General features: G+C 35.4%; 1 protein-coding gene across 4 annotated transcripts; it reads left to right on the plus strand.

The window, feature by feature from the left end:
* Positions 1–39873: 39873 nt before the first annotated feature.
* On the plus strand, positions 39874–116513 carry HGF (hepatocyte growth factor). Of its 4 annotated transcripts, none has more exons than XM_032402281.1 (19): positions 39874–39951; positions 40916–41077; positions 47863–48028; positions 52210–52322; positions 54048–54162; positions 59251–59393; positions 65108–65228; positions 66609–66727; positions 80675–80849; positions 83196–83323; positions 91600–91702; positions 95457–95590; positions 101214–101252; positions 102902–102998; positions 105552–105626; positions 106467–106613; positions 107337–107443; positions 107568–107713; positions 115186–116513. In XM_032402281.1, exons 2-19 carry the CDS (start codon positions 40990–40992, stop codon positions 115360–115362), a joined length of 2193 nt encoding a protein of 730 aa, XP_032258172.1. In that variant the 5' UTR covers positions 39874–39951; positions 40916–40989; the 3' UTR covers positions 115363–116513. The 4 variants fall into 4 exon arrangements, with proteins under 4 accessions (XP_032258172.1, XP_032258171.1, XP_032258173.1 ...); XM_032402280.1 differs by lacking the exon at positions 39874–39951 and adding an exon at positions 40598–40677; XM_032402282.1 differs by lacking the exon at positions 39874–39951 and adding an exon at positions 40598–40677 and having other exon boundaries at positions 59266–59393; positions 115186–115362.
* The last annotated feature ends 27666 nt before the right edge of the window (positions 116514–144179 follow it).

The raw sequence follows: 144179 nt of genomic DNA on the forward strand, positions 1-144179 counted from the left end.
TTAACAGCCAGCCTTTGGGACTTCAATGCACCAGGTAGGGGATATTGTTCCATAGAATAATTGCTCTCTAGGGAAAAGGCATTTCGGTGACTTTCATGTTATAAGGGCAGCACGAGCCAGTGGGTCATTAATCATTAGTGAGTGTCACTGAAGAGTTTAAATATAACAAAAAGAGTCCAAGGACATTAAATATCAGAGGGAAAAAATTGTAGAAATTTTCATGATAATCTGACTTACTGACATGAAAGTTCATGCCTATACATATATGCAAAGATCAGGTTTAAAAGAAATCCGATAAAAGAAACTTAAAGACAATTTATTACGCTGAATAAAAATTTATGTCTTCACAGCTGATTCTTTTGGGGTATGAGAACAGCAGAGTAGAGGGAAATGGGGCAATTCTTTAAACAGTCTGAAATTAAAATGTACCATCTCTATCTTTGAGTTGGTAATTTTTTAAAGGTGCATTTTTTAATTTATTCAACCATCTAAGCATAAAGGAAGCAACCTTTGATAAAAAGCAAATATGTGGTTAAAATTAAAATAAGGTAAACATAATTAAAATAAGGCACATAAGTACTAATAGGAGGAAAAGAGGGCATTTTCTCCCCAAAATCCTACCTTAAAAAGAGCTACGGTAGTTATGAATTCTCTAGCTCCAACTTAGTAGCAGTTAAGCAGAAAGAGAAATAGAATAAATGATCTCACGGGAAGCATAACAGAATGCCAGGAAAACAAAGTTTCTCATCGCACTAATTTTCAGGAGTTTATCTCATAAGTTATATTGTACAGCATTGATTCAGTTAGTCTTCAGTTTGAAACAGCAGAAACCACCTCTGGGTAACTTGAGGAAATTTACTGAAAAGATATGAGGGAGTTCTCAGAATCAAAGGGAAGGTTGAAAAACCAAGATTGGACCCCAGAGGAAGCAGGCTTTTTAGTGTTACAGCTGAACAGCGTGACCGCCTTTCCCCGGGCGGTAGCACTTCCACGAGGCCGGTCCCGCGCCGTCCCAGTATCTGTGACTATCACAGCGTGACTTGTGTCTCAATAGCAGAAGAGTTTGACAGTTTCTCCCGGGCGTTAGTCTAATGAATCGGTCCAACTTTTTCTGATGCCCTTGCTTCCATAGCAAGGATTTACTTGTGCAGGTCACTTGAGATCTGGAGCTGCTTCCCTTCTCCAGCCATCGGTCTCCCCCTACCTCTTCCCTGTGTCAAGGGCTAGTGGACCTTGGCGGGTCAAGATGAATACGGTTAAGCAAAATAGTTTGAGGGGAGAGAGAATATTGAACGGAAATGACAGTGAAATGTAATAATCCGATAAGACTACAAATCATTGCACTTAGAGACATGCTTTTTCAAGAGAAAATGAAGCACTTTCCGTGGGAATCTTAGTCTTCCCTCCTCCTCACCCTTACCCCCAGGCCGAGCTTGGGTGATGAGCTTGAGTGATGCACAAGCCCTTGTGAGTGCTGTCTGGGGCAGCAAGACCACAGCCCAGACGTAAGGAGCCTCCAGGGAGCTCACGGGCCTCCCTGGTGGGAAAGGAGGCATAGTAACTACCAATCCCTCCTACACAGAGTGAGGAGTGGCAGTTCCCCAAAAGGAAATCAGCGTTCTCTTAAATGAGGGGAAACAGATTGCTGAGCAAGCAGTCCCAAATGGATCCATGTCCAGTACGAAGGACAGTAGCAATATCTTATCGGACATTTAGTGGGTGCTTATCATCTGCTAGACACTGTTACACATGCTTAACATTTGTTCAGCCTCACAACCTCCCTTTGAAGGCAGTACACCTAGTTTATAATTGTGATTTTAATAAGTTAGTTGCCAAAGACACCCAGATGGTCAGTGATGCAATGAGGACTCGAACCTGACTACAGGACTCTCGTTCTGAATCCCTATGAACACATCACTCGCTGTTTTAAAAAATAGATGCTGAAACTCTTCATACAGCTGCTTCTCATGAAGATAAATGCAAAATCAGAGCTCCTTGAATACACTGTGTATATAATCAAATACATTTTGAAAATAGGTTAAATATATTTTTAAAAAAACCCTCTAGTATCAAGTTCATGCCAAAAACAAACCTAAATACGTGAGACTGCCAATGGTCAATATCGTTTCAGGAAAAATATAGGTGATTTTTGTTGTTTGTTTTTTAGGGAGTTTGTTTTCTCTATGTATTTTCTCTGTGTATTTTGATAAATGTATCTTTCTAGTCCAGATAGGGTAATTTATTAATTTTTTGCTATTTGTATATTTAAAAATAACCAAAAACAGTAAAAAGCTGTTTCCAATAATTTTATAAAAATTCAGATATTCCCAACTTAAAAAGCAAAAGTTCCTTGTCACTCATGCCCAAATCTTCTGCCAGTCCCATTCCCTAGATGAAAAGAGTTTAAGCTGTAGTTTTTTTTTTTTTTTTTTTAAAGATTTTATTTATTTATTTGAGAGAGAGAATGAGATAGAGAGAGAGAGCATGAGGGGGGGAGGGTCAGAGGGAGAAGCAGACTCCCTGCTGAGCAGGGAGCCCGATGCGGGACTCGATCCCGGGACTCCAGGATCGTGACCTGAGCCGATGGCAGTCACTTAACCAACTGAGCCACCCAGGCGCCCTAAGCTGTAGTTTTTTAAAATGCCCCTCTTCACAAAGAGCAAGCAGACTGTTCAACTATTACGGTGTATTTCTAACCAACAATTAAAGCCAAATAAAAGAGTGCTCGCTTCGGCAGCATGTATACTAAAGCCAAATAAAAGAGAAAGCTATCAAATGATTGAACTTTCATAGCACGAAATCCTAAATGTCTTTTATATTTTCCTCTAAGATAATGATCATGAAATTATTTAAGAGTTTCAAGGATAAGAAATTGAAGAAATATATTCCTCTACTATATCCCAATTTCTGTCACTGCTCTCTATTCTTAGTCTTTTTTTAAACTTTGTTGAGGTTAAGAACCATGAGGGAATTTGATAATAACTCTGAATCTTTTTTCTCTCCTCCTCTCATGAAAAAATTATAGGTACATAAATACACCTGCATGTACATATGTACCTCCCACAAGTCTATAAATAATTTGGGGAGTTCATTGACCCATAAAGACTTCCAAGTGACAGTTCTATGGTAAGACCTCCCATTTTAATTTGGTATTTTTTTATTTGTGAATTTATTTATGGGAATGTGCACTGAGAGATTAAATCAGGAAATTTGGCCATTATATGCCATGATGTCCATGACATACATACATATATATATATATATCATACGTATGATATAGAGATATATGTCACATATAAAATGATGTTATTTTGCTACAAATTTAAATTGTGTCTCTGTTGTATAGATTGAGGTGTTACAGAGAATTTCTATTATTTTGAGCACCTTTTGAGAAAGGAATTACTGACTATACTTTTGAGGTATTCTTCCAATTTAAAAATATGAACACTTTGAATAGGGAATGGATGAGAGCAAGATAGATTCAATTGAGACTTGATTTTACTATTTTTTCTCAGCATCCCCAGGCTTCTCTGCACATCCCAACTCTCCTCAATTCATCTACTTACTATTATTAAAAAGATGCAGGTGGGGGTACCCGTACATGTGTGCATGGGGACATAGAGGCGTTAACATTTTCTCATGTCCAATGAACACCAAAACATCTTATCTTGAAGTTTCCTTAAGTATTTTCTATGCCTAAACCACCTTACTTATAACGTGGCTTTCCTTTAGCTACTCAAAACTCATTTCTCCCACTAAATCATTTTTAACATTTTATATTGCTTAATTCTGGAAACAAATCATTTGTTAGATGTTTGATGATAAAATAACAAGCATATCACCATAGAAAATGAATTTTTCTGAGAAAATATTTTATATAGATGTATTCTGCTGGGTGGGGAGGATAAGAAGGGGCTTGTTTTCATTTGTACTTTGGAGTGACCCTAACTTGAAAGGTAACTGTATCAGTATTACATTTAACTAGAAATTTGTTCTAGTGGAGAACAAGTGAGATGGGGAGAAAGTGAATGTCAAGAACAAGTTATAAGTCACCGCAGGGAAGGGAAGTTTCCTTAGGCAAAGCCCTGCCTGCAACACACGTATACCAAAAACATTTTTAATTGGCTCCCCTTAAAAAAATTAGTATGCAACTGAAGATGTCTAGAGAGAGGCAGAGAAGAAACAACATCAAAATAAGAGAACAGGGTAAACAATGAGAAGAATAAAATTGACCCAAGAAGAAAGAGTGGATTTAGAACCAAAAAGAGCCACATAATTTGTGGGGCTCAGTTAAAAAAACTTAGGTCCCATGATTCAAAACTTATTAAAGATTTCAAGATAGTCACAGCCGAGTATTAAACCGAGAGAGACATGTTCTGAGCACAGGGCCCCGTGAGGCTCCCACACTGTGTAGCAGGCCTTCCCTGCTTGGAACAGGGAAGCAAACTTGAATACATTTTATAAATTACCTTGGAGAGATTTGAAATGATAATCATTTCCACGGCATCAGAATAAGACAAAAGAAAGGAAAGAACAAAGGGAAAACAAGAAAGAACTCATGAAGCTTAAATACATTTGAAGACAGGTCAGAGATCTCCTTCAGTCCTTAAATTTGGCCCAGATGTGCTAATTGGCTTTATCTTCATCGTAGGCCCTGGGAAAGCCAAAAAGGTGAATATCGGCTTCCATATCATTTTTGGCATTTCTGAGTTTCTATATGAAAAGTGATTGGATTCCCGTGAAATCTAATTGCCATATCAATGTCAATAAATACGCTACGTCGTTAACATTTATTTGACATATCTGAATACTTACCTCCCTTGGAATCAAAGATTCCTGTGTGTTTCACACATTGCAATTCAAATAGGAATTAAAGTATAGGGGCACCTGGGTGGCTCAGTCGGTTGCTGGTAAGCAGCAACTCTTGGATTCCGCTCAGGTCAGGATCTCAGGGTCCTGAGACTGAGCCCCGGTTTGGCCTCAGCGTTCAGCGTGGAGTCCGCTTGTCCTTCTTCCTGTGCTCCTCCCTCAGCTCTCTCTCTCCTCTCTCTCATAAATAAATAAATTTTTTTTAAAAAAGCATAAATATATATTTATTTTTGCAAGTGAAAAATTCTGCCTTATTCATGATAACTATAAATTGTATAAAATAGTTATTTTCAAAGATTTAAAGAGAGAAGTGAATTAGCAATCAATTTGAATATTGAACAAAAATTTATAACCTGAATCTGTGGACATCTGAGGTTTTAGTACAGAATGTGAATATTATAAATATTACAAGCAATTTTTAAAATTTATCTTACTGGAAGCTCACAACAATACTTTGAGGTAAGTAGAGATCATTGTGTACATTAGATATTTGAGAAGACTAAGGCTCACAGAAGTCAGATGTGACCAAGGTCACCCAGGGTGTAAATGGAGGCAAACGGATCAAATAAAATTTTGTTGCTCTAAACCCACTGTTACTTACTTCATACCATCCTATCTTTTCAGAACTGTGGATAACTCATGTCAAAATGTTATCTTTATAAACGAATGAGAAAGGGTAATTATTCTTCTTTGAATAATCAAAAATGGAGGTATACTCTTCTTTTTAAAGATTTATATATTTTAGAGAGAGAGGGAGAGAGCACACGTGTCCGAGAGAGAGCAAACACCAGCAGGAGGGGCAGAGGGAGAAGGAGAGAATCTCAAGTAGACTCTGCACTCAACGCGGAGCCTGACATGGGGCTCCATGCTGGGCTCAGCCTCATGGCCCTGAGATCACAACCTGAGCTGAAACCAAGAGTCGGGAGCTTAACCGACTGCACCACCCAGGTGCCCCAAGGGAGATATACTTTTTAAGAAAATAACACTTGTAGTAAATGAACCATTGGACCAAACATTTTTACTGTTCAAAGACTCCTGAAAAGATTGTTTCAAACTGGGCTCCATGGTACAATAAAATGGTTAGGATGAGGGTATGAAGGCCAATCCGGAAGCTGGAGGAACGCTTCATTCAGAGAAGATGGAGTTTTATCTGCCTTAAATAGCAAGCGTATAAATAAACTAGCTTCTGAAGGAAGACATTCATGGCTAAAGAAAAACAATTAGAAAAGAAAAGAAAAAAGAGAAAAGAAAAAAGAAAAGGAAAGAAAAGAAAGAAAAAAGAAAAGGAAAGAAAGAAAAGAAAAGAAAAAAGGAAACCAGCAACACACCGCTTACTTATGGTTAGTAAGCTAAAGTGCAGTGTTTTATCTATGGTCCCAACAGCAATTGAACAACCGAAATTTTACCCCCCGTTTAATGATCTCTTTCCATACAGATCGTTCTGTGATAGCACACTGCCTATGACTTTAATTATAAACTTCTTTTCATTCATCTAGTTACCTGAAGAATATTATTTCTTGCACACTGATGCTGATTAGATACCAGTATTAACTTTTTAAGTAAAACATAACGATGGGCTTGGGTATAACAACAGTTAAAAAACTGTATTTTCAAATATCCCAAGCTTTCCTAACATCGTCATACAATTCCTATTGTTATGAGTTCTCAACAATTCCACTTTGTTTTATACACAGATATCATGATCATGAATCCCCAGGAAAAAAAGTCTCATTTTACATAGTCAACTTTGTGTAAAGCCAGATTTATTTATAAATCATGCATTTGCACCTGCATAAAAAAAATGCTGCATTGTACAAATGATTCGTTCTTGCCAAGATGATGTTTAATAGAGCCAAACCCTGCAAAATTGTGGTGTTTTCTATTCGTTTCCTCTGTCTGAAATTTCCCCCATGCTTTGCTGAGCCTATGTCCTCCTATCACATTAATAACACTAGTTATCATTTATTATCCTCCTCTTGTGCACCGGGCATTTTATGTATGCTATTCGTGAAACTCAACACAACTCTGTAAGGCATTTATTGGTTTCCATATTTTTCAGATGAGGAAAGTGTGGTTTAAGAGATTGGAGCAGTGAGTCACATTGATAATCTCTATGATTTCATAGCTACTTTATCACTTCACCTTCTAGAAGAACTTCTCTCCAGACCTTGAAGGGAAACTTAAGAGAAAATTTGATATACTCCCTATAAGGCGACTTTGTCTCAAAAACAAAAGTACCTACACCTATTTTGGAAATAAACTTGATAATTTATGAAGGAGTTGCCAAATAGTGTTTTTACCCATTTATCTTTGCAGATTTTTTTATCTTTTCTGATTTTTGATACTTTTCAGGATGTGAAATAGTATGTCAAAATTTCACGATCAGAAAATAACATTTTCTAATATTTTCACTTTGTATAGTTTTATAAAAGAAATATTTTCCTTTGTAAAAATATCACTTGTAGATACTGATGGATTTATGTATGGGGATTATTAACTATATTATTAGTGATAATGTTTTAAGTCCTTCAAATGCTCATTTCCCTCCCCATGCTAAAGACCCGCATTTCAGCCAAATTGTTCACATTTTTAGTGTCAAATTCATTGTTCGATTTTGTTTATTTTGAAAATGTTATAAAAATCAAGAATGATTTCAGTGCAACAGTACTTACAGTTTTAAGCTTTAATGATGTTATGAGTTATGTTTTGGTATTTAATTTTTACATCGGGGAAAAATGCATTATCCACTTTTCCAAAGATGGATAAGCCAAGAAAAAAGAACACTGGAAGCATAGGAAAGAGGGTGATCACTGGGGAGAGACTGGGCTGCAGGGCTCCAGGGCTAACATAAGTGACTAAAATGAGCAATAAATTACTTACTCAGAGGATGATTATATATTGGTCTCTATTTTATAGACAAATCTTCTATTTTATTGTCACATACATTAATATTCTATGTTCCGATTTTTTATTGTATTGTATTTTATTTTGCTTTTTTTAGCTTGGTGTGTGGTTTTATAATATGCTCTCTTAAGGAACAGAGGTAAAAAAAAAAAAATATCCCAGGGATTTCTACTGATCCTATTATGCATGGATGGAGAACACCATAATTCATAGGCTACTGGAGTAACACGTGCCTCCCTATTCTAGTCTAAGCACTTTGTTCGAAATAGTCAACGTGAAACTAAAGTAATTCTTTAAAACTATTGGTAAGGCTTAAATGTTTCATGGTTAGATTTCTTTGTATATATATTTTTAAAAACTCAAGTAAATGGATGATTTCCTTTAATTAGAAAAGTCACTCTCTTTGCCCCCCGCCTTTAAAAAAATCTTCTAAAATAGGAGCTTTTTTATACAAGAATTTATTTAAATTTGTCACCAAGTTTTATATGCTTCCATTTTAACCTTCTGGTTAAGTATGGCCACATTTTACCAATTACAGAGATACATGCAGAATATTTTATGAGAGACACTATGGTATTGTAAAAAAGTGTTCTGGCCTTTGAATCAGGAAAACAGATTTCCAGCTCACGTCTGCCAGTGACTGGCTGTGCACGCTACGGCAAGCCACTGCAGTGATCTGAGTTGGCGTCTGCTGATCTGTGAGGGGCGGGGCAGTGGGTAAATTCCAGAATTCCCAACCTTTGGGCTCCAGTAGTCTAATGAGTCTACCCTTTCCCCGCTACCCCGACCCGATGGGGAAATCCAAATGATGGAGAATGATGGAAGAAGCCCTTCAAAGATAAAGTTTTATTTCTTTCTTTTAAAATGGTTTAAATAAGAACAGGTATGGTGGTTCTTCAGAAGGAATCTCTCTCTTTCTCTCTCTCTCTCATTATCTGTCTATAAAACTTGAGACATTAAATAAATTCGCCACGTGTGTGTTCTTTGGCAAACTGGTAGCTATTAACTTAATGTGACATTTCCTTCTTATTTTTTCTTTTTAGAGAAAAGAAATCAAATTTAAAATTAAACATTATAACCCTTATTATTTCATTCTCTGTAACTGCATTAAATGGTTTACAAATGAGATTAGTATGTATTTGAGAGAGAAATTTGCAGGTTAACCTTCTTGATATTAGTTAATTGCAACCTTCTGTGAGTCTATAGTAACCTTATTTCCAGGGTTAGAGCCAGTTTTTTGCATTAGTTCTTCCAAAGGGACCACATGTCAAATATCCTTGGAACAGGGTACAATTTAAATTACTGGTGGTCTACTAGTTATTTTCAGTCTAGGAGAACAAACACCAGATGTATTATAGACAGACTTTAAAGGGCATTATAAAGGCAAGGGGAAAATGTTCTATTTCTCAAATTGTGGGATCCACCCATTGTTGCTCTGTAGAATAATCTCATTCTGGAAAAATTCAATTCATATTTATCACCATGCTCTTTGAAATTATTCCATGAATGAAGAGTCTGTGCATAAAGAACCTCATATAAATAAGCAAGACATAATTCAGTCTTGATCCCTAGCAAGTGACTTGGAATTTGCATGCCTGATTTAAAGAGAGAGATTGATGATGCACTGTGTGTCAAATCTTGTTTAAGGTTACTTGATAATGCCCTGTGGTTTTGTTTGAAAATAAAATGTTTACCGATTCAAAAAACAGTTTAGAACGATTGTCTGCAGGATGAATCTGCTTATTAAGGGCAAAATCAGTTTAAAAGCTGGAATCATTTTTGTTCTCTGTGGGGCAAGGTGTTCCTGGGGATTTTGCTGATATTTTCAGGTTCTCCTTCTTTATAACCCCTTGTCCACGCTCCTTCCCTGATCTCCAGCCGGACACTCGTCTCAGGGTGACACTGACACTCACACCGCCATTAACCACGATTTGGCTAACTGCTCAGTGAGGCCTGGTGTGAATTGATGGCCACCGTGGCCAGCTGTGCAAAGCCTTTGATCTGTATTTACATTCTGATTTCGTGTTCTGGTGCTGGTGGAGCTTTTCTGACCAACACTGGCGAAATGGATTTAAAATTCCGTACCAGGATTCTTTTTAGCCACTGTCTAATTAGTGGAAGTCTGTTATGAGCCTTTTCAATATAGGGCTATATATAGCATAATGCAGTAAATAACTCCCGCGTATTTTTCCCACCGCTAAGGAAATATATATATGCCATGTTTTAAGGTAAACGCATTGCTTATTGCACCTTGGCTATTTTCTAACCTATCTTCGTATTTCCATTGGGAGTAATTTAAATAAAAGTCCTTACCATTTGTACCATCTCGTAAACTTCACTGAACAATGTGCGTTACACAATTCACTGGAAAATGTTTTGCATTTTTTATATAACAAAGAAAGGCAGTTCTTTAAGGCAATACTCAGAGAGATCGAGGTCAGTCAGGGAGTTTTAATAATCGTATCTATCTGTCAATATGTATATTTTAAACTTTTTAAAAATCAGAAGTAGGGGTTACGGGAAGTATCTTATAGGCATGGCTAAATGTGTTATTTAAATCTAGAAATTTTAAGTATTCTCATGTATTTTAATTTAGCAAAGCACATATATAAATACTGCAATCAATATTTATGGAGCAATTTGTACATCGATCTCTATCTTATAAGGGATCAAAGAATTACATGAAGCCAAAGCATATTTAGAAGCAAATGATATTTTCTTAGACCTAAATAAACTTCAAAACACAGAATCTACAATGTTTAACTTGTTTCTTAATGAAAATATGTTGTTTTCATGAGATGAGACGATGAGATAATCCAGAAGTTATATATAATAAATCTAGAAACAGTCAAATCTGTAGCAATCCACTGGTCACCTAATGGAATAGTCTGAATGATTCATCTGATGTAATTAGAGGTCACTAAAGATTCTGAAGATGTAAGTATTCTTTTTTGTCCTTTGAAAGATTACTATATGGCATTTTCATTAGCATTTTAAGTGTATGACCACTGTTTACTGAAATGTGGACTTAGAGCTTTCCTAAAAAAGAATGTGTTTGTTCAAATATAATAGACAAATCTTTTCTCCTGGAAATGGCTTTTCAGTGGGCACTCTCTCAAAGGTTATTGCTTTTCTTGCTGTTACTCCCTAGTGCCAACAGTAACATCTGCATTTGTAAAAGCTGATTAGTGCCTTGAGTTTTGTTGTTGTCCTTTGCTTATTTTACATATTATCTGTGAGGTGGGTATAATTATCCCCATTTGCAGACAAGGAAATGAAACTCAGAACATTGTGTCCAAGCACATTGTAAGTGAACCATACGTATTATGGACACTGTTAGTGGGCTTCTTGGAATTGGAGTGTGGGTTGGACAACTTCTAATTCAAGAAAGTAACTTAGCAGAGTTCTATAAGTCAGAGCTCAGACTTAGTAGAAAGCTTTAAAACTATGTGTACTTTATTAATAAAATATCTATCATTTGTTTTTTTTTAACATTCATATTTTGTTCAACTATTCTGTGTCCCCAACTGAAAATGCAAGGATGATTAATACAGTCCTCCCCCTTAAGGATCGAAGAAGAGCCTAAAGTGAGAGAGACAAACACACTGTAGATAAAACCATGTGACAAATATTGTAATCAGCTCATTGTACAAATGAGGAGGGAAGAACTATTGTCTGGTGAAGACAGAGAAGATAATTCAGTGGAGGCGCTGGGTTGTAAAATAGAATGATAAAGGATGAGCATAAGCCAGATGAACTGGGCAAAGTGTGTTCCAGGCAGAGAGGACACTCCACCGACACTCACATGTAAAGCGCGAGGTGCATTTATAAAGCTTACCCGTAATTCTGACTAGTTTTGGCACTGCAGAGTGTAGAGGAATCTGTCATGAGATGCGACTGGAGATTTGGATTACAGCTGGGCTGGGAAGGGGCTTGTATCCCAGGCCGTCGAAGTCATCAGTTCCTCAGGCAAAGAAATAACACGTCATATCTCAAGATCATTCTGGTGTAGGATAAATTTGAGGATACATAATGAAGACAATGAAGAAATGTAGAATATTAGGACAAGAAGCAACTGATGAGAATGTAAACTAAGTAGTAATGAAAAGTAATAAAAATTACTTGAAAAATTGTATGAACAGGGAGGTATTGGGGACAGATTTAATAGAAGACTATTTTTAAAAAAGTTAAAATGACTGATGTTTTTCCTTTTGAAATTTCCACATAGATGGTGCTCAGTAGCAGCCAACCTAAATCTCGATCTCAGGAGTGGTAGGGAGGTGTCATAAGAGTAGTGTGGGCAATGGGACTGTACAGAAAGCAAAAATTCAGTTATTATGACAATAATAACAACATTAATAATAATAAACAAATGCCATCTGTCTGAGATTCAGCTCCTCTGAGACAGACTCTGAGACAAGGATGCAGGTATGAGTGATTTATTAAGGAGGCCCCCAGGGGAACGTGGCAAAGGAGGGGGAAGGCAGGACGGGGCAGGAAAGTAAGCCAAACAACAGAGTGATCACAGGCAAAGTCTTGCAAAGGGTTGCTTTGGCCTGATGCTGCAGGGGAACTTTGTTTTGTTTATTGATTTATTTATTGACTTATTTTAAGTAATCTCTACACCCAACGTGGGGCTCGAACTCACCACCCCAAGATCAAGAGTCACAGGCTCTCCTGACTGAGCCAGCCAGGTGCCGCTGTAGGGGGACTCTGAAGTTTGGACTGTGCTTCGTGATTGTTCTCTCAGGCAAGGAAGCTTGGGTACCCATAGGATTGCTTATAGGCCATTCCAGGGGGCTAAAAATTCCCAAGTCCTAGCAGTCACCCTCAGAAGAAGAGTCACAGGAGCTGGATATTGAAAGTAAAATCACCCAGTGGGTAGGCAGATAGAAGGGCAAACACTGGATGGGACAGCAACATTATCTACTACCAACATTATCCACTATGCACTACTCAGAGCTTACATTATGATTGGTTTGTAGAATATTAGGCCCTATTTGATATGAGAAGGGAGCATGAAGTGGCTGAAACACTCTGGAGTAGGAATGAAGAGACTTGGCTTTTAGTCTCATCTTGGTCCAAGGTAATGGGATTGGCAAGTTTCCTGACCTCTTTACGCTACAGTTTTCTAATCTGTTAAATGGGCAAAACAACATTTGCCTTGTTGCCTGGGAAGTAATTTGGTGTAATGAAAAACAACAAAAAAAAGCAAGAAAAATTTCACACTTGATCTTAGCCAAAAGGCCGAGAAATGATAAAGCAAGAAAAATTTCAAACCCAAGCTGAAGAATCTTTTCGAAAATTTCTTTTTTGGAGTATTTGTGACTGTTAAAAAATAACCATTTTTCATAAACTTTATATAAATGCCAGGGGTTGTGATCAAGGCCTCTCCCAAATATACTATCAATGTAAGAGTGATTTAAGAACCAGAGAGAACTCAGCTTTATAAGTAATGATTAAAATGTTTCTCTTGGGGCTCCTGGGTGGCTTAGTCAGTTAAGTGTCTGTCTTCGGCTCAGGTCTTGATCTCGCGGTCCTGGGATGGAGCCCAGCGTGGGGCTCCCTGTTGAGTGGGGAGCCTGCTTCTCCCTCTGCCTCCGCCCCTCCCCATCGCTTGTGCTCTCTCTCTCAAATAAATAAATAAAATCTTTAAAAAAAATAAATGTTTCTCTTGAACATAAACTCCTGTTGTTCAAACTCAGAAGAAAGAAAAATTTCTTTTCTGCTATCAAACAGCTAAGAGCTTCACAAAAACAAATTCAATGTTCTGGTTTTTTTCATGATTAAAAGTTCTTGTCATGGTTAGAATTCCTCTTTTCATCCATCTTCTGTGGATGCAGATTGGCTAGGTTTTTTTTTTTTTTGAAGATTTTATTTATTTATATATTTGAGGGAGAGAGTGAGCACGAGTGGGGGGAGGATAAAGGGAGAGGGAGAAGCAGACTCCCTGCTGAGCAGGGAGCCCAATGTGGGGCTCGACCCAGGGCTCCATGTGGGGCTCCATGCAGGGCTCCATGAGGCATTCGATCCCAGGACCCTGAGACCATTGAGACCATGACCTGATGAGTCAAAGGCAGGCAGGCAGGCATTTAACTGGCTGAGCCACCCAGGAACCCTGGATTGGCTAGGTTTATAGCTACTTAATAGCTGTGTGATTTTAAGGCATTCGTTTGACATCTCTGAGTCTCAGTTTACTCATCAGCAAAATGGTAGATAATACATATTTTTCTGGGTTGTTTGAATTATTAAATGGGTAAAATGTTTTGAGCAATTTATGGCACATGAGAACACACATATATATATGTATATATATAAAATAAATATAAAATAAAAGGTATGTAACTTCTTTGTACACCAGATAATTATAATTGCTCAGGGCCATAGGAGGAGTTTGATAAATATATGTTAAATGAATGGCTTAATTTTATCCTATGATTCTTTGGCTTTAAAATAAAGATAATAATTGAAGAATTAAAAATACTTTCCCTTCTCTTCTGCTCCTCAAAGTGACCACTACATATTGAGCCTAAGGAAATTTAATTACTTGTGTGATCACAAATGTCTTCAGTGGATTATACAATTTATTATAGTTTATTTTTTTTAAAAGAGATTCAACATTTTGCTTCTATTTTATATGTCACATACAGGATAAAATAGTTAAAATTTCAGTTATTTATGAAGTAGCTTTTTTTACACACAAGATGGTATTGGACAAATGGCCAACATATTTCAGTTAACAAGATGGCTCACAGAATGTCAACCAAATTAGACAAATTTACAAGATTAAAAAATGTACATGAACATGGTTAAAATAAATCCTTTTAAGATGTTTCACTGTGTAGTGTACTATTTATGAAATATTTCATTTTGTAAAAATCATAATTTTTTCTATTTGGTAGAACGTAAAGTTTTGCTCAGCATTTGATGGTTCACTCTCTCGATCACTAGATAAGGCACGTAGCAGAACTGGGGGTCCAGCCTTACACCGAGAGTAGTTGGTTATGTGTGTCTCTCAAATCCAAGTTCTGTACTTGCTTCTAGACCAATTAAATTCTGGCAGCTGTAATTAATTTTACAAAATCTACTAAAGATCTTAGAGAACAATTTAATCATAAAATGGGCCAGAATACCTAAAGGTAGCATTTATACTGTTGGTATTAAGCCTATCATAACAAAAGGCTTGCAATACGGAGGGAGCATGGAGAGGAGGATAGCTGGTCCACATCACGTCCTGCTCATCCAACTTGACCATGGTTGACCAGGAATTTCAAAGCCAATGCTTTCTTATAAATGCCTTATCCCCCTCCATCACCCAGCTCATTGTTTAGTCTAATATACTTTCTGCTTAGCCAGTTCCATTCAGGATTTCCTAGTTCCTTCCCATTTGGCTTTGGCAATGCATTCTTTTGAATGGGTGGCATTCTGAAAAGTTTCCATTTTTCTCCTTGAGAAAAAATGTGAAACATAGACCTCTTCTAATTTTTATTCAACAGAATTCCATTTTGTAAGCCTTTCCTAAGAAAAGAATATAATTCTGATAATAATAATAGTAGCTGAGATTTATCAAGTACTTACTATGTGCCAGTCATTATGCTAAACACTATACATTCATTATTTTATTTAACACTTAAAACAATCATAAAGGGAAAATACTAATATTAGGACCATTTTACAGATGAAGAACTGAAGCATAGAAATGGTAAGTAGCTTACTTACAGGTAATGGCCATTAAGTGGTAGAGCCAGGATTCAAGCCTCCTAAAGCTGACTCCAAAGACTGGGCACTTGTGCTAAGTATTCCCGAAGATGTAGATAATTATCTCATGAGCTTTTGGGGACTTATGATAAACTCATGCGCTGAGTGAGTAATAAAGTGTACAATTAAATACTGTATTTTTAGTAGCTGCTACAAGCAAATGGGGGAAATCAAAAGATAAGTGTGAATCCGGGAATCTTCAGAGAAGATGGTCAAGGTTTTGCTTTTTTAGAATAAAAAAAAAAAAATCAAGAATTAAGGTAGAAACATTTGTGTGAAAGAACAAGATAGAAGGAAGGAGGTGGAAGCATTTCAAAGACATTAGGAAAAGAGCCTGAGTCCTTCTGAGGGGCCAAAACATCAGTAGCAGACAGAAATGCATGAATACTTTCTTCTAGCCCAGTGATTTTCAAATGATTTCCTGGAGCTCTGAAATTCTTAGAGTCAAGTGACCCTATGCCTGCTTCAACTGAAATTGCTCTGCATTTATCTGAGCATATGTCCATCCTGGCAAATAGAGAACAAGCTTCATCTAGCATCATAGCTCGTCACTTTGCTCTAATTACTTTTCTTGAAAAGTTAATATCCATAATGACACCTTATATCTTCTTAGAGTTCACAGTTCATAAGGATGACTTTCATGACATCATATCTTTTGATCTTTCCCACAGCCTGGAGCATAGTAGGTGTTCAGTAAATAAATAGAAGGAAAAACAAAAGGAAGAAAATCTGTTGTGGGTATTAGCAGGGTCTCTTGCTTTCTTATTCCCCAGGAACAAGATTTCCAAACTTTTGAAACTTTATTTTCTACTATTGCTTTTCTTCTCCCAGATTAGATCTGAAAATAAGGAAAATGTAGAGTACTGGGTTTCTTTCTCCCTGCTTGTAATTATTTCCTCCAATCAGGGTGTAGTTTCAAGAGTGGCCAACACTGTCAATCACCCTCTACCCTCCTTTGAAACTCCTTGATTATGGGAAAGTGCTTTGCATGTAATCACTTCAATTACTCAGTAAAACTTCCTGTGTTCCTTCTGCTGTGTTTTGAATTTGGGTTTTTAAAGAGGCTTTGCTACTTTCTCCTCAGATTCATTTAAAAATATATTTGGAAGGAATAGAACAAAATGGCTTTTGAGTATGAGCACACATCTAGTTGTCCAAATTAGCTTGCCCAGCCTGGAGAGTCCATAGGATTGGAGCAGACAATAGGGATGGCAGAGGCATCAGAATGAGGGGCTTTTTTGCTGAGGGCTAATCCAAGACTTCAGATTCCAGGGAGATTGCAAGCTGGGAACTTGGTAGCAGGCTGTTGCATTTGAAACCATTCATTTTGTCAGAAATTCCTCTGGCATGAAGTTCTGGGGTTACTTTATGGGCGATACACTTCTTTGGCCTTGAACTTGGTTAAAAAAAAAAAAAAAAAGCAAAAGCAAAAACAAAACCAAAAATGAAAACAAATATAGAACCACAGCAAAAGACCCTCTTTGCTGGACCTCCCAGTGCAGGGAATGATAGTTTCAAAAAGAGATTCTCTGTTGATCTTTGAGGGCTAGGATCTGCTCTATGATATTGTAGTCACTGTGTTGGCAAAGTCTTCAGAGGAAGCTGCCAGGCTCCTGATCATGGGTGGTGGTGGGGGGTGGGGTGGGTTTACAGGACTAGGCGAGGACTCCCTTCCCAATTGGCTCATTGATTATAGTCCTTTCAGAATAACCAGTCACTCAAGTCACATGGTGGCAGGAGTCAAAGATTTTTCCATGTAAACCTCTGCACCCTTAGAAACTCAATCATGGGCACTGTGATGAATTGACTACACCAGCATCATGTGAAAATAAATACTTGCCTTTATTAAGCACCTACCATGTTCTAAGAACTGTGCTATGCACTGGTGATACTGAATGAGACCTGACTTTGACCTCCAGGAGATCACAGTTTAATGGAGAAAATTCTTCTAATAAAGTGGTTAGAATCCTCTTTCTGCCTTACGTTGCTTGAACTTAGACTCTCATTCCCAGGGAACTCTGTGGTGGAGCAAGAATCACATGGTGCTTGAACTGCCAAGACTCTGTTCTCATGACAGTTTCTGTCTCCTATAACCTATTCTAGAGAAAATCTCCAGGTTCTATGCTTGAATGTCCCAATTTCAATTTGCTTGATGTGAAAAGGCTAAAGGCAGAAGAATTCTGACTTTTTTATTTGGCATCCAAAAATTAGTGAAAAATTTAAGTGGGAGGAGATGAGAATTTGTATCAGATGGTGACACTGGGACTATAAGGGGAAAAAAAAACACACACACACAAAAAATTGACAAAATGTTTTACATCATCATTACTCTCCTAAATTAATTCCTTTAGTTCCATAATCAAAAGGGAAAAGAAAAGTTACTTTACACTCATTAATTATTTGTTAGGTTCCCCTTAATCTCTACAAAAATTTTGTGAAGCAAGTACATCATTTTTATTTTGTGGAGTCTCCCTCTATAAGGTGAGGGATATTAAAATAGGTTGTCTACATTCCTGATACCATAGCGAATAAGTGGTGGGTCGCATTTTCAAGTTGTCTATCTCTTTCTCAAAACCATGTTATTGCCACTAGAAGTAGGTATAATTTTTATCTTTATTTTACATGTGAGAAACTATGTTTTAAGGAAATCATGTAACTGGTCTAGGTTGACACATCCAGGGAAGTAAAAAGAAAGATGGGAGAGCATCTTAAAAGAATAATGGCCAATATTTCCTGAAAAGGATGTGGGTCTCAGCTAATTCAAGATTCTGAACCTGGTGATCTGAAAATGGTAACATCATCAAAAACATTTTAAAGTTACATGGGTTGGCAAGTTTAAAAATGTTAATATGGTGGTCTGTTAAACTGACTCTGAATTGATGTCCAAATATTCATTGAGATGACCAAAAGGTAACTGAAAATAATTGAGAGTGTAGGTCAGGTGACAGCTCATTCTGGAAATACAGCTTTAAAATCATACTTGCTGTTCCCGCTGCCTGAAGATCCTTGTCCCATTTCCCAGAACTATTTCCTTTTGATATTCTGGTCTTAGCTGTCTTGTCACCCCTCCCACTTTGTCTACCCTAGCCCAATCTAAATTTTCCATCCCTACCTATCCCACCATTCCAACACATCGCTATGCTTTATGTTCTCCATAGCACTTACTATCTGAAATAATCTTAGTCATTATTTATTTACTTGTCAGCTGTCTCCCCCCACCAAAATATCAACTCCAGATATCCAGATCACCAGAGACCTTTGTCTATCTTGTCACCAGTGCTTCCTGGTGAACATTTGTGGTATAGGATGAAAACAATTAAAATGTAATTTTCTGGTTAATTTCAGACATCATTAAAAAATATGTAGGACCTACTTTGATGCTCATTTGTTAACTCTACTTTTAGTTCTATTCAAGGATGAGTGATGAGTTAATTTACAGCATTTTTGCTTTTGGCCCCATGTATTCCTGAAGTGTTCCTATGGTGATATTTTTAATACAAATTTGCATGTGCTTTTTATGTTATATTTGTATAGCATAATGAATATATAATAATAATAGAAAAGAGTGTAATACTATGTGCTACATCTGCACCGTTAAGTGGAATTGCCCTTCTCTACATCAGAACACAATATTTGGCCTGTTATATATTATCATCTTCCTCTGAAATCAGTGGCCCTATTTGGAGTTAAGTGTAACATTAGTGGTAGTTCAATAGCTGGAAAAGATTAGCAAGAATGAAAACAATATTTCTTTTGGCAGAAAATTAAAATTACATTTTAATTATTACCATTTAAATTTTATTTTAGTGAAACCTACACTCAATCTGTAACTCATGAGGTAATTATATACTTAATAGTTTAGTCTTCAAATTTGTTTGAGTTTTGACTATTTTCTCTTGAATGTCTTTGTTGTTATGATATATCTGATGGGAGGTAGAACGTTGACTTCTCTTTGTTTTTATTTCAAGCATTAAAGGAAAATAAAGAATTTATATAACAATTCTATTTTTTTTTTAGAAGTTATTTTCCTTCCTGTCATTAAAAACAATCAGTTTAAATTGTAGATCCATTTGAAAAATCCATATCCTCTGTTTATGGGACTATAACACACTTATACACACCTATACACACTACATTAATCATGAAGATAATTAATGCACCACATTAATAAGCCCTTGGGTAATTTATACCCTACTGAAAAAGTTTTTCATTCTTAAATCAAATATATTGAGTCATTACATTTTAAAATGGATTTGTCTTTGAAAAATGTTACACCACCAGAAATCCTGAGTGAATAGTATCAAAATCTTTGTAAGTAAAAGCACACACAGTTTTGGGGAGATGACCCTACAAGAATAATGACATCACACACTCAGTTACTTTAAGGACTATCTGTGAATTTACTGCTTGTAATTTCTCTGCCCACATTGTGAATCTGTGAATATATATTCATATAAGTGCATTCATTTTCATTACTATTTCCTTAATTTCTTTATAAGGAAATTAAAGGGTGGTAATTTAAATGCATTTGATTTCTACAAATATTATGAAAGATTTTATCCATTGTTTTATAATTTTGAAGTAGCCACAGTCTCATGTCCTACACCTAAAGTCCGATAAGCCCACATAATACAAGGGTGATTTACCAAGTATTATATAAATTTGAGATGCAGGTGAAAAATTGAAGGCTTCAGGGTATGTGACAGAATCATCTAGTCCATATGCTTATCTTCATCTTGCTCCCTCATTTTCTTGACACATATTTACCTCAGTAAGATTTTGATTACATCTGCCAGAATGAGCAGAACTCAGTCCGCAGTAAATCTGTTTTAGAACTTCATTAAAAAAAAAAAAAAAAAGAATGGTAAATATATGACAGATAACTACTACAGGAACTCATGATTTTACCAGTTAGCTGCAATCGGCTTTGCTCTGCTGCTTAGCTTTCAATAGGTTATTTTTCTTGCTCATTTTAAACTTTATTCTGAAATATGATTTTTTCCCCCATAGGCATTCTGCCAAACCTTAATAAATTTAGTGAGGTCTGACAAGTCTGTTTATATTTTTGTGAACTATGAAGATCAGGGGTTCCTGGAGTAAATGTGAAAGGAGTGTAAGGTGTCGTTTAGTTAATTTAAAACACATTATTGGACAGTTATTCTTGATCTTAATGGTATCATAATTAAATTTTACTCCAGTTGAAAAATAAGGTCTCTGGTTTTAAATGTGGGTGAATATTTCAAAGGCTTTTCTTTGTGATTTATGGATACTTTTTGTATAGGTGTTTTTATTTTTATGTTCCAAATGCTTTTCCTTAACAATATGTATTTTTTTCTAGTTATGGTGGATTTCAATTTTGAAAAAAAAGATAAAAATTCTATGACCAAATATTTATCTGTAAATATTACGTAATCAAATTATATGTAAATATATGGGCTGACATAACCTTATAAGCATGAGCTAAAGAATGGATTACATGGGAAAATAACACTTTAAAATTACTGCACTTATGAAGATTTATTATGTGGGAATAGTTTTATTACATTGTTTTAATACTACTATAAAATATATTTATGTACATTTTATATTTTATTGTTCCTAAATATCCACAAAATATGTAAGAGAAGTTTCACAAGGTTGCTTGAAGAAGTGATACTGGGTGGGCACTGAGAGACCACACTGAACAAAATGTGGGGAAAGAAAATTTGCGTCTGTGCAGAAATAGCATGCTTTGCTCCCCACAGTACCCACCCCAGGTGGTTGTTATGAGGATTAAATGGTATGATGTTATATAAACTTCTTGCCCAGTTCTGGACATATAATAGCCTGTCAATAGATGGCAAATTCTGCATTAAAAGAATTGAATCCAATTGACATCTCTTTAGTTTTTAATGCCTGAATAGAGGTAAGCTGAGTTCTAGTCTGTGTAGATTGAATCATGTTTATGGTGTTCATTCTTCTCTGAACTTAGTGATTTAAGAGGGCATTTGAACATAAGTAAGAGCTGAAAATAAGTAGTTGAAAGGACAGGGATGAGGTTCATCACTTGAAATGGTACACATCTTCATGTTTTGAAAGGGAATAGTAATTGTCTTTAACTCTGAGAGGCAGAATCAGGACCAAACCCCTGATAATTATAAGGTGGTAGAGTTCAGATTAGTATGAATGAAGGAGAATTTTCCAACGGTACAAATGCTCAACAGCAGAAACAACTACCTGAAGTGATAGTGGATTTCTTTTAAGAAATACGAGAAGATGAATGACTACCAGCTGAAGGTGTCGCTTTGGCAATGGGTAACTAGGATTTTAGAATCAATGTTTTATTTCAATGTCCAAAGAACTTATAACCACTAATAGGGTTCAGAAGAAATGGAAGATGATATAGATGTATACAGGGCATGGGGAAGTCTTGAGCCGTGATTAAGAGAAATGACTGATCCATACTGCCACCTACCAAACGGAGAAATCAATTCTATTATTAAAGAGCAGATTTCTCCCCATTTTCCACATTTAATTCAAATTTAAATTAGAGGCAAATATCTATCCTCTGTTGTAGACTGCTGTGCAGTACTTTACTCTTTTTTCTTTCTCTTTTCTTTCTTCTTTTTTTTTTTCTTGCTGGAGATTAGTAACATAGGTTTGGGTACCAATCCTAGATTTGCACATACTAAATGTATGTAGTAAAACTCAGTACTTCATCTGTAAAGTGGAGGTAATAATAGTACTTATCCATATGTTTTTCATGAGGATTTACAAAAATGCTTAAGAGGTATAAAATGTGGAATATGGGGGGCGGAGCAAGATGGCGGAGGAGTAGGAGACCTGGATTTCGTCTCCTCTCAGGAATTCAGCTGGATAGGGATCAAACCATTCTGAACACCTACAAACTCAACAGGAGATCAAAGAAAAGAAGAGCAACAACTCTCTGAACAGAAAAGCGACCACTTTTTGGAAGGTAGGACGTGCGGAGAAGTGAATCTGAGGCGACATTCGGGAGGATAGACGGTGGGGGAGGGGCCTCCGACGGCCGCTTCTGGCAAGTGATAGAGCCACGGAGCACAAAATCGGAACTTTTAGAAGTCTGCTCCGCTGAGGGACGTCACTCTGGTGGCGAAGTGGGGGGTGGAACCCTCGCGGGACAGTGTGGTCTCAGGACCCTCGGGGTCACAGAAAGACCGGGGGTGCCTGAGTGCGGCAGAGCTCCCAGGTACCGGAGCAGGGAAGCCGGCTGCAGAGACGGAGCCCAGGCGCGGGCTCTCAGCTCGGGGTTGCTATAAACTGTGATCCGCGGCACAGTCGGGCCACTGCTCCTCCAGCAGGGACCCAACAGGCGGCAGATCCGGGGAGACTCACCTTCTTCCCCCGGGAGGAGAGGTGCGGGAGCGCACCGCGGGGATCTGCTGGGTTTGGAGACTCCACCCGGGGTCCGGTGCCAGATAGAAGGGCGCGGTCACAGGCCGGGTGAGCGCGGAGTGCGGCCGGAGACCGGGGAGACGGGAGTGACTGACTGCTTTTCTCTGGGGGCTCGCTGAGGAGCGGGACCCCGAGTTCTCGGCTCCGCCGGGGTGGAGACTGGGAGGCCACCATTTTCACTCCGCCTCCAAAGCTGTACGGAAAGCTTGCAGGGAACAAAAGCTCCGGAGAGCAAACCCGAGCAGATTACTTAGCCCGGACCGGCAAGGGCGGGGCACTTTTGCCTCCGGCAAAGACATATGGGAACCACGGCAACAGGCCCCTCCCCCAGAAGATCAGCGAGAACAGCCAGCCAAGACCAAGTTTACCGATCAATGAGAACGGCAGAACTCCAGCGCTAGGGGAATACTGCACATAGAATTCATGGCTTTTTTACCATGATTCTTTAGTCTTTCAAAATTAATTATTTTTTTTAACTGTCTTTTTTTCTTTTTTCCTTTTTTCTTTTTTTTTGAATTTTTCTTTTTCCCTTTTTCAACCAACATCTTATCAATCCCTTTTTTAAAAAAAAACATTTTTATTTTTCATTTTTAAAGTCATATTCTATCCCTTCATAGTAGTTACCCGTATTTTTGGCATATATATATAAGTTGTTCTCTCTTTAAAATCTTGAGATAGTTTCTTCTAACAGATCAAAATATACTCTAAATCTCTAGTGTATGGTTTTTTTCTACTCCCCTGCCTGATCACATTCTCTCCCTTTTTTCTTTCTTTTTTTTTTTTTTTTTAATCCTCTTCTTTCTTTTTTCAAACAACTTATCAAATCCTTTTTTAAAATTTTTTATAATTTCCATCTTTACAGTCATATTCCATCCCTTCATCATATCAACCCTTATTTTTGTACATATATAAGTTTTTCTTTCTTTAAAATTTTGGGAGGGACTTTCTTTTAACAGACCAAAATACACCCAAAATCTAGTGTGTGGCACTGATCTATAATCCAGCCTGATCATATTTGATCACATTCTGTTTTTGTTTTGTTTTGTTTTGTTCTGCTTTTGTTTGTTTTTATCTTTATCTTTTTCTTTTTTCTTTTTTTCTTTCCTTTTCTTTTTTCTCTCTTTCCCTTTCTTTTCCCACTGCTTCAGGTCTTTTCTGATTTGTTTAGAGTATATTTTCTGGGGACGTTGTTACCCTGTTAGCATTTTGTTCTCTCATTAATCTATTCTCCTCTGCACAAAATGACAAGACGGAAAAAATCACCTCAACAAAAAGAACAAGAGGTAGTACCGACTGCCAGGGACCTACTCAATACGGACGTTAGTACGATGTCAGATCTAGAGTTCAGAATCATCACTTTAAAGATACTAGCTGGGCTTGAAAAAAACATGGAAGTTATTAGAGAAACCCTTTCTGGAGAAGTAAAAGAACTAAAATCGAACCAAGTAGAAATCAAAAAGGCTATTAATGAGGTGCAATCAAATATGGGGGCGCTAACTGCTAGGATAAATGAGGCAGAAGAAAGAATCAGTGAGATAGAAGACCAAATGATGGAAAATAAAGAAGCTGAGAAAAAGAGAGATAAACAACTACTGGATCACGAGGGCAGAATTCGAGAGATAAACGATACCATAAGACGAAACAACATTAGAATAATTGGGATCCCAGAAGAAGAAGAAAGAGAGAGAGGTGCAGAAGGTATAATGGAGCAAATTATAGCAGAGAACTTCCCTAATTTGGGGAAGGAAACAGGCATCAAAATCCAGGAAGCACAGAGAACCCCTCTCAAAATCAATAAAAATAGGTCAACACCCCGACATCTAATAGTGAAACCTACGAGTCTCAGAGACAAAGAGAAAATCCTGAAAGCAGCTCGGGAGAAGAGATATGTAACCTACAATGGTAGAAACATTAGATTGGCAACAGACTTATCCACAGAGACCTGGCAGGCCAGAAAGGACTGGCAGGACATATTCAGAGCACTAAATGAGAAAAATATGCAGCCAAGAATACTATATCCAGCTAGGCTGTCATTGAAAATTGAAGGAGAGATAAAAAGCTTCCAGGACAAACAAAAACTAAAGGAATTTGCAAACACGAAACCAGCCCTACAACAAATATTGAAAGGGGTCCTCTAAGCAAAGAGAGAGCCTAAAAGCAACATAGACCAGAAAGGAACACAAACAATATACAGTAACAGTCACTTTACAGGCAATACAATGGCACTGAACTCCTATCTTTCAATAGTTACCCTGAATGTAAATGGGCTAAATGCCCCAATCAAAAGACACAGGCTATCAGATTGGATTAAAAAACAAGACCCATCGATATGCTGTCTGCAAGAGACTCATTTTAGACCCAAAGACACCCCCAGATTGAAAGTGAGGGGGTGGAAAACCATTTACCATGCTAATGGACACCAAAAGAAAGCTGGGGTGGCAATCCTTATATCAGACAAATTAGATTTTAAACCAAAGACTGTAATAAGAGATGAGGAAGGACACTATATCATACTTAAAGGGTCTATCCAACAAGAAGATCTAACAATTGTAAATATCTATGCCCCTAACATGGGAGCAGCCAATTATATAAGGCAATTAATAACAAAAGCAAAGAAACACATCGACAACAATACAATAATAGTGGGGGACTTTAACACCCCCCTCACTGAAATGGACAGATCGTCTAAGCAAAAGATCAACAAGGAAATAAAGACTTTAAATGACACACTGGACCAAATGAACTTCACAGACATATTCAGAACATTCCATCCCAAAGCAACGGAATACACATTCTTCTCTAGTGCCCATGGAACATTCTCCAGAATAGATCACATCCTAGGTCATAAATCAGGTCTCAACCCGTACCAGAAGATTGGGATCATCCCCTGCCTATTTTCAGACCACAATGCTTTGAAACTAGAACTCAATCACAAGAGGAAAATCAGAAAGAACTCAAATACATGGAGGCTAAAGAGCATCCTACTGAAGAATGAATGGGTCAACCAGGAAATTAAAGAAGAATTAAAAAAATTCATGGAAACCAATGAAAATGAAAACACAACTATTCAAAATCTTTGGGATACAGCAAAGGCAGTCCTAAGAGGAAAGTATATAGCAATACAAGCCTTTCTCAAGAAACAAGAAAGGTCTCAAGTACACAACCTAACCCTACACCTAAAGGAGCTGGAGAAAGAACAGCAAATAAAGCCTAAACCCAGCAGGAGAAGAGAAATAATAAAGATCAGAGCAGAAATCAATGAAATAGAAACCAAAAGAACAGTAGAACAGATCAACGAAACTAGGAGCTGGTTCTTTGAAAGAATTAACAAGATTGATAAGCCCCTGGCCAGACTTATCAAAAAGAAAAGAGAAATGACCCAAATCAACAAAATCATGAATGAAAGAGGAGAAATCACAACCAACACCAAAGAAATACAAACAATTATAAGAACATATTATGAGCAACTCTATGCCAACAAATTAGATAACCTGGAAGTAATGGATGCATTCCTAGAGATGTATCAACTACCAAAACTGAACCAGGAAGAAATAGAACACCTGAACAGACCTATAACCACTAAGGAAATAGAAGCAGTCATCAAAAATCTCCCAAAACACAAAAGCCCAGGGCCAGATGGCTTCCCAGGGGAATTCTACCAAACATTTAAAGAAGAATTAATACCTATCCTTCTGAAACTGTTCCAAAAAATAGAAATGGAAGGAAAACTTCCAAACTCATTTTATGAGGCCAGCATTACCTTGATCCCAAAACCAGACAAAGACCCCATCAAAAAGGAGAATTACAGACCAATATCCCTGATGAACATGGATGCAAAAATTCTCACCAAAATACTAGCCAATAGGATCCAACAGTACATTAAAAGGATTATTCACCACGACCAAGTCGGATTTATCCCTGGGCTGCAAGGTTGGTTCAACATCCGCAAATCAATCAACGTGATACAATACATTAACAAAAGAAAAAACAAGAATCACATGATCCTCTCAATAGATGCAGAAAAAGCATTTGACAAAGTACAGCATCCTTTCTTGATCAAAACTCTTCAGAGTATAGGGATAGAGGGTACATACCTCAATATCATAAAAGCCATCTATGAAAAACCTACAGCGAATATCATTCTCAATGGGGAAAAACTGAGAGCTTTCCCCCTAAGGTCAGGAACGCGGCAGGGATGTCCACTATCACCACTGCTATTCAACATAGTACTGGAAGTCCTAGCCACAGCAATCAGACAACAAAAAGAAATCAAAGGCATCCAAATTGGCAAAGAAGAAGTCAAACTCTCACTCTTTGCAGATGATATGATACTTTATGTGGAAAATCCCAAAGACTCCACCCCAAAACTGCTAGAACTCATACAGGAATTCAGTCAAGTGGCAGGATATAAAATCAATGCACAGAAGTCAGTGGCATTCCTATACACCAACAACAAGTCAGAAGAAAGAGAAATTAAAGAGTCAATCCCATTTACAATTGCACCCAAAACCATAAGATACCTAGGAATAAATCTAACCAAAGAGGCAAAGGATCTGTACTCAGAAAACTATAAAATACTCATGAAAGAAATGGAGGAAGACACAAAGAAATGGAAAAACGTTCCATGCTCATGGATTGGAAGAACAAATATTGTGAAGATGTCAATCCTACCTAGAGCAATCTACACATTCAATGCAATCCCCATCAAAATACCATCCACTTTCTTCAAAGAAATGGAACAAATAATCCTAAAATTTGTATGGAACCAGAAAAGACCCCGCATAGCCAGAGGAATGTTGAAAAAGAAAAGCAAAGCTGGCGGCATCACAATTCCAGACTTCCAGCTCTACTACAAAGCTGTCATCATCAAGACAGTATGGTACTGGCACAAAAACAGACACATAGATCAATGGAACAGAATAGAGAGCCCAGAAATGGACCCTCAACTCTATGGTCAACTAATCTTCGACAAAGCAGGAAAGAATGTCCAATGGAAAAAAGACAGTCTCTTCAACAAATGGTGTTGGGAAAATTGGACAGCCACATGCAGAAGAATGAAACTGGACCATTTCCTTACACCACACACAAAAATAGACTCCAAATGGTTGAAAGACCTCAATGTGAGACAGGAGTCCATCAAAATCCTAAAGGAGAACACAGGCAGCAACCTCTTCGACCTCAGCCGCAGCAACTTCTTCCTAGAAACATCGCCAAAGGCAAGGGAAGCAAGGGCAAAAATGAACTATTGGGACTTCATCAAGATAAAAAGCTTTTGCAAAGCAAAGGAAACAGTCAACAAAACCAAAAGACAACTGACAGAATGGGAGAAGATATTTGCAAATGACATATCAGATAAAGGGCTAGTATCCAAAATCTATAAAGAACTCATCAAACTCAACACCAAAAGAACAAAGAATCCAATCAAGAAATGGGCAGAAGACATGAACAGACATTTCTCCAAAGAAGACATCCAAATGGCCAACAGACACATGAAAAAGTGTTCAATATCGCTCGGCATCAGGGAAATCCAAATCAAAACCTCAATGAGATACCACCTCACACCAGTCAGAATGGCTAAAATTAACAAGTCAGGAAATGACAGATGTTGGCGGGGATGCGGAGAAAGGGGAACCCTCCTACACTGTTGGTGGGAATGCAAGCTGGTGCAGCCACTCTGGAAAACAGTATGGAGGTTCCTCAAAAAGTTGAAAATAGGGCTACCATATGATCCAGCAATTGCACTACTGGGTATTTACCCCAAAGATACAAAAGTAGGGACCCGAAAGGCTACGTGCACCCCGATGTTTATAGCAGCAATGTCCACAATAGCCAAACTGTGGAAAGAGCCAAGATGTCCATCAACAGATGAATGGATAAAGAAGATGTGGTATATATATACAATGGAATATTATGCAGCCATCAAAAGGAATAAGATCTTGCCATTTGCAACGACGTGGATGGAACTGGAGGGTATTATGCTGAGCGAAATAAGTCAAACAGAGAAAGACATGTATCATATGACCTCACTGATATGAAGAATTCTTAATCTCAGGAAACAAACTGAGGGTTGCTGGAGTGGGGGGTGGGGTGGGAGGGATGGGGTGACTGGGTGATGGACACTGGGGAGGGTATGTGTTCTGGTAAGCGCTGTGAATTGTGCAGGACTGTTGAATCTCAGATCTGTACCTCTGAAACAAATAATGCAATATATGTTAAGAAAGAAAAAAAGAAGAAGAATGTAGCAGGAGGGGAAGAATGAAGGGGGGGAAATCGGAGGGGGAGAAGAACCATGAGAGACGATGGACTCTGAAAAACAAACTGAGGGTTCTAGAGGGGAGGGGGGTGGGAGGATGGGTTAGCCTGGTGATGGGTATTGAGGAGGGCACGTTCTGCATGGAGCACTGGGTGTTATGCACAAACAATGAATCATGGAACACTATATCTAAAACTAATGATGTAATGTACGGGGATTAACATAACAATAAAAAAAATTAAAAAAAAAAAAAAAAGAGGTATAAAATGTGGAATATGCTTAAAATAGTGCTCTGATAAATGTCTATTATTATTTATGCTCTGGAGTTAATGCATTTAAATTATTTATAGCAAAATCAATAAGGGAGGTAACCTGATGATTTCCCAGGTACATTTCTTAAATTAATGAAGATGGTATTTCTAGTTATTTTTATTTATTTATTTTTTTAGGTTTTTTTTTTAAAGATTTTATTTATTTGACAGAGAGAGCACAAGCAGAGGGAGAGAGAGAGAGAAGCAGGCTCCCTGCTGAGCAAGGAGCCCGATGTGGGACTCGATCCCAGGACCCTGGGATCATGACCCAGGCCGAAGGCAGCCACTTAACCGACTGAGCCACCCAGGCATCCCTCTAGTTATTTTTAAATTTAAAAATATATAGTGAAAATAATAAGGTTGCAGAAACTGTAAGCAGATGAGTATTACTGACTAGCCATCACAATGACCAAAAAGTAGGATACCTGAGGGAGAAAGAAAGAAAATAAATCCAGTTCTACTTACTTACAGTTTAAAAATCATGAGAAATGTAATACAGAGAATGGAAATACAAAATGAAATGTAAAAAATCCATGAAATAAATTTATATATCTCTAGCGACTCTCTCAGGTTATCATTGTTAGGCTTATTGGTAGAAGATAATTTCTACTTTGGATGGAGAGAGCATGTCTCCTATTTCTTTGTATGACCTCATATCTATTAGTACATTGGGCGCTCAAAGATTATTAATGTCATTTCCCGGCAGGTGCAAGAATTGGAGTAGGTTTTAACATATGATTTATGTTTGTAATAAGATGTATAAATACAACAGTCATCCAAGAAATAGTAAATGGGCCAATACGGTGGTGGGGGGAGGCAGATAAAAATACTTACAGTTACCCACTTTACACCCACAGGTCCTAGAGGATGTGGGCCAGGATTTTTAGCAAAACCCATCTGTGGTTGACAGCCTTTGTGTAATTCCTCTATTTTTCTGCTCCTTTTAAATAAATTATTTGGCAAATTTTTTGCACTGCTACATCAATTTTTCAGTTACATTTTGCACAAGAATTTTGGATTTGCATCCCAGAGGAGCCTCTGGGAAGCCTTAGGGTATCAGATAAACTTGGACTGGAGGAGTGCCAGACATATAAAAGAGCCTCCAACAAGGATAATACTAGTTGTAAAATCCTCCTTCCTTAGGAATCTGAACAGATAAAGGAAAAGACAGTTTTGCAACTTCCCCTTTCAAAGATACAGATCTCTGTCTTTCAAAACAGCACTATTGTTTGCTAATCTTCCTGCAATGTCAAGTGTAGTTTTTGTGCTTTCTCCTGATTACTTGAATAAACAGCACATTGCAAAATGCTTCTCTGGGGCCGCAATTAATGCATCATTGCGCAGGACGAGACAGAAACCACTACGAGGTTAAGATTGCCATCACGACTTGATCAGTATAAATAATTTTTTAAAAACTCCCTTATTATATCATTCAGTCAAGATTTCTTACTAAGTGAAAAGCATAGAAATAGATAATCTGAAAGATACAAGGAAATGTAAGGCCTAACTTCTACCTTTAACAAGTTTACAAACTACTCAGAGAACTAAGACAACACATATGCATGGATGTTTATTGTTGTTGTAATTACTACTACAAACTTGGTGGCTTAAGACAATGCAAGTTTATTATCTTTGTTAGTGTAGGTCAGAAGTCTGCCACGGGTCTCACTAGGAAAAAATGCAGATGATGGCCTACCAGTGTTCCTGCTGGGGACTCTAAGGGAAAATCTGTTTCCTGCCTTTTTCAGCTTCAAGAGGCTGCCCCACTTCTTAACTTGTGGCCCCCTCCCTTTATCTTCAAGGTCAGCAATTTGCATTTCTCTGACCCTTCTTCAGCCATCAAAGCAAGTTCTCTCTGAATGAAGCTGGGGAATGTTCTCTGATTTAAAGGACTCATAGGATGATGTAGAGTCCACCTTGATAACCTAGGATAATCTCCCACCTCAAAGTCTTTAACCTTAATCACTTAGGCAAAGTCCCTTTGCTATGTAAGGTAACATTCATTGGGTGGAGCAACTGGGACAGGGGCATTTTTGGGGGCCATTCTTCTGCCTACCACAACATATAAAATCAATGTGATTGATATCTTTAGTACCTCGCAGAGTGCTCCATAAATGTTTTGAATCAATGAATGAATAGAAAGATATATAAAGCAATATATTAAAGATATAAGGAAAGTGTATTTAGGTTTTTGTAAATACACAGCACTTGTACATAAATATACAGGGCTTTGGTATGGCTACAGAAATACCTAATTGTTTGAAGTCAAAAGATTCCAAGTCAAAAGACTTAAAAATATCAATTTAGAATTTATTTTAGTATATGCTTATAAATATATTCTTGGGTATTGTTATAATTATCAATAATAAATTCTAATGTCAATGCATGTTAATAGCTCCTAAATTTTGCTATTACAAATTATATATTATTAAGATGGTATTTTTTAGAGCTGAAATCAATCTCAATAGAGCGTCAGTGGACATGGATCTTGGGTTTTGTCTTAAATCAATGTCTAAAGATGTATGTCAGAGAATAAGGGATCTTTGAGAGTTCTAGAAAAGTAGATTTTTATTTTCAGTTTCATTTTCTTCTTTTGTAAATTGACAGACTTTGGGTCCTTAAAAATCTAGCGGTCTACAACCTGGTAAACTGGTGTTCTTGAGAGTAGTTTTTGGTGGTTTTGACCAAAAGATTTTGTTTATGAATTCCTATATGTATGTATGTGTTTATGTGCATAAAATTAAATGGTAAATTTGCTACTATCTTGTCACATTGCTTGAAGACAAACATCACACATTTTGGGTATATTAGGGGAAAATTAATAAAGCCTATCCAGAGTCTACTTTTAGTAGTCACTAAGATGTTCTAGACACCACTTGCTATACACTGCAAGGTGGACAATATCTTTAACTGTGTGCTTTATATACTCGAATATAAAATGAGGGGCTAGCTTGAATTATTTGGATATAAGAAAAAGTTAATATTTTATCATTGAGAAATTGAGTCAATAAGGATTTCTTTTTTGGATAGAACATGTCAATACTCAATCTCCTTTTTAACTGATTTAATGGAAAAAACCCCACAAATACTATTAGCTTCTGGATGCTGTATTTCCCTTAAGTAACGTCAAGAAAATTATTTTAATGGTATGAATCCAGGCAAGATGCTAATGCAAAGTTTAGCATGCCCCAGATTTTTACATTTTAAAATATCAAAGTATTTAACTTATATATAATTTTTCACTAGCAATATTTTATCACATGGAGTTCTGGGACTTTTTCTGCCTCTCTAGATTAGTTAATACAGTGATGCATCTGGAAAATTTAAATTCATATTTAGTGTCACTGAAAATTTATTGTGAAATAATAACAGAATTTTAGATTAAATAGCTGTTAAACACTAGGGGGTTTCCTAATATCATCATGCCAAGAGCACGTCTTCACTTTGCATTTTAATTTAGGTATTTTCTGTTTGAGATATTAAATGACCGAAAGAGTATCTTAAATATTTCAGTACCAATAAGGATAATAATAACTAAAATTGTATTATGTTCCTAAATATTTCCCACATGCTTTGTATGACTACTAGCCACCATTACAATAATTAATAATTTTAAAATAAATATAATTATAAATCACCATTACACCCTTGTTATAATCATTTTTCAGAGGAGTAAAGTGAATTAATTTGTTCAGGTTTTCTCAGTTAGTGTTTTAATTAGGGCTTGAACCAGTTGACCTTGACTTTATCTCTTTGCATACATTAAGAAAATTAAATAAACTCATAACGAGAAATGTTAAATCACAGGGCATTAAAGCTATGTATTGTACAAAAATGTTGAATTAAAAATTAAGCAAGACACAATGTTTTCTTCTGATAAGTAACTCTTAGGATGCTGCTGAGTAACCACAAGGAGTATAGCCCTTTGGGGCGGTAGAAATTTGTTTCTGAGGAAAGTGGAAAAAAAAAAAACCTGGAAAAAATATTAGTGTAACTTTAAACATAAGAAATGCTAGGATAAGTATATTCTTTGGGGGATGGACAGAGATAGCTAAAGAAATTATTTTATTTACTTTGAGAAAAGAAGGCTGTATAATGTCTCTTACTCATAAAAATAAAAATCAATCAATCAATCAACCAACCAATCTCATGAAAGAGATTCAGAAAACTCTATGAACATTTTTTCCTTTTATCAGGGCAAAAAAAAATAAGTTTGAGATAGTTATAATCTGGTGTTCTTCATTGTGGGCGTTCTGCTAAATGTCATCATCTAGTCAATATATGAGGTATAATTCTGTTTTACAGTTGCAGGGTGACAACATTTTGTTCATTCTAGAGTTCATTTTTCTCTCTTTATTCAGAATTAGATTAAAACATTGAGCAATATATGTCATCTGTCCTTTAAGCTTGGCAATTTCCATAATTTTGCTATTTTTTCCCTAACACTATTGTGAGTTATAAAAGCATATAAGTATAGCAAGATTAATTAAGGAATATAGACAGTTTCAAGAAACATGAAATTTGCCTCCTCATATTCAACATTACATGGCTAGAGAAGAGTGATGTTTCTGATGGACCTGATAGTCCCTTAGCTCTATAAAGTCTCAGGAGTCCAGTGAGTACAAATACTCCCAAACTCGAGAGAGGTAAGAAGTCTGCCAAACACCCTACCATTTAGAATGAAGAGTCCCAGGCTCATAGATTAGGAATTTAAGTGTAAGATTAAAAAAAAACAAAAAACAAAAAACAAACCCCAAACCATATTGCCTTTTAACAAACAAACTAGATATAAATTTAGTCGTTAAAAAAAAATTACCAAGGTCCTTATGTTATATGGGACAATGCTATCATAGCATTAAAGAGCTCTTTAAGTAATTCATGAGTAGGGCCAATAGACCAGATGCTATATAGTATAGTATATTATAAAGAACCCTCCCCCCCACACACACCCCTACACATATATAGACATACACATTCACACAAAAGCAGTGCCTCACCAGGTGAAGCCTTTTTCTCTCAAGTTTGAAATGTAATTCCTGGTGTTGAGTGCCATCTGGTAAATGGAGTTGCCCTCAGATATCCCCAAGACCACAATAAACATGCAACATGTACATATAATAAAAGGGAAACCTCACTTTTATTATGTGGCTTTTAAGATGCTAAATGAATGGATTAAACAGTTGCTTTGAAAAGGGCCTTATCGTGAATATTTCATTTTTCTTACACTAATGATTTTATCCTCGTTGGATTCTCAACTCAGAAAAAAGAAATCGATACCCCAAGTTCATACATTTTACTAATCTGCCAGTGCCCAGCATACCAGGTGTGGAATGCTTAGGCTTTATAAGTTTGGGGGCACTGCAGATTTAACAAAGCAGCCAACACCTGGAAATACATAAAAGCTGTCCTCTAAGCGTAAGGTGATGAGTGTTAGTTAACTAGGCCCCCTGGATTCAGAGAATGGCCCCTCGTGGCTCAGAAAAGAAAACCGAAAGGCAGCATCACAGAGTTTAGTTTTAGCTCAGATTTCCCGGTGTTCTCAACGCCTATCTTCTCTACTCCCCAAAGGCAAGAAACAGCTCTAGTTAGGACTGTCCTTTTGATTTTCGGAGAATTTCTTTTAATATGCGCCATGATACTGCTTTATAGACATGAGTGAACAGCATGGAAAAAAATGCTGATTTCTGCTGAAGTGAATATGACATATTTCATGAAAAGATAACCCTGTTGTTTAACTCACTTGACAATTCTTACCTTGTGATGGCATACTTTAACTGTTACTGTTGCTTCCCTGGATGTTGCTTTGTGGTCTCACCACAAACTCTGCAACAGATTTCCTGGGAGTGTGGCAAAAGTCATGAGTGTGGTTGAGTCTATGATTTGATTGAGTAAACATTAGATTCTTTTTAGTGGTTAATCCATGTTGAATTAAAAAAAAAACAACTTTACATTATGCCTATAATGCATCCTAAAGTCTTGTCTATTGTTTTCAGTCAGGTCATTTTTTCTTTTTTTTTTTTATGTTATAGGCAAAGACTTGCCACATTCCCAGGACCCTCTACTCGAAAGTATAGATTGCATCCGATTCCTTAGAACTGGGTGTTATGCACAAACAATGAATCATGGAACACTACATCAAAAACTAATGATGTAATGTATGGTGATTAACATAACAATAAAAATTTTAAAAAAAGAAGACAGATGTTTTGTTAAAAATACCTATTTTAAAAAGTTTTTCTCAGACCAATTTCTCTGTGCTTGCATCCATACTATCTGCTGGACTTATCCTTCAAACAATGAGCTGTCTTCAGTCATAGTTACTTTATGTTCAAAGACAAAGTAATTGAAGTCCTGTTATTCATGTTCAAACTGTGTAAAATATGAATAGAGTGAAAGGGGGGAACTTCAAACTAAATGTCACCAATATACAGATTACTCTTTAGTATCTTCTTTTATCGTTAATATTGTCTTGCTGCACCCTTCTTGTTGGGCCTGTAATCACATTTAGATGACATTTATATCACCCATCTTAGACTAGAGCAATATTATCTAATAGAACTCTTGGCAATGATGGAAATATTCTTTTAAAAAAAAATTTTTTTTTAAAGATTTTTATTTATTTATTCATGAGAGACAGAGAGAGAGAGAGAGAGAGGCAGAGGGAGAAGCAGGCTCCCAAGGAGCAGGGAGCCCGATGTGGGACTCGATTCCAGGACCCTGGGATCAAGACCTGAGCCGAAGGCAGACGCTTAACCATCTGAGCCCCCCAGGCGCCCCAATGATGGAAATATTCTATATCTGCATTGTCCACTAGGAGAGCTGGTAGCCACACACATTTGGCTATTAAGTACTTGGAACAAAGGAAGCGCAAGTTAAAGTTCAGTTTTAATTTTACTTAATCTCAGTTTGAATTTACATCGCCCTAAATGCCTTGAGGCCATCAGACTGACCGCAGAGATGTAGGCTTTTGCTTGATCACTGTACCCACTCTTGAAAAATTGTTCAAATAAATATGCCATCACACCCGCTTGTATCATATTGTTTTTTGATTCTGCTTCATGTATTTACGAATGTTATCTCTCTGATCAGAAGTTTAGTTGAACTACTACTCAGTGCTAGACATTAGACACATTTTTAATTTTGTTTTCTGTACAGCAATTACCCAATAGCCATTTTCTGTCCCTGGAGTATATATTCCTTCTTCATTAGGAGCTCCTGTTAAAGATACACATGTCTTGGTCCACTTGAGCTGCTACAACAAAATGCCACAGAGTGGCTGGCTTACAAACAACAGAAATTTATTTTCTATAGTTCTGGAGGCTGGAGGTTCAAGATCAGGGCACCAGCAGACTCAGTGTGGTGAGGGCCGGCTTTCTAGTTCATAGATAGTGCTTTGTTGTGCCCTCATATGGTGGAAGGAGCAAGAGATCTCTCTGGAGCCTCTTTTTACAGACACTAATCCTGTTCATGAGGGCTTCACCCAAAGCCCCCGCCTTCTAATACTATCATCTTTGGGGGTTAGGATTTCAGTATTTGCGCTTTGGGGGAACACAAACGTTCAGATGATTGCACTTTGGATTTAAGCCAAGGTGAATTAATGTGTTGACTAACATTTTATATTCATGCTCTGAAATGAGCGGTATTATATAAAGGAAATTAATACAAATTGCGATGAATTTTGCAGTATTTCCTACATTAAAAGTAGTCAACATGAATTCTTCAGTGGTGAGGCCTATAGATGACAAATTACCAATTAAAGGGTGAAACAAATAAGGAGGGAAAGAATGAGAAAATACGGTTGCATGGGAAAGATAAGCAACACCAAAAATTACACAGGTGCTTCTTTCTCAGATGTGGAAGGTAAGAATTGTATAAAAGCATGGTGACTACTAAAGAATTCAGTAGAATAATCACATTTTAAAGCTAGGAAGGATGTTGGAAATCTCTCAATCTGGATTTCTGTTAATGTGGCGACTCCATACCTGGACAGCTGTGGCTTCGAGTCACACTTTATTAAACAGTTTAACCGAATGTTAGTTACATACCACCTCCAGATCTCAGTTTCCTTATTTATAAACCAGTGACAGTAGAAATACATACCTGTTAGATACACATATCTCTTTTTTTTTCCGGGTGGGGGATGGTAGGTGAGAGAATACCTTTGAGATGTTTATTAGCACAGTACCTGACACATAGTGTCCCATTCTGGTGTTAGGGAAACAGATATAAGGAGCTTAATTAATTTTCTCAATTAGTGACACATTTTGTGAGATAGCTGGGATCTGAAACCAGGTATCTGACTAAATTGAGTCCATAGGAGTAGAAGAACCAAACAGAATGGCACTACACATGTGCTACCAGTCACTTAACAAATGAAATGACTAGCCCAAGAGCACAGAACTCATCAGTGGTCTGCAAAGCACAAAGTCACATCAACTTCTTCCTCATTTACACAAAGGCAAACATCACTTGTGCTTGAAAACGTGGGGTTTTTGAAAATATAATTTTTTAAAACAGGAAGTATAATAATGTACATTTTTTCCCATTCATTCCATCTAGTTTACATGGTTTACTAGAGACTTGAAAGTTATCATCGATTTAAAATGATATTATATTGGCAATGAGTATTCATCCTGTATTTAAGTAATTACACAAGGTCTAGCAATTATAAATTCTCCTTACAAGATTCTCTGTTTTATCAAAAAATTTTCAGACACATTTTGGGGGACTTATACAAACAGTTTAACACTTAAAGAGTATAAAGGTAAGAGCAAGGGATGGGCAAATCATCATTACTATAATTTAGAAAGAACAAAGGGAATGTGTTATCAAAACAAAGTAAAATAATAGCACAACTAATTTATTTCACGTGCATATTTCTTTGTAGTTTAGGGAGATTTTAAGTTATTTATATATTGGTTTATTTTGCAGCTTATTATTGAGCATTTCTTATATGTTCCATCTTGGGCTTATTTCAGAGATTATAATCTTAAACAAAAGACAGGTGGTTCTTCTCATGGGGTTTACAGAAATTTCTCCATCCTACGGGGTACGACCAACTATTGAGTCTCACACCTGGATCTTTATTCCTTTGGGATCTGTGGACGTTATTTTAGGATAGAAATAATTTACTTAAGTTTCCTCAGCTATAAAATGGGAATTATAATAATTCCTTCTTAATATAAGTTTATAGTAAGGATTAAATAAGACAAGTTTTAAAGAGCATTTGACACAATGCTTAGCATACACTGAAAGCTCAACGCATATGAGCTATCATTTTAACATAGAGAAATCAAATAACCTGTCAAAAGAGAAATATAAACATATAATTATAGATAGGTTTAAGCATTTATTGTATTTAGTGTGACAATAAAAATTGTGAAAATGTGTGACTTAGTAAATAAGTTTATTCAACTTCCTTGCGGTGCTCTAAATCTATCTAGGATGGATTTTGCTCCAAGCCTATAATGATAATTGCAATCATGCTTACAGCACTGATTCTGCCTTCTCTGGGAGGGAGGGAAAGAGAGGAAAAAAAAAAAACCTAAAAAACAAATAGAAAGACTGGTCTCCTTTATTCTTTACCTGTAAGTATTTACTTATAGAAAAATCTAGCTTCTTTAAAAAGGAGTTTGAATCCCTAATAAAGCACAAGAGATGTGTGGGGCATTTCAGGAACATGGCCAGGCAATACACTGAAGTTGAGATTTTCCAAGAAGCCTACCAGAAAGTAAAAAGGAGAGTAAAATGGATACTTGGGACACTAGGGAGACTCGGCTGCCAAATGATTTTTCAGTTTGCTCGGTTTTGTTTTTCTAAGGAGAAGATGATTAAAGAGAATTTACAGTAAGAGAAGGTAATATAAAGTAGATTCCTCAAAATTAATCCTCTTAATCCCAAGCTTCTCTAGCTGTCCTAACCCGGGTGTTTTCTGGAGGTGGGTGGGCGGAGCTGGAGGAGGAGAAGGGAAGGCTGCTCTGTGCGGATGGCACTCATTTTGCCCACCACCACGTCTGTACTGCTGCACACCGCCCCAGAGTCGTTTTCACATCATGCCCACTTTCTCTTCCTCGGTCGACAGAGACGCGGCTTCCTATTTGCACCCATCTCAGAGACGCACCGGGAACTATCCCCCCAAAGCCATCCAAAATAAAGCCTGCTCTTGCCTCAAGTAATCAGAGCATCACCTGGAGATGCAAAGATAAATCAATCCCGTCAGTACAATGAGAGGTTTGAGCAATGATCTCAGGTTCTGCAGACATGAGTCTTCCCGCCCCCCTCCCCACCTCCTTCCACTCCCCATGCAATCTCTTTATCTCTCCGTTTAGATTCTGGGAGGCTGGTGGGTACATTCAGAGGGATGGAGGTGGAGGAGAGAGGCACTTTTGTTATGTATGAATTAAAACAGATTGAGAGACTTCCAGTGAAAGTCAGTCTTAGAAGGTAAGCGCATCATATAGACATACATGCGTGCGTGTGTGTGCGTGTGGTATAAGGACACATAGTCCAAGCTACATTTATCTGTCAGAGACAGGCTGTAGATAATCCTAATCTCTTAGACATTTTAAGAGAGAGCATGACCAGACTTTATCACAGATCCCAAATCAGACAAGTTTCTCTGATGCACTTTAGGCACATCTGTGGTGATTGCGGAGCTTAGTGTAGCTGCTGAGAGAAGCTGCCTGCTCTGAGCATTTTGGGCTGGGGCGGTTTTCTTACCTGACACGGTGGGTGTCGGTGTTGCTCGTTTATTTTTACCCCACAATACCACACCCTCTTTTTTACCTGGGCTGGACCTGCCTGGCTCTGCCTCCTTGCCTGTCTCCCCCACCCCCCACTGTCTCTCTCACTCCAGGGAACCTGTGTTAGTGTTTTGAGTCCCTACTTTGCTCTAGCAGGGAAACCAGACAGATTAGGAGCTAAAGCACTTGTCTGAAAGGCAGCTCTTTGCTTTCTTCTGCTGCTGCTTCCCCTTCCTCTTTTCCCAAAGAGACATGTAAACACATGTATTTTCCTGTTTAAATTTAGCGAATTGGTCCTCTGCCTGTGCCTTGATTTAGCTATTGGGCTGAGCCTTGCTCCTCCCTTCCCTACTCGGATAGGAGCCACAGGGATCTGGAGCTCCAGCTTCCAAATTGAGCTGGCCTCAGGCCAGGTGACCTTCTCTTTGTAAGTTTCTTTCCTAAGCAGAGTTGGGGGGGGGGGGGGGGGGGGGGGGGGGGGTGGTGTGGGGGTTGTGGGGGGGGAGGTTAGTGAGGAAAGGAAGGGGGTGGAAGAGAGTAAAGGGCTGTTGTTAAACAGTTTCTTACCGTAAGAGGGAGTTCAGACCTAGATCTTTCCAGTTAATCACACAACAAACTTAGCTCATCGCAATAAAAAGCTGCTCAGAGCCGACTGGTTCTTTTAGGCACTGAGTCGGAACAGGCTTCTCTCAGCCAGGCATCTCGTCCAGTGGGATCCGCCAGCGCGTCCGGCAGCACCATGTGGGGGACCAAACTTCTGCCAGTCCTGCTCCTGCAGCATGTCCTCCTCCATCTCCTTCTGCTTCCCATCGCCATCCCCTATGCAGGTTAGTCTTCTCTTCTTCTTCCTCATTCGTCTTCTTTTAACTCTCTCCTGCTAACCTTCCCTTTCCCTAACACCTTCTTTACCCCTTCCCCCGCATCCTTTCTTAACTCTGTGTGTGGCATGGGTTTTTTTTTTTAAAAACAGCCCCTGGTGCTTTCTTTTGATATTCTTTTTTTCTGTTTGCAAGGCATTTACAATGATAATTAACATCCCCTGAATGTGTCCTCCACCCCAACCCTAGCCCCAGCTCCCCCTTAGCCTCCTAGTTGTGGACTGTGGGACAGGAATGAAGTGCTAACACTGGCTGGAATTTTGCTGGTTTGGACAAGTTTAAAGCTGAACCGAAGGTCTGGTCTTGAAGAGGGGAGAGTGACTGTCAGTACAGCAGGGTCTCCCTTCTTTCCAGGGGATAATTTTCCATGACATTCTGCTACCCCACATCACGCAGTCAACCTTCAGGGCTAAATGATGACTTTATACAGGTTTTCATTTGGAGAAGGCAGATTAAACTCTGGGGATATGCATGTTATAAAAATGAAAGAGAAAGCCTCTCTTCTGAGATCTCATTCTGTCTGAGTTTGGACGCCTGCCCTTTGAAACTGCAGGGCAAGGGAGGCACAAACTGTGTGACTCTGATTTAAGCTGAGAAACAGCTCCTTTCAGTCTCCCATTTCTCCCCCGAATTTGCAGGTTGGGAAGGAACTGCTGGTGAGTTCATACTACCTTCCTGGAAGTGTAGAGATTCCATTTGCTGCTTTGGGAAGTTTTCTGTTGTTATCAGGGCAAGAGGAAACATCTGTATTTGTTTGTATTATCATTGTGGTGGCTGAGATGCCAATGGGAGAAGGTAGTGAGCACCATGGGTAGGCACAAGGGAATAAAAGAATGGAACGAATGCCCACATGGTAGACATGGCCTTTTCATAACACAAACCAGAGGACTGGCTATATCTTTGGAGATAAGCTAAATATGAAATGTATCAGAGCTCTGATCTAGTTTCTGATGTAATACCCAGGTTGAAAACATCAAGACTTTGCTAAATGACAAGGTAAAGCATTCGACCCACCTGGCTTTCTTCTTCTATTTTGTGAACTGGTCCTTGTGAAAAACAACAGTGTGCAGGAAGGACCAGTTTGAAAACATGTAGGTACGATTTCCAAAGAGGTGAAAAAGAAGTTAGTTCAATCAGGCAGGTCATCATGCTTGAGGTGTATCATGCTAAAATGAACTCTCATAAGGATTGCTGATTTTAGGGGATTTTGAGCATAAATTGAAAACACGGCTAATATTTGGAGGGCTTTCATTTTTAATTCAAATGTTGATGGTTTGAAGTATAATATGGTTACCTGAAATCATCTGTGCTAATGCGAAGGAAACACAATGTGGAAAACCCAAAACGGTAGATCAACCATAGACAACATCTATTTGTTTTTGGCACGCATTATGAAGTTTTGGCAGGAGATATACATTCGTAATTATATTTCACTTTGGCTAATGTTGAAATGACTGTGTTTCCTGAGTATAGGGAGAATGCAGCCCAAGAGTTGCTGGCAGGCAAGGCGAGGCCAATTGGGAATTACAGATATGCTGTGAATAATTCCTGAAGTGGATAATGCTAAAATTGTCATCAAAAGAGGGTCTGGCTTAGTTTGGGTGGCAAGTTTATTTTGATGGTTGTTGTCTTTTTTTTTTTTTTAACAACATTCTCCAAAATGGAGAACATGGATAGTCCTCTTAGAACATACAAAATTTGTCCTTTTTTTAATATCATCTAACATTGAACATTTGGAGTTTTTTTGTTGTTAATTGCTTTGGTTATACTTTTAGGTTTATTCTATGAGTCTATACTTGTACATATTGTAAAAGAATACAATGTTAGAAAAGAAGTGGATACTATAATGAGGTGACAACCAATTATAAGCAGAATGTATTATGGGGATCATTTATTGCAATAGAGTGGATCCAAGCCATCCTTATAGGAGTTGGTCTACATAGAATTACCCCCTATCCACTTCTACCTACACTGGAAACAGATATCCAATTCCCTGTAACAAAAGAAGCATTAAGTAAGCATCTAATGTCCAGGAACCTGGGGGGATATAAAGATGAACAAATGAGAAAGAAACCTACATTTGTTAAGCAACTGTTATGGACCAAACTCTAAAAGAGAACTTATTTAACTCTAATAAGATTAGCAGTATTCAACTCATCTTACATGGGGAATTGAGGTTAACGACCTCAATTATCTTATCATAGTAAGGGGATAGAGCTGAGAGTCCTACCCAAATCTATGAGAAGGAAATATGTGCTGTTTTTTTTCCCTTTTACTTATACTGAAGCCAGAAACAGTGAAATCAACTGAAATTGCCTTTTAAAAATCCATTTTGCTAAGTAATATATGAAAATCTCTGTGTTAGAAATACTATAATACTATGGTTTAAAGTTCATTTCTAGTTTCTAGGAAATTTGGGGGAAATATGGTACCCAAGTTGAGTATGAAAAAATGGAGCATGGTCATACCGAAGTCAGGGGAAAACAAAGTGGCCAAAGGCATGGAGGTGAGAAAGAATGAGGACAGGTAACCATGTGGGACTGGTGTACTGAGTACTACTGAGGCAGGGTAGTATGGCCTGTGATTAGAAAAATGAGATAGGGTAGCGTGCATAAGCATGAATGGTTGTGCTAAACTATTCTGAACATCATGGGTAGCAAGCAGTTGGAAATTTTAGAGTCAGTCTAGAGACCCGACTTAAGTTGTACTTCAGTGTGGTTGTTTTGGTTGCTGCATGGAGGGAGAATTGTTGGCAGAAACAGAGGGTCAGGGAAGAGACCAGGACATCCTGAACAAGGAAGCCGAATGAAGGTGAAGAAGAGAGGCCCTGAATCCCACCTTGACTATCACTTCATTGTGTAAACCTCTTTGGAAGAGATCATTTCGCTTGCTTCTCAAATACCAACTACGAAATCCAAGTCCTAGATAACAGCAATGAAACTGTGAACTAGTATTTATGATTCTTGTCTTTGGGAAGGTTAAAGTCTCCAGTCACAACCATTCCCTCCATTAATTATTTGTGTACTTTCATCTTAACATCTTGCCACTTCAAGCTGTTAATCACTAATCATGTGGGTAGGTTTCTCAGAATATGTGGAGCCAGATTCCTGCTTCTTTCCACACCCTGCAAATCCTTTCCTTGCATGATTTTCCTTTGAAGTCAATGGTTAGTCCATACAGAGAAGAAAATATATGAGGTACTGAGAGAAATGAGTGTGAGGCCAGGGGACCAGAGGGAGAAATGTGTCTTTCTTCAAGCACCTTGATACATTTGACCCTACTTTCTGTTTGTAGGTTTTCACTAAGATCCTAACGATTTCAGTTCTAAAACAAGGATTTCTGGTTCTTCAGGAAATATAGCTTCCAGAATGTTTTCCCATACTGGGAGAAGAGGAGAAAGGAGTTGTAGTTTAAAGTACAAGAAAGCATGACAAAGTTGCTGTGATCTCTCACCCTTTGACTTCATTTCAATATTTTGTTTATAAACTTCAACTAATAGTCACGCACAAAGAAATAGTAGGGAAAAATCTGATCCAAAGATATTTTTTTTTTAGTTTCTTCCCAAATTAAGCTGTTTTCAGTAAAACAATCATCAGTTGTTAATACATATGGAAGAAAAAGTTGAAACTATTTTCAGAAAAGGAGTTTTATTTTGACATGCTGTCTTTTAGACTCCTGTTTTGAATTTTTCTTTTATTGAAGAAGAAATTAGTTTTATAGATGCCTGGATTACATGATGTACAACAAGCTTGAACTTCACATTTTTGAGTAATTTGTTACTGACCTAGTAGAAATGACTAAATTATAAAGGAAAGCTTCTAAATCATGAGAAATAAATGGTGAAAAGAGAATCCTGATATCTGGTTCCCATTGCCTTTGATTAGTTCTGTAGGCCCATACAAGCTTTTCACTCCTATCTATTATCTAGTAAAGGGAAATCATAGATTTATTTGCTTTTCTGAATGCTTTTTGATCTTTAGATGAAAGGTGGTGATGGAAAAAGTTATCAGCAAGCAAGAGTTAGACTACTGTTATGAGGTATAGCCACACATTAACACATCTCAGTAGGACAACTGAGGATCTGTAGAGTTAAACACGACCAACAATCCCACAGAGACCTCTTTTCTCTAGAGTAGTCTTCAGTACTTGCCTTCATAGCGCATGGTATTGAGCCAAGAAACCACAGCATCCACAAGGGGTTTTTTTATTTGATAATTAGTAAAATACATATCTGAATTTAATGTTTGCCTCAGACTGTTAAAATTTATCTATATCTATCTATATCTATATCTATCTATATCTATATAGATTTAACTAATTCATTTTAGTTAAATGAATTTGATAATTAGTAAAATACATATCTGAATTTAATACTTGCCTCAGACTGAAAATTTAGTTTTATGCTCTTCTCTCACACTTAGATATGTATAATAAACACATTATTCATCAGGCCAATTTTAATTCTATATTTTTAGTTAACTGAATTTATTTAAGAAATATATATATATATATATATATATATATATAATCCACACATCTATATCTATCTATCTCTATATATATCTTCCATTTTAGTCAACAGTTTTATTTAATAGATTTTCAGCATCCATAAACTACTATTTGTTTCTAAGAAATACTCCAAATTATATAGGAAATCAGATGATTATTATTCTGTGAAACATTTTACAGCACTTCAGAAATGGTGCACCACGGTCAAAGGAAGAAACTCCTAATGCAGAGACATATCTCCCATTAACATGGTTCTGTGGCAGAAACCAAAATGTGAAAAGAATTATACCACTTCTTTGCTTGGGAGAATAACAATTTCTTCTCTATGCCAGAAATTAAAGAATGGAATTTCAAAAGCAAAGCTAAAACTTTGCATATTTATAACATTTTTATCTGAATTAATTTCCAAATATTTACTTAATAATTATAATTTAAATAGCTTCAAATATAATATAACTTTTATTTTGTAGATTGAGTCATTGGTATATTAGCATTTCAGGTAATTAAACAAAGTCATTTGGCAAGTCGGTAAGACTGCCAGAATTATCATGTCTGCCAATGTTATGCAAGGCATTTGCTCCGTACTCAATAAATAACATGTTGATAGATTATTTGGTTGAATGAATTTCTATGTTAAAATGTCTTTTAAATTATATCTGTTGTACCCTGGCCATTCCATCTTTTAGGGCAAAGAAAAGTTAAAAATGAAAACATTATTACAGAAATTAGTACCAGTCTTTTGGGGATTGTGCTCTGAAGTTTTACAGAGAACCAGAAATTTAGAGGACTTCATGTTTTCTCTTATTTATGGTGGACTTCAGGTTAGGATAGACATTAATGAATAGCATCTGCATGTTTAATAAACCAACTGCAGCCAGTGGTTGCTGGCAAAGTTGAAAGTATGATGCCATTGTTTGTACCTCACTCTGCTAGCCATATTTCCAAATTTTCTGCACAAAAATTTTCACCCTCTTTTCTTGGCACATTTCACCACATATAAAGACCAGGAATGCATTTCCTGTTCTACCATCCAAGTTTCTTCTCTACTGATAGCTCTGAACCGGATCTTCAGAAAATATTTATAAGCCATATTTCTACTTACTTAGAATTAAAAAAAAAAAAAAGAAAAGATGGCATCATGAGTGTTTAAGAGTGGGGGCTGGGGGTTCTGAAGTGAGGCAGCTGGGTTTCAAATGAGGTTTGCTAAATGGCAATTTTTCTCTGTGTCTTGGTTTCTTTATCTTAAAAATGAATATATTATTACTGCCTTTGTTATAAGGGTGTTCAAAAGAACTGGCAGGCAGAGGAGAGGCACAATTATGCCCATCCTTATTGTATAATAGGTGCAGTCTCTTAGACATTTTGATCCTCATTGTGAAGATGGTGACCATCATTAGAAGCTAGGTAACTTTGGGCACATCAAGAATGAAGAAGTAGTTCTTGATACTCTAAAGTCATCTATAAGATTAAGTCCTTTAGGATGTTTTAGTTCTGTTTTTCACATTTTTAATAGGAGGCTTCGTGCTATCTAGGGGCCTTGTAGAATACTCTCTTGAAGAAAAATGATATTGCTACATTAAAGCTTGAAGTTTTACATACATTTGATTTATAGCATTTGGCTTGATTTCAAGACAAACAATTCAGTGATACTTAAGAAATAGTACCCCCAAGCACAGAAAACACTTCTGTAGGAAATGAGAAGGGCTAAAATATGAATAATATGAAATAGTTTAAAGAGAGCCAGAAGAATTTATCCACTGAACCATTTTTAGTGAGAAGTTTCTCACATGTAATTGAATTGACTTATCTAATTAATACTGTAACTTACATAAGGACCAACTGTAGAAGGAAATGACAAATTTAATTACAGAGCATGATATGATATGCCTGGGCATTTGCTTTCATGCTGTTTGGAGAATATCATGTCATTTATTTCTGTAGAGTGAACTCTGTCCTAATTTTTATAAGCATATTTCATTTTAAAGAATGTAGATGAGTGACCCTACATGACAAAGTTACTTATTCTTCACTGGTTACAATATTCCTCTCTTGCTCTTAACTATCTGAGAGTATCAATCCCCACCTCACTTCACCCCCAACCCCTGGAGATCTAGTATGTTGTCAGATAAAATCACTATCTTGTGGATGATCCTTAAGGACATTTTTTCTATATGAGCCTTAAAAGCTTTCCTCCATTTTTTAAAAAAAATTATTATTATTAATAGAAGGACAGAAGAAAAGAAGAAACACACTTCATGAATTCAAAAAGTCAGCAAAGACTACTCTAATTAAAGAAGACCCATTACTGAAGATAAAAACAAAAAAAATGAACACTGCAGACCAATGTGCCAATAGATGTATTAGGAATAAAGGACTTCCATTCACTTGCAAGTAAGTTGCTTCATTTTGTTCTTAGGATAACTTTCCAAATATAACATCTTCTAATTATCATCATGTTTTTTTTTCTTTTCTTTTCTTTGTATTCAGTGTAATTTGCCCTTAAAAGTATAAGCTTGACTTTAGTTTTAATTCATTATAACAGAAAATGTAGCTCTCAGTTGATGGAAATATGAGTAAGGGAGAGCACATAAATGGATATCTTTTAGAACCCAGAATGCCCTTGGTTATGGAATTTGTGTTTTCTCATCTTATGAACAGTTGAACTTTAGAAACTAAAATTCCATTAGATTGCCTTTTAGCCAACATTTTAAAATATTCTATTCAGAGTAAATTTTTTTTCTTGCAAGAGGAGTGGAGGAATTTTCAGAATATAAGTTGGGCCAGAGCCAGAATTTACTGCATCTTACATCATTGTCTAGGGATTTAAATAAAAGGTGTTGAGAGAATTAGATAAAAAAGTAGAGGGATTGGTGTCAGCAGCAAAGGCTGTTCAAAAGGAGTTAGGGGTAGTGATGATGAAGTTTTAGGTGAAAAGTGACAGAGAAATTCAAAGAGGCATGAGGGGATTCAAACGGAGGGTTTTCTTATCATTTGAAATTCCCTGTGCAACCTCACAGGGAGGAATTCCTTCCTACTTTGCCCGCGATCACAAGGATAAAACTTGGGAGTTTTGGGCCAAGAAGGAGACAGTTGCATCTGAATAATTTTCTGAATTGCCAGAAGAAAATGCATTTCCTCATTCTTCTTTGTAAACATTCCCATCCCCTCATTTACTTTATACCCATTTATTCCCTATTTCATTCTATTTTTTACAGGACTGTGCATGATATCCTGTCAGTTTTGAATTCTACTCCACTGCATTTGGACAGTGACATGTAATGTGAACTCAGATTTTAGTAATGCTGTGGCAAGCGAGCCTAATCTCATTTTACCTTTTTCAGAGAAATGAGTGTTATGGGCCTGGGGGAAAGGACCTGGTCAGAGGAGGTCCTCGACAGATGTAGTGGAGGACAGACTATCTCCCTTCTATTCATTTACAACTCCTCTGAAAGTATTTTTATTGTCAAACTGCCACTTTCAGGGAGATATTTCCTGGCAAGGGGAGTGGGGAATTGATTTTGCAAGTATATTCCTATGATAATTCTGTTTCTTCTCCTGACTTTCCTGCCTTCAGATTATTCAAAATAAACTAGAGAAAACTACTCTCAATCAACATCATAACTGTGTAGATTTATAGTGATGTTCTCACAATTGAGAAGGTTAGATTTATTGTATTTCCCCTCACAGGCTTGGGAAGGTGGGGCAAGGGAAATGGGAGAACCTCATCTTATTATTTATTTTTAACTCTGAATCTGAAAATACACTCTCCTGAATCCAAGATTAAGGAAAGTATTACTACCTTTTGATTTTCACATTAGTCAGCCTTATCTCTAGAAAACAAAACAAAAACCTTTCCCTATGTTTTATTTAGGAGGAACTAAGATGATTTTGCTGCATTAGGGAACACATGTGAAATGATTAAAAATCTTTATATATCCCATGTATATGAGGTTTCATACTTTCCTACTGTATTCTGGTTGAGTTGCATTTAGCCTTCAAACTTATTGCAACCTGTGCAGAAAACCACATGCATAATACCTTTGTACAGAAAGAATTCTTCTGCTCAGAAATGTGTCATCCTTCTCACTTGTCTATCCCAAATATATAGGCACATGTGTTTGCAATCACTAAATACATTGGTTGTTCAGAATTGAACGGACATACTGTGATTCTCTGAAATTAGATTCTTAATGAATTAAAGGATCTTTTTGCAGGCTTGCTATATGGACTAGAATCATTGAAAGACAATGGCAAATATACAAAAATGCTTGGAAAATACCAACAATGCTGTGTGAAAGCATCTGTGATTCAGTGGGTATGGGGTGGAACATTCTCAAAAGCAATCTCCTCCTGAGAAGATATCAACAATATTGATTTTACAGAGATCAAAGTTCTTTTTTGCTGGGTAGGAAAGAGGACCAGAATGCCTGATTCTAAGCTCCTCAGAAAATTGCTCTCCATGACTTGACTCAAGAGAAGAAAATATGAGGCTTTCTTCCTCCACCCATGACTGAGTAACTGGTACTGGAATTGCCTTCCTGCCGTAAACAACTAGAAAACTAGACAAAATAAATTATTGAAAGGGATATGATAATTAAAATAAGGATAAGATAAAGACTCTTAAAGTCAAACTTAAAAGAAGATGCAACTCTAGAATCTATTGTTTGGATCCAGTCTATTTGGAGGTATAAAGTGATTCAAGGAAACACTTTTCTGAGAGAATATGACATTGTAATGGAATGAGCAAAAAGGGTGAAGTCAAGTCAGCAAACTGGAAACTCGGTTACACACTTGTCAGATGGAATCACCTGTGTATTCATGGAGGCAAATCTTGCATGTTCCTGATGGGGTTCGTGAGTCACCTCCAAGGCATTCTCATGTCAAAGCCATATTATCCATAGAAGAGTAGTTATATATGTGTCACACAACTTTATTTTAACGTGAAGTTAAGTGGCAACTGTAACTTTAAAATTTGGTTTTAGATGTTTGTTTAGTTTTTTTTTAATATGTGTTCTTTTTCTAATTACTATGCATTCAAAGTCATTTAATACACCTCAACATGCTACAATAGCGTAATAGAGAATTTAACATGTATTGCATAAGGCTACAGCCCACCAGATCAAAATTCAAGTCTTATTGCTATCATTAGCCAATCCTCTCTTAAGTTATCTGCCACCGCTGCAAAAATATACTTTTATGATTTGCTCTTAATTACGATTTCAGCTGTAAGATGTTCTTGTAGGTAGATATTTCAAATTATCGATGTGTAAATCAAAGCTCAAAGTTTATGCATAAAATTTTTGGAGTTATTTGAATATAAAATAAAATGTACTACATAAAAATATTAGATCATAGGTAAAATGTTTTAAATAATTTTATTACATATTTTTTATGTTTCATAAAAGTTATTTCCCCTTATTTAAAATTATTTAAAATTTGGCAAATTATTAAGAAATAAGTGACTAGCTTGGAATATCTAAAATTATAAGAAAAATACGTGTTCTTAAAAGATATTATATAGATTAGAAGTGGAAAACCCTTTTCTTAGAAAATCTGTATTTCGTTTAATTAGATACTTGTTCATGGCGACATTGTAATTAGTGAGAAGGAGTTTTAATACCATTTCTTAAAGGAAGGTAAACAGGTCAGAATTCCCACTTCATTTTCTACATTGTAAGACATGGTAACATTTAATATGTTGAAAATTTTATCAAGTTCTTTACTATTCTCAGTTAAGGGTTTATTTTGTTTAGAAAGACTTTTTTAGTGAACAACAAAACCCAATATAATACTTAGCAATAAGAATGATGATTGTAGGAGTGACACATTTTAGTAACTTTCTTCAAGATAGATATATCAAGAGCGTATGCAGTGTGATATTAATAGATATTAATAGATTTTTAAATTAAATTAAAAATGTGTATGCAAGCAAGTCTATTTAGGAAACATTGCCTTACATAAACACTTATCTATCTGATAGCAAGATTTTCATAGCCTTTAATAACCTTCCATGCTTTATAACTCACCAAGAAGGGATAGAATATGCAAAATTTTCCAAAATTTGATTTCAGATCCCTTTTGCTAGGAGAACTTCCTGGGTGGAGATTTGTCTAATGCATTTTAGGAAATGTCATTTTAGAATGTACTTTACACAATTACAAACTTTGGAAATTAATCACAATATTTCAGATATAATCATTTGTATATAACTACAAACAGAATCTTCCTACTTGCTGTGTACTTCCAAAAAATGTCTTCAGAAATAATCCAAGTAGTTGTGTTATATATTGATTTTGCTTGTTTAAGACTTCATTTTTCTAGACATCATTTAAAATAACATGAGAACATTCCAAATAGTATTCTGATATTTAAATCTACACGTATAAAAACTTAATTTTGTTCTTTCTTATTTAGCTATCAAAATGGTAGGTTCAAAAATCACTCATGTTTTTATTATGCATATATAACCATGTGTCTTTTTATATTGCCCTCCTTGGTTAAACCATGTGCCCATTCTTTAAAAACTATATAAGTAGTAGTGTTCCTTCTTTTCATTTAGATATTTTTTTCAGGGCTTTTGTTTTTGATAAAGCAAGGAAACGATGCCTCTGGTTCCCTTTCAATAGCATGACAAGTGGAGTGAAAAAAGAGTTTGGTCACGAATTTGATCTCTATGAAAACAAAGGTAACTGGCTTCTCCCTAAATACTTCATAACAAAATAAAGCATAAAATATATGTAATTTCCTGCCACAGTGCTCTTGCCCACTAATTTTTCTATTATATGCTATATCTGTTATGCAGTCAATTCTTCCTTTAAGACAGAGGATACTAGTGTCTTGACTATTTTCAATATGATATTTTAAAGAGAGCATTTCTCAAACTTTCCATGATTAGACTGCTCCCTCCCTCTTTATTTATTTCTAGGAGCATCTCCTAGAACTGATGTTGTCCATGTTCATTTTAGAAAGTGCCACCTTAAATTAATAGTTTAAAACACCTTATAGTACATTTTGAGCTTATTACATTGCATTTTAAATGTTAACAACTTTGGGTAACTAATCTGTCATAGTGGTGATTGCTGATAATAAAATGTGGAGATTTTGAAATATTAGTTGTGTCTTTTCCTAATTATATACTTTGAAAATCTTTAAAAGAAGAATTGAGATCATATTATTTGTTAATGTGTCTATTTTGTTTATCTGATACTATATTCACATGTATTTACTTTGCTCCAAAGCAGATTTATATCAAGGAAATAATTGGAGAATGTTAAATAAATATGAGTTTTACAAAATAAATCTCTTATCACACAAAATAATGATTATGGATTATATTTACGATAATAGTATTTATTTCAAGTTTAGTGTTTTCTTAAATCGTGTTGTGTCATTAATGAGTACTTGATAATATACACAGATATTTCCTTGTTAAGAAGGTAGACACTTAAAATTAATTTATGGTAGAAAATAAGATGATCTAAAAAGAAAGAAAATAAGATGATCTCTATATACCCCAATAAAGCTACAATAAACATAATTTATGATCTAGTATAAGGCCATCTTTTAATCTTCTAGGTTGCTAGCAACTGTATATACTATTATTTGATAGGAATATATAGCTTGTTTAAATTTAATTGCTCTATAGTTTCGCAGCTGAAAAGTTAGCAAAAATATAGAAAATAATAACCAACATAATACAACTGTCAGACACACACACACATATACAAAAACCTATACAATTTTATTGAGATAAAGACAAGTTAGTTATTTTTATTATCTTAAAGTAACCCTTTGAATTGAATAGATTTTACAAATTACTTAATTTTTATTTTTTATTTTTATTTATTTATTTATTTATTTATTTTAAATATTTTATTCATTTATTTGACAGAGAGAGACACAGTGAGAGAGGGAACACAAGCAGGGGGAGTGGGAGAGGAAGAAGCAGGCTTCCCACCGAGCAGGGAGCCAGATGCGGGGCTCGAACCCAGGACCCTGGGATCATGACCTGAGCCGAAGGCAGACGCTTAACGACTGAGCCACCCAGGCGCCCCCTTAATTTTTATTTTTAACATTTTCTTAAAATGCTTAGTATATTTGAGCAAATCATTCTGTCAGATTACATTTGCCTGGCCAGTTGTGTATACATAGACTAATCTCTGCTGTATCCAGAAATATACTCACAAAATTAAAACTTCTCAGTAGTCTTTTTTTGTTTTGTTTTGTATTATACTGAAATGTATTGTTTTGAAAATAGTAGAAACTGTAGGCAAGAAATGTCAGTATGATTTGAGAGAACTTATAAACATTAATTACCTAAAGATTTGGATAGAATTTTCTTTTTCTTTTTTAATATATGCAACCTATGTTACACATAGTTATAAAATTTTTCTCTGCTTTCTTCTGATAGACTACATTAGAAACTGCATCATTGGTAAAGGAGGTAGCTACAAGGGAACCGTATCTATCACTAAGAGTGGCATCAAATGCCAGCCCTGGAATTCCATGATCCCACATGAACACAGGTAAGAAAAGCATGAAAAAAGGAGGGTAGAGCCTTTCTTTTTTATATGTGTGTTAGCAACCTCATGTGAGTCCTTCAGAATAATACTACGGTTCTATAATAACAGCCAATTTTTCTGAATGGTATTAAGCCAAGGATTATGTGAATTCATGACTGAGATTCAAAGATGAATAAATTTATCATTAAGATGAGGCCTAATGGTATCTTCCTCAAAAACGTCAGCTTATACATCTTGGTGTTGGTGAGGAAGTAATGAAAATGTGATTAAAAAAAAAAAGATTTTTCCCCTGCTCTCTTTGCCTTCCAGAAGGTACAGCACCCTGCAGCTGGAGTGGAGAGGTTGACTGTGATATAAATATGATGGATCAGATTCTGACCTGACCCAGGGCCTGACTGTTCTTTAACTATGGTGGTACACAACCTTGGCTACACATTAAAATCACCTGCTATGAGCCCTTAACAAATCTCACCACCCAGGCATCAACACAGGCCAATTAAATTAGAATCTTTTAGGGGAATAACCCAGGCACTGTTTTTTTTTTTTTTTTTAAGCTCCCTAAATGATTCCAAAGTACAGCCAAAATTGAGAAGCTCTGCTAATAACTCACGCCAGAGACTGACCAGGTTTCCCATTTCACCCAGTGCCTAATGACTGGACAAAACTTCTCATTGCCTGGAAATTAAATGTCTACACTTCAGAGAAGAACTGTGTTCATTATAACAGATGAATGCTATTTAAAGATGAGTAAACACAGCATCCATGGGCTCATTAGTCTGAGAGTTTTAATCATCCTGGAAGAGAAATACAGATTTCTAATACTCACTAAAGAACTAAATTTAGCCCCAGTTTTTCTGGAACTCAATTCACAAATAAATTTGACAGGAACTAAGGTAGTTTAAAACAGTTGTCCTTGGTTAGTAAATGCATTGGAAGATTTCGTTTACCACGAGCCAAGTACCTTGCTGAGGAGTCTATCTTATTTATCTCATTTAATCCCCCCAAGAACCACATAGTGGGTAGTTTTATTAATTCTATTTTATATATGGTGAAACTGAAGAACAAAAGCCTTAGGAACTTTTCAAGGTCATGCACAACTAGTAAGTCCTTTGGCCGGAATGTGAGCCCAGCCAGTGTCACTGTATAATGTGTGTTTTTAACATAAAACAGGGCATGAAACACATACTGTGGCTTGTTTTTGCAATAAGGGTGATGACTTTGCCTTGATGAATTCACTTTTTTATTTCATTTCATTCATTTTTGAGGGGCATAATTATGCAAGATGATTTCACTGCTGTAAACAGACATGAGCTAATTGTCCCACCTATAAAGAAAAAGAGTTTGTTGCTCCACATTGGGATCAAACCTGTGATCCTGGCCCTAATTAACACCAGCTAGTGAGTGTCCAAGTTGACCAGTTTACAGGGTTTTAATAACAGAAAACAACTAATTTTTTTCCAAATTAGTTATTTACAATACTACACAAATACCTCTGAAACATAGCATTATATTGCCAAGCAAAAAACCCAATATAATTGGTTTGTTCCCTCGTAAGGATTTGTATGGTGTCACTCCTATGACACCATATGAGGAAAACATGTTATTTAAATAGATCGATCTAAGTTTTTCATGAACAAAGGAATAACATTTGAAATCAATCCTACCCTAGTTGAGTGCACTGGACTGACCCAGTAGAGGTCTTATTTCAACCCAAATTCTCTATGATTGTGATTCTGTGCGAGAAGAGTACATGTGAAATAGATCTCCCTGGGAACTGGCTTCCCAGTCCAATCAGCTATTTTACCAACAAACATGTCCTTGTGATATGGAAGTTTAGGGCTGAGAAGATCTTGTATATTAATCAAATCTTTTTTGTTTGTTTGTTTGTTTAACAATGGTAACACTTAATTTTCATCAATTAGCCGCTTATTGGTTTATCTGCATGATAGCTTAACACTTTTAAGTTAAGTGTTACCTAAAGATTAACTTTATGGGAAATGGAAAAAAATATATATATCTCTGTCTGGAAGAGTGATTTATTGTTGACTCCTAAATAGAAATATGCTACAAGTGGCTTAATGGGAAGATGATGATAGATGAAGAAATTAGTATAGAAGCTTAACCAGAAAATCAGGTGACTCGATATCTACATCTATATCCTTCACTGGCCACCAGCATTCATTAACGAAGCAGATGATGGAATAGATCAAGTTTCCCATGAATGCAGTTTATATTAAAAGAAAAGAAAAGGTGACTAGCGCCCAGAAGACCTAATTTATATTTCAAAGTATACATGATATAACTAAGTTTTAAATATTTCTTTACTTCTCTCTCTTAAAGCCTTGCTAACAATGATAAAGAACCATAAATAGTATATATGTGAATAAAAGTTTATTAAATAGTATATATGTGAATAAAAAGCCTTTGCCAGGCTTTGACTGGCAAAGGGCTTGTGTGTAATTCAACATTTGTTGAATGAACATATAAAAGTGAAAAGAGCAGGGCTGGCTTCATCCCTTGGCCAAGTACAGCATGCTAAAAAAAAGCAGGCTATACCTCAGGACACAAAAGAAAACCAGCTAATTTGGGTAAAAAGCCATACACACCAAAGAATGAAGGGAAGAGACGACCAGACTGTCATGAATGTCCTAAAGAGGAATTTCATGTGCATTGACATAGAACTATGGAAAGTAGCACCTTTTCTTTTCAGTTGCATTTTATTAACTCCAGTGAGAAATTTTATTCATATTTCTGCCACATCTAGTTCTGATTTCTACTTTTTCTTTCTTCCGTACCTAAACTAAACTACTAAACCATTGACTGATTCATTCGCTACTTCTTTACAGCTTCTTTTTAGCTTTACAAATCCACTGGCAAGGTATATGTGTTCTATGTGTGTTTGTGTGTGTGTGTACGACAAGTTTCTCTAAAATCATAGATATTTAATATGTGTGTATTTAACATGTACTAAATCCATTATTTAACTTATTCTAAGTAAACTTAATACATAAAATGACAAAAAAAGACCTTATAATAATCAAATTCACTCCATATATAAGTGAAGAAGTGAAAAGCAAAGAGTAAATAAATTAGGTAGGGACTAAGGACTAGTGTCATATAAGTAGCCAAGTGATATATATGTGGCCACAATGTAGATTTTGTGATTAACAATTACTTATTCTTTCTACTCTACTATACCAAGTTTTTTCATAAAATAGAGTTATGGGAGCATTTTTTTAGGTACACTTATGTATTACTTTACACAAAACAATCTGAAGTAAAAGTTTTGATTCTATCAGAAAAATGAGTATTTCATTAGAAGTTTACTATGAAAAGTTGGAAAACTGGCAAAATTAAAGAAAATTTCAAGCTTGGAACAAACAAAAGTTATCCTAAGCTATTCTGGAATAAAAGGGCCAAAAATAAGAAAAAAGATGCCTTCTTTTTCTTTTAAAATTAAATACTGTTAGGAACTGTGAAATCATGATGAGATTTAATTGTATTATAATTTATGTCAATCATATGGCCTAATGTCTAATTTTTGTTTCCCCATATTTAAAATTCTAATCAAGTAAGGATATAAATTCTATCTAAAGACATTTTGGAGTTTCATAATATTTATAATACCAGTTTCCTTGAAAATGTTTGGTTAGTAGTAAGTCTCTTAAAATAGACTCTTTTTAACCAATAATTTATATTTTCTGAGGACTTAACTTTGGTATATTTCATGTCCAAATGAAAAAAATGTCATTGCAAAATATTTCTTGGTACCCAATGCACATCCACATACATTTTGTGTCACAACATAACAAAAAAAAGCAATGATTTCTAAGTAAGTTTCAGTGGATTGGAAACACATTTGAATGGTTTTTACTTAGAGACTAAAATCCTTTGACTTCACTAGAACTCCAGTTAGAACTCAGAAACAGTAAGAGTAGAAATAAAGCTTTATAGCAACAATGAACTGAGTGTCGAAAATGTAACTGGATTTTCAAAAAAAAGTTTAGTGTTACCCACAGATATATATTCTTCCTTACATGATTTTTTTGCATTCAGTCTAGCAGAAGAAAGCATCATTGAGGCCAATGCCACGAGCAGTACAAACGAATAAAAAAGGCTTTGGGTTTTTCTGATTTTGTGTTGAAATAGTTTATGGTGATCAGAAAACTATAACTAGGGCATTACAAATTTCAAATGAAGGTAATGCATTACAGTCTCTGCACCCAATGGCAAACTGTTAAAAACTCAGTCTGGAAGCACTAAACCCCAGTTGCAGTGAAAATTGCTAAATTTTTTGAAGACAATAAGTAATTATGTTTTTTACTATGACAGGGTAAAGACTACTAGGTGGAGTGAGGTTAATAATAAGTAGCATTTATTGACTGTCGATTACTCTGTCATCTCTTTGAACTTCTCAAAACACCATATAAAGTGTAAGATGCTTTAAGTTATGGTTATACTCCATGTGCAGGTAAGCTAAAAGGCTGAGAGAGTCTAAATTACCTGCTGGGGTCTCCAGTTAGTAAAAGAGAGAACTGAAATTTGAATCCAGGTTTAATTTGATTCTAGACCCTTTGTTTGTGTCACTTCGTCAACCTGTTTCTCAACTGTGGGGGGGGGGGGGGGGGGGGGGGGGAAGAGGGCTATTCTTCATAAGAAAAGCAATAAACAAACAAGTAATTATCTCAGATAAGCAGTATAATAGTGAGATTTCAAGGTCAACTGCAGTGTTTCTTCCATTCTCTTCTCAGTGGCCTTGCTCAATCAGGTGCTGACTCTGAGGGGAGCTTTGAAATTGTGGTTCGAACAATGTCAATTAGGTTCTAGAATGATTGGCTATTAGCAACTCCAGAGATGAGTCATTGTTAATGACGTTGAATGTGGGAATTCGGTCAGGTAAATATTTATAAAATTTAAGTATTTTAAGAATGGATGAAAGTGACAGAGTTCAAATTAATATATGTGGAAGTCTGAGATAGAATAAAGGATTTCTGTACTTCAGGAAAAACTTACCCACTAATTAGTAAAATTAATAGGCCCAAAATAAAGTTGCATGCTCTTATACTGTAATGATTATCATTTTAAAACTAGCTTTTTGCCTTCGAGCTATCGGGGTAAAGACCTACAGGAAAACTACTGTCGAAATCCTCGAGGGGAAGAAGGGGGACCTTGGTGTTTCACAAGCAATCCAGAGGTACGCTACGAAGTCTGTGACATTCCTCAGTGTTCAGAAGGTAAATGAACCTGAATGCCGTGTGGGGCGCTCTGCTCCCGCTTTGTGTAAAACTGCAACTCGCGTTAAAGGTTAACAGAGACGAATCAAAGCGTAATAAATATGTTGTTCATTCAAATGCAACTATATATAATTATCTGAGCATTTTTACACGATGTTTTAAAAACTGATTTTCATCAGATTAATACAAAAGAGTTATCAGTTTGAATTTCAACCGAGCCTGAGGGATCCCTCCGGGGAGAGTAAAAGTTTGGGCTTCCTCATCTACTGTCTTGAGTTCACATACCTCACAGTCTCTTTCCACACGTCACCTGAAAGGAGCCGAAGGAAGCTATGCTCTTTAAGAGTAATGCTAATTCTATTCATCCAGCACCTGCTTCTGCAGAAATTTTGTCAAACCTGCCCTGAAGTGGTGTGGCCAGGGTACATGAGCCCAGAAGAGAATATGGGGAGGGGTCGCTGCAAGTTCGATCCGCCTGTGTGCCTTCTGGTGGAAAGCAAATTTGATACATAGACTGACACTACACACCATTGAGAATAGTATCTGAAGAGATCAAAGCCATAGGGCCCACACTGTCTTGAAGGCAGGCACCCTAAGGCCATGTCTGCTTTTACCTCCCCTCACAGCATAAAGGGGCCCTGTCCTCACTCTTGCACTGGAAAGCTGAAGGCCTGACAAGAAGGAAGAGTAACCACTTCAGCATTGTATGTGGTTTCACTTTTCTTAGTTACCTGCCTGCTGAACAGCTGGTTTTTCAGTTCTGTCAAAAACTAAAATTCTAAAAATCCAAATGAAACATGCATTAAGTTCTGATAGAAATTTAGTCGGATTTTGAAGTACTTGGGGGTAGGGGGCTGCTGGGATGCTGTCCAGTTTTTATAGTAAGATATCGTACCTGTTTGTTATTAACCAAATTTTTTTGAACTATTTTTCCATAAATACCCATTTAATATTAGGTTGATATTGATCACATAAGAAGGCCATTGTTAGCGAATTGTCATGGAGAAGGTGAATTTGTTTTCTGTTGTAGTTAATTTAAAATTCTTGACTTCATGTGCTAGAGCCAGTTCCATCTCTGTTTGTAAATTCTTACTTTCCATTCCATATCATATTCTGTTCACTATAACTTCTTCGTTGTTTTCTTCTCTTTTAAAAATAATAAACTTATCTGTGATAACGTTATGAACAAGTCTGTTTTGTATGAATAAATCTGTAATTAATATTTGTTTTAAATTTACACATGGAAGAAAAAAAACCCTACTTTTTTGGGGGAACTCTCCACTATCACAGTTTTCTGAGGTTGAAAGTCATTGCAAGGAGTTTTGTTTAGTGATGTTTTTTGATCTGGGAAAGTGTTTTCAAGGGAAGGTAACTTGGTCAAACTTTAAATAGCTTAGCATTTATGTTACCTGCCTAGTTCATGTGGGAATGTGATTTCTCAACCCTGGTTTATAAGAACCTTCATCAAAATACACTGGCATAGATCTGGACTGATAGACAATGTAGAATAAATGTGCTAGAAAAGAAGTAATTGGAAAAATCCTACTTCCAGTTATCCTCATCTCATTAGAATGTACATCTCTATTATCCTTTATTATTTGAGGTCATTACACTTCCTTATAAAAGGGCATTGCTCATTACTATTAATGGCAGATGATGCTATTGGACACTGTGGCACTGATAGGCTTTTTCTGGAAGTAATTAGAAATCTGATGGTAGTTGAATAACAATCCTGTGAGAGACGTGAACCAACACCTGTCCTATAGGCTAAACATTTCGGGGAGTGTGAATTGAGCTGTGATATTTAAATTCACACTATACTGAATAATGCGTTAGCAGGATTTTACTGAAGAGGATCTAAAATAAGAAGCACTGTCAATACATTAATAGAGAAAAGCAGAGCTATTTATAAAATGGATAATACAAAATATACAAAATAATGTAGATGTATTTCTTGAAATTTTTATAACCTTATTAAACTCTTGGCTGAATAATCATCTGAAATTTATCTGAAAGTTTGGTTCATAAAAGAAGTATATTTGAGGTCCAGTGATTAATATTATTTTCTTGTAATTTAATCTTTGAAATATATTAAGCATTCCAAAAGAAAATGAATACTTTTATCATATTTAGAAACTTACACAATATGTAAAGAAAATAGTAGCATTGATGTTTAATTCAAATACTGTAAAAAACTGAGTTGTCTAAAGTCCAATTTCTTGCTTTAACATTTGCTTGGGATTTAGAACATAGCAATCACCAGTTATTGGAACAGATGTCTTTTTTAATGAGTGTCAAATATTCAAGTGAATACATTTTATTAAGCCATAATCATTATTTTTTATAACTTACATTTAAAATCCCAAATAATACTGCTATAACTTTATGTGTATAATTTCATATTCCGTGGAGAAGGACTTTTAAAAACAAAGATTTAAATAAAACGATTATTTATAAATGTGGGTTTGTGAAAATATCCATATTTCAAACATACAGTTTTGCTGAAGTAATCACCAGCATGGATTTTTCTGAGAGATATTTTCAAAATAGTTACTTTAGTCTGTAAACTCAGATCACTTGTAATTTTATAATTGAGAAAAACAGAACACAATAATTTTTGAGTTAGTTGGTTAGTATGATGAGAAAGATGCTAAATGAATCCTATTTATATTACTATTCATGTGTAGTTAATATATTTTTCTACTTTCATTTAGGCCAGAGGTATATTTAGGAAAACTACTCTAGTTACGAATAGAAACATTTACATAGTTTGAGTTTATGTGATTTGGGACAGCATTTTGCTTTTGTTTTTTGTTTTGTTCTGTTTTTAAAAGGATGAACTTGCTAGAGCTGTTGGATAATACACTGGCAAATAAAGAGCCAAAAGGACATAGAGCAAGAGGGGCGATCCTCACCCTATGCAGTGTTATATAGATCATATTTTCACCTACTTCCATGAGTAGATGGACTTGATTTCCATCCCTACTGCCTGACTGAGCTTGGAAAACTTAGAGTTTCTTAGAATTCTGGAAGTTTGAAAAGTGACTATGAGTTTAAAATTTGGCTTTCTTGAGGTAATTTTTACTAATAACCTGATGGCTTGATGCAATAGTAAAACAACAAATTTTTCAGCCCACGTAAGGTGGCCAATCTACTTGCTCCCCTTCTCCCCATCCTCCAATAGGTGAGAATACAACAGGGCAACTTACTGTTATAAACAAGAAGGCAGAGGGGGTAATGAAGACAATGTTGAAAAGGCAGGGAGATTGACTTTCTAAAATTATTGCTATGAGTCTATTGTAAAAGTATGACCAATCAGAATGCATAGGAAACAAATTAAAATACATGAGACAAAAAGATAATTAGGAAGAATGGAATGAACCCTGGACTGTGGGTGACAAGGTCTGTGTTCCAGGCACAGGTCTGACATTTTCTGTTTTAGGTAAGTCCCTTAAAACTTGTGTGAGCCTTGTTTTCCTCATTGCAAGGGTCAAATGATTTCTTGTATGTTAAAAGTACTGAGTAATCAAAGAATTTATAACTATAATATACTTATCATCTCAGTTCTATCACAGGACACATTTTATTCCTACCCCAACAACAACTTTCATTGCCTACCAAAATCTTACATTATTCTTGCTGACTTTTATTATTTTTAAAAATCTCCTTAGGTCTGCAACTGCATCCATAACTCTCTCTTCACTTTGCTATAAACATAACACACTAATTTATGTTTCTGTACCATTTTATGTTATTTTGCTCCGTAATAGCTTATCCAAATCCATCCATCCTTCAATACCCAAGTAAAATCATTTCTCTCCTACAAAGCCATTACCACCAGACACTTAGAACTTCTAGAATAGAATGAATTATCCACACACTTGCTACTCAGTGTGAATTTCAAGTACCAGAAGCATCAGTATCCCCTGGGAACTAACGATTGATGCCCCCGTCCTGATCCTCTGAATCAGAACTTGCTCTTTAACAAGATTGCAAAGTGACTTTTATGCACATTAAGGTTTGGAGAAGCAGTGATCTACCACACTCATTCTGTAAAACAGCTGTCTTATAGAATCATCTGTTTAATTTGTGTAGCTATTTTACCTTAAGAAGATTAAAAATCCTGAAGCTTAGGAAAAATGTTTTATAATAATCCCCACAATACTGCTTTGCAGAAAATCATTATATTCACTCTCATTTGAAAGGGATATACTCTTATCAACTTGCATCTGCTAAAGGAGACATAGATATATTTCTGTGTACCATATAAGGTTAGAGATTGTACATGTGGATACTTATTTCTTACGTGTGATCATAGTATTCAATTCTACTTTTTCACTCAGTACAAAGGAACAAAGAATAATAAATGCCTCATTGTTTTCTGTGAAGATATCAAACCTTGAATTCTTTTGAAAAAGGGAACTAAATAAATCTGTACCCCATTGAACTGGAAAGCTGAGATGTGCCCACAGTCCAGGGTTGAGCATTTTAATGTGGAAATGACCTTGGCCAAACAGAGCACCTCTCATTTATAGTTCAGGTGCTTACTGACTGTAGTCTGGGGAAACTCAGAATCTAATGAGAGGAAGCTGAATTGTCCCTTGTCTTGTTCATAGATTAAGCAACATAAAAAGAAGTAGATGGATCAAGCCAAATCATCTTATATTTCAGAAAGTTAATAGTTACTGTCCTATTAGGTTATAAAAATCAAAGGTCCAGAAGTGATTATTCTAACATCATATCCCAAATTATTACAAATACCTATTAGGCTAGATACCAGTGGATAAAGCTAAACATTGATATCTTTACTCTGCTTTGGCTAAAGTTAGATGATCAGTAGTCACAAGATACAAATGATGTGTTTGGGGAAGTTTGCCGGATTCGTAAGAAAGCCAAGCAATGATTTATTCCATAGGATTCCTGCTGTGCTACAAATCAACCTGTCCATTTGAGAAGTCTCATTTTCAGCTAGCTGATGTGATTCAGAGTTTTCGGTGTGACATAAGAGGCCAGCCAGAGGAGAACTATTAATTAACCTCACAGAATCATCAGTAGGATCCTGCATAATTACATGAGCGTATACATTTTAAAGACAGTGAGTACAAGGAGTTCAATAGCAGGTCATCTTCTATCCTAGTCTAGATAAGAATGTAAGTCTGCCCAGTTATTCGACATGGATACTCAGGAACAGAAAGGAGCCATGATTTCTTTTAAAATATCCCTGTTCTTTGAATAGTACCACACTTATGTTTGAAGTTGATCTCTCAAGTTTACCTGGTCCTGATTTTGGCATTAACCCTAGGGGTATCACGTATACTCATTTTGAGTTGTGTATTTCCTGTTTTTGTGTTTGGAGCTTAAGTTGAGAGAAGAGAATTATTCTGCAGTCAGTATAGACACTGAAATCCTATATTTCCAGTTTCTGGGTGCCTTTTGGACAGCTATTGAAAAATTAGAAAGGTAGCAACCTGGCCCTATGGTAAATATGTACGAATAACTACACAAATCCCATGTAAACTATATGAAGAGCACTGTAGGGAGTATTTTATGTCACTCTTTATGGACATTAGACCCCAGTTCAACATTAAAATGGTACATAAATTGTTCTAAAAATCTTTTTGCTAACAGATGATTTACTATTCTTTCAATGGAACAGTGGTGTTCTTGATTTTGCTGTCAGAAGCAATTAACATGCCATACTTTAATTTTATTAGTTGAATGCATGACCTGCAATGGGGAAAGTTATCGAGGTCCCATGGATCATACAGAATCAGGCAAGATTTGTCAGCGCTGGGATCATCAGACACCACACCGGCACAAATTCTTGCCAGAAAGGTAAAATACTACCAAATCATGCTTCCAATGATTCTTTTTACAAACTGGTATTTGCTCCATGACAAACTGCCTTAGAAATTCTCTTTATATCATGTTTTCTGGATAGTCTTGGGGCAAAGGGACTGATGATGAAGTATATGAGAATGCTGGCTACACCTTTGAGTGGTCTCTGCTGAGTAGACGGAGTCCCTGAAATCATAATGGTCCTGAACACAGGAGCATCAGTGGGGTGCAGAAGGGGAGCACTAACAGAAGCTTCCTCTTTCTCTTCCATGGCAGGACAAAGACAGAGGCTCATTAAGTAATGACCACAGTCCAAGCTATGGGAGGAGGCATTATTGCTAAATACAAGCCAATGTCCTTCTAAAGGCACATCTTCAGTGACTTAGGTAAAGTGGGGTCACACGTGTGACACCATGACATAGGTCATGCCCATAGAAAGGGAATGAAAGGTGGAGCAAACAGTTCTCTGGCTGCTTTATCCTAGCGTGTTTTGGAATTGCCAGTCTGGAGAAGTCATGCAACCAAGTCTACTTTTCTCCTCAGGAATAGCTTTTGAGCTTAAATGGTTTAAAAAAAAATATGTCTACTTTGGTTCATTCATTTCATATGAAACATTTGAGTTGAAAAAAATTCCCTTATTTTTATTATAAAGAATAAAAATATAAACAATTATAGCAGAAGCTCTATCCCCACCTTTCTGAAAGGTGCTTTTCTTTCTTTATCTTTTTTGTTTGTTTGTTTTTATCTTAAATTAAATTAAAACTGTGTGTTTGGGGTTTTTTTTAAAAGTATATCTCTTGTCTTTTAAGTGAGTGCAGAAGGAATATGGTAGCAATTAAAATCAACTCACCAATTCAGGACCCTGTTAATTTAAAGGGAGGTGGGTATAGAGAAAGTGGTGTGATGGAGTTTCTCTCTTGCCATGGTGGAGGAGAGGGCATGACCTAGAAGGGCTCTATTTTCAAAATTGAGCTATCATTAGTAACAGAACTATTGAAACCTAACTTTCAGTTTGAACTTTAAGCCTGCCCCCAGAAAAGGACCCCTCTTCTTAATGAGCATTCTACCTGAGGTCATGTTTATGTAATCTGTCCTTAATTGGGCTTTGTGAGAAGAGGACTCAGTTTGGGACCTCAACTGGGGGACAGGTACCAAATGGACCTAACTTATTAGCAAAGGGGATGTATTCTGTACTTACTAGGTATGTAAGCTAACAGATGCAATAGTTGATAATTAGTTCTTGTAAGGCGCAACAGAAAACCTCTTCTTCCCCCATCTAGTAGTAGCCAAGCTAGGTCAAACGTTATTTTGTGAGCTGAGGAGTGGGTGGTGTTTCCAGGCAGATTTACATGACACTTTTCTTCGTGTGGTTTGCAGATATCCCGACAAGGGCTTTGATGATAATTATTGCCGCAATCCTGATGGCAAGCCCAGGCCATGGTGCTATACTCTTGACCCTGACACCCCCTGGGAGTACTGTGCAATTAAAATGTGCGGTAAGTTAAGGTCAAATTTATTGCTTCCTTTTCCTCTCACAGACTGGATCTAAGCAGGCGATTATTAGTGAGACAGGTTAACAGCTATTTTACTTGATGCTTTAATGTGTGTAGGTTTTAATATTTTAAGAACGTGTTATATAAGTCTACCCAAATTTTTGGAATTTTCAGAGGGTCATTGTTTTGAAAGAGATACATATGCAAGTGAACACAAATACACAAAACATTTACACTTACGGTGAAGGCCTAAACATTCTCATGTTATTTAAAAAAAAAAAATCCACTGAGGGAGAAAAGGATCAGGGATTATGTGCAGTATCCTAATGTCATTAAGGCCATAAAAGCTAGCACCTTAGATTTTACCTTCCAATCTGGTATCCTTTCCATACCGTTCCTCCCCAGACATAACACAAGCTGTCAAGCTACTGTGAACCTCTTTTAGTGAATGACAGAGTTGCAATGAAGACTAGTAAGTCCACTGGAAGAATCTCACAGACATCCTTAATCTCTAGTGGCTGATCCCCACCTCTCTGGCTGCCTTGTCCACAGCCTGTGTTCTGTACCAACCCGTCTTTTAGCTGCGCTATGGTTGTTTTCTATGTACTGGCCTTTACTCAACACTCCTGAATTTCTGATAAAAGCTTCTTTCCTCACTTGCTTTGTGGTAGCTCTTTAAATCTCTATACTTGGTCCTCTCCTCCATGGTTAACTTACACATTTTTACTCTTTGAAATAATACTGGATAATTAGATTTGGCCATGCTTTTATTTCTATGAGTACAGGTCTTATTTTTTCAGCTGGATCCTAAAATGTTTTAAGACCAGTAGACTCACATGAATTTAGTAAGGGATTATAAATTGTAATTATAAATTGGCTTGATAATATAAAGATATGCATATATAGAGGGACAAATAATCTACATAAGATCAGGTACCAGCAGCCTAAATGATAAGTGGACAGTTCTGAGGATAGGGATAGGTATTTGCATATTTTCCTAGTACAGCCTGATGGAGATATTCCTTTGAACAAACTTAATTCAATATTATCCACACCGTGATACTGCCAAGGTAAATCTCTCTCCACTTAGACCTGCTAATAAAAGGAAATGTTTTGGACAACTCAAATAAAGCCCATAGAAAGAGGATGTGTCTGGCATATGTGAAATAACTGCAGAATCTGGTAGGTTCTCGATGTGAACACAATGTTCCAAGGAAACTGAATCATCTGTTTGGTCCCTTAAAATAAAAGATGACTCTTGTGACAGTGTTTCTCTGTATAGATTGGGTTAGTTCCATTCACTGACTTTTAAAATCTTGTTAAGCTTTCCATCCTTTTAGACTACTTAGGTACTATAAACCAACATTTTTCCCTTCCATCCTGTGTGTGTGTGTGTGTATGTGTGTGTGTTTTAGGTACTCTTATAAATTGTCTCTGGAATAAGATCCGTATAAACACACACACACACACACGCACACACACACACACGTTCACATGCATACTCATCTGCACATTCACTGTTTCCCTCCTATTCATTTACCGATCAGTGTTTGGTTATTTTAAAAGACGTTGTGAGAGAAAAGAAATAAAATAAATATGATACTTCCTCACTACTAGATAGATTTCTTTTTATTTTCTGTCCAAAGGAGAGTTGGCTAATTATGCAACTAACATGCAGTGATTCAGATGGCTTTGTTAAACAGAGGATGATGTTTATAGGATGTTAATTCTAAGAACAGGGTGGTAGAATTTGTAAGCCAAACCTATATAGTTAAGAACAAAATAATCTTTTAAGCATTGGGAATATTTTAGAAATATTTCATTACAGGAAAGCTTTTAGTTTGTAAAATCATATATGGAGACTACATTTTTATTCAAATGAACTGAAGTTGACATTCTGCAATTCTGGAAAGCATATGAAATAATGTTTTATGAATATGCTTCCAAATATTTTGGCTTACATTTACAGTACCGCGTATGATGCAGCACCAAGACATTTGGTGATGGTTTTAACGGTGTAACAGTTTTCTATCGCTGTATAACGAATTACCAAAAACTTAGTGGCTTAAAACAATACCTATTATGTCATAATTTCTGTGGGTCAGAAGTCCAGGCACGACTCAGGCGGCTTCTCTGCTTAGGACCTCACAAGGCCATGACCCAGGTGCCTGCCAGACCTACTGTATCATTTAAGACTCAGCATCCCATTCCAAGTTCACTGGTTGTTGGCAGAATTCAGTTTCTTGCGGCTGCAGTGCTGAGGTCCTCAGCTCCTAAAGACTGCCTGATACTTCCTATTACATGACTCTCTCAATAGGGAAGTTTATTTCTTCAAGGCCAACAGCATAGCTTTCTGGTAGTTTGAGCTTCTGACTTCTACATCTTCTTTTAAAGAGCTCACCTGATTAGGTCAGGACCACCCATGGTAAATTCCCTTTAATTAACTTCAAGTCAACTTATTAGGGACTTTACTTACACCTGCAAAATGTCTTCACTTTTGCTGTACAACATAGTACAGAAGTCTCGAAATTGGTATCCATGAAGCCCACGGGAACACAAAGACTCTCCTAGGGGTGTGTGGGCGTGGACAGCTTAGAGGTTCAAATTCTAGCTCCTTTACTTCCATATGAATTCTTGCCCCAAATCTTCTGCTTGAAGTGAATGTGTTCCTAAGGAGTTAGTCAAGTTCAAAATCCTTTCTTCCCATTCACAATTTCCATTTCCTACTTCACTTAACAAAGGCAAACTGCCCAGCCTTCCTGAATTTTAATGTGGTGCATTGTCCTGGGGTATAAAAACTTTGGCGACACTAAACCAAGAGACATTTGAAAATACTATATATTCATGCTGCTTATCACTTATGTACTATTAATAGTTACATAACTCTATCCAGAATATATACATATATGTGCATGTGTGTGTATATGTGTGTGTGTGGTGTATATGTCTATTTATCTCTTAGAATTCTGTGGTCACAAGAAATTTAAATAATTTTGACATATAAAAATCTTTCAGAAAAGTATGATGGGGTGAAGAATAAAAGTCTCTCCAACATAAAATACATTAAATTCAAATGACATTCCATAGGTAAAGTGGAATGGAAAAAAAATGATTCAAGGAGAAAAAGAGCTTGATAATGTACAATTATCCAGGAACAGGTAGGTATCAAATCACTCCAGTATTTAGAGTCCATTCATCCATTCAAAAGTGTGATATAAAAATTTTGGTTTCAAGATGTCAGTAGTTAACATATGCTAGAAATCACATCTTTTGCAGCTATTTAAACTTGCCATAAAAAAATGTAGATGTCAACTTAAACACATGTGAGAGGACATAAATACTTTCTGAAAATTCTTTTAGTAACAGGAACAAAAAATAAAAGCAAAACCAAAAACACCACCACCAGCTGATGACCACTGAACCAGAAGAATTACTGTACATTCCCAGTAATTGGCATGGAGAGGGCTGAGAAAGGAGGCAGGTGGGTCTGAGAAGAGCTAATTTGAACAGGCTGCATTAATTCAGTCACGTGAATCAATGCAGCAAGCAGGGAGAATAACAAGGCGAGGAAGGATGTGAACAATATTGAAGAGGTTGGGTGTCCAGTATATAATGACAAATTGGATGTAGCGGGAAATGAGATAGGGAAAGAGGAAAGTCTTAAATATTTTTTAAGTTATTGGATAGATGATGCATATTTGAGAGTGATGTAACTTTGAGGAGAAAGGTAAGAAAGTTTAGTTCTTCTTGTGTCGAGGTGTAGGTGCTTGATGTCTGTGCTCAGAGCACATCTAAGTTCAGTCTTTTCTGAAGCTCATGCAAAATCCTAAGTAAATAGTGACAGCCAAAACCTTTGCAGAGCACCCATTCCAGGGGGCATACAGAAAACACAAAAAAGATTGGCAGTCCCCTTTCCATAGGATTTATTCAATACATATTTACTGTCTAGTTCTTATACCTGAAACACTTTTCTAGATTCTGGGGATATAGAAGTGAACAAAACACTCCAAGGCTTACGATAAAATTGAAATTTCAGATCGTTGGCTCTAACTAGTAAAATAAAAGCTGACATTGCCTTGACATGGGCATATTCACACCTTTCAGAGCCAAAGTTTTGAATACTGTGCTCTGTTCCTTTTATTTATTAAACAGCTGAATGAACCACAGATTTGTTCCTGTTACTTTGCTTCCAACCTTTTAATCCTACATTCAGTGAGCACATCTCTGAAAGTGAATGTGGGCCGCAGTGTTCGGGGACTGGCTTTCTCAGTTATCCTCCACACCATATTCTCAGAAGATGATTTCTACCCAAATGGCAACCACTCACAAAGATTCTGGCTATGTACCTTTTTAAAAATGTATTACAATTTTATTTGACAATTATACCTCAAGAAAGCTGAAAAGTGGTTTCAAAATTTTATGAACAGGTTGCCTCCTCCTGAATGCGTCCGGGACAGTATAATGTGCATATATCCAGTTCTCTTCTAAGAATTACTGAATCAAAAGCACAGGGGTAGAAAAGAGGGAATTGGATGTGTTAAAGTTGCCATAAGGTTTTAGCATACTTAAGCTCTGGAACCACCCCTGATGTGGAATGAAGTAAGCTGGTCATCTGAAGAAGGGGCAAATTTCAAGTCCAGATGCTTCATTAAGAAGCTTTCCTTTTCTGAGTCAGTAGGGTTTCTATCTCAGTCAGTCAGTGCAGGGACTCCCTAGAGGCACAGAGGGAAAAGGCAGATAGCCAAGGGCAGATCCCATCGTCTGGAAGTTAATTACCCTCACCCAGAGAGACCAGGTTCCTACGGTTCTGCAACATCACAGCGCTGTACAAGTCCCTCTGAGCAGGGTCCAGGCGTTCCCATTTCTCCTGAGAGAATTCTGTGCCCCATCCCTGACTGTCATCCTATTTCTGGCTCCTATTCTGTGTTCTTCCTCCTCTACTGGGCTTCTTCCTTAGGCAACAGGAGCATGTAGAAGGCAACCGATCATTTCAGGAGTCAGCACCACTCTGATTCAGTCTCAGGTCAAGTCCTTCATTTCCATGTTGAGGTAGGCTCACTGAGTCCCATAGAGAGAGTCATTTCACCAAGTTATCCTGAGAAAGTCTCAGTGGAGTGAGCAGAACTGGATGGAACTGAACTATAACATCCTGGCCTGAAGGAGCTAGTGGGTGGGGGTGTCTTTATGGATCTTTTCCCTTAAAAATTCCACGACCATCTCTCACATGTGCTCCACAAAGTGACCTTTGCTCTGCACCATCCACATCTAAGTCTATCTGGCTATATAACTTTTCACAGATTTCCAGGTATATGGAATTTTAAGACATTGCAAATATATAACAAGATTGGAAGTCCTGTATAGTACCTGAATGAAGTACTGATTTTCTTTTTTTTTTTTTTTGAAGTACTGATTTTCTTACGATTTTCCTCTATAATCACTTTATATTCTGAATAACAGCTTGTTCCATAGATTAGTTCACTGCTTTTCAGAGAGAAATAATAATATTTGTTGGGAGAAATTATATTTTTCTGAAGTGAAAATAGTTTTCTGGCAATGAAAAAGTTGTCTTTTGTTTGATGTGTCATAGAAATTCTTACTGAAAATCTCCAGTTGGAGATTTCTATCATCTGTCACCCATTTCTGATATTCTTCTTTCATCTTGTAGGATGGTCTAATCTGCTTTTCAACTCTCTTTTGTATGACTGGTACCACCATTACATTTAACATCCCAAAACCTAGAATAATCCTAGACATTCTCTTTCCTTTACTCCTCACATTGGGTTCATTGCTAAGACCTGCCAATTTTATCTTGTATGTACCTTTCAAATCTGCCCATTTCACTCCCTTGCTGTCTCCTTTATCCAAGAGAGTGTTATTTTTGCCTTGAATATTTAAATGGTCTTCTGAAAGGAGTTGAATCCATATTTACTATTTTTTCCCTTCAATCCCTTCTTCACAGTGCAAACAGAATGATATAAAAATCTGAGTATACCATTTCCCATCCCTAGCACACCACACCACACACACATACACACACACACTCCAGGCAAAAACCCTTCAATGATTTCCTTCGACCTCAGAACAAAAGACAAAACAAAACCATCTTTTACTTCCCTACCCATATCTCCAGCCTCCTATACTACCACATTTCCCCCCATGCTGTCCATTCCAGCCAGAATAGCTTACTTCCTGTACTTCATATTTTCCATATTCTCATTTACAGTTCCTTTACCCCTGTCATCTCCTCTGCCTTGAAATTTTTTTTCTCCCTTCCTCACCCAGTTGACAGCCACTCATTATTCAAATTTCAACTCAGTTACTATCTCCTCAGTTATCATTTCTTCATTTGACTTCTCTGACTTGGTCAAATTCCTTATTATATATTTATACCACCATAAACCTCTCCTTCTAAGTACTTCTCAGAGTTGGTCTTTACATTTGTTTTTGAACTTATTTGATTAATAGCTCTATCAAAATTTGTAAGTTCCAACAGAGCGAAGATCATGTTTCTTTTTGTGTCAGCACATTGCCTTGGACATGACAGGGATTCAACAAATATTTGTTGGATGAATGAATGTTATTCCTACACAGTGGTAGTTTTTCATTTGTGTGTGTGTGTGTGTGTGTCTCCTGGAATTTTTTCTATGGTTCTAGATTTTCATATGAGAACTGAGCTTTTCTCAGACACTACCAAACTGGAAGATTTCTTCCTATCATTTCAACTCATCCTGAGGTTTCATGCTTCCCTGAGATACTTTTGTTCATTTGTTGCTTTTTCTTTACCAAAAAAATAGACAAATTTCATCGTGTTTTACCTTATTTTTCTCCTCCTCTTTCTTCTTTTTTCTTTTTAAGTTCTAGATACGTAAGTGTCCAGAACCATTTTATTAATTTTTTAACAGTTAACTGTGGTGTAGTTGATATAACCTGCACATATTTAATGGGTTTAATATTTGATGGGTTTGAACATACGCATATACCCGTGACACCATCTCCACAATCAAGGTAATAAACATATCTATCACTTCCAGAAGTTTCCTCCTGCCTGTCCTCCACTTTTTTTTATGTATGTGTAAGAACACTTAACTTGAGATCTACTCTCGACATTTTTTTTAGTATATGATGTAGTATTGTTAACTATAGGTACTACACTGTATAGATCTCTAGTTCTCTAGAATTTACTCATCTAACAACTGAAACTTTATACCTGTAAAACAACTCTCCATTTCAGAAATGTGACCTAGGCAGATCTTTGATAGCTTTCTACTCAAACTATTGTTATAGACTGAACCATGCAACCCCCCCCCAAATTCATAATTTAAGCCTTAAATCCCCAATGTGACTATATTTGGAGACAGGGCTTTTAGGAGGTAATTAAGGTTAAATGAGGTCATAAATGTGTGATGCTAATTTGCTGGGATGAGTAGCTTTATAAGTAGAGTAAGAGAGAGATCTCTTTCTCTCTCTCTTCCATATGAGGACATGGCAAGAAGGTGACCATCTGCTAGCCAGGAAGACAGCTCTCACTAGAAACCAAATTGGCTGGCACCTTGATCTTGGCCTTCCCAGCCTCCAGAATTGTGCAAAATACATTTTTGTTGTTTAAGCCATCAAGTCTATGGTATTTTGTTATGGTGGTCCAAGCAGACTAATACAGGCATGTTGCCACTGGTAAAAAATAAAAGAATTCTTCCTTCCAGTAACCAATGTACACTGGTGTCATTTTAAGAGAATATGTAACCTTGTGTGTTTATATGTTGGGAAAATAATTATTTTCTTTCTTAAAGAAAGCCTTTATTTCTCTGTATTCTTTCATCCAAGGCTAGAACAGAGATTAATAGACATAACATCTCATTGTATTCTGAGTCAGGAAAAAACAATACCAACAATACCCTTTCTCAAGGGAAAGATCTTATACTTGGAGGTCTTTTTCAAGTCATCTTCTAAGGAATAAGAGTATAGAACTGAAGACCTTTCATGAAAGTCTTGTCTCTTGAGCATTTTATACCAGAAAAGGCTTGGATAAAGTCCAAGGAAAAGTTTCAGATAGGAATTCTAGGTTCACATGGAAAGCAAACGTGCAAGCAATTTGAGGTTTGTACTTTGGAGGTCTTTATACCTCTTTCCCATGTCAATTTTAAAACAAGAAGCTCTTTAAATTTTCATTGAGCCTGATCTTGCCATTTGTGGCCCAAAGAGTACAAGTCCGTTGACGGAAGAATAGCTTTACACACTGTTCTCAATCTCCAGGGACCATGATAAAGTAAACCCTATGTTTCAGTTGTTCTTCAGTAGCTGAAGTGGGAATAGATTGGGTTGGGCTGAAGTGGTCCAAGGAATAATCAGGTATTTGTCCAATGGCCTATGGAACAACTTGTTCCTAGCTATAGGCAAAAGAACAGCAACAGTTTACCACCACTGGGAAATTTAGATTTTGGGGGGGAGAAAGGGAACTGTAAATGTAAGGATTTACTTATTATTCATATAAAGGTTATGGAGCTCTGGGCATGGCTCTCTGTAATATATATGTGCACTAAGATTCTCCAGTTGCCTTTCACAGACCTCCATCAGTGCCGTGTGGTGTCTCAGCAAAAATTTGGCTAGCCTTTCATAGAGAAATTGGATCAGATTTATTATTAGACATCTTGTTCTAGTGGTTTTTCTGTTGGGTGGCAAGATGTTCATCTCAAGGATTATATAACAGTTAATGTTTATTCTCTCAAAAAATCTATTCAAACTTTGAAGTTCCCGACCAGATAGGATAGCCAACATCATAACACATCCATACCGGCAAAGTGAAATGAATGTTCCAAAAGGCACCCACCATATTTGATTATGTTGTAAAAGGACAGTGTAAAATGTCAGTAGCACATGCTCTTTGTAAAGCATTTCCAAATAGAAAATTTTGTGTCAATCATCAAAGAAAAGCATGTATTCACTCATAGGCCACTAAGGATCATAGAACTATATTTGCATTTGCTCTAAAGGGTAGCCGCTACTGACAGCCTTGAACAAATGTTTTATTTGTGAGGAACTCTTTTATTTGTGAGTTTCTAATATTTTCAGTGTGCTTGGTAGACATACTTGCAAAAATGTTTGTGTATATGAAGATATACACATGTTGCTTTGGCTAAACTTGATCAACATCAGCTGATATTTAGGGATGTTTCTGCGCTTCTTTAACACTTTGTTTGGCCACTGGACACTTCAGAATCTTCCCTTATTCAGGTCCCATGTTAAAGTTTTAAATCCAAAGGGATAGTTTTCCCCAAATTTAATAGCTTTTCCCAAATCGATTGGCATGAAACATTTATTTTTGCACCAAGTTTTGCTATTTATATAGTAGGACAGATAAAGGAGTCTATTTTATTGCAATTCAAGAATAATTAATCTTGTTTGAGTAAGAACTATGTACATAGGCAACAAAAATGAAACATTTGCATCACCGGTAAATGGTCTATGAAAAATCATTCACATGGTCCTCCTCAGATAATATGTGTCCAAATAATATGCATGAAGTTTCATTTTACTCTATAATTGCCACCAGAAATCACGTAGTTTTTGTTTATGAGGTCACTTGTAGGAGCTGAGTGTCAAATGGGATAAATACAGACACACTAACTTCAGAGGGCACTTTTTAGTTAATGAAAAATATTATCTCAATACTGCCAGTTCATAGTTAAAATCATAAGGAATATTTCCACTGAATTAAAACATAAGAATAAATAAAGCCATCAAGTTGTTTGAGGTTATATATTTCAAAGTTATGGATGCTTATAAAAATAAAAGTTAAAAAAAGAATATTATTAATTAGATTTTTTTTTTTTTATATTTTGTTGAGGCCTGTCTTGGGCTGCTATAACAGAACACCATAGACTGGGTGGCTTCTAAACAACAGGCATTTATTTCTGACAGTTCTGGGGGCTGGGAAGTCAAAGATGAAGGTGCCAGAAGATTCCTCACATGGTGGAAGGGGTGAAGGAGCTCTGTGGTGTCTTTTTTATACAGGCACTGATCCCATTCATGAACGATTTGCCTTTATAATCTAATCACCCACCAAAAGCCCTACATCCTAATACCATCACTGTAATCCAATTACTCTTGTCTAATAAGAGGATTTCAACATATGAATTTGGGGGAGACACAAGCATTTGGTCTATAGCAACATCTAATGAAAAGTTGTATTTATTCTGTACTATGCTCTATTTTTATTAATGTGCACTAGTTCTTTGTATTGTGTAATTTTTGTAATTTCAAAAGGTTTGAGTTTCCACCAAAAGATTAGAATCTGTTAAATAATCCAAATTATTTAAAACAAATCCAAACTTGGGTTTTTTATTTACTCATTTTAACTTACGCTGTCTTTAAGTGAATATTTAGTGATTCCTTAAATTTATATCAAAGATTTTTAATTATACTGATGAAAGTTAAGAAAAAAACTGTTCAGCAAAATTGTTCAAATGAGAATTTTATGATTGCAGTGAAAAAATCTTTAATTAAAACTTGTTGGGGACCTCTGCAGTTGAGGTGCAAAGTTAGTACCAACAATTAGGTCTCTGAACTTGACACTGGAATTTTAGTGGATGAATCAACAGTGAAATATTTTCCTCAATATTTTTATTCAAGTTTTTTCTTTTTTTTTTACTTAGGGTTTTATAATATAGGTATTTCTTTTCACAGATACTCCTAAAATTTGAAAACTTTTCCCTCAAATTAGGAAAATGTTCATTTTCTACTAGCCTTAAAATTTTATGATTCCTCTTAAAATTTTCTGATGAACATGTGGTTACTCACTGAATTTTGTAGGTATTGATTTCTTCATGAATTATGATAATATTTGTTTATCTCTCCTTTGATTAAAAAAAGTGAAATTAAATTGTTTTGAGTTTAAGGCTCTGTGTTTCAAATTTTAATTGTCATGGGTTATTTCTACAAAATGTCGCTTTAATAAAGGTATTTATGAAAAAAATTACTTTGAAAATCCAATTACTCTTGTCTAATAACACATTCTAGAAATGATATCTGATTTTTAATCTTATATTGACATTGTAGTGTCCAAGGAGCAGAGGATGTTAATCTCTCATGGGCTCAGCCTCTAGCTATGTTCTCAGTAAGATATGATGGACCCCTATCTAGCCCTTATTGATCTTGAAACTCACCAAGACTGGGTTTTTAGATTACATGTTCACAATGTCACAGTTAACTCAAATCAGCAGAAATACAGTAGCTTGGTGGCATTTGTTTTGATAAAATATTGTTCCTGAGGACCTATAAAATCCATCTTACTTTCTATTTCATTTAAGAACTTTATTTTATTTTTTCTAAAGATTTTATTTATTTATTTATTTGAGAGAGAGCACGAGCAGGGGGAGGGGTAAAGGGAGAGGGAAAAGCTGTGGAACTCGATCCCAGGACCCTGGGATCATGACCGAAGGTAGACGCTTAACTAGTTGAGCCACCCAGGCGCCCCTCATCTAAGAACTTTAATATTAAGATCATAAAGGACTTGATTAACTAGCACTAACTTTTTCTATACAAGTCATTTCTTCAGGCCAATAAATTTTGTTCTTCCTGAATTGATATATGTTACCAATATCAGTATATATTAACTCTCAGAAATCAACTCTCAATGACCACTTTGTGGATCAACCTCTGGACATTTTGCTTATCTCCATTTGAAGCTCCTTTTAATTTAAGGTATTTCTGAGCCAAATTTTCATTCCCTGCAGTAGATACATAAGAAATAAAAACATATTTTAAATGGAACTGAAGAAAATTTACTGTAAGGACAATTTATGGAAATCTGTTTATACAACATATTCCAGGGGTTGACATGGTCATTAATTAATCTTCCTTCTTTTTCACTGAGTTTCATAGAATAACTCCAAACTTAGGTTCCCCTTAGTTTGCATGGAACTCAATGAAATAAAACATTACGCCCCATAAAGGGTAATTATTTGTAAGAAATTTATTTATGTATTTATTATTTGTTATTCATTCATTCATTCATTTTAAAGATTTATCTATTTTAGAGAGATCCAGAGCGTGTGTGAGCGGAGGGAGGGGAAGAGGGAGAGAGAGAATCTCAAGCAGACTCCCCACTGCACATGGAGTCCCACTTGGGGCTCAATCCCACGACCCTAAGATCATGACCTGAACCAAAATCAAGAGCTGAATGCTTAACCGACTGAGCCAGCCAGGCGCTCCAGAAAGAAATAAATTTAAATAAAATTGAGGAGCCATTTAAAAAGAACTTACACTATTAAATATGGAACACTTTTATAGACATCCCCAGCCTCTGAAGGCATGTCTAGTTCTGACTTCTTTTGAGAAATGATACATATAATTCCAGAATGGATGAATCAAAGGCATTTATTCAAATCCTAAACTGTCTTAGAGTGTGTCAGCTTGAGTTTTATCCAGGGACATCTTTAATGACCATTTAGATTGTAAAGGTAACTGGGGAGTTTACATTGACTTTACTCTATTGAACCATAAATATTTTCATGTATGTTTTGAGAAGGTGTTATGAATTTTAGTTGCTGTAGAAAGTTTTCAGTTACATTTTGTTTAAATAAACATTAAAGACAAAAGTCAAAGTTGTAGTAAAATTTTAAGTTTGTACTTTTTTTACTTTGTTATGGAGATTTTTATGATCTGCATGAAATGTGGTAAGAATTGTATTTGGACTAGGAAAAAAACAGGAAATAAATCTGCCTAGTAGCAACTGATTTCTTTTAATACTAACAAATTGATTAAAAAAAATAACATACCAGCTTAGAATATATTTATCATACTGGAGGAAAACCATGGTTAATACGATTACCAACTTTTATATGTATTTAAACAAACTAATTAGGATTAATTGTATAGTCATTTCAGAAATACTGTCTAGGGATGCCTCGGTGGCTCAGTCAGTTAAGCATCTGCCTTCAGCTCAGGTCATGATCCCAGGGTCCTGGAATCGAGTCCCACATCAGGCTCCCTGCTCAGGGGGAGCCTGCTCTTCCCTCTGCCCCTCCCCCTGCACACTCTCTCTCTCAAATAAATAAATAATAAATCTTAAAAAGGAAAAAGAAATACTGTCTATTCAGCATATATTAGTTATAGGGACACATGGAAGTAAAATGCCTTTAAAGAATTATTCAAAATATACTATTTTAGTGTTTGAATGAAAAGAAAACTGGAATGGAGATAATAATAATGATAAATTTATTTTAAAAAATAACTGTTCTCTAGACCAACTTTTCCTTTTCTTATTTTTTTATGGCCAAACTTATAGCATAGTGCTTTTTATTTTTTATTTATTTTTTTTTAAAAGATTTTATCTATTTATTTGAGAGAGAGAGAGAGATAGGGAGAGAGAGAGAACACGAACAGGGGGAGAGGCAGAGGGAGAAGGAGATTTCTCGCTGAGCAGGGGACATGACATGGGGCTCCATCCCAGGACTCTGGGATGGTGACCTGAGCCAAAGGAAGATGTTTAAGTGACTGAGCAACCCAGGTGCCCCAACATAGTGCTTTTTATTCTCCCTATGTGGTCACTATATTACTTATAGATGTTTTTCAATTTCTAAAGTAAGAAAACTGATTAAAAAACATATTTAAAATTAATAAATAGAAAGATTTTACAACTAATATTAATGAATGGACAGATCCAAGAAATTTAAGTGCTATTATATGATGCTCTTTCAAACTAGTCTAGATAAAACCAAGCTAGAATATTCTATTTCATGATCAGAGAAATCCTACAGTTGAGTCCACCATGGTAACTCATTCTTTTAGATTGAGTGAGATAGCAATAATTATAACTTGAATTTTTATTCTACTCAATTTTTATAAAAACCTATGTGACAGAAAACCCTAGTAATACATATGCAAATTAAAACTAAGGGGTAGATGACAGATTAAAAGATTTTACTTAAATTTAATATTTCTTTTTACCAATAGCTCACAGTACTATGAATGACACAGATGTCCCTATGGAAACAACTGAATGCATTCAAGGTCAAGGAGAAGGTTACCGGGGCACCATCAATACTATTTGGAATGGAATTCCATGTCAGCGTTGGGATTCCCAGTATCCTCACCAGCATGACATAACTCCTGAAAATTTCAAGTGCAAGTGAGTATATTAGGCACATACAAATTTCAGTAGACTCTGCAGGAAATGAGGTGGAATGGTTACTCTACTAATTTCTGTGTTAGAAATTCTTAAACTTTAGTGTGCCTAGGGACAATCAGGAGTTAAAAGACAGATTCATCCACCCAGATATTTTGCTTCCTTAGGTCTGAGATCTGGACCTCAAATATGGATTTTAATGAATACTCTAGGTATTTTTGAATCAGATGGTTGATGTACCATATTTTGGGAAACACATCCCTAGGTTTCTGATCACAGCTTGCAGGTGCATTTAATAAATCATTAGCGGTAATGATAACCAGGCAAGTTTCAAATTAGTGCCTTCTTAAAACTTCACATTAATTTTAAGGGAGATTACATATTTTTTTTTCTTTCACAAGAAGAGGCATACCTTGATTTCAATCAACAATGTAAACTGATGCGTTTTTGACCTTGAAGCAATATTATTTTTAAAATTTTAAATATGTTTTCTGCTGTCTAGATTTCCTTTCAAGAGTGGGAAAGTAAAACAATTGTTTAGATGAATCAAGCCAAAGAAACTGCCCTTGAATATCAATTATATTGGTGTTATGTACCTTCTCCAAGGCTGTTTTTTTTCACCACTTGACTTCTGCTACACAGAACAGCCCCAATGCCATGTGTTTTTAAATTGTCCTCCTTGTTATGAGGAACATAAAATGATTGCTTTTGAAATTTATAACACACGTGCCATTCATAGTGGCTTTGCTGAAATAGCGCCTATAAATAACATATATTGGCTTTATGTAATTGGCTTTTAATAAGAGAGCTTAACATTTCAAGATGGAGAATTATGAGCACTAGTCGGTCCATCCACTGGAGACAGGAGATATTTTATGGGTGTTTTTTTGTTTTGTTTGTTTTAGTTAATTCAATGTATTTGTTTAGATAGTAAATATTCATATTATTATTTTTTTTCATTATTTTATAATAAAATTTTACTTGTCATTGTGGGTTTGCTTCCCTCATTTTCTTCATAGCAGTTGTCTCTGTTCCTGACCCATGTGTTTCACACCTCAGAAATAAATACCGAAGTAGAGAAAGCAAAGAAAATGAGGAAAGATTAGTTGAGACAAAGAGAGGAGACAGTGTCAGTGCCATTCACATGTTTTGTTAATTTCTAATGACTGGTAATAATACTCATGTAAGAAATTGTGTATGTACACATATTCAGAAGAATTTAACTAAGCAATTATTCATCTAAAATAGCAAAGTTGTGTAAACTTGATGTAAAACTCAATGCACATATTTTATACCAACATAAATTTTTAAAATATAAGTGCGGAGGGATGGGGTGGCTGGGTGATAGACACTGGGGACGGTGTGTGCTATGGTGAGCACTGTGAATTGTGTAAGACTGTTGAATCACAGACCTGTACCTCTGAAACAAATAATACATTATATGTTAAAAGAAAAAAGAAGATCGTAGGAAGGGAGAAATGAGGGGGGGAACCATGAGAGACTATGGACTCTGAGAAACAAACTGAGGGTTCTAGAGGGGAGGGGGGTGGCGGGATGGGTTAGCCTGGTGATGGGTATTAAAGAGGGCACGTACAGAATGGAGCACTGGGTGTTATACGCAAACAATGAATCATGGAACATTACATCAAAAACTAATGATGTAATGTATGGTGATTAACATAACAATAAAAAACTAAAAAAAAACTTTAAAAAAGGCCTTAATTTTACAGAAATATTTATAAGATTTCAAATAACTTTTGTAAATCAATAAAGAAGTACTTTGTAAGGGAAAGAAATCTATGCAGCAAATTAAGTAAAAAAAAGTACAGAATTCAAGGAAGAAATAGCTATTGTGTTTTTTTTTTTGTATCAAATGTTTGGATAGGTAGAACTTCCATTTTAAATGAGAGTAGTTAACAGTTATTCATAATAGCCTTTCTTCAGCAGAGAGATACATGTTGTTTCTACATTATATATGGGCCATGAAAACATAATAAATAATAGGCCAGTTTTTTTTTTAATTGTAATAGTTGAGAGTCCAAGTGTTGAGAATGAGTGAGAAAAATGAAGTGGTACTATTTTTTCCCTTTCATGAAGCAGTAGTGTTTCTGTGGAACTCTGGGCCTGTGGAATGAAAAGAATACAGACATCTGACAGCCTTTATTTCAGTAATATGGGCAATGTCGGTTGTGTATACTGAATTCTAAATTGTTATAACTATCCTAAATCTAAAACTTAGAACTCTATTTATAAACATGCATGCATTCTGGGATTCTAGAAATGTAACAGCGCTAACTTACCATTTGTAAGAACTCAGGCAATTTACATTAACATGCTTATTCTCAATAGGGACCTAAGAGAAAATTATTGCCGAAATCCAGATGGAGCTGAGTCACCCTGGTGTTTTACCACTGATCCAAACATCCGAGTTGGCTACTGCTCCCAAATTCCAAAATGTGATGTGTCAAGTGGACAAGGTAATGGCTGACATTTTGCAGGGTGGACATGATTAAATTCAGGGGAAATGCCTCAAGAGGGACCTACTTCTTGTTGCACTGGTTTGCTGGTTCCCAAACAAAATCACCAAGTCTGAAGTTGCAATTCTTTTATACATTCATTGGCTCAACACTCACTTATTTATTTGAGCGTATACTAGTGCCAGGCACTGTTTTAGACACTGGGGATATACTAGTAAACAAAACAAAATTCTCTGACTCCGTGGAACTCCAGAAACTCCAGCAAACAGAAAACAGGAACAAAACAAGCAAAATGGAAGTGGGAATAAGTTAGTTTGTGGTAAGTGCCAGAGAGAAAATGTCCCAGGGTTAGAGGGGAGGGTGTTGCTATTTCATATTTGAATGGTATGGGAAGATCTGACATACCAAGGGAACACTTAAGGAGGACCTGGAAGAAGCAGCATGTGCCATGTGCATATATTTGTAAATAGCATTCGAGGTAGAGGAAACTGCAAGTGCAAATGGCATGAGAAGGGACAGTGTTTGAAAGGTAAAGGAAAGAGACAGCAAGCACACCACTGTGGCCAGTACAGAGCAAGGGGGAGAGTCACAGGGGATGTGGTTAGAGAAGAGTTGGACTAAAATCGCATATGCCTTTTAGGAATTGGAAGGATTTACACTTTTATTCTGAAAGAGAAGGGATTCTGTTGTAGGGTTCCGAAAAGATAAATTAGATGATCTGTCTGGTTTAAGTTTTAACAGGATGACTCTGGGTGCATTATGGAAAACAGCCAGAACTTATGACAACTTCTGACAACTTCTCCCAAACAGGAGAATTTGTTATGCGGCTGTTTTAGTAACTCAGGAAAGAGAGGAGAGTGATGTGGACCTGGGGGGTCAGCAGTGGAGATGATGTGTAGCTGTGGGGTTTGGGTTAAATCACCATTATACTGGGAAACATATATGCCATGGAAGATCACTGTTTCAGGGAGAGCAGCAGAGAAAAGTCAGACTGAAATAGGTTAAAAAATAAATCATTTGTCAAAGATTAATGAAGATGTTGGGATCTGAGCATTTATTAGTATATAATGAATTGAAGGTTATGATTTTTAAATAATCATATTCTTTCTCATAAATTTAATTTTGATGGTCATGGTCAGTTCTAAATCATCCTAAAAAGCCCAAGCCAAATTTAAAGCTCCATTTCATAGATTTATTGTTCTATACATACTTCTTCCATCCTTTAACTTTTTCTGCAGTGCCATTTTTCATGAGCAACTGTTAAAAGTTGTAGAGGGAAGAGGGGTTCAGTCCCTTTTCAGTCAATTTCACTGTTCTTTGGCAGATTTTAAAGGTCAGTTGGAAATAAAGTTGAAACCGATGTTTAAAGGAGGTTTAGTACCAGCTGGATCTTCTTTGTCCCTGTATTGTTCATTTAAACACGCACTGATAATTTGAGATACAGGGAAATGAGAACAATTGTTTAATAAGCTTCTTATGTATATTAAGATGCTTTTATGTACATATATATCACTTACCAAAGAATCAGGTAACAGAGTATGAGAATTTTGGATTGTACAAGTTAAGCTGATGATATTGTTTATCTAATAAATCTAGAAATTAATAGATGAGGAAATTAGTTTTATGAAATTTAGATAACTTGCCTAAATTCTCAAATTAGCACAGTTGGGATTGAATATAACCTTCCTTAGAATGACCTTTCCATTACTTTTAACAATATGTTATATTATTTTCAACAATATATTATACCTGATACATGCAACACATGCAACAATGTGCTAGGTTCTGTGGGGCAAGTTAAAAATGAAGAAATCCACTTAAAGAGACACTGTTAGCTAATCCAACATAAAACTGTGAAGTTTTAATGGTTATGCCATTGTGTGATACTGCTAAGCTAATGGTATGCATTGCTAAATATGTGATATGCATGTATGCATGCACATACATACACACGAAACGATGTTGCTCTTATCCTTCTCCATATAACATATAAACACAAATAGACTGATGAATTAGAAACATTCTTCCTAAATCTTGCAACATCTGAATTAGCATATATGTGAATGCTCTTCCAATTGAATATTAAACAACTCTATTAAAAAATGAAAAGTGAGATTACAGACTTTCTTTAAAAATGTTTTTAAAACAACTTGTTAAATTATATAATATATATTTAAAGCAGTAAACGGGATGCAATTCATAGCTTTAAATGGTTATATCAAGGGGCGCCTGGGTGGCTCCGTTGGTTAAGCGTCTGCCTTCGGCTCAGGTCATGATCCCAGGGTCCTGGGATCGAGCCCCACATCGGGCTCCCTGCTCAGTGGAGAGTCTGCTTCTCTCTCCCTCTGCCTGCCTCTCTGCCTACTTGTGCTCTCTCTCTATCTCTCTGTCAAATAAATAAATAAAATCTTAAAAAAAATAAATGGTTATATCAATATCATAAATAATGAAGAAAGTGAATGAAATTTCAAACTTAGAGTTGGGGAAAAAAAGTAAGCCTAAAGCAGTATAAAAAGGAAAACCACCAAGATAAAGCCGGTATTAGTAATATCTAGAACTAATAACAGTAGAATTAATGAATAAAGCAAAGTGATGGTTCTTTGAAAAAATTAACAAAATAGATAATCACCAGCTAGTTGACTCAAGAAAAGAAGAAAGGATGAAAATATAAAATGGTAATTATCAGGGGGAAATAACCATTGAAACAGGAAAATTAGAAGACATAAAAGACTGTTTTATATAACCTCATGTAAGAAACTTTGAAAATAAAAATGAAATGGATAATTTACTAGGAAAATTAAAATTATCTGAATTGAGTTGGCCCTGATCAATTCAATTAGTCAAAGAATTAGACCTATTCTTATAGAAGAAATATGGGAATTTATTAATGAAAACTGTTCCATCAACAATATACCATGCCTAGATGTGCTCACAGACCACTTAATCTCAATGTGCCTAGATGTGCTCACAGACCACTTAATCTCAATGCTGCATATATCGCTATGTAGCTCAACAAATACAGTAAAACTTCCATCAGTAGTGATGACATTATAATATTAATACCTAAACATGATGAAGATAACACAGGAAAAAAACAGTAAACTTATCTCATTTGTGAATATAAAAATTTTAAATGAAAGGAGTGAAAAATCCGATAAAGCAACTTAAAAAATAATACATAATGATTGAATGGAGTTTAGTCTGAGAACAAAAATGATTCAGTTTTAGAAACCCATTAAAATAATTCCTCTTAGAAAAACAATCATATAATAAATGTCAACTAATTTTGAAATTCCTGTTACAAAATTCACTCCTTTCTCATAAAAGTACCCAAATAAGAATTTCTGGAATACACACACTATACACACATATCCATATATCTATATCTATATCTATATCTATATCTATCTATATATAAACAGAGAGAGAGACTACCTTAAAATATATATTCACATTTTAACATATACACATATAGACACATAGACATGCCCACATACACAAAAGCATTTATCCATTATACCTGATGGGGAAACATTACAGACATTCTTAGGAAGTTAAAAAAGAAAACAAGAAAATATACTATCTTTACTCTTTAACATTGTAAAATATAGGTTAACATAGGTTAACATATTCCTCTTTAACACTGTATTGGAGATATTATTCCTTATAAATAAGAAAGCATATTGATTGGGTAAAAAAGCAAAAGATCTTTATGCAAATTATGTAATAGTAATATACTTTGAAAATTGAATTCAAGTAATAAAAAAATTCACTAGAGTAACATTCATATATGAGTTTGTAGATTTAATTAAGGAGAAAACAATATCTATAATAGCAACAAAAGTGATGGAAACAGGAATAAATTTAGAAAGAAATGTGCAAAATTTATATAACATTTTAAAATCACCACTGAAAGCCACAAAAGTGTACTTTAATGGGACAAAGCATCCCTTGTTTTTGATATTAGAACTCAACATCATAAATACATCAATTCTACCTTAGCTATTTATTTATTTATTTATTTATTTATTTATTTATTTATTTTTAGAGAGAGAGAGAGAGCGCACGCTAGCAGGGGAAGGGTAGAGGAATAAGGAGAGAGAGAATCTTAAGCAGGCCCCATGCTTAGCATGGAGCCTGACATGGAGCTCGATCTCAAATCCTGAGATCATGACCTGAGCCAAAATGAAGAGTTGGACGCTTAATGGACTGAGCCATCCAGGCACTCCTACTTAAGTTAATTTATAAATGTAATGTGATATTAAGAAATAGATCCATAAGTCTTTTTTGATACAAAAAACCTGATTCTGTAGTTCTCTTGGAAGAATAAACACGTAAGTATATTACGTAAAATCTTGAAAAATAAGGGTGATTAGAGGTAATTAACCTTATCAGATATTAAAACATTTTATAAAGAGCTTGTAATTAAGACTTTAGTTCTAGTGCAATGAATAAATTGACAATTGGAAAAAACACAGAGGACAGAAACAGACTCCTTACAGAGATTTATTTTATTAAAAATGTAGTACTATGTATCACTGGATGAAAAATGAACTTTTAAAGTATAATAATGGATAAAATTATAAATGATAAAGTTAAATCCATGCCTTATACCATACCCCAAAATAAACTTCAAATGTATAAGAGATCTGAATTTAAAAAAGAGAACCATATAGATATTAGAAGTAAAATTGGCAGAATCCCTTTTTAACTTAGATATGGTGAAAAGCTTTTTAATTAACACTCAAAATCTAGAGGAAGCAAAAGAAAAAAAAAACTATAAACTACATTACAAACCTACTGAGGCAAACGGTCATGTACACCCATACACTATATATATATATATATATATATATACATATACACATATATAGTCATTCATTTATTTTTATTTTATTTAATTATTATTACTTTTTTAGAGAGAGAAATAAAACATGAGAGATAGAGCAGGAGCAGGGTGGGGGGAGGAGCAGAGGGAGACGGAGACAGAGAATCTTAAGTAGGGTCCATGCCCAGTGCAGAGCCCAACATGCGGCTTGATCTCATGACCCTGAGATCATGACCTGAGCCAAAATCAAGAGTCAGATGCTTAACCAACTGAGCCACCCAGGTGCCCCCCAAACCCATATTTAAATAAAAAGACTAATGACAAATTTGGATCTAAGTATTGAAATGCATATTACAGATAAAGAGAAAATATTTTTAATATATAAAAATTCTGAAACTAAAAACTAAAGGACCAAAAATTTAAGTAATTAACAAAATGCGTTGAGATTTCTAAAAAAATAGTATGTATATATAAATTCCCTTCAAACACATAGAAATTATGCTTAAATTCACATGTAACAAAAGCAGCCTTGACACCTATTTCTTATCTTCTTACTTTTCATCATTAAAATAAACAAAGGCCCCTTGGAGAAATTGATGATTCCAGGAGGCCTGGGACAAGAAAAGAACAAGGTGAGGCTGGAATATCTTTCACCAGTAAGTTAAGAAGTGCTAAAAAACTCATGTCTTCCTCTCAAAAACCTATAACCCATATCTAATCATGAGGAAAACATCAGACAAACCCAACTGATGGACATTTAAAAAAAAAAAAATACTTGACTGGGGGTGCCTGGTGGCTCAGTTGGTTAAACATCCCACTCTTGATTTCGTCTCAGGTCATGATCTCAGGGTCATGGGATAGTGGGATCCAGCCCTGTGTCAGGTTCTGTGTTCTTTGGGGGAGTCTGCTTGAGATTCTCTCTCTCCCTCTGCCCCTCCCTCCTTAAATAAATAAATCTTTTAAAAAAAATGCTCAAAAAAATACTTGACCAATTTTCCTCAAAACTGACAACGTCATCAAATAAGAAAGTCTAAAAACTGTCACATTTAGAAGAGCCTAAGGAAATATGACAACTAAATATAATGTGGTATCATGTGGAATCCTAGAATACAAAAAGGATATTAGGTTAACAACTAACGATATTTCTGAGACCATGAAGACCAAAATATGGTCTTCAGTTAATAATGCATCAGAATGGCTCAATAGTTATGACAAATCTATCATACTAATCTGATATTAAAAGTAGGGAAAACTGTGTGGTATATGAGAACTCTCTGTACCAACTTGCAACTTTCCTATAAATTAAATCTATTCTAAAATAAAAAGTTTACTAAGAAGGAAAGAAAATATATCATAGCCTTTATTCAAATAAAAGGGTAGTGGTGGTGAGGAGGATCTCTTCCTCCAATATAGAAAACATATATGCAAAAAAACCAAAAATGTATAAAAAAGTAGCACTAGTGTACTGCATCACACAATTGCTTTCTTTAAGTAAGAATCTATCTAAAGAATTTACTACCTAACAGCTAAAGATTTAAACTTTCCTAATATAGAAACAAAAAACACACCATCAGAGCAAAATGTTTTCATTGGTATATTCTGTTTATGTACAAGTATTGGATTTTACAAGTTTTTGCTTTCTGAAAGCAATTTTATTGTGCACTGGAATGACTGCTATGTTATCTGTATCAAATCCTATCTTATTTGAGTTTTTATATTTAAGCCCAAATTCCTTATAGTGTTATTACGAAATGTGATCCATGGATTTGAAAACATGACTGCTGAATATACTTTTTCACTGTGTTAACTGATTCTTGAACAAATTATTAAATTATTTATTTAAAATTTTTATTAGGACTTGTACGTATTTATTATGATTACAAAGCATATTTATTCATTTTTAAAAATTTTTTAAAATATTTTATTTATTTATTTGACAGAGAGAGACACAGCGAGAGAGGGAACACAAGCAGGGGGAGTGGGAGAGGGAGAAGCAGGCTTCCCGCTGAGCAGGGAGCCCGATGCGGGGCTCGATCCCAGGACCCTGGGATCATGACCTGAGCCGAAGGCAGACACTTAACCCACTGAGCCACCCAGGCGCGCGGCTTACCAAGTTGAAAACAGAAATAATCTTGATGTATATTTGTAAATAACATTTTACAAGTCTACAGTTCTCAGTCATATAAAAATCAGGAATGTTTAATGGATCATCACTTTTAAAATATGTGTTATTATTTTAAAATATGGAATAGTGTTTCTTTTCAAATGTAGAACTGCAGCTCACATGTTTGGAAGAAGTTGACTTCTTTTTTATGATATTTTAAAATTAGGAATATGGACCCTCCTATCAATGTTTAGTAAAACACAGATTACTCATCTGGGGAAGAAAAATGAAAAATAAAACCATATGGGACACAGTAAAAGGCACAGAAGCCAGTTTAAAGTGGCTTCCATCAGCTAACTTTGGAACAATTTTGAGTATCAAAATGAGCAACAGGAGTAGATTATATATAATGCTGAGTAAAAAGAGGACAGAAGAGTGTGCAGAGCCCCACTTCTCCTACAGACAATAGTATTACTAGTAGGAGTAGCCGTGGCAGTGGCGGGACCAGTGCTAGTAACAGAATACTTACATGGGAGGAGTAGGGGAGAAGAAAAAAATGATAATAAATAAAGAAATGTAGGAAATCGAAGAACAACTATTTTAAAACCAGCCTAGTAATGACTAATTCATGCAAAGGTAATCAAAGTATGCTTAAGTCATTTTCTGAAAATTTATTTGGAAATAAGATACTTAGTCTCAGGGGCCCCAACAATCTTCCTTCATATCACTTAACCAAGTTATCAAACTCACCACCGATAATGGAACAAACTGACATCATATGTTACAAGAGAAAATGCTCTGAAAAGGACAAAATACCATCTATGTCGTAATCCCGTCTTTAGCTTGCTTTTAATCATGAGAAAATAATCAGACAAAATGGAATTAAAGAGCATTTGCAAAACAGCTGGCTTGGGTGACTCAGAATGTTAGTCTCGTGAAAGATGAAAATCAGAACACAACAAATGTGACGAGTATATGAGTATTCATTATATCATTCTTGTGACTTTTCTGTGGAGCTTACTTTTTCCGAAGAAAATGCTGGGAAATATATATGTCATTCTAAAAATTCTCATTTCTTTGGTATCCCTAAGGGCCACTCATGTAACTTTTTTTTTTGATTTTTTTTTTCAATTTGTAATGAGACACATAAACCCTATTTTAAGGAAGAAGAAATTTGGCTGAAAATAAAGATACTTTAACTTGAAATATTTGAGTATCTTTGATTTGTACAGAGTGTGTTGTCAACTTTTACGTTGACTTTCATGAATTTGCATGCTTGTAAAAATGTTTTTGTTCTATACTTCCCTGTATTCATTAGTCCTCGTTCATATATTTTATGTTTAGATTGTTATCGTGGGAATGGCAAAAATTATATGGGCAGTTTATCCAAAACCCGATCTGGGCTAACATGTTCAATGTGGGAGAAGAACATGGAAGACTTGCACAGGTGTGTAAATATCTTTCTTTCAATACATAATATGTAGTGATAATAGCAGATATTATATTCAGATATGCACACCGCTATTTCTATTCTTATGTATTATAGTAAGCTAATAAAAACATTAGATTTATTATTCTGTGCAACTCAATTTAGTGTATTCCCTTCATGTAACAACCTTTTTTCTTTTTAAAGATTTATTTATATATGAAGGAGAGAGAGAGAGAGAGCAAGCGGGGAGGGGGGAGGGTCAGAGGGAGAGAGAAAATCCTAAAGCAGACTCCCCACTGGGAGCCTGACCTGGAGATCATGACCTGAGCCAAAATCAAGAGTCAGCTGCTTAACAGACTGAGCCACCCAGGAGCCCCCAAACTTTTAAATAAGCAATTCAATCTAGCACATTTTTATTGAATATTTACTATGTGTTCTGTTCTGTGATAGATGCCCATGGGAAACATTAATAAAAAAATGGGCATACATTTTGGCTTCACCTTCAAGGATGATATGGTCATATTGAGAAAACAACTGTATAACTTGATAAGACAGTGCATAATTAAGTGGCAAATCTAGTGTTTCAAATAGTGCATTATATGATTGTGTTCTCATAATAATTATTAATTGTTAGCATCAGTTCATGAAAAATCAGTAAGTTACCATTTTCATGTACATACATACCTTAAATATCCACTTAACTATTAAAAACTTATAGAAACAGGTTTCCTGGTATAGCTTTATTTTGACACATTAAATTTTTCTACAACTAAAGGAATGTATAATATGTAATTGAAAAAAACCTATATATTTCAGAGAATTAGAGATTTTGACACTGGACATATTCACAGAAAAATATGTCTGCCACTGTCTGTCATTCCACCCTAGCAATAGTGCTAGTATGTTTTAAATTACTAAAGAAGTCTGAGACATACTTGTGACATAAAACTGATTTTTACCAAAATCCCAGAATAGCATATGCAGTAGAATAGAAGGAAAAGTGTTAGTATCATTTGATCAAGTACTTATGCCATGGTTGCTTTCCATGAGTTATTATCTTATTTGGCCATCACAATCTATGTGGAAGATATTTCTGTATGTGTGAGTAAGAATTTAGGGGCACCTGGGTGGCTTAGTCGTTAAGCATCTGCCTTCGGCTCGGGTCATGGTCCCAGGGTCCTGGGATCGAGCCCCGCATCGGGCTCCCTGCTCCGTGGGAAGCCTGGTTCTCCCTCTCCCACTCTCCCTGCTTGTGTTCCCTCTCTCACTGTCTCTCTCTCTCTCTCTCTCTGTCAAATAAATAAATAAAATCTTAAAAAAAAAAAAAGAATTTAAGGGCTCTGAGAGATTGAGTTATTTTGCCTCTAGTCCTACTTTAATTCTCTTCCAAAATGCACTCACTAGTGGATGATATGGTTTCAATTAATTTACTTCACAAACAAATAATGAGAGTTCTAAAGCAGTGCTCTCCAACATAAATATGCATTTCACATATGTAAGTTGCATGTGTACTTTTGTTTCCTAATAGACACATTTAAAGAAGTAAAGATAAACAGGCAAGACTATTTTAAATAATATTTCTTATTAATCCAATGTATCTAAAGCCTTTTCATTTCAATATGTATTCAATATAAAAAATTGTTAATGAGATCTTTTACATTTTTTCATATTAAAGCTTCAAGATCTGCTTGAATTAGAGCACCTATTTGGGCTAGCCACATACCAATTCTTCAGTAGCCACATGTGGTGGCTAGTAGCTACTGTATTGGAAACTGCAGCTCTAGGATTTCAAAGATAAGCAGAATTCTAACCTCATGGATCTCACACTCTAGAATGCCAGCCAACAGCAAATGCCAATACCATATTATAAAAATCATGAAAAATAGCATATTTTATGCTATGAGAGTGCAAAGAAGTATCCAGATTTAGATGGTCAGGAAGTCTTCCTAGAGAAAGGGAAATTAATTGGAGGATATATGTTAAGTAGAAGCTGGTCAAAGGAAGTGTAGGAAGAGAGTACATCAGGCAGAAAGAATAGCTTGTCCCAAAGCCCACAGACTGAAGTGTTTGAAAATCAGAAATAATTTTGGTTAAGGTTGATAGTGTAATTTGGTTAATGTCCACAGAAAAGGAATTCTCCAGTAGCAAGACCATATAGGGCCTTGTAAGCTGTGTTTAGAACTTTGGATTTTTTCCTAAGCATTAAGATTCATTACAGAATTTTAAGTGAGAATTAGCACGATTAAGATTAAATGCTAATTTCAACACTGCTATTTGGTGGATCTAGCTCTTACGGACTTGTGAGACACAATTGTACCAATCTGGCCTTCAGAAATCTCTGAAGATTTGGACATTGGAAAGTTGATATTTTTTATGGCAGAAGAATTTACACCTTAGAAATTGGCAAGGATAACAAATAAAGACTTCCTACACATCTCAGAGTGCCCTTTTAAACATTACCAACATATCACTGGAAATATATGACATATTTATTTAGGGAACTCATGGTTATAACCCTTAATTCACTGAGTTTGGGTTGGACATTAGGAAATAGTTAAAAGTCATTTGAAAACAATTTGTGTAAATTGATGAATGGTAAAGTTTCATGGTACCATTTTGGTTTAAGAATAAGCTGCAGTTGGGTAAGGACATAGTACAGAATGGTGGTTTTGAACATTGACTCTGGAAAGAGCCATTTGTTCAAACCTCTGCTCTGCTGCTTATAAGGCATGTGACCTCAGAAAAATTGTTTTCTGTGGATTTCTATTTCGTCAAATATAAAATAGAATAATCTTAGAGCCAGTCTCATTAGGTTGGTCTAAGGTTATATATGTAAATCACATAAAATAGAATCTGGCACATAGTAAGTACTATTTGTGTTTACTGTTATTATTGGTCCAGAAAATGAACCTGAGTTTGGAAAGATAGTTCAACCTTACCTGGCCAAGCTCTTTCCAGTTTTTAAATGACCCATTAGTTACATTCAAACATGGTAGTAATTAATAATCCAAAACAAATTCAATTACTTGTATAGTTTTCATGACTTGGTCAGGATGGCCATTTGGAATTTGGCTTTATTAATCTTATCAAAATAAATATAAATACTGATGCTTTATGACTGGGCATGGTCTAATAAAATGACAGAGTATTTTTGCTTTTCTTTTGTAATAAACTTAGTTAAGATGTAAAATGAGAAAGTGTTACTCAGTTATCTTTCAAAAACTCATATACTGTAAGTATATAATCACTGAAAGTTTAGATTTTAATTATTTCATTAGCACACTATTATTAATTTTTCAGAGTATCTTTCTGTCCTTTGTCATAATGATGTTGCTAGTGATGCTTTTTATGTTTCTGAAACATGAAAAATACTTTTGCAATAGCTTGCATTTTCTATGTATTTTATAACCTTGATCTTCTTTGTCATCTGCTCTTTTTCTGGCAGTTTCTCCATTTCTATGCATAGGGGTGTTGGTGGTCACCTTGCCACTGTAATTATTAAAGAGAAGCAAAGTCACAAAATTTTTCATCATTTTATCTATGCTAATTATGTAGTCCTATTCCATAATCCTGAGTAGAGAACATGTTTCCAAACTGCAAGAACAGCAACAAAATAAGTCTAAAAGAAAGTAACTAAAATTCACACCAAATAGAAGCTTGCACTATATCTATAATGAAAATTACATGTTAGGATTTTTTCTTCTTGGTGACAGTTTGTTTCTGTTGGAGGAAATGAGCATCTTGTGATGTTTAGAGTTTGTTGTTTATGCAGGCATATCTTCTGGGAGCCAGATGCTAGTAAGCTGAATAAGAATTACTGCCGGAATCCTGATGATGATGCCCATGGTCCCTGGTGTTACACGGGAAATCCTCTCATTCCATGGGATTATTGTCCTATTTCTCGTTGTAAGTACTTTTAATGATCTTCTTCAGGTGAAATATTTTAAATACGCTGAATATCCTTTAAATTGATACCTCAATCAGAGGTGGAAATATAGGAGGGTTGGAGTCAATCCTAAAGTAGGGATGCATTCCAGACAGCAACACACACACACCCCTTTCTTCATTTCTCCTGTAGACAAGGAGACATTCTGCTGACCTTTTAAAGATTTTCCTCCTCAGAAGATCCTCATTTGAAATCCAGAAGCAATAAATGGCCATTATTGTAATATGACTACACCAGAAAAGACCCCCCTCCCAATACTAACTGTTCAAGCTGTGAATATAGCAGAGCTCTAACAAAGCCCCTGCCCAGTAACAGACACATGGACAGACCTGAGATGGTGTTGCTTTCACTTCTTCTCAGGGCATTAGCCAAAGACTAAAAAGCTTAGAGTATTCCATCCACATCTCTGAGTCAAAGATGATTTCTTTTAAAGATGATTTTTAAAAGAGTATCAGTATGTAAAGTAAAAGATATATGTAAAATATATATGTCTGCTATACCACATATAAAAGAGCTCCTATATATTAATAAGAAAAAATGAGATAATTTAGGAGAAAAATGAAGAAAATGAATCTTCAAGAGTAAGTATAATAAATAAATAAATACATTAAAGCTTAATAGTAAGAAAAAATCAAATTGTATAAGCGTAAGATCATTTCCACCAATCAGGTTGGCAAATAAAAAGTAATTGTTAATGTCAATATTAGTGAAGGTCCGGGTAGTCAGAGTCTTTCAATACTGTGCTACGTTATGAATTGGAAAGCTTGTCTGAAAATCAGTTTGGAGAAATGTGTCAGGACTTTACAACTTCGGCACTACTGACATTTTGTACTGCATAAATCTCTGGTGTAGGAAGCTGTCCTGTGCCCTATAAAATGTTTGGTGGTGTTCCTCGCCTCTACCCACTATATGTCAATAAAACCACCCCTTCCTCCAGTCACAAGAACCAAAAACTATCTCTAGACATTGCCAAAAGTCCCCTGGGGAACAAAGTTATCCCCACTGAGTACCATTGAATAATATATATTGAGATGGAAGTATATCCTCCATATACTATTGAGTGAAAAAGGCTTATTATAAAGCTGAGTCAGTAGCAAAAGACTATTTTACTAGACTACCTATCTTATAGCTCTGTGTTTATAACAAACATCTTTAAACATTATATTAAGCTATCTCCTGTTTAAAAAGGACATATTTGTATAAGTTCAGTAAGAGTCTATTTTAAGAATGTTTCTCCTGGTGGGTGGGGAGGATGAGTGAAATAGGTGACGGGGATTAAAGAGTACACTTATCTTGATGAGCACTGAGTAATGTATACAACTGTTGAATCACTGTATTGTACACCTGAAACTAATATAACACTGTATGTTTTTTTTTTTTTTTTTAAAGATTTTATTTATTTATTTGAGGCAGAGAGAATGAGAGAGAGAGAGAGAGCACATGAGAGGGGGGAGGGTCACAGGGAGAAGCAGACTCCCTGCCGAGCAGGGAGCCCGATGTGGGACTCGATCCAGGGACTCCAGGATCCTGACCTGAGCCGAAGGCAGTCGCTTAACCAACTGAGCCACCCAGGCGCCCTATAACACTGTATGTTAACTATACTGGGGTTAAAATTGTAAAAACTCAATAAAATCAAAAAAGAAAGTTTTTTGTGTGAGAAAAGCTAGTAGCAAGTACCTTGAACAAAAGTACCCATTTTAAAAAGATTAGATTGAAGAAATGATGTTTGCTTTAAAACATGAAATACAAACACATAATTTTTATGGCAAATTAAAGAGATAATTTCTTGCCTTAAATGGAAACGCTAGTCATGTTTCATGAAATGTTAGCATAAAAAGGCAAACTTCTTAAATATGATTTTCATCTAGTATGGCTATAATTAAGACTTGGAACTTCCCAACCTATTTTTAGGAAATAAATTATCCATAATGGTAAATAAACACCTTATAGGTTTGCAAAGAAATAGCATATCATATCATTATATTTTATTTCATCAGCTGTAATCATAGCCTTTCAAATTAATTCGGGTGTTCCTAATTTTCTATTTTTCTCATATTAGGGTCTGCCTGGGTCCTGAAAATGTTCCTCTTTAGAAGATGTCTTTCTAGTTTTAACACTACAAAGCAAAGTAATCTACCTCTCTGGGACATACATCTTTTTTTTTTTTAAAGATTTTTTATTTATTTATTTGAGAGAGAGAGAATGAGAGAGAGCAAGCACATGAGAGGGGGAGGGTCAGAGGGAGAAGCAGACTCCCTGCCGAGCAGGGAGCCCGATGCGGGACTCGATCCAGGGACTCCAGGATCATGACCTGAGCCGAAGGTAGTCGCTTAACCAACTGAGCCACCCAGGCGCCCAACATACATCTTTTTAATGATTAAGGATTATTTTTTATAAATATTAGCTTTACCTGATGGTACCTTTTTGTGAAGTCTCTATGATTAAGAATAATGGAGGCTAATAAAATATCCAATGGTCTAGGAAGAAGGAAAGAAGTCAGGCTTCTAAGACAGTTCTACTGCACGTAGACACAGTGAAGAGTAAAATGCTCCTGTAGACTCTCAGGGAACTGTGATTTGGTTTATAAACCTGACAAAGGACTCTAATAATTTAAATGTTTTCTAAACATATTTTCAACTAACATTTTAAAACTAAAAGTTAGTAATGTGCTATTGGAAGACTTCAGAGTGTCGCTAGTATTTGATTAAATGCTATTGCAGATAACTCATTTTTATTTCAATATATTCGGAACATTAATATCAATAAATATTTTTATACTGTCATTTTTCTAACTAATATTTATAACCAGGATTTATTTACATTTTCCTGCTGGTGAAAGGCTAATAAAATTTATCTTTAGAGGATTTGAGTTCTTATTTACTTAACTGCAGAGACTGTATAAATCATTTTCACACTGTACATTTGTATTACAAATCATACAAAAGTTTTTATTTCTTTTTAAAAAATGCTTACAGAGTATTAGCACACATTTTAAAATTATCAGATATGTAAAAATAAAATTATAGAAGTGCCTATATATTAATCTCTACACATACATACTTTGTAGATCTTAGAAAAATCTTCAGTATTAAGTATTTAGAGTGTAGTGGTTAAGAGCTTCAACTCCAACTTCCAGGTTAAGAATTTCAGTTCTCTCACTGTAAGTGCCTTGGACAACTTAACTTCTATCTCAGTTTGTATTGTTTATTCATTTATTAATAATTTTAAATTGAGTTGCTATTGTGTGCAAAGCCCTATATTAGAACATGCTAAGTATACAGCAATGTAAACAATATTTTTTTTCTTTCGGTTAGTTCTCAGTGTAGAGACATTTATGTAACTATAATAATTTAACAAATATATATTCATATTAAATTACATAATGAAAATGGGAACATAGATATCTGCCTGGAGAAATATGTGATGTCCATAAGGTTTTGAATTTGGTTGAAACTTTAAGAATACATTAAAGAAGGGGGAGAAGAACCATGAGAGACGATGGACTCTGAAAAACAAACTGAGGGTTCTAGAGGGGAGGGGGGTGGGAGGATGGGTTAGCCTGGTGATGGGTATTGAGGAGGGCACGTTCTGCATGGAGCACTGGGTGTTATGCACAAACAATGAATCATGGAACACTATATCTAAAACTAATGATGTAATGTATGGGGATTAACATAACAATAAAAAAATTAAAAAAAAAAAGAATACATTAAAGAAAGTTTTTTCAGTAAGAACTCATATTTGGTTCTGAGGACATATAAACACCCCCCCACACACATATTTACCTACTATTCCATAGGTAAAACTTTTATTATTGACATGTTTCCCTTCAAATTTAAGTTGAATCAATACTGAAGATTTGTATCATATATAAATTTCAGATTTTAGTACTGTGGTGGAACAAAAAGAAGTAAGAATAGCATTTGATGGTAAAATGGTCAAGTCCTAGAGTGCAGTTTCTCCAAGTTGGGCTCAAAGTGTGCAACAGAAGAAACTAGAATGCTTTTTAAAAACTCATAATCTAGCCACCAAGTCAGAATCTCTAGAAATCTGATTTTAAGTGATATTTCAGCTTATTCTAAAGTTTGAGAAATATTGGTTTAAAGGAAAAATAAGTATAAAATAACTATAAATTATCAAAGTCCCAAATAAACAGTATCTATATTTTTTAAATTTAAATACTGCAGTAAATTACAATAATGAACTATTTTGTTGACCTATTAACTTGATGTTTAGAAATTGAAAACTTGAAATACAATTAAGGATAGAGAGGTCTAGTCTTTTTCATCACAATACCAGAAGGAATAAATACCTAGTTTTTAATTTTAGAATTTTCAAGTAATTGATTTCAGTGGAAAAACCAATATCCTTGATGTTTTAATGACCACAGTTGGCCTCAATCCTAATTTGTACTATGAGTTAAAACACTGACCTCAGCTGACTCTAAAACAAAACCCTCCCCCAGGCTAAGCTAAAGGGAAAGGGAAATAATGAAATTTATATGTTTGCCTTTACCCTTATTCATTTAAAATATCTAGATCTGGAAAATGAACATAAATAAAAACCCTTTAGCATATATTAATTCTCATGAGGTCCTCCATAAAAAACAATCAAATTTGCATGTATTACAAAGGAATCCATATGCCATTATTGTTTTGTTGCCAGTTTATTGGAGCTCAGCGCATTTCCAGGGATTAACAACCACCTGGGTCTAAACAGTGCCTGACTAAACTCTATGCCATCAATTCTGAATAGTCAGACATTAAACTCCAGGAAATGTCCTATGCCTCATTCATTATTGCCTAAGTATTTTTAAATCCTAGCATCTTCCAAGCTTTTCTCTTTGCAGCCATTAAACCCCAGTAGGGAAGTTATGAAAAGTGTAAGTTATGAGGTTTTAGTTAGAATTAACTAGCAGTTCCCAGTTTTCTTTTTTCTATACTTTTTTTTAATGACAGTGTGGAAAAAAAAATATTTGAAATATTCTAACAAAACATAATTATATTTTGTTATCCCTCTTTTTCCTTAGTGACATTGATTTCTATCTACTAGAATTCTTGAAGAGTTTTCTGAAACATGTGATGTTTCAGTTATCCTCAACCATGTTAAAAAGTAAAAGTGATTTTCAGAAAAAATACAAAGCACCCAAATTAGAGTGAAAAACAGTCTATCTATACGAATGGCCCAAGCAAACTATAATAAGCATTAGTGCTATTCAATGGATTGTTCATTGCCATGTTAGGCATCTTGGCAGAATGATACAGCTTCTTGAGGTCAGCAGTGTAGTCCAAACTGCCAACACACTCATCAAATCACACACCTGGGAGCCTCCAGAGTCATAAAATAGGGCTTTCCTCACTTTATCCACTACCAGGAGGCATGTACCTTCATTACTGCCCAGTAAGAGTGATATGTAATTACTAAAAGCATACTATTACGTTTTATCTTTAAATAAAATGTCACGAATTTTAGTGAGTTATCCAATTCATGGGCATTTGCATTTCAGTATATAGCTTTGGTTCTACATAACAGAAATATGTATGTATGAATTGTGTAAAAATAATATATATATTATTTTTACAGGTGAAGGTGATACCACACCTACAATAGTCAATTTAGACCGTAAGTAATCTTTTAAAATATATATTTGACTCTCTACATGTCAGAAATGATGTCATCATTTTCTTCATGGAAAAATATCACTATATTAACTTCTATCATAAAAATAAGTTAATTTTTGTTTTTATTAATTTTTTTCTATGTGCATGTGTAAAAGAGGTTACAAAGGCAGCTACATACTGAATATCAAAATTCAATTCTCAGAAAATACAAGATGTTATATTTAACTTTGAAAAGAGCATTTACCTTGTTTGTAATTTTGGGCAAAATGTATGTAATGGATATTCACCATCCTTTAAGTTAAATCAGGATGCCAAAGTTAGAAAGAATAAAATCAGAAGGTCTGAAAGTTATGCAGTGTGTCTATCCTGCTTTATCTTTAAGGCTCTTTAAATGATCCACTAAGTAAAAGATGATACAAACTGAGAAGTTCAGTGAATCCTCAATTTAAGAAAATCTTTTTGGAGCTGCTTGTTTTTGATTTTCACATACTCCTTGGGCTGAAGGAAGATACTCAAGTGTTTTGACTTAAGAGACCACCTGCTGTGTCCCAGGCTGAAGAAGCAAATGGAAATTTTAGACCATGCACAGGAGTAGAAAGGATAAGGCAGGAGTGGTGGGGGGTGGGAGGGATTGGGTGGCTGGGTGATAGACATTGGGGAGGGTATGTGCTATGGTGAGCGCTGTGAATTGTGTAAAACTGATGAATCACAGACCTGTAACTCTGAAACAAAGAATACATTATGTGTTAAAAAAAAGAAAAGAAAGAAGATAGTAGGAAGGGAAAAATGAAGGGTGGGAAATCGGAGGGGGAGACGAACCATGAAAGACTATGGGCTCCGAGAAACAAACCGAGGGTTCTAGAGGGGAGGGAGGTGGGGGTATGGGTTAGCCCAGTGATGGGTATTAAAGAGGGCACGTATTGAATGGAGTACTGGGTGTTATATGCAAACAATGAATCATTGAACACTACATCAAAAACTAATGATGTAATGTATGGTGATTAACATAATAAAATTTAAAAAATAAATAAAAAAAGGGAAGTTAAAAACACTAGTGATGTAATGTATGGTGATTAACGTAACATAATAAAATAAAATTAAAAAAAAAAGAAAGGATAAGGCAAGGAATACGGAGAAGAGTCAGGAAAAAGTTGACTCCAAAGAATTTGGTATTGTGTCATTTGGATATAATGATTTGGATATAACAATTATGTCATCTGGATACAATTTCAATAAATACAATGTTGGTAATCTGTTTCAAAATGGCTCTATATTCTTATCATAAAAATTCAGACATAATAAAAAACATAGTTTTTTTTAATTGAGGTTATTGATTTCCATTGACATTTAGAAATAACTACTATAAATAACATTGTTTCATTTTATATTGAAATACCTTGAGTTGATTCATTTTTCTATGTTACTTGTCTCCTTAGATGAGTACAGCAAACATTTTAGACCTGATTTGACACTCCAGTCTTAATACTTACCTTCTTTCCCCCCCAAATGTTTTTCTGACAAAATTACAGTAGTTACATTTTACATTACATTTACAATTCTTTAATTATCATTGTTTTAAGAAAACTGAGAGGCATTGATTATTTCAAAATGTTTTGTCAAAGTGTTATTTATCTTTGGTCCTCTTTTTAGATCCTGTAATATCTTGTGCCAAAACAAAACAATTACGAGTTGTAAATGGAATTCCAACGCGAACTAATGTAGGATGGATGGTTAGTTTGAAATACAGGTAATTATTAATAGACACAAATAGAATGTATCTGAATTATTTGCAAAAGTCATATTCCCAACAGGATGGTTGTGCCATCCACACAGGCCCCCATTTGAGCGGGACACAAAAGGAGACTGACCATATTCTCCTTGCCAAACAGCCCTGTATTTTACAATTTGTGCCTTCAGAGATAGTGCCTTTTTAAATGGTCATGGAGGTCCCACAGGTGTTGGCACTGTCTCTGATTACAAGTGACGCTTCAGAGTGATTGAGAAAACACAACTACACAGAGAACCTACTTATACCTTGATATCACTGTAGTAGTTGTAACACACATGTAATTATTTTCCTAATCTAGGATATTATGACTTTATTTTTTAACATGCCTATGCATAATCATATCAGAAACTTTACATCTGCTTTTAATTTCTAAATTTTGTCATTGTAATTCTAATGAAAATAACAATAATTATAAGTTCTAGAATATTTTATCATTTAAAAAAAGATTAACAAATTATATTGATAGTTGACTAGCCTTGCTATTATACTATTCAGTATGGATAAAAAAAATTCTTGACATGTCTATTTTTAAATGCTCTTAAGGATCAAAGATATGTTCTCAGTAAAATCATTGTGCACAATATACTCATAAAAAACTAAGATTAGTAATTATGTTGGAAGAGTTAAATATTGAAAATAGGAGTTAACTTAAAATCTGATCTTACAACTTCCTATGTACTACATATATTATGTCATATGGTAATCAGAATGTTAAAGTATCTTTGTATCTGTCTCTATTGGAACCTCATCATACAACCTACCCCAAAATGCACCTGAATTCTAGCCACATCTTCCCTTGTTTTTAAGACACCCCATGTTTCTCCTTCCAAATGTTTAAGCTCTTGTTCCCACTAAATGTTGTAGCTTTCTTCCTCCATATTCTGAGCCTGGAAAATCCTTCTCATTCTTCGAATACTAACTCGAATATCTCCTCTTTTTGGAGACCCTTTTTGTTCCTTTACCTCTAACTTCCTAGAGTAGAGGAAGAAAGTACATCTTTTGCTACAGTTAAATCACAGTGACATTAAAATAGAATAAACACAACTTGAAACCAAAGTTCTTTTATGAATAAGCCAATTTGTTAGGAAGCATGGAATTTATATCCTTTGATATAAATATACATAAAACTTCAGATACCAAGTAGAAGATGGCCTAAAGTTCTTTTAATATATCCTTCTTGCAAGGAGTAACCCATCAAAATTTACAAATATTTATGTTACAAATTAGTGTAGCTGTCCTAGATGTGTAGTACTGAAACAGAGTTGTGAAACTCACCAGAATATTACAGCCAATTATGAAATATAAAAGATTTAATAAAGGCTGCCAATTTTGGGGGAAGAGTGATTCATTTTCTTTATGAAAGAAAATGTTTCAGGAATCCACATATCCGAATGAATTAGTGATTCTTTGCAAATCTCATAACTCCAGGGAAAAAAAGGGGCATATACTTCTAAATTTATTATTACCCATGGGAGAATGTATAAGAATACTCCTTTGGAAGTCTCCATCCTTAGAGGAGCAGGTGAAACTCTTTTTCATCAGATTAGAGTAGTATAAACTTTTAGATAAATATATTTTTCTTTTAAATCCAAGTCCTCAGTAAAAACAGCTGTTGAGTTATTCTTCCAAAACACATACTGAGAGGAACAGAAATTAAAACTCAATATATACTCTCATCTTCCTCTGTGGTACAGGCCATAAATAATTGTGGTCTTAGTCTGGGAACCTTCTTCTATTACCCTCTGAAGCACTGAACATCTGTATTCTTTGGAAATGTAAATTGTGAAAAGTTGTGCTTTTTCCATTTCTCTGCCAAAAAAATAATGCATCTACAGATTTAGGATATCATCAAATAAATGTACTAGTGTTTTTTATTCTCTACAAATATTTTATAATTTCCTAGATGATGTCTTACAAAATTGTTTTCATTTTATAAGTGAAATGTTCTATTGCTTGTTTTAAGCTGAACAAATTTACTCAAACTCAGCGATGTTCTAATGTATCAAAAAGAAATAATGGTAATGAAAGAAGGGAATAGTGTACAAATATATATTACTACCATCAGATAGTTTTCACGGTTTAGGTAAAAACTCAAATTTGCATTTTTACAATCAGACACTGAATTTAAAGAGGTCTACGTTGTTTTTGTTGTTCTTTTGTGGGGTTTTTTGTTTATTTTAAAATTCTATTTTTGTAGTACATACTTGTTCTCCCAAGGATAAAGACACACACACGTGAACATGTATGTTGGCAATGGATGTTGGTGTGTAGTGACAGGGCTCCTTATACAAAAATAAAGTTATTTTCCTAAAATTGTAATCACATTATGAAAAAAATGCTAGTGCTACAATCATCAAATATCTTTCCAAAGGATTACTCATTTTATTCTAGTTAATTTCTGTATTTTCCCCTCAAATGATTTATTTTTTAACAAATGGAGCCATAGGTTTTGCATTAATTGGCAGGCACCCTTTCCACACAGATGTTGTTTCTCTTTCCTCTTTCTCATAGAAATAAACATATCTGTGGAGGATCATTGATAAAGGAAAGTTGGATTCTTACTGCAAGACAATGTTTCCCTTCTCGGTAAGTGTTTCTGAAACCAATATTTGTTTTGAGCACTTAAAAATATGTAGGGCTTCCATTTAGCTTTTAGGCTTAGAATGTGTATTCATTTAACAGATTCACCAACAAGGGATGAACAAATTAATTTCTTTCTTCAGATTTAGCTCACAAAGCTTAATTTGACTTAATTGATATATATGACTGGATACTGCTTCTGTTCACTTCTTTCCACAATCGGCATTACTCTCATTTGGGGGGAAATTTTGCTAGAATTATGTAAATAATTCTTCCTCAACCTCTTCCTTGCATGCTATATGTCTAGATAGAAATTCTTTTCTGAATTATCAACAAATTTATCTCAAATCTCACTCCTCCTTTCTTATGTAAATCCGGCCTCAAAATCATCATGGGAATAATTTTTAATGAGAATTAGCCTAAGGAAAGTTAAGGAGGCAGCATTTGTAAGCTTACTTCCTGATTCTCATCAGGGTCATTGATTTTGTTAGTATAAATTTTCAATCCTCATTGATAAACCAAACATATACAAAACTAAGAAGGAAAATCTGAAGAAAATTATAATTCATGTAATGTACTTTACCTGAGAATTTTTCACATGTGATTTACTCTTAAGCATAATCAAAAGGTTTTTTTTTTTCTTAAATAGCTCTTAAAAGCTCTTTTTTGCTTATGTGTGCTTGTAGCTTTCAGAATCTCTGATAACAAATATGTTGCTCTTTATTATACTTTGATTCAAATTTTAAATTTAAGTTATTTATCTGCCCTTATAAGCTAAAATAATAATACGTTTGAACAATATTACCCAATTTAAAATTATATTTTACATTTCAATTTTTTACTTAGAAACAAAGACTTGAAAGATTATGAAGCTTGGCTTGGGATTCATGATGTCCATGGAAGAGGTGACGAGAAACGCAAACAGGTTCTAAATGTTTCCCAGCTGGTGTATGGGCCTGAAGGATCAGATCTGGTATTACTGAAGCTTGCTAGGTTAGTTGCTTGAGAATGTTTTGCCTTTTTAACCTACAATGGAATTGGTGAAGCTTTTTCTTCAGCTATGTGGCTATTCTCTCTCTTTTAGGTTAATTTATTATAAAAGCATATGTCACATGTTGGGGCGCCTGGGTGCCTCAGTCAGTTAAGTGTCTGCCTTCGGCTCAGGTCATGATCCCAGGGTCCTGGGATCGAGCCCCACATCAGGCTCCCTGCTCAGCGGGAAGCCTGCTTCTCCCTCTCCCACTCCCCCTGCTTGTGTTCCCTCTCTCACTGTGTCTCTCTGTCAAATAAATAAATAAAATCTTTAAAAAAAAAATCATGTCACATGTCATATATGTGTGTGTGTGTAGAGACAAAGAGAGTCATCTTCAAAATTTTCAAAAATTAATAAATGAAGTTTGACCAACAGCCTGATCAGCCTGCTCTAAAACCAAAACTTAGTGAATGATCATTTGATAACTTTAATAGGTAAAATAATGAATTAAAAAAAAAGCAGTGACCATTTAGCAGGTAATATTAGCAAGTAAGTGACTCCTTTCTCTCTACCTACTCCTACCTCTACTACATACATTATATATTAGACATTCCCTTTTTCTTAAGAAACAAGACTGTTTATTCTCTCTTAATCTCATATTAAAAATTAACACTAAATTTTAATTTGTTAATTTTGTGTTGAATTCAATCAAGGGTATTTACCATTGTATTTTCTATTTTCAGGCCTGCTGTCCTGGATGATTTTGTTAGTACAATTGATTTACCTAATTATGGATGCACCATTCCTGAAAAAACCACTTGCAGTGTTTATGGCTGGGGTTATACTGGATGTAAGCTATTTTTAAGATGATAAGGCAATATCATACTTATTTTATTTAAAACAATTCTATTTGTCTCTTATTTTTCTCAGCTTATCCTGTGCTCATTAACTGTACATTTTTTACCCCATTCCAGCCATCACCTCTGACGGTCTATTACGAGTAGCACATCTCTATATTATGGGAAATGAGAAATGCAGCCAATACCATCAAGGGAAGGTGACTCTGAACGAGTCTGAAATATGTGCTGGAGCTGAAAATATTGTATCAGGACCATGTGAGGTAAAAAGAACATTTTTTAAAAATAAGTATATAATAGGGGTGCCTGGGTGGCTCAGTCGTTAAGCGTCTGCCTTCGGCTCAGGTCATGATCCCAGGGTCCTGGGATCGAGTCCCACATCAGGCTCCCTGCTCCGCAGGAAGCCTGCTTCTCCCTCTCCCACTCCCCCTGCTTGTGTTCCTGCTCTCGCTATGTCTCTCTCTGTCAAAAAAATAAATAAAATCTTTAAAAAAAATAAGTATATAATAAATATCATAGTTTCTTATGTTTCTTTTTTGTTTCTTTTTGGTCCATTTTTCTCAAATAAAAATCATTGTCTACCAACTTGTTCTGAGAGAGAGAAATTGGGAAAGATAACCCCCTTCATTATCCTTGTACACTTATTTTAACTAAACAGTAAGAAAATCCATGTTTCATTGTCAGCAAACTATGATGATATTTGTCTCAAAAAAGCAATAAATGAATACACCAGAACTCTAATGGAAAGCTGTTCAAATTAAAAGTATCCAGTATGCAGTTTGATACAATAGCTTACATTTTTCTGTTTTCTAAAGTTATCTGATCTTCCCAAATTCTCCCTAAATGAACTCTATGTCTGGTTTTAAACTTTTAAATGTGTTTTTGGTTAAGCCAGTGTGTGTGGTGTGTGTGTGTGTGTGTGTGTGTGTGTGTGTGTGGTTTAAACAAATTCTATTTTCAAAAACCAAAAGGTCGAAGTTGGTGACTTTAAGAGCTTGAACATTTTCATTTGTTAGGCAACTGTTCTTTCAACTTGGCAGTATTCCAATCCCTATTTTACATAGACAAGCTGTTAAACCATTATTTTATATGTATTTTTTTTATATTTTAAATTTTATCTATTTATTTGTATGCATATTTTGTGCTTTTAAAATTATTCCTGAAGTTGAGGACATTTTTATTAAAAATTTTAATTCCAGTGTGGTTAACATAAAGTGTTATATCAGTTTATGCTATACAATATAGTGATTCAAAAATTCTATACATTACTCAATGCTCATCATGTACTCTTAATCCCCTTCACCTATTTCGCCCCTCCTCCCACCCACCTCCCCTCTGGTAACCATCAGTATGTTCTCTATTGTTAAGATTCTATTTTTTTGGTTTGTCTTTTTTTTCTTTGTTTTGTTTCCCAAATTCCACATATGAGTGAAATCATATGGTATTTGTCTTTCTCTGACTGACTTATTCCACTAGCATTATACTCTCTAGATTCATCCATGTTGCTGCAAATGGCAAGATTTCATTCTTTTTATGGCTGAGTAATATTCCTGTGTGTGTGTGTGTGTGTGTGTGTCTATATATCAGATCTTTATCCTTTCATCTATTGATGGACACTTGAGCTGCTTCCATAATTTAGCTATTGTAAGTAATGCTGCAGTAAACATAGGGGACATATCTTTTCGAATTAGTGTTTTCATATTTCTTGGTTGAATACCCAGTAGTGGAATTACTGGATTATACAGTAGCTCTATTTTTAATTTTTTGAGGAAACTCCATACTGTCTTCTGCAGTAGTTGTACCAGTTTGCATTCTCATCGATAGCGCAAGAGGGTTCCTTGTTTCTCCACACCCTGGCCAATACTTGCTGTTTCTAGTGTTTTTAATTTTAGTCATTCTAACAGGTATGAGATGATATCTCATTGTGCTTTTGATTTGCATTTCCCTGATGATGAGTGATGTTGAGAATCTTTTCATGTGTCTGTTGGCCATCTGTGTATTTTTGAAGAAATATTTGTTCATATCTTTTCACCATTTTTCAATTGGGAAATTATTCATTTTTTGGGTGTTGACTTATATAAGCTTTATATATTTCGGATGTTAACCCTTCATCAGATATGTCATTTGCAAATATCTTCTCCCATTCATTAGATAGCCTTTTAGTTGACTGTTTCCTTCACTGTTGACTGTTTCCTTCACTGTGCAGAAACTTTTTATTTTGATGTTTGATGTAGTCCCAGTAGTTTATTTTTGCTTTTGTTTCCCTTACCTCAAGAGACATATCTGGAAAAATTATTGCTATGGCTTATTTCAGAGAAATTACTGTCTGTGCTCTCTTCTATGATTTTTATGGTTTCAAGTCTCACATTTATGTCCTTAATCCATTTTGAATTTATTTTTGTGTATGATGTAAGAAAGTGGTCCAGTTTCATTCTTTTGCGTGTAGTTATCCAGTTTTCCCAACACCATTTGTTGGAGAGACTGTCGTTTTCCCATTGCATCTTCTTTCCTCCTTTATTGAAGATTAATTGACTATATAATTGTGGGCTTATTTCTGGATTTTCTATTCTGTTCCATTGATCTATGTGTCTATTTTTTGCCAGTACCATACAGTTTTGATTATGACAGCTTTCTAGTATATCTTAAAATCTAGGATTGTGATACCTCCAGTTTTGTTCTTCTCTTTCAATTGCTTTGGCTATTCAGGGTGTTTTGTGGTTCCATACAAATTTTAGGGTTGTTTTTTCTAGTTCTGTGAAAAAATGCTGTTGATATTTTGATAGAGATTGCATTAAATCTATAGATTGCTCTGTGTAGCATGGACATTTTAACAATATTTGTTCTCTCAGTCTGTAAACATGGACTATCTTTCCATTTCTCTGGGTCATCTTCAATTTCTTTCATCATTGTTTTATAGTTTTCAGAACACAGGTCTTTCACTACATTGGTTCAGTTTATTCCTTTTACTATATTTGGTGCAATTGTAAATGGGATTGTTTTCTTAATTTCTCTTTCTACTACATAATTTGTATATGGAAATGCAATAGATTTCCATACATTGATTTTGTATCCTGTGACCTCACTGAATTCATTTTTCAGTTCTAGTAGTTTTTTGGTGGATTCTTTAGGGTTTTCTATTTAGAGTATCATGTCATCTGCAAATAGTGTAAGTTTGACTTCTTCCTCGGATGCATTTGTTTTCTTTTTGGTGTCTGACTGCTGTAGCTAGGACTTCCAGTACTATTTTAAATAACATTGGTGAGAGTGGACATCCCTGTCTCATTCCTGACAATATAGGAAAAGCTCTCAGTTTTTCCCCATTGAGGATGACATTAGCTATGGATTTTTCATAGATGGCCTATATGATGTTGAGGTAGGTTCCCTCCAAACCCACTTTGTTGAGGGTTTTTATCATGAATAGATGTTGTACTTTGTCAAATGTTTTCTCTGTATCTATTGAAATAATCATATGGTTTTTATCCATTCTCTTGTTCATATGATGTATCATTTTGATTGATTTGCAAATATTGAAACACCCTTATATCCTAGGAGTAAATCTCAGTTGGTCATGGTGAATGATTTTTAAATGTATTGTTGGATTTGGTTTGCTAATATTTTGCTGAGGATTTCTGCATCTATGTTCATCAGAGATATTGGCCTATAGTTCTCTTTTTCTGTAGTGTCTTTATCTGATTTTGATATCAAGGTAATGCTGACTTCATAGAATGAATTTGAAAGCTTTTCTTCCTCTTCTATTTGTTGGAATTGTTTGAAAATAAGTATTAATTCTTTTTTAAATCTTTGGTAGGATTCACCGGTGAAGTCTTCTGCTCCTGGACTTTTATTTGTTGGAGTTTTTTTTTTTTTTTTTTACTACTGATTTAATTTCATTGGTGGTAATTGGTCTGTTTTCAAATTTTCTATTTCTTCCTGATTCACTTTTGGGAAGTTATATATTTCTAGGAATTTATCCATTTTTTCTAGGTTGTCTAATTTGTTGGCATATAATTTTTCATAATATTCTCTTATAATTGTTTGTATTTCTGTAGTGTCAGATGTTATTTCTCCTCTTCATTTCTGATTTTATTTGATTCCTCTTTCTATCTTTCTCTGTCTCTCTCTCTCTCTCTCTCTCTATGATGAGTCTGGCTAAAGGTTTATTAATTGTGTTCATCTTTTCGAAGAGCCAGCTTCTAGTTTCATTGATCTGTTCTATTGTTTTGTGTGTGTGTGTGTGTTTAGTTTCTTTTGTTTATTTCTGTTCTAATCTTTATTATTCCATGGGTTGGGGTTTTGTTTATTCTTTTCATAGCTCCTTTAGGTGTAAGGTTAGGTTGTTTATTTGAGATTTTTATTTTTGTGAGGTATTTATATGGCTATAGATTTCCCTTTTAGAACAGCTTTTGTTGCATCCCAAAGATTTTAGACCATTGGGTTTTCATATTCAGTCTCCATGTATTTTTTTATTTTCTCTTTGATTTCTTGGTTGACCCATTCATTGTTTAGTAGCATGTTATTTAACCTAAATATATCTGTGGTCTTTCCAGATTTTTTCTTGTGGTTGATTTCCAGTTTCATAGTGTTGCGGTTGGAAAACATGCATGGTACAACTTTGATCTTTTTGAATTTGTTGAGACTTGTCTTGTGGCCTTAAATGTGATCTATTCTGGAGAATGTCACATGTGTAATTGAAAAGAATGTGTATTCTGCTGTTTTAGGATGGAATGTTCTGAATATACCTGTAAAATCCATCTGGTCCATTGTATCATTCAAAGTCACTATTTCTTTTTTGATTTTCTGTTTGGATGATTTATCCATTGATGTAAGTGGGGTCTTAAAGTTTTCCTACTATTATTGCATTATTATCAATTACTTCCTTTGTGTTTGTTATTAGCTGCTTTATGTACCAGGGTGCTCCCATGTTGGGTACATAAATATTTACAATTGTTATATCTTCTTACTGGATTATTCCCTGTATGATTATATAGTGTCCTTCTTTATCTCTTGTTACAGTCTTTGTTTTAAAGTCTATTTTGTATGATATAAGTATCGCTACCCCTGGCTTTCTTTTCACTTCCATTTGCATGATAAATGTTTTTCCATCCCTTTACTTCCAATCTGCATATGTCTTTAGGTCTGAAATAATTCTCTTCTAAGCAGCATATACATGGGTCATGCTTTTTTATCCATTCTGTCACCTTATGTCTTTTGATTGGAGTGTTTAGATGTATTTTGAATATAAGAGACACAGTCTCCAAGCCTAGGAGCTTTGGAGTTGGGGAATACTATGTGAGGTAAGGCATGGAATGAGTTCAATAAATAGTGAAATATCTTTTGAAATGTAGGAAAATATATATGGGGTGTAAATATGTATTTCCATGCATGTGCTATATATATTGGTCTGAGATACTATTCCTGAAAAAAATATGTTTCATAAGTAAAAGAGTTTAAACAACTGCTTTAAAATGATATAGTTAGAAACAGGTTATGCATTTAAACCACTTTCAAATTTGATGTTTTCCTAGTAAATAGTATTACTTTGTTCATTATTAGAGCTGAAAATCTGCTAGGAGAAAGAGAAATTTATTTATTTATTTACTATTTATTTATTTATTTCTTACTTAGCTACCTACTTACACTAAGAGTCCTTTAAAACACAAAGTTTTGAGGGCGCCTGGGTGGCTCAGTTGGTTAAGCGACTGCCTTCGGCTCAGGTCATGATCCTGGAGTCCCTGGATCGAGTCCCACATCGGGCTCCCTGCTCGGCAGGGAGTCTGCTTCTCCCTCTGACCCTCCCGACCCTCCCCCCTCTCATGTGCTCTCTCTCTCTCAAATAAATAAATAAAATCTTTAAAAAAAAAAAAAAAAAAAAAAATAAAATAAAATAAAACACAAAGTTTTGAGCTCAACCCAATCTTCAAGATCATTTAAGAATCTATGCACTTATCCAGCCCTACTGTCATTACTAAAAATGCTTCAACCACCGCTCATCAAGAATTGCCTGTGATCTGATTTATCATTTATACATTGTTAGATTCCTAACTTTAGCATTGAATTATTTATTACATTATCATATATTTGTTATTTTTATCCATATTGAAGGACAATTTTAAGTTGATTCTGCCATTTCTCAAAAATGCATTTATCCTCCAGAATTTTTTTTTTAATATCACTTATATTTAAAACAAGGTAATATAATCCCTGAAGCCACTGAAATCTAAACACTTGAAGAAAACCTCCCAAATGTTTGTATAATAGCAATAGAATCACATTTGATGAAAGTCTGCCAAAGTGAATTGCTTTGATGAAGAGTTTGTATCAGTAATCACTGGTGCATTTTTAAAAAATCAGATTTATTAACTCATGTGGCATAGTTTATATGTCTCTTAGAATAACCTATTTTCCCGACTGTTTTATCTCCTGCTTCACCCCCATCTTGATATTCCCCATCATACAATGCTGATAGCGCTCTTCTTTACACCTGTTTCAGAACTAAATTCCTTAGTAGTTTCATTTTATCTCATCACATCACTATTAAGAGAAAATTAAGGTAGTCTCAAACACTCTTCTTCACACAAGGATGCCAAAAGCCAGTCATTGCAATCTTAGAAGGCTACATAGTGCATGAAAATGATGCAGCATATTTGTAATAATTATATATAATAATATGCATTAATATATACATGTTTATAAAAATATACACACATATCAATCTATCAATCTATTCATCTTTCATCTATCATCTATCTGTGTCTGATGATAAAACAGGGTAACCATATAAAAAATGCCATGAAATTAGAGGCTACCTTCTACAAAGGGGGGTATGAGATATAAAAAATATATAAATATAACTATATTAACTACAAATACAACAGTAAATGCAGGAATATTCTTTTTTTATGCCCCAGAACATAATTTCCAAACAGTAAATAGAATTATTTTATCAATTATGATGTGTATTTAATTTTCTAAAATCTTTCTGGGGACAAGATTGAAGGAAGGAAAGTAAAAAGCTTTAGAAATAAGGGAAATTTTAAGCAATTTAATCATTAAAACTCTATGATTATAGGTAGAGTACAAAAGTTCTTGTATTTTGTACATTTTCTAAATTTTCTATATTGAACATATTTTGAACATCAGAAGAAAATAAAAGTAAATATAAAGTCTACCTTCTAAATAGCTATCAGTTGTTTTGTGTTAATCAATCTGTATTCAACAAAGACGAAAACCATTTTAAAAGATGAGTGAATATGTTGTATAAGACAAGTCATTCTTTTTAAATATATTTTAAATATTTAATTAATTAATTTATTTATTTGAGAGAAAGAGTGTGCAAGCAGGGGGATGAGCAGAGGGAGAGGGACAAGCCTACTCCATGATGAGTGTGGAGCCTGACGTGGGGCTTGATCCCATGACCCTGAGATCACAACCTGAGCTGAAATCAAGAGCCGCCCAGGTGCCCCTAGACACGTCATTCTTAAATGAATACTCCACATGATAGAACACTTTTAACTTTTGTACTTCTCTCAGTCTGACTTGGGTAATTCAATAGAAAGATGACCACTGGCCTAGTACATCTATTTATGTCTTCGTATCTCAGTTGCAGCTATTGTCTTTTCTTGTATATGTGCATATTTGAGATATAAATCTGTATAGGAAATATTAATGAATTATTAACTTTGTTTCTAAAATAATACTTTTTTGTTGTTGTTACTGTTGCATGTCTTCTTCCTAGGGAGATTATGGTGGCCCACTTGTTTGTGAACAACATAAAATGAGAATGGTTCTTGGTGTCATTGTTCCTGGTCGTGGATGTGCCATTCCAAATCGTCCTGGCATTTTTGTCCGAGTAGCATATTATGCAAAATGGATACACAAAATTATATTAACATATAAGATACCACAGTCATAGCTGATGTAACTGTGTCTGAATCTTCCATCAATAGAATTCTCTTTTACATGAAGATTTCAGAGAACATGGAATTAAAATGTCACTTAAAGCAATCCTAAGACAACTACTTGAGTGTCATGTTTGTTAAGATACTCATTAATATTTATGGGTGTTTTCTGTTGTTTTGTTTGTCAGTGTTATTTTGTAAATGTTGAAGTGAATTAAGGTACATGCAAGTGTAGTAACATATCTCCTGAAGATACTTGAATGGATTAAAAACTGCAAAGGTATAATTGCTGGATGATAAAAGATTTAATGGAAAAGTTCAATTAATCTCTACGCTGCTTTCCAAAGTTAGTTTATGAATAAACCATAAGTTAAACATTATTTAACCTCACAAAGACAATTTATGCCTTTGTCCTTAAGTTGTAACTCTGTATTAAATTATATTACCTTTCATATACCATACATTATATTTCATTCATTCCTCCTCACTGTGTATCCTCTAATACTGGTCTACATCCTTTCTACAAAATTATGTGCCCATCTATGCAGACCTTGGTACACATGTGCATGCACTAGAGTTCAAATTATGGTATATCTAATGTAACCTCTAAATATTCTGAAAGTGTGTACCTGTAGTTTTTCCTTAAGAGAAAAATTGAAATTTTTAAAGACCAGTAGAAATTTTAAGGAAAGGTGCAAGATAGAAGTGACCAGCTCATTCTCTACATGTAATCTGCAGATGACCTCTACTGGTTGACATTTAAGGTGTGGTCATGACCCACAAAGTTAAGTAACACCAAATCTAGGTGTTTAAATATATTTATCATCCTAGTCATCTTGTAGTTTCTAATTCTTAAAGGGAAGAGGGTAATATGTGTATTAGTATTATTTCTTTCCTTCAAATTTAGGGACCTTATTTATGTAAGATATTTTTAGATCTACTTTCCTGAAGTATTTTCTTTATTATTCTTAGGTAATTGTCTAATTGAAGCTTAAAAAATTATTTAAGTAGGTTAATTCTAAGACTTGCTGCTGTGATTGGCTTGAGGTCATCGTCTTTAAATTTTTAAAAATTATTTCAGAGGAAAATTTCCATATGTCCCCAAAGATTTGTAAATGGACTTTCATCAAACTATGAATTAAAGTATATGTTGAAGAAAAAAAAATCAGGATACCTTTCTCAACCTGAAAGTTTTTTCCCCTAATGAGACTTTACTCAAGTAAAGGAAAAAAAAAAAAAGGAAATGAAAGGAACTAGCTTGTCTAAACTCTGAATTCAATTATGTTTTAAAGGGGAGTTATATCTGCAGAATGAAATATTTTGTGAAAATTTCTTCATTTTATCTTATTTCATTTTACATAAATCTTTCAAATGCCATGGGGGAATATCTATTCAAATGTTGTATTCTGTCTCATAATACCAAATTATCATATTTATTATTGTATTTGGCATGATTAACTAAAAACCCTGGATTTGTCAAGAAATGAGACAAAAAGTTCTAATAGGATAGGCTGTGAATTTTCACAAAATCACCCTGTCCAAATTTAAAAATAATTATTTGAGTGATTCCAAACCAGTATCCCCATTTCTCTGATTTGTTTCTCTTGACTGACATCAATTAAGGCCAGAGATCCAAACAGGGCTCTCAAAGCTTCATAGGACACAGTTCAATCTTGAGTAAAATGCTCTTAAATTTACTTGAAAGCTTAGTCCACAGAGTACAGGACAGCAAATCCAGAAATACCTATGCAAACCCAGAAATATCTATCCAAATTGTGCCATACAAATTGAACATATTGTAATAAGATATGTTCTGGTATCAAGAAACAGTGAAAGCAAAGAGAGATCCGAAAAGTTGTCAGTCCACATCATCTTCTTTGTATTTTTCTTTCCTTATGTGATATATCATTTTAATCAAAACACTAGGAATTTCAAAGGTATATTGTCCCAAAATTAAATAATTTTTCAGTTTTTTCTTGATGAACTGGCAAAATTTGATCAAATCATATATTGATGTTTGTAAAATATTTATGAAATTCTAGTATGTCTAAATACTCACACTTTAAGATTTCCTTTCTTGTCTTTTCCTCTAAATTTCCATGGAAAGAGAGGTAGGGATTACCTAGACACAAGATGCAGCCAACTTTTTAGATATTTTGAACTCAGTGTTTTCCATTTTATTAAAGGGTGAAAACACCACCAATAAAACATCAGACATGGTGCACAAAGCAGTCCTAGCTTTGAGAAGTTCCCTTTGTAATAAGGGGAGATCAGTAGAATTGACAATAAAAGCAAGATGAACAAGATCCATGTGATTTTAGGTGGTAGGACAATGAATAATCATGTCATTTTTCTCTGGCGAAAGATACTATTTCCTGGGCATTCTTTTCTTATTCAGTCAAAAAATGAAAAATCCAACTTAGCCAAAATCGATTGTATTTTGAGTAATGGACAAAAAGATCTTTTAAATTAGAAGTTTTCAATGTTATTTTTGTTTGGGCTGTTTGAATAATGGTTATGTGCTGTTGTAATTGTGGACATTTTCTTATGTCTGCCAGGAATAGTAATGTAAAATTAAAATATTTGTCATAATGCCTCTGCCGTGCAGAAGGGATGATAGTCCTTTTGTATACTTCTTTAATTTTATTGTAAAATATGTAATGAGTTTTACCTATTTGCTGTGGGCAGGTCCTCAGTAAAATGGTTTATATTGAGTCAATCTCTAGTATTAACAGGCTCTTGCTTGCTATCTAAGTGTTTCAAAGTATGGGAAACATGAGACACTGGAAGGCAAGAAAAATAACAATAATGGCATGTGATAGCAAAATTGTATTTCACTTATTCCTGTGAATATTTCTTGTTGGTACCAATGGTACTATACAAAGTGAATGTTATAGCCACAACATTCTCTTGGAAAAAAAAAAAAAAAAGAAGCACTGTCAAGAAGTGAGAAATTGTTGTCAGACATTTTGTTGTTTCTAAATATTTTCTTTCTTTTTTAAAAGAAATACTGGTATTGCAATATAGAAATCGTGAGGTAAAGAGTTTTAATAAACTCTCATACTAAAAAAACTTTAAATTGATTTACTAAGGTTCCAAAGATAACTTTTAATTATATCCTGTATTTATAGACAAACTCATTTGAATGATAAAGTTAACTTGAATAAAAAGACATAGTCTTTGTGGAAATACTTTTCACAATAAAGTTCAAAAAGAAGTTCTCTTTCAACATTCAACTGAGTTTCGTACTAAGAATTTACTAATACAAAAAAAAGTTAAAATTTTCTGGTCCCAAAAATCTTGACAGTGTAATTTTAAGTAGGTTCATTTCCATTTGCACAGAAAGTTTCTGTCTTTAGGAAACTGAAAATGGAATACTATGGATGTTATGACTGTTTGTCTTGGTGTAAATAGGAAATTGATAAGCTGCCTGTTTAGTGGTATAGCTGGATGCTTACCCAAAAAGGGAACACTGTGGTTATGACTTGTATATAAAGTTTCTGTAGGTAATAAAGTTGCTATTTTTATAACCATGATTATATTATTATTATTATTAATAATAAAATATTTTATCAAAATGCTTCCTTTCTCTTATTATAATTATCTATACAGACAGGTTTGAATCTGCTCTAGGGCTTAATGCAGAAAACAACAATGATCTCACTGACAGAAATTACGTATACTTTGTTGCAAGAAATACTAGAACTAAGACAAATAATCATTCTTTTTTTCCAACTTCTATCCATGGCATTATCAGTGGTCTTCACTAAACCATTAATCTCTACACACTTTGATTTCTCCCACCATAATATACAATTATTTAGTCATTTTCATATTTGCTAGAATGGTACTGTGATATAACTTGCTAATATAAATAATATAAAACATTGTCATGAAGGAGCATCTAAATTCCTTTACTATATCACTATATATCACAAAAGTAATTGTAAATGATCCAATTAATCAATTAATCACTCAATATACCTTTTAAAATATGCATTAAATTCAGAATAAATGTGAGTCCAACAGACTCACCTAATTCAAATGGAAAGCAAGTTTGGAAGAAAAAATTATCAATTAATCTAACCAAACAGAGCTCTGTAACACTATTGATTATTTCAAGTTATATTGTCTCTTGCCAAAAAAAAGTTGCACTATTAATTTTCTAATATAGATACCTATCTCAAGTGATGACTAATATCTCTAACTCTAGAGCCCCTGATAGTATCTGATCTTCCTGACGATTATTATCTAAGCAGAATATATGCATTTATTCAGTTCTGGTAGCAGTATTTCTGGTAGTAGTATCAAAGAATATTTCCAATACATATATTGCTGGTTTTTCTAAATTTTTATTTTTTTTCTCCTTTTTAAGAACTCCATTCCCTTCTAAACCTATATTCAACTATTTTAAGTAGAATACTCCAGGACAGCTTCTCTAAGAGGTGGTATTTGAACAGGCGTGAAAGAGCAAGCTAGGTAAATATCTGGGGTCTAATAAATAAAACTTGGACAATATTTTTGTCCATTATGCCATTTGTCAATGTCCTGAATAGAATCATCTTAGTTTGCATTTCCTCAATGTTTTAGTCCAGAAGGTTCATTGCTATTCTATTTCATTATTTTCTGACACAGGCCCCATCCTTAATCTATACAACCCTAAAAGTGCTTTCTGTGTCATTTTACCAAATTGCAACCCTTTCATGTAAAATACAGATTAAAAGTCTTATTCTACACAGTCTATATCTAGCTGTTTATCTATCTATCTGGTTCCTTATATTTATAAATATCTCAGTTGTATGTGTTGCTTAGGAGAGCGAAATTTAAAAGACTGTTTGTAGTAATTTGGTTAAAGTTTACAGTCCTATGAAGAATATGTTATTGCCTGAAGCACATCTAAGCAAGACAGAAAATACTGGGCAAAGGAAATAATTCAAAAGAAGTGTGTGAGTATAGATTATACATATTATTTTATGCTTTTAAAAAGGTAGAGAACAATATCAAAACAAAACAAAACTTACCAATCTGACATATTAGCTAATTCCAAACTGACTTTGGGCCCTTATTTCTCTCAATGAACACCTATCACTTTATTTTCATTATTTTATTTCACATTGTAAATTTCTTCACTTTTAAACTTCATGCCATGGGATACCTGGGTGGCTCAGTCAGTTAAGCCTCTGCCTTTGGCTCAAGTCATGATCCCAGGGTCCTGGGATCGGGTCCCCCAGTGAGTTCCTTGCTCAGCGGGGAGCCTTCCTCTCCCTCTACCTACTCCTTCCCCTGCTTGTGCCGCCCCCGATAAATAAATAAAATCTTTAAAAAAGAATAAACTTCATGTCTGTGTTCAAACAGTCCCTGTGAATACCAGGCTTCTCTTTAATACCCCCAACCTTCAAATGTCACATAATTTCCCTTGTGAATCCATCGTCAACATCTTTTATCTAGAAGTCATTACTTCTTCAGCTCTAGGCTGGGTTTGCTGATGGTTCCTTCCACTTGTTATCAGAGTTTGCCTATGACTGCATGAGATTTATTTTGTTTTGTTTTATTCTGCTTTGTTTTTAATGTGCAAACTGCCTCCACTCAGTTTGAGCTGCTCAGAGACATCAGCAATGTCTTGCTATTAATATTTGTATATTCTTTACTTTGCACAGTGCTTCACCTGTAATGATACTCTATAAATATTTTATAATTATTAATATTCTATAATCTACCCTCTTTTTGAAGGTTTATCAGTATTACACAGAGAAATGCAATTTTTGTTAAAATTAGGCAACTCTCATCAAGGTTTAAGAATTTTAGGGTTTAATATTTAATTACATTATTTAGATTTGAATTAGTAACTGGGACTATTTTTCAATGGTCTATTGTATTTCATACATTGGGGCATGCAGATGGAAAAGAGAGGAGTTATTCACTCTGAAGAGTTTATACCTTCATATTTGTAAATGCGGTTATTAAAAATAAAAATGGAGAACTAGATTGTAGCTTGCTAATGGATTCAGGTGTTTACTTCATACAGCCTGATACAGTTTTGATTATGTCTGTGAATGTTTTCCCATCTGAGTTTTTTCCACAAAGCACTGATGTCATAACACTGAGGGGGAAAGGATCATTATCAATTACTGCAAAATTATTCTGAGGCAACAATGGTCTACTAATTACATATGTGCAAATATGCCATCTGATGTGCATCGAGAAGTTTCACAATATTGTTACTCAATTAGCAAAAGGTTTTTATCTGATGAATTTTCTTAACTGAGAGAAATCAACTTGGGGAACATGGTGCAATGAAATGAAGTGGGGAAAAGGCAGATGAATTTTCATATTTTTTTCATATGTTTTTGAAGCTTTACAAAGATATTGTCCAGTTTTCAGGACTCTGATTTTTTTAAGTGGCTAAAATTCAAATGCAGTGATAATTTAGAATATAGGACTATACCCTAAGACAAAGACTTTATAGCTTATAAAAGAAAAATAATGAAAATTTGACACTATGGAATGATAAAAGTGATCAAGGATCTTTAGAGGAGAAAGGAAAAGCTGCACTTTGATTGTTTAAAGAGTTATTCTGAGAGGAAATGCTCAGGTCCTTCAGGTTAAGAGAGTAAGAATTTGAGGAAAATAAGATTGATGTTTCAGTCAGATAGTTTAGGTACGAAGCAGAACCTTCTCGTTCATGAACTCATGGAAGCTCTTACTATGTATATTTCTTAAAATGGAAATATTTCTTCAATGACTTAGGTAAGCTTTACCCAAACCGGTCTCTCATGGAACACTATTCTGCAGGACACTTTAAAGCTGTAATGAAAACAAAATGGGACTTGAATAAACTTTTAGAGATGCTGGGATACTTTATTTTTTTTTTTTATTTTTTTTATTTTTTAAGATTTTTATTTATTTATTTGAGAGAGAGAATGAGATGGAGAGATCATGAGGGTCAGAGGGAGAAGCAGACTCCCCGCTGAGCAGGGAGCCCGATGCGGGACTCGATCCCAGGACTCCAGGATCATGACCTGAGCCGAAGGCAGTCGCTTAACCAACTGAGCCACCCAGGCGCCCCAGAGATGCTGGGATACTTTATACAGGTCACTTTGTTGCAGAGTTTTCAAGGACCTTTGGATGATCGTGTGTATTTTGAAGCTCCATGAGAGAGTATGGTATGGCATATTCTTTAAATCTGCTATACTACAGAACCCCCTTAAAATTATGTAGACAATAGTTACATGTTTAGCACAACAGATCTGCTAAATACTGTCTAGGAAAACTTGATTTACTTATTTATTTTCTGAATTGGAGTCAGTGATAACTATAAGATTTCTATTGTCTTTTATAATCTACAATGATTTTTCTTTTCTAAAAAAAAAAATCTACCAGCAATCTTGCCTTTGGCAAATTTTTGCTTTTTTATACTCAGTTTGAGTAAAATTCAGACACTTAGGAAGAGTTGAGGCATATTTTTCCTGACATGTGTATTCCATCTATTTGACCTCTCATATAATATTATTAACATAAGGGGCGCCTGGGTGGCTCAGATGGTTAAGCATCTGCCTTCGGCTCAGATCATGATCCCAGGGTCCTCGCACTGAGCTCCGCATTGGGCTCTCTGCTCAGCAGGGAGTCTGCTTCTCCCTCTCCCTCTACTGCTCCCCCTGTGTGTACTCTCTTGCTCTCTCTGTCGGATAAAATCTAAAAAAAAAAAAAAAAAAAAAGACTTAAAAGATATTATTAACATAAAAACAAAGTTGATGACACAAAAATATGAAGGTGATACTATTTTACCCACCCAAAACTAAAAAAAAAAAACAAAAAAAGACAAAAAAGTGTAATATTTTCCCATGTTACTAGCCCCCATAATGTCCCCTTATAAGCTGAAATTTCCAGTTAGAAATGGGAGAGCTAAGGAGGAAAAAGATGAGTAAAAGTTACAAAAGAGAAGATAGTGAAAAGAGGAAAAGGAAGGGAAAAAGAAAACCTGAAGGGGAGCTGGGGGAAGTTTTCTGGGTGTCTTTACATGTACCCAGAAGTAAAGTCAACAGAAAGATCTAAAGCATTATTCTTTATTAGCCTCTTTCCTTCTTAGTCATAACTATCTGCATTTCCCAGATCCACTCGTAATCACTAAGTGTAATGAGTCATCCTAAAATAAACAAACATAGAGTCTGAGCATAGATCATTGGCATTCACAGTCAATGTCCCATTTTTATTCTCTCATTTTCTCCATTCCTTTTTTATTTGCTGCCTCCATCAATTATATCTTAACTGTGATCCAAAGTAACAAGGAAAAACAAAGCTTTCTCTGTATTAATGTCACTCTCTAATGCATTACAACACTCTTCTCAGCTTTGAGGGCTTCAGCATCTTTTCATTGCTAAAACTTAGAGGTGAACTTGGCTGGAACTTCGGCACGGCAGCTAAACAGGAAAGAACTGAAGTACTGGATGGAGGTACAAAGGCAAGAGCTTAACTGTCTACTTGACATAACTGCTTGGATGTGCTGTCACTGTCTAAACCGAACGTATCCAAAACTAAACACCAATCCCTTCCCTCCCTTCAATCTTCTCCTCCATAAAAGGCACGTTAATCTGGTTTACTCAAACCAGAATCCAGAAAGTTAGATTTTACCTATTTTGTGTCTCCCTGTCTATATCCAAACAAACTCCAAGAGATGGATTTTATTTCCTGAATATATGCTGCATCATTCACATGTCTTCATCTCCAGGGGCTCCACCCTGACCCAAGCCACAATTCTCTTTTGCCTTCATTACTACAATAATAACAAAGCATTTCTTCATATATACTCCAAACCGTTTTCTATCCAGTTTCTAAAGTACATGTTTTAAAATAGAGCTGTGTCATTCTAGTGCTTAAAATCCTTCAGTGATTTCTCATATAGGTATTCTACCGATACCTATATGGCCTGTCCTTGACTGTTCAACTCATCCACCACCTCTTTTCCTTTTGCTCACTACATTCTAGCTATTTCAGACTCCTTCCATCCTAAGACTAGGTTAAGCTCTTTCCTTCCTCGAAGGCTTTGCATCTGCTATTCTTTCTGCCTGGAATTACCTCCTCCCCAAGCTGACTAATACCTATTTCATCCTTCAGCTTAAATGTCACCAGTTGTCCCCCCACCTACTCTCCTGACCCAGTTACACACTGCACATCTGAAAGTATGACACACTTCTATTTCAGAGCACTTACCTCAGTTAATCAAATTGTTATTTCCATATATATATATATACTCTCTCCTGTTAGACAGTAACTCCATGAGAACATGGGTTAGGTCTAAATTCTTCACACATTTATCTTCAGTATTGGCTAACCCCTATATGGTAAATATTTGTTACATGGATGTACCAGTAATTATCTGCTTGCAAGTTTCTTTTTTTCCCCCTCTGTTCAATTCCAAAATATAATGACATATACAATCTCTAAATTTTATTTACTATTGAAATAGTAACATCTTCAAATTCTTTTCATGGTAGTGTTGGGGAGGTGGATTCTACCAGCTTTTGTCATACACTTTTGTTTTCTGTGAGCAAATATTTATCAATCATTTACTATGATTGTGCTAGGCACTGGAAATGTAGTAGTGAATAAAACTTGGTCCCTACCCTCATTATAAATACAGACAAGTGTGGGAGACAAGCACAAAACAAGAACGAGAAAGTGATAACTGAGAAGTGCAAAGAGCTTCTGGGACATACAGCAATATTTGGTTGCGCTTTTTGGCTCATCTTTCCTTAATCCTCTATATTGTTGTAGTCTTAAATCCTGCCAATGTGAATATTATTTTTCTATGTTTTGAACACTTCCATCATTGCATTACTAATTGTTTAAGTTTAGAGTTACTTTTCTTTTATCTTCCCCTTTCTTTGTTCAATTTTTCCAGGTTCCTAATCTTTTAAATCCTGCCCCTTCTTCCTCACATTCCCAAGAATCTTATGACACTTTTAGTAGATTCAGAGAGGTTTATACATTTATTATCAAGAAAATAATAAAACTTCTCAAATGGTGAGAACACTAGCAATTTTTTGAGATGAAATTATAAAGGTTTCTTTTGCTAGCTCAAGACTGATAAATGTTTTATCATCATAAGTTTTTAATTATATTTGAAGATCTAATAATAATACATAATGCTTATTCAGTGCTTTCTATTTGCCAGGCTCTGTTTTATCTAATTTAATCATCATTACAATGTTACATAGGCAAATTTTATAACTATATCCATTTTAGAGAAAAGGAAGTGTTCAAATAATTTGTAATAAGAACGCACTTGGGGCATATTTTTAATATTAAATTGGCTTGACCCTTTCCTTCCATTCTGTTGAATGAACATTTAATTTAATTATTTTCCTGAAAAGTAGGGGAAAAAGGGAAATTCTTATTTAAACAAGAAAACGTTGCCATCATCTGTGCAGGATATGAGCAAGAAGCTATTCAGAGGTCAAAGTGTTTTTCAAGTACGCCTGGCCCAGAGTTCTGTGAGGCATCAACTAAAGGACCATGGCCTCCTCACCTTCAAATATGACTGGCTAAAGTATGGGTTACTTGTAATGTTAATTACTACAGAATTGAAGGTTAGGAAGGTAAGGGGGCTAGTTTGGAAGGGGAGGCTTCTATATCTTCGATGGGAGAGGGGGGTATAGCTAATGACAAAAAAAAGCAACAGGCTTGTGAGATAGAAATAGTAAGAACCTTAGAGAAATGTGTAGTACGGTAAGAATTTGAAGGGGGCCCATATGGGGGCAACAAAGTCCAGAATTTAGTCTGAAGCAAAGAAAAGAAGTAATGGTGCCTGCCTTTTATTGTAGGTAGCAGAGGATGTTTTATGAAAGAAGGAAACACCTTCAAAGGCCGTTATAAACTTTTATGTAGGGCCACTGCAGTCCCAGAAAAAATATGATTTACATATTTATTTTTTGCATTATATTACATGGAATCAGAGACTTTGACAGTTGCAAAGACATGCTAAAAACCACCTCTTTGATTTACAGAGGGGGGAAAAAATAGTGAAATGACTTGTTCATGGTCACACAGCCAGAGGCAGAGCCAGTCCTGGAAACAAAATCTCCTCCTTTTTTTAATTCAACACCTTGATTTTATTATTTACTTAGTTTTAAACTGAGATCATAAATATAAAGAACATAAGAGTCAAAACCTCAAAAGAACTGTAGTACTTAAAAAGAATTATAAAAGAATACTAAAAAAAAAAAAAAAAAAACAACTTAAAATGCTGCTCAAGGAAAAGTGAGGTCCAATTTACTTTAGAGCCTAAAGGGATGTGGAAAAAGGTCTGGTAGAGAGAGCCAATCCCAGGTAGAGATCTAGCAGACTCCTCCATAAGGAGTGAGCCAAGGTGGATGTCACTTGGCTTCCTTCCCCAGGGCAATTTGTGAACCCACCCCATCCCTGACTGGGAAGAAGTCTTCTATGGACAAGCTGGGGGATTAATTTTCTTGGAAAAATGGAATGACAGTAGGACCATCCTTCCCAACCTGTGGGGAAATAAACCTGCTGGGGCTAACCAACTAAGGAACCTGCAAGAGCTCCTGACCCAGAGAGGACTGGATTTTTTAAAGCAGCTTTAGAAGATTGGTTCTGTTGCAGACTAAAATTGCTTACAATTCCTCAAATCAGACTGGGGGTGTTTTGTGGTTGTGCAACCTGTGACTTTGAAACTCTAGCTCTAGGTTTCCCAAATATAGGGTTACACATTGGGATTAAAAGCTTATTAAATAGTACTTACAGTTCCTGATATTATACACATGATCTATATATTCCTCAGCCACCTTCATTCATCAGTTTGAATCTTTAAACTCTGTCTCTATGTACCTTGGAATATCATGAGCATTCTCAGGACATTTACATGTCTAAAAACATAATAAAAAGCCCACCGTAGTCCAGTGATCCTGTCTGGAAATTGTGGTGTCTTTCCTTCATGAATAGTTCTGATGGGGAAGAGGTAGGGTTGTTAATGTCTCATTTGAAGTTTTATCACTTCAGCATATAGTTAAAAGTGTACGGTTGCATAAAACTGATTTTTGTGTTTTTTTTAAAGTAAAGACAAACTGAAAAAATGTTGTTTTTATTAACTGCACAATAATGTGACATGCATTTAAGTGAACTGGATTTTTTGGACTTTTCTCACAGTGTTATGCTTAGAGTGTAGTGTATCTAGAATCCAACATTCTCTCCTGGGTTTTACTCAGAAAGACAAACACTCCTGTGCCTCTCTCCACCCGGATGTCCAAGAGGTATTTCAAATAATTTTTTCCAAACCCAGATCATGTGGTTTCCCTCTAAACTGATTTGCCTCTAATAGTGTCTGTTTTGTATTCCAGCTGTGGCAGCACCATCTGAAAAACACCAAAACTAGAGTGAGAGCCATGGTCCATCCCATCCTTCTCTCACTTCTCAGCTCAGACAGCCAGGTCTTCTGATTTTGACACCTAATTATGCCTTGAAAATCATCATTCCTCTTCTTTGTTTAACCTCCTTTTCCCTGGGTTAAGCCCTCCTTATGTCCCTCGACTGTTCAGTGTCCTAAAATGCTAAATCCACATTGGTTCTCCCCTTAAATGATCATGGTCTGTGCTATTTTAGTGGTCTACAGAAAAGACGCATATGAAACAGGCAGCCCACGCCTACAGTCATTATTTGGCTCTCCATCTGCCAGGATACAGACCCCCAGCCACTTAGTGATCTCAGAGCTCACTGAATACCTCTTTCCCCCTTGCTAACTGTGCTTCAGACAAAGAGATACCATGTTAACTGCTTGAAAGAACAGTGATTTGTTCTGTTTTATTGTTTGTTTCTTTTCATTTGTTCCTTTGTCTCTTGCCTCGATGACTTTGTCAGGGATGTTCTGTCTTCCTGAAATGGTTCTGCCTCCCATCTCCATTCTTTGCTATATTCTACTTAAGTTTTTGAGTTTGACCCTAGGTGTAACCTCTTTTTGGCCTTTATCCCAACCAGCTGGCTGGCTGGATCCCACGTTCTTGTTCAGTTCCTGCCAGCCTGTTTGTCTGGGAGCAAAACACTGCTCTAGATCTGTTCCATCTGTTTTTAGATGGATATCCTTAAAGAACCTATTTTCCTTGTAGCAACAGGGTGGGGAGATAACAAACCAGTCTTATTACAATACACACTTAAAGCAAGTATTGATACAATGATCTAACTCACCTAGTGATAGTAGTATTTTATTGAAAGGACAGGGTAAGGCTACGTGCTAAGTATTCTCCTCAAAGTTGTAAACAATTCTGAGTAGTTGGTAAGAAGGGAAAAGAAGACTTAAAGATTTTCTTCAGAAGAGTAAATCTCCTTTATCACAGAGTTTGCTAGTGTTCCCCCAAATCCATTCCCCACTTTTTCCTTAGTAACAGAATCCCCAATATTTAGCGGGGCACATAGAGCCTGAGATGTCATGTATCCCAGCGACACTTGCAGCGCGGTTTGCCGTGTGACTGAGTTATGGCCAAGGCTCTCCTGGGAAGCGTTACTAAAGGGAGAGGGCCCTCTGTCATTTCTTCTTCCTCCTTCCTGCTGTTTAAATGTATTTTACCTATTGTTATATATGCTCTTATTGTAACCAATTTTGTATACTTTGTGGGAAGAAAATGTACAATGAACTAATGAGTTTTAAAGAAGACAAGAAAAAAAATCAAAATAATATCTTGTTGAAATTAGGAAGACGAAATTATATTTATCTCATCATGAGTACTTCAGGTAACAATCGTGATTTGAAGATATACCGGATAGTTATGAGAGAGTTGGATTTTATGCAGGAGAGAAAGTGAAATAGTACTTTTAAGCATTTTCTACAAATGCTTCAATTTAAATTGACATATTTATATTCTTGTGATATAAAAAAATACCACTAAAGCCTGATATTCCATATGAATTTCTTATATGGATTCTATGTACTTACGAGAAAGGGGTTTTTATTTTACAATGGCCAAATTCTTATGTTAAAATGTATATCTAATGTAATGTCTACTTTTTCATTATTAAGTTGACATTTCATTTGGAAAATATTTATGATTAGTTAATCTACTTCTGGATAATGGTGTGTTATTTACCCAAAATTTAAAACATATTTATTAAAGATAATATATAACAGCTAATATTTTTGAGCATTTTCTATATGCCACTATACTAAGAAAGGAGTATAGATTTCTAATTTCATCTTCAGAAAAATCTGTATATCTTCATTTTACCTACAAACTAATGGAATATTAAGAACCAGGTGTGGTGATAACTATTAAGTAACTGCATCCAACCTGTGCTCTTTACCACAGGTTTTTTATTTTGCTCTGCCATGACATTTACTTTATTCACATTTTTTATAATATCAGGATGAAATAGCTAAAACATCTATCATGATAGATAGACTAGTGTTGTTGCTGTATTTGTATGTTCTGCCTTCCTGGTTTTTAAGTATATAATTCAAGGAGTTAATTCATTTTCTGCTTGTTAATATTTACGGAAATTCCTTGCAGCAAGACAACAAACCATTTACTCAAGAATGTAAAACTTGGCCCTGCTCTAAGTTATAATATTTGTTAATTAATTTAACCTGCACATATTTATTGAACAGATGTTATGTGTCAGGTACTTTTCTAAGCACTAAGAACATAGCAGTGAATAATTCAGGCAGTAAACTAGTAAGGGAATTCTAAAAATATAAAAACAGTGGTTTTAGAAGTGAAAACAAAAGAGTAGGGAGACAAGTCAGAAGAATAACCTGAGGTTTTAGATCTATGATCAGGGAAGACCTCTTCCTTCCTAAAGACCATATTTGAGTAGAGACAGAAAACATAACAAGGGGGGAGAAAAAAACAAAACAAAAAACATGCTCCATGGGGAGGGAAGTGTGAATAAAGGACACATGGAGTGGCCTTTGCTTGGTGAACGAAAGCAACAAAGAGGCCTGGTACCTGGAGGAGAGTTTGAAGAGTAGTAGAAGATGAGGTTCAGAGGTAGACAGGAGCCAGATCATATATGGAGAGCTTTGTAGGCCTTGGTTAGGAGCTTGTTTTGTTTTGGTTTTCCTTTTCTAAATGTACTAGGAAGCTCTGCTTGCTCAGCTTGATGGAAAAGCCTTAGTCTGGACCACGGCCAGACATCACTGCAGAAAGGCCTTAAAGCTTCTGCCCAGAGGCAACACATATCACTTCTGAGTTCAGTTCATTGATGAGTGTGTGTCATGTGGCCAAGTCTGCATCTGTGAGACAGACAGTGTAATCCGTCCTCAGGGAGGGGGAGGGAACATTCGTGAGTAATAACATAACCTACCACAATCAACGTCTGTTACTTGGACAGTCCTTTGGACTCCTTGAATAAACTTCATATACTTCATATAACAAAATTTAAATCATACCATTTAAAAGATACTTTCCCAATTTGGGGAAGAAAAAGCTCCAACTATTTCACCGAAACAAACAGATCCACCAAACAGGTCGAAATCTCCATTTATTTAAAGCCCCAGAAGAAAAATTACTGGATTATTGAGATGACTATTCCTGAAGCTCTTTACACATATAATCAAATTCTTGAAAATAGGGTTGTATGAATTTAAACTTCCAACAACTACATATGAAAACTTGAGTGTCATCGGAGCATCACTAGTAGTTAGTTTTCTGGCTTCGTATATTTTGGTTTCTTCTTATAGTATAACAGGGACATTTTCTCCGGCTTTGGCTTCCAAGAGGAGCTAGAATTTGGATACAAGTCTGTCTAGCTCTGAAGATGGTCCTTTCCCTGCCCTCTCCACTAGCAGTGGATATGTGGGGTAAAAAGAAATAAAGCTTTTGTCTCAGAAATCACTAGGATATTCATGTTGTTTATTGCCATGACACTACTATACCCTAGCCTATCTTGATCAATAGAATTATGTTTCTGAGGATTACAGCTAAGATACACTACAACTCCTCCATGAAGGTCAGTAAGTACCAGCATACAATAGGCATTAAGATTCTATGACACCAGAGATAGAAAAAATAATTCTATAGGGAAAAAATGGTGCTTTCACATATGAGCCAAAATTAAAATTAAGACTGGCAGACACTTCAAATGAAGACATGTTAATTAAGAGTTGACCTGCCACTCACTCTATAAGCAAGTCTGGTAGGGCAGGGTGAGTGGTGTCAGGGATTTATTTATTACAAGTATTATTACTGATTCTTGAGAGTGTGGCCAAGAAGGCTAATTCATCTAGTGTAAGGAAAATTACATATACAGAGGAAAAAAATGCAAATATGTTTATCAAAGTAATTTTATAATATTTAAACACTGCAAAATGTAGATATCCAGCTTTACAATGATGTATAGTACAAACTCAGATACATCTTACTGCCATCAAAATATGTTACATTTCTGAGGTTACATATAACATACTTGTGCTTACTGTGAAAATAAAAGGGAAAAAGGAAACTGTAGAATGGCAAGAAACCAAAATGGCAGCATCTATAATCATAAGATGATGGACAAGTGATTTTAAATTATTCTTGCTACTTTACTAAATTGTACATGCATGAGCCCACATTTAATACAGATAAAAATAGGGGCAATGGGTTTGGCAGACAGTGTTATGGTTGATCTTAGAAGGACAAGATTCATTTGAGGGAGAAAATAAATTAAACATGATGTATTGGATTAGCAGGTAATTTGAGTTTGTGTTTTTCCAAATGTTCTCTCTCAGCCTTGGGCTTATCTAAGCAGAAAACATAATATATACAAATGCGAAGTGTTCACAAAGTGTTTAAAAGAAAAAATCTGAGTTCTCCTCTACATGAAAAATAGCACTTTTCCCCTCACCATTGCCAACATTTTTTTGTGCGACGTAGAATAAAACTTTTTAGGACTCCATATTAATCCATTGCAAAATCTTATATTTCCAATTTATCACTTGAAAATGACATGAACTTTCTTAATTCTAGCTGGATTCTTCGAAAAGTCTCTGAGCGGCTGTAGGTGCCATATGCTGAAGTTTAGCTTTACACTATTTATCATCTCAGTTCCTGACTCCTTTTGCTTCTCATTCTGTGTAGAATAAAGGGTGAGATTTATCTTTATTTACTTAATTATGAGCCTCACAGATTGCATCTGCTGTCCGTGCACTGCAGCAGTGTTGGTAGTAACCACACATGAGTGGAGGCATACCTCTGCGTGTCTCTTCAATTACCCTCCCCTGGACTTTCTCTACGTCAGCTTTATCTTCATTAAGGTAAAACCACCACTTCCCCTTTGCATTTTTGTGAGCTGGGTTGCTGCATAAAAGGAACTGCTATTCTGTTCTTTAATGCTATCTTTCATGTATTATCTTAGTGCACAATAAACAAATAGTTTGTTGAGGGTTGTGTGTGTATGCATTGCAAAGTTTTGTATTTATAATAAAAATGTGATACATACCTATAACTATAAAAAATGCAAAGAATGCAGAACAATATAACAATATAAGCTAAAATTGAAAGTAACTCATCATCATAGAAATATCAGTGGTCTGGCACAGATCTTTCAAATAGTATTCTATTTATAATAATATATATTTATGTCTAAAATTTGATCAGCCTGTACATATTATTTTATAATTTGTTTTGCGTGTTCAACACTATGTCATGTGCATCTTTCCATGATCACCTTTATAGGCCATTTCTCTCCCTCATATCTGAAATCATTCTATATTTTAGTGGTGCATACAGAGGTCAGCATTCCATTTGAAAAACTATTATTTTTGGTGTGAGTGGATATCACATAACTTCATTTTTATCACTTTGTTTTTTAATCACACTGTATAATCCCTAAGATTTCTTTTTTTTTTTTTAAGATTTTATTTATTTATTTGACAGAGAGAGACACCGCGAGAGAGGGAACACAAGCAGGGGGAGTGGGAGAAGGAGAAGCAGGCTTCCCGCAGAGCAGGGAACCCGATGTGGGGCTCCATCCCAGGACCCTGGGATCATGACCTGAGCCGAAGGCAGTCGCTTAACCAACTGAGCCACCCAGGCGCCCTTGGTTATTTTTCAATGCAATAGGGAAACTGACTTCATGACCTAACGTAAGTGATTTCTGGGCAAATGGGTGAGCCGCTAGCTGAACTGCCAATGATAGCTTTCTATTCCTGGTCAGGTGGGTCACTTTTTCTTTTTTTTTTTAAGATTTTATTTATTTATTTGACAGAGAGAGACACAGCAAAGAGAAAACACAAGTAGGGGGAGTGGGAGAGGGAGAAGCAGGCTTCCTGATGAGCAGGGAGCCTGATGCGGGGCTCGATCCCAGGACCCTGAGATCATGACCTGAGCTGAAGGCAGACGCTTAACGACTGAGCCACCCAGGCGCCCCCTTTTTTGCCTTTCCTCGTAAAACAAACATCAAGAAATACTTATTTCCGTTTAAACATAAAGAGAAGGGGAAATGAGACAGCGTGCCTCATACGTGCCAGGGTCAACAGGAGGAACTTCAAATGTATAAAAGTATACATTATTCTTTATCTTCCTAACAACCCCATGAATAAAACCACTGGTGGTAAAATATTTTTTGAATACCTACCATGTGAACTTTGTCAAGCTATCACGGAAGTCAGATATGCTGTCACTGTACAAAATTGATATAATGATACATGATTATATGATATGTAATGATATATTATCATTTTACAAAATGAGGGAAAAGTGGTTCTAACGGTTAAAAAGTAAAGGTGATAAATGGTTGCCAAAGTATTTGAGCATGGCTCCATAAATACATCGCCTTTATTCTTTCCATTAAACCATTTAATGTCACTTATTTAAGGGTATGTCATGAATAATATTTGTTTTACATTGCTCCACAATTTATCTTTCTAAAAATAAAATTTAGTAATCCTACTTAAGCACCACAATGGCTTCAAATTCTCTAAAGGATCTAGTCTTAAATCATCAACAATGTTTAAAAGCCAAACTCTTTTGTCCCCTGCTTTCCAATACCACTATTATGCTGACCTAACTTTCATTCAAACCAGACACGTTGTTTCACAACTTTGCATATGGTTTCTCAGATGCTAGCCCACCTCACTTCTACAAATGTTGAATTTATATTCATATTCACATCCCATTAAATTGTTACCATCCCTGGAAAGCCCTCCTACTTCCTCATAGAATAATCACTTTCTACTATGAGCTGCTAAAGCAATTTGGACATGCTTTTACCACAGTGCATATTAAAATATCATAATATAGTACAATTATGTTTTTATTTCCACTAGAACACAAACTTTTGGAAAGTAAAATTTGGGTTTGAAGCTTCAGTTTGTCTTCCCCACTGTCTAACCCATTGGCTAGCAAATAATCAGTGCTCAAGAAATGAGAGCTAAATAAAAATCATAAGATAGTTACTTGACGGATATACACCAACACTGACCACAGAATTAATTACCAAATCTACAAAGAGAATATTGATCAGCTTTAATATAAATCCGTATCTTTGTGGGGAGGGTATTTTTGTGTCTTGTGGATGATACTAATTATGGTCTAAACCTTATCACTTTTGTGGCCTGTTCCTCTCCAGAGTTGATATGAAGAAGATGAGAATTCAGGACAGACATCTCTTTTCACTGTACAACAATTCAAAGAAACCAACAGATATTGCCAGAGTTTACTATAATTTGAAGTCTAAATCATGTATATTGCTTTGTGGGCCACAAGAGGAAGAGAGGGGGGAAGACTCCTTTGACCTCTTTCTTTAAAGGCACCAGAACCTGCAGTAGCTTCATGATCGCCATACCTTATCTATTTATAAACTTCTCTTTCTGGTAAAGTCAACATTGGAAAGTCATGCTTGGTGTCTCTTCTATTGGATTTCACTGACATTTGAGGGGCTTTTGATTCATTTTTATAAGCATCCTCTTCTTATGATTTTAGAAGCAGAATCATTCCAGTGGGAGATATAAGAAATACCTTTCAATAATATCTTGTATTTGGAGTTTGCCTCCCACTGATGAGAAGCTTTACTTTGAATTCACGTTTATACTATCATAAAATTATTTTCCAATGAAGTACTGATTTCTATAAACTGAAAGTCAATACTTCATTAAAAATAAATTACATCTAAATGAGTGAGCTCTAACAAAATCGTTATTAGTTACATTATTATGATGTTTAAACGTCCAATTATTCCATAACGACTTAGAAACCAGCTGTTGTATTTAAGCAGAGTATTGGCTTTATTTCAGCAATGAATTAAGTGAAGTAGATACATACATGATGATAACACAGGGACATCAGCTTGAAAAAGCAATCCTTTGAACATAATCTGGCATGAACTTGAGTTATTTGTACAAAGATCCTCTATTCACTAACAATAATCGAAGACTAGCATTGGGGAAAACTTTTGCCCTTTTCTCATGCCTTCTTCTGTTAAACCCTTTCCTGGATTGCTTCAAGGAAGAGCTTGTTGCTGGTCTGATTGATCAGAGCTCAAGTTATCATAAACCACAACATCCAGCAAATGGACTCACTATAACTTAAAGGGTGGTTGTCATTGTTTGGATCTTTATCCTCCTCTTCCTCTTTATAGGCTAAGATCCTAACTGAGGCTTCCAGCTTTCGGTCTTTACCTCTGCAAAGAATACTTTTACTTCAGTTATTTCATGATTTCAGGTCTTTGTTAAAGTACAAAGATCTCAATGAGACGTTTTCTTGCCCACGTTATTACAAACTGTATTCCCATCTTTCTGGCTTTCCCTATTGTTGTTCCCTGCTTTATTTATTCCCACATACTGCTTATGATCATCCAACAGACTAAAAATCTAACTTAATTGTTAATTGTCTCTCTTCTATCAATTAAATATAAACTCCAGGAGGTAGAGAGGTGTATGTTCAATTCTGTAATTCTAGTACTTCCCACAGCATAGGTATCCAATATTTATTTACCAAATGAGTGTGTGTGGGGGAGAGGATAGGTGGGCAGAAGGTAGCATGTAAGCCCAAACTATACATTCCAACTCAGTTTCACCAGAGTTTTCCCTTGGGATTATGGAATCCTGTCTCAATGGGCACTTAAATCCTCCCTTTGTTGTCATTCGTTAAGAATAATTCCACATGGAATTGTACATAGTACTGGAAGACAAGAGGTTAGTTTTTATGAACAGGGGAGAATATGGTTATTTTTTTCTGCCTAGACTTAATGTCACTAAATACCATCGAAATCCCATTAAAATATCTAATAATAATATACAAGTGCCTAATAAATGTTGGCTTATTCACAAAAATACTGATTTTTTTTTATTTTATCCACCTGAGTCTTTAGAGAAAACTGACTACCATCCTACTAGATTCTATGCATCATTTCCCATCCATAATTCCATAAAATGGGGACAGTAATAAAATCCTCATAAGATAAAGTGCTTACAATCGTGTTCAGGATATATAAAGTTTCCAACATAAAGTTAGCTAATTTTACCACCATTACCCAATCAGTTCCAGGCCTTGGTGATTCTCTCTCTTAGTGTCTATCTTTTCTGTTTTGTTACCACTGATTATGATGGAGGGTATTGTTTTCCAAGTTGTTCATGTGCTGCTCGCTAGTAGTACAGAAGATTATTTCACGTGGCATGGAAGAATAAATCACAAAAATAAAGTTAATTTATTTTTTATTTTCATTTTTTAGTTATTTAAGATAACAAACTTCCATTCTGAATGAATAGGCTTGAATTTTAAAGTAAGTTGATATAAAATAAGGCATTAAGTCGAGACATATGTAGGTAATATGTTGATATGCAAAACATTCTGATGACTTATGGGAATGACTGATGTTTGAAAAAAGTTACCTGGACTGTCTTTTTTATCCCAGCCTTATTCTGTACTTCTTTTTATACTGTCCTCTGAGTTACCTTTCTAAACAAAATTCTGATCCTGTAGCCCCTTACCTTAAGTGTCCTCCACTCCTAAGACTCTCTATAGGACAAATCTCAATCTTAGGAATGTACAAACTCTCCATGATCTGCTTTTGTCCCTTACCTCATTGTTTTTATCCCTGTCCTCATTGATTACAACTTCCACAGCACAATTTGTGCTCCTGCAAAATCAAGATAATTAAATTTCTTGATTATATTCCCTATAATTTGACAACTCTGTGCTTTCAGGCAAATTGGTTTTTGTTTTGTTTTGTTTTTTTGTCTGTTTGCTTTGCCTGGGTGATTATTTTTTTGTTTATCCAAATGGAGAATTTATATTCCTACTTTAAAAACCAATTCATATGTGGGGCACCCGGGTGGCTCAGTTGGTTAAGTTTCTAAGCTTCTGACTCTTGATTCCAGCTCAGGTCATGATCGCAGGGTTGTGAGCTCCACGCTCGGCACAAATTCTGCTCGAGATTCTCTCTCCCTCACCCTTTCCCTCTACCCCTCCCCTACCCTCAAATAAATAAATAAATAAATAAAATCTTAAAAAAAAACAATTCGTATGTTATGTTTCTGGAAGCCTTATGAAAGGTAGAGTTGGTTATTTCTAACTCTGTGATAATCTGGCATTTTATAATATTTAATGTTTTCCTTTATTTTTAGTGTTTTTCATGTATATGTACACATGTTATCTCCTTCACTGGACTATGATCAGAGGCTCTATCTCCATCCCTAGCTAAAAACATGACAAGGACAGGGCCATTTTAATTACAAATCACCCAATTTTTCTAGATTGAAATCTAAACATCATGTTTAATAATGCTCCCTTTGTCCCAAACCATATCCAATTGTATAACAAGTTTTGTTCATTACCTATCAGATTGGTTTTCAATATTAATGCCTTGCGTACTCCATAGTTTTTAGGCTTCAACTCTCTTCTAGGTGTCAAAGTGCCTTCTTAACCAGTCATATTAGGGTTCATTTAGTCATGTCAGAATCTCAAATCCAGTTAACTTATTCAAAAAGGGAACATTTATTAGTTTATTGTATTAATCATGTACTGCCACAATAACGCTGTATCAGAAACAATCATAAAATCTCGATGGAATGTAACACAAAAATGTATTTTGCTCTGAAGTCTGAGTTAGGCAAGCAATTCTACTGATATGAACTGGGTTTGGCTGGGCTAGCTTGTGTGTCTGAGGTAGGCTGGCAGGTGGGCTACCAACTGGCTAGGTTGACTCAGCTCTTCTCCATGTGGTCTCTTAACCTTCAGCAGATTGCCCTGGGTTTGTTCTCACGGGAATGGCAAGGTTGTAAGAGAGCGACTTGCCCTATGCCTTTTGAGGCCCAGGCTCAAAACTGGCACACAGTCCCTTCCACCTCATTCTATCGGCCAAAGCAAGTCACAAGGTTTTCCCAGTTCAAAGGGTGGAGAAATAGACTCACTTCTTAATGAAAGGGGCTGAAAATTCACATTGCAAAGGCACAGGTAAAGGCAGAGGAAGAATGGGTGCTATTTTCACACTCCATCTGTTATACTCACATACACAAAATTGAGAAATGGAATGGGGCTGTTTTCAGAGAAGATTGGCTATGAAGATACAATTCTACCAGGAATCAGTCCCTCTCTTCCTCTCCTCAGCTCTAATCTATAATTCTCAGGCAGCTATTCCCACAAGGGCTGGTTCTAAGGTTGCAAGTGGCTTTGTCCTTACAATGAAAGTAAATTCTTCCCTAGCAGCAACAGATAAAATAATAATAATAATTTGGAGGGAAACCCAAATTTCTTCTGCAAGGCATCTATACCTATTGCTGGCCCTTTCACTGTAGCCAGAGATAAAGGATACTATAATTAAAACAGCCAAGGTAAGATAGGATGCTCCTTACTCCCAGAATCAGAAAAAAAGCAAAAGCTGATTTTACTAAAAGGGGAGAAAGAGTGATGCGAAGGCCAAATTAACATGCCCTTGGTCTTCGATTCCTTCACATTCTTTTTTTTTTAAAGATTTTATTTATTTATTTGAGAGAGAAAGAATGAGAGACAGAGAGCATGAGAGGGAGGAGGGTCAGAGGGAGAAGCAGACTCCCTGCCGAGCAGGGAGCCCGATGCGGGACTCGATCCTGGGACTCCAGGATCATGACCTGAGCCGAAGGCAGTCGCTTAACCAACTGAGCCACCCAGGCGCCCCCCTTCACATTCTTATACTCTACAGTATCACAGTAATTTCCCAATGACGGATCTCATTGTTATTTGCTAGCTTCAATTCAGTGGTATTTCATTGACTGAGGTTAAATACAAAGTTTTTAGTATGATGTGATGTGCAAAACTCTTCTCAATTTGTTCTCTCTCTCTCTGTGTATATACATATCTCTCCAGTCTTTTTATCTACCTCTTTTTCCCTTGGTTACCTGAAGATATTTTAGCCACAGTGGCCTATTTACCATGACAGAAATGTACCATGCTATCCTGCCACAGGTTCAGTTAAATTAACTTCGTTACCTGGCCCAAATCTCTATCTCCTACATTGTTTCCCACCAGACCATTTCAGCACCTGGTCATCCTTTTATGATTCAGTGCCTTTGATTATGCCCCTTAAACAGAATGCCTTTCTTTTTCTCATTCTTTATTTGGTATAATCCTGCTTATTTTCCAAGTCCCAGATTTAAGGTCCTCCTTTCCATGAATCTTGCCTTATCCATAAATTGATCACTTATTTTTCTCTGTAATCCCTACCTTACTACATTCTGATTGTGTTTTTTTAAAATATCCCCTCCCTCTGGAATTCTTTATTTGTTGTCTTTTAATTCTTTGTGTTTAACATCATGCCTAGACTATACGTTCTATACGATAATTCCCAAGAATTATTTTGTCTCTAATAATGAATAATTGTCAGTAATTTATTTAAGTGTATGCAAATGTTAGTGGCTGAGCGAAAAGGATACTATGTAGATACCAAAATATTTGCAATCTTCTTGTGTAAAAAATCACTATGCTTTAATCCTGAGCAATAGAATAAAAATAAGTGACTGTTTTAAAACAGTCTTCAAAGACCCTAAAAACACCTGAGTGTAATGAAGTTCAAAACTAATTTATCAACTTTATCTTTAAAATTTCATTATTGTATTATTTATGAATTATATTCTCTCCTCTTGTACAAAAACTGTGCCATTATCTTTTGAAATTAAATATCTGATGTTTCCTTCTTGGTCTAATTCAAATGTATCCTCTTTCTAAGCGGAGATAGACACATTTTTACTTTGTTCTGTAAAACCATACATGCTAGTGATAAATGAGCAGTGTCTGTGGTTACATTTGTTCTTATCTCTTTTGAAGCAGAAAATCTGGCAGTCTCTTATCTAAACTTTAACAAGTGGAGATAAACCTTGATAGAAAAATGTTTCTGGACTGCCATCGCTTTTAGCAAGAGTAAACAATTTAAACTAAAAGCAGCTGTTTGATTTTTTCCAAAAAATAAATCTAAAAGTAAAATTCTCTCCAAAGAATGGCATATAATTCAATATAGCTTTCAATCAAGTATAAATGCAGCTATACTGCACATTTATCTGTTATAAATATAAGGCCATTTTATTAAGTTCTTTTGGCTTTGGAACTAAGATGGTTATTGCAATAATGTCCAGTCTATGCTATTAATACGATCAAGGAAGTGATGCTAATGTTGTAATGGCTATTAAGCTTATAAACATCTTTTTTTATTTTTGTAACAATTGATAAATCCATTTGCTGGATTTTAATTTATGTTCCAGCAACCAGGAGTTCCCCAGAAAGTTCTTAGAGAGTATCTTGGCTCCTTGGAGGAAGGCAATTCAAGAGTGGAATTTCTGTTCCCTTTCAGAAGGGGTGCAAAACGAAAAAAAGAAACCCACAGAAGAAGAGAAAAATATAAATCCTAACAGTGATGAAGGCAGCAAATAAACAAATATCTCTGCATTATGAGGGCCACAGTGTATATCTTAAATTTTAAGATCGCCACTTCAATTTGTTATCCTTGGCTCCAATTAGCTCACTGCTCTGATTTTCCTGATTGAATTTCAGGCACTAATTAAATCCTTTCCTTTCCTTTCCTTTCCTTCTTCCCTTCCCTTCCCTTCCCTTTCTTTTCCTTCCCTTTTCCTTTCCCTTTCCTTTTCCCTTCCCTCCCTTTCCTTTCTTTTCCTTCCCTTTTCCTTTCCCTTTCCTTTTCCCTTCCCTTCCCTTCCCTTTCCTTTCCTTCCTTCTTGTGTTTACCTTTTGAGATATTTTAGCAAAAAAGTTTTCATTTGCACAAATACTGGGCTGATATATAATGAAATCTAGTATGTTTTCAAGTTGTTTAATTAACACAATTTTCAAATTTCTTTCCCTCTTCCTCCCTCCCGCTCTCCTCCTTTACTTTTTCTTTGTCAGGACAAAAGAGAACATTACCATAGTTGAACAAAAGTTATTTTCCTTCAGAAATAAATTAATATAAAAATATATGTATATATCTTAACTAAATCATATTAAGATCAAATGGCAAATTAAGCTAAATTGCCTTAAACCATAATATGACAGGCATATTCAAATGTATTGCAGGTTCAGTTCTACACCACTATAAGAAAATGAGTCAAATGAATTTTTTGGTTTCCTACTGCATATAAAAGTTATGTCTACAGTATACTGTAGTCTATTAAGTGTTTAATAGCATTGTGTCTAAAAAATGTACATATACCTTAATTTAAGAATACTTTATTGCTAAAAAATGCTAACCATCATGTATGTGAGCTTTCAGCAAGTTGAAATCTCTTTTACTTGATGTTGATGGCTGTTGACTGATTAGGGTGGTGGTTGCTGAATGTTGCAGTAAATGCAGCAATTTCTCAAAATTAGACAACAATGAAGTTTGCCACATCAGTTGACTCTTCCTTTCACAAACAATTTCTCTGTAGAATGGGATGCTGTTTTATAGCACTTGACCCACAGGAGAACTTCTTTCAAAATCAGATTCAATCCTCTCAAACCTACTGCTGCTTTACCCACTAAGTTTCTGTAATTTTCTAAATCTTTTGTTATCATTACAACAATCCTCACAGCATCTCAACCAGTAGATTTCATCTCAAGAAGCCACTTTCTTTGCTCATCCCTAAGAAGCAACTTCTCATCCGTGGAAGTTTTACCATGAGATTGCAGTCATTCATTCACATCTCCAGGCTCCACTTCTAATCCTACTTCTCCAGCTGTTTCCGCTGCATATGCAGTTACTTCCTTTACTGAAGTCTTGAACCCATCAAAGTCATCCATGAGGGTTGGAATCAACTTCTTCAAATTCCTGTTCATGTTGATATTTTGACCTTTTCCCACAAATCACGAATGTTCTTAATGGCTTCCAAAATCATGAGTCCTTTCCAGAAGATTTTCAGTTTATTTCAACCATCAGCAAAATCACTATGTACAGCAGCCATAGCTTTACAAAATGTATTTCTTAAATAATACAACATGAAAGTCAAAATTACTATTTGATCCATGCAGTCCAGAATGGATGTTGTATTAGCAGGCATGAAAACAACATTAGTCTTGCTGTACATCATCAGAGCTCTTGTGACCAGTTGCATTGTCAATGAGCAGTCATATTTTGAAAGGAATCTTTTTTCTGAGAGGTAGGTCTCAACAGCGGGCTTAAAATATTCAGTAAATCAAGTTGCAAACAGGTGCTGCCATCCAAACTTTATTGTTCCACTGACAGAACACAGGCAGAGTAGATTTAATGAAATTCTTAAGGGCCCTAGGATTTTCAGAATGGACGATGGACATTGGCTTCAGCTTAACTTACCAGCTGCATTAGCCCCTAATGGGAGAGTCAGCCTATCCTTCAAACCTTTGAAGCCAGGCATTGACTGGTCCTCTCTAGCTATGAAAGAACTAGATGACATCTTTTTCCAATAGAAGACTTTTCATCTATATTGAAATTTGTTTTTCAGTGTAAACACCTTCATTAATTACCTTAGCTAGATCTTCTGGTTAACTTGCTGCAGCTTCTACATCAGCACTTACTGATTCACCTTACACTTTTATATTGTGGAGATAGCCTCCTTCCTTAAATCTCATGAACCAACCTCTGCTAGTTTCAAACATTTCTTCTGCAGCTTCCTCACCGCTCTTGGCTTTCATAGAATTGAGGAGAGTTAGGACCTTATTCTGGGTTAGGCTTTGGCTTAAAGTTATATCATGGCTGGTTTGACCTTCTATCCAGACCACTAAAAGTTTCTCCATGTCAGCAATAATGCTGTTTTGCTTTCTTATTATTTGTGTGTTCACTGAAGTAGCACTTTAAATTTCTTTCAAGAACTTTTCCTTTATATTCACAACTTGGCTCACTGTTTGGTTCAAGAGACCTAGATTTTGGCCCATCTCAGCTTTTGACATGCCTTCCTTACTAAGGTTAATAATTTCTAGTTTTTGATTTAAAGTGAGAGATGTGTAAGTTTTCCTTTCACTCGAACAGTTAGAGATCATTATAAGGTTAATAATTGGCCTAATTTCAACATTGTTGCACTTCAGAAATTAGGGAGGCCAAAGGAGATGGAGAGAGATGGAGAAATGGCTGGTTGGTGGCGCAGTCAGAACACACACATTTATAGATTAAGTTCACCATCTTATATGGGCACAGTTTGTGACATCCCAAAACAATTACAACAATAATCTCAAAGATTTGATCACAAATTACCATAACATATAATAATAATGAAAAACTTGAAATATTGCCAGAATTACCAAAATGTGACACTGAGACATGAAGTTAGCAAATGCTATTGGAAAAATAGCACTGACAGACTACCTCAATGCAGGGTTGCCACATACCTTCAGTTTGTTTAAAAAACACAGGATCTGAGAAGCACAATAAAGCAATCACAATAAAATGAGGTATGTCTGTACCTAAGAATCATTTTTCTGTCCTTTCAGAGAATAGAAAT

The sequence above is a fragment of the Phoca vitulina genome, unplaced genomic scaffold (genome assembly GCF_004348235.1).
Source record: "Phoca vitulina isolate PV1807 unplaced genomic scaffold, GSC_HSeal_1.0 scaffold4, whole genome shotgun sequence".
NCBI lineage: Eukaryota > Metazoa > Chordata > Mammalia > Carnivora > Phocidae > Phoca > Phoca vitulina.

Bases quoted from the DNA above. Each gene is read 5' to 3' on its own strand.
- HGF (XM_032402281.1), top strand. From the start codon at position 40,990: ATGTGGGGGACCAAACTTCTGCCAGTCCTGCTCCTGCAGCATGTCCTC. The intron at 52,323-54,047 runs GTAACTGGCTTC...TTCTTCTGATAG, and splicing joins TGATCTCTATGAAAACAAAG to ACTACATTAGAAACTGCATC. The intron at 91,703-95,456 runs GTGTGTAAATAT...TTGTTTATGCAG, and splicing joins AACATGGAAGACTTGCACAG to GCATATCTTCTGGGAGCCAG.